This window comes from Uranotaenia lowii, chromosome 3 (assembly GCF_029784155.1).
Source record: "Uranotaenia lowii strain MFRU-FL chromosome 3, ASM2978415v1, whole genome shotgun sequence".
NCBI lineage: Eukaryota > Metazoa > Arthropoda > Insecta > Diptera > Culicidae > Uranotaenia > Uranotaenia lowii.
Window position 1 is genome coordinate 172,802,431 of NC_073693.1, and position 118,493 is coordinate 172,920,923.

At 36.9% G+C, this 118,493-nt stretch overlaps 6 protein-coding genes and 2 long non-coding RNA genes across 9 annotated transcripts; 4 read left to right on the forward strand and 4 right to left on the reverse strand.

Annotated features, from left to right (window-relative positions):
• Positions 1-27,740: 27,740 nt before the first annotated feature.
• Positions 27,741-36,371, reverse strand: LOC129755182 (twist-related protein 1-like). Of its 2 annotated transcripts, XM_055751551.1 has the most exons (4): positions 36,216-36,358; positions 35,361-35,522; positions 27,919-28,383; positions 27,741-27,799 (listed from the first exon to the last, which is right to left on the reverse strand). In XM_055751551.1, the coding sequence occupies exons 3-4, from the start codon at positions 28,124-28,126 to the stop codon at positions 27,756-27,758; spliced, it is 252 nt and encodes an 83-aa protein (XP_055607526.1). In that variant the 5' UTR covers positions 28,127-28,383; positions 35,361-35,522; positions 36,216-36,358; the 3' UTR covers positions 27,741-27,755. The 2 variants fall into 2 exon arrangements, 1 of the variants encoding a protein (XP_055607526.1); XR_008739200.1 differs by lacking the exon at positions 27,741-27,799 and having other exon boundaries at positions 27,924-28,383; positions 36,139-36,371.
• LOC129755183 (uncharacterized) lies at positions 33,791-34,445 on the forward strand. The gene is made up of 3 exons (XR_008739201.1): positions 33,791-34,050; positions 34,110-34,268; positions 34,393-34,445. It is a non-coding gene; the product is annotated as an uncharacterized LOC129755183 (long non-coding RNA).
• A 735-nt stretch (positions 36,372-37,106) lies between the features above and the next one.
• On the reverse strand, positions 37,107-39,494 carry LOC129754662 (dynein regulatory complex subunit 6-like). Its single transcript, XM_055750844.1, has 2 exons — positions 38,488-39,494; positions 37,107-38,274 (listed from the first exon to the last, which is right to left on the reverse strand). Exons 1-2 carry the CDS (start codon positions 39,307-39,309, stop codon positions 37,417-37,419), a joined length of 1,680 nt encoding a protein of 559 aa, XP_055606819.1. The 5' UTR covers positions 39,310-39,494; the 3' UTR covers positions 37,107-37,416.
• A 1,419-nt stretch (positions 39,495-40,913) lies between these two features.
• Positions 40,914-41,921, forward strand: LOC129751131 (uncharacterized). Its single transcript, XR_008738615.1, has 4 exons — positions 40,914-41,109; positions 41,348-41,481; positions 41,548-41,615; positions 41,707-41,921. It is a non-coding gene; the product is annotated as an uncharacterized LOC129751131 (long non-coding RNA).
• A 5,026-nt stretch (positions 41,922-46,947) lies between these two features.
• On the reverse strand, positions 46,948-47,543 carry LOC129756055 (small integral membrane protein 12-A). Its single transcript, XM_055752809.1, has 2 exons — positions 47,204-47,543; positions 46,948-47,144 (listed from the first exon to the last, which is right to left on the reverse strand). Exons 1-2 carry the CDS (start codon positions 47,331-47,333, stop codon positions 47,008-47,010), a joined length of 267 nt encoding a protein of 88 aa, XP_055608784.1. The 5' UTR covers positions 47,334-47,543; the 3' UTR covers positions 46,948-47,007.
• Positions 47,544-47,991: 448 nt separating this feature from the next.
• LOC129756052 (transcription initiation factor TFIID subunit 2) lies at positions 47,992-52,333 on the forward strand. Its single transcript, XM_055752807.1, has 6 exons — positions 47,992-48,154; positions 48,215-50,035; positions 50,108-50,731; positions 50,801-51,193; positions 51,258-51,909; positions 51,976-52,333. Exons 1-6 carry the CDS (start codon positions 48,111-48,113, stop codon positions 52,198-52,200), a joined length of 3,759 nt encoding a protein of 1,252 aa, XP_055608782.1. The 5' UTR covers positions 47,992-48,110; the 3' UTR covers positions 52,201-52,333.
• Positions 52,334-52,478: 145 nt separating this feature from the next.
• LOC129756054 (transmembrane emp24 domain-containing protein 1) lies at positions 52,479-53,583 on the reverse strand. Its single transcript, XM_055752808.1, has 3 exons — positions 53,452-53,583; positions 52,944-53,393; positions 52,479-52,883 (listed from the first exon to the last, which is right to left on the reverse strand). Exons 1-3 carry the CDS (start codon positions 53,461-53,463, stop codon positions 52,662-52,664), a joined length of 684 nt encoding a protein of 227 aa, XP_055608783.1. The 5' UTR covers positions 53,464-53,583; the 3' UTR covers positions 52,479-52,661.
• A 1,481-nt stretch (positions 53,584-55,064) lies between these two features.
• On the forward strand, positions 55,065-88,668 carry LOC129755310 (1-acyl-sn-glycerol-3-phosphate acyltransferase gamma-like). Its single transcript, XM_055751743.1, has 5 exons — positions 55,065-55,220; positions 69,841-70,454; positions 86,315-86,844; positions 86,917-87,274; positions 87,333-88,668. The coding sequence occupies exons 2-5, from the start codon at positions 70,271-70,273 to the stop codon at positions 87,461-87,463; spliced, it is 1,203 nt and encodes a 400-aa protein (XP_055607718.1). The 5' UTR covers positions 55,065-55,220; positions 69,841-70,270; the 3' UTR covers positions 87,464-88,668.
• Positions 88,669-118,493: the final 29,825 nt, after the last annotated feature.

Sequence of the window (118,493 nt, forward strand, 5' to 3'; positions counted from 1 at the left end):
CTCACTCCCTTCCAACTGTTCGAAACAAATGAAGAATTCTGAAAAGGTTCCAAAGTAACCTACTCATTATTCTAAATTTGTCAAGATACTCCGGCTGGCTTGAACCCACAATCCATTGTATATCAGTCTTCCGATCGTTTGATGCCCTGTCCTACCCCCCTCTATTCCCCATAAATAGAGTTAAGCTATTTTGAATATGAAATGACAAAAAAGTTACCATTTTTTTCTTATTTTTACATCTTACCTTTAAACAGCTGTAATTCCTTCATTTCTTTGTACTTACCTCCCAATTTTGACTTAATTTTACGCAATTTTATGCATTTTATGCACCAAAAAGTAACGAGAGACTTATGATTTGATATTAAACGATATCAATTATCTTTTCTTTTATATACTTAGAAATTAAACATAAATTTTCTTGAAACAAATATCAAAAATTGCAGATTTTTATATATCTATTATTTTTCTTCAATGGATCATGGAACCAATATATTTAATCTCTAGCACAACTTTTTGGTATCGCGTTAATAAACGAAACTTATCGCACAACAAAATTAAACTTTATACTTTCCAATATTTCATTTAACTTTGAAAAATTGCATGGCTTGTATTGAAAGAGATTGTGAATAATGATTTTAACTGCCCTGTTTCGTTTTAAAAATTATGTTTTGATTGAATTTATAACATGATACGAAAAAACGGTATGGAAATAATGAAAACAGATACTCATCTTTGATTTAAACTAGGCATCGAGTCTCCAATGCAACGCTCGGCTGGTAGAAAAACCTGGGTTGGTCCGGAGGACGTAGCGCTAGCCTCAGCAATTCTATCGCTTTGAATAATACGTATTTGATTTTGAATGTTTTCACACACCATTTCACTAAACTCCTAACTTTCACGCACAACAGTTTTTCGCACAACTTTTTGTAATTAAAAGCAATTTGAAATCCTGTTTTGAGAATTAATTTTCGGAAATTTCTTGACGAAAACGAAAACGCGTCCGTCACTCAAAAGTCATGGCTTACTCCTTAAGACGGGGTCTACTAAAATCGCCATAAAACAATTTTTTTTTTCACTACAATAATTTTTGTTTGCTTTTTTCGCAGAATCTTTCTAAATATGGTAAGCTAACAAACCATACTAATGCAAATGGTTTGCCAGTTGTCAAAAGCAACAGCTAAGAAAAGTTTAAAAATATAAAAAAAAACTAAAAATTTACCTATTTTTCGAAAAATGATCAATTTGGTAGCCTCAGAAATCCTTGGTCAATGAGTTTTACGATATTGACAGTAAGGTTACAAAGTTACCGCCATTCTGGATAGATTTTTTTAGAAGACAAATTCCTAAGTTAGGTAGGAGAAATGAACCCCGATTCAAGGTGGGGTTGGAAAAGTATGACAACAATTCGAAAAATATGTACAATATTTACTTTTAGTATAATTTGAAATATCTCAGTTATTTGTGGAAAAATTTCAACAAAAACTGCTTAAAAATATAACTATTGGTCAGAGTTTATATATTTCAAAATTTAGGAGAAATTGGTTGAAGTTTATAGAAACTACAATCGAAAAAGTACTGAAAGTGAATTTCTTTAGCTCCTATGCAATTGTAAAAATTTCTGTCTCATCTTAAATTTTTTTCGTAGAATAAACCTTGTTTGTAACCATAAAACTAGGCTTTTGTGAATTTTTCAGCGGAAAAAAATGGGTTCTAGAGGATTAACAGTGAAAAGTGAAAAGTTAAAAATTCTCATTTTATTTTTTAAATTGCGTATAACTTTTTCTGTTTTTACATTCGATTTCTGTGATGTCCTCGAAATTTTTTTTTAATTGCACGATCTACAGATCTATTAAATGAATCAGGTGTATACACGACGTATTTTAAAAAAATATTTTTTATCTCCCTTCTATGCGAATCAATCATTTATTTTCAAATAGAATATGAAAGATCTTGTTGCGTAAATAAATTCTCTCAAAGACATCAAGTTTCTAACGTTTACCGTTTAGCCGCTATTAATTTGATAGCTTTACGCCGGGAACAACGCGTACGTTCAACTTTTCTCAAACGGATTCCATTCATTCAAAATCTAAATGACTGAATTTGCATCGAAGCTCACAGTCATGTCCTCGAAGTGACTGTGACCGTAGGCCAAAACGAATGGGAAGATGAGCGAAAGAAATTTGTAAACGCTGTCAGTCAGAGGGAGCTTTTTGAGTGAGAGAAGGCAATGAAGGAAACGAAAACGGAAGACTCTGAATGGAGAGAAATTTCACATTCACGCAAGGCTGTCGATAGTTTTAAGCTCTGCCCAGGTCCCTTTGAGGGGTCTAAATTCTTCCAACCCTTCAAGAAATCCTGTTCATAAAGGTAATTGAAACTTGTATTTCACATGTAAAATATATTTTCCAGGCTACTAATATTTTAAATGGAAAGAAGTTACGACTAGCTTATGTCAGTTTTTGTATTTTTTCGCATTAAAACTGTTTGTTTACATTTTGTTTCATACGACGTAATGGAAGCTCACGCGAGATATCATTTGCTCACGGTAGGCTTGAATTTTTCTTTAAACAATAGGTATGAAAGCAAAATGCTAATTTCGTTCTGCAACGTTATGGTTTACATTCCATAGGCCGCATCATAATTAAATTGCATTATGATTACAATGAGGCTGTTGAATAAATGTGACGACATATTATCACGATTGCAAGCTCCACCCATTCGGTAGCTCTACTCCGAAAATCGATTTATGCCGATGACCTGATCCGACTGCAAAGGTCATCGGACAGGGCAGGATATGGGCGAAGTTGTTTACAGTTTAATTCATTATCAAAATTACAGTTTCCACTACTGATGACGACAATAAACGGTAATGTGAAACATAAATATATTATGTTTCCGAAAATAAACCCAATCGTTGTCGATGTTCCTCTTCTGATAGGAAGAGCTCCATTTGTCTGTTCGTTCTCCGCAGTTCATACTATGGCAATAAACTAACAGCGACCATGTAAACGTTGGAGTGGTTCTTGAATTAATTTTTCAAAAACTGGAACTTTTTTCTAATTTCTCTGATATAAGAGCTACGTTATGTTGTTGTGAATGGTTTTGATTGATGTTGTAAATTGCCTTTAATATAATTTTAATGTAGCCATCGTTCCAAAAGAGCCACCCGCACTAGAACAGTCTCATCACACGACAGTGTATGGCCAAAGTGTCCGTACCCGATGTTTCTGTTCCATAAGATTAGTGTTTAAGACGTTTCCCATTAATGGGGTAACACGCATGTCGGCAAAATGCGGGTCGACTGGAAACTGATGGGATAATGACGACATCTTCCAATATGTGTGTCATTGAGAAAGATGGTTTACATTAGCGGTGGAAACATGTTGTACACTTTTATAGATTACCCCTTTGATGAGCGATCATATATTCATATATTGTGAAGGCACTAGTCGATAGACTCAAAAACTTACCTCGTTTAACAATGTACATCGTTATCGAGTTCTTGTTGTTTTTCTCTGAGGAAGTTATAGGTAGACATGTTTACCGAGCGTGTTCTCTATTGATTTTTCGATAAGATAATGGTAAGTGTTAAAATTGAAAAATTCCAACCTTTTAAGTGTTTCAACCTTTTTAGCAAACACTTATCTCTGTAAGTACATAGAATGGTTAAATATTTTTCTAAATCGCTTGTATACATATGTAAACAGATGCAACCGTACTTATTAAAAACAAAATATATATTATATTTAAAGCGGGTTTAAATTTCATTATATGTCCTCAGATTAACCTGTTGTTCAATATGATCAACAGTCCTTAAATACTGTATTGTATCAGTCATTTGCATCTTGATAAATAACCAATTTTTATTCAAATCTAGGATCTGTAAATGTTTAAATATTCTGAAAAATCGTGAAAGATGATGAGCTTCATAAAACAATTGCAATCAAGTGAAACAACTGTATTAATCCTGAGAAGTGTATATTAAGTAAACAAATATCGATGCATTTTTAAAGAAAATATCTGCTCTGATATCCGGAGTGGCGTACAAAATGAAATTCAATAAATAACAGTTCTTGGAAGAGCTCGGTAAAATTAACCTCTCCATTAGTATTCCTACATTTCTGTTGCTTTATCGACGGAAACAGTCATACGGTTTGATGTTGTTGTATGTGAAGTGATGTTATCAAAAACATATGATGAACATCATGTAGTGCAGCTAGCGCGAGAACTTCAACCACCTAGTGGTGTAAATTAACGCCTTATTCGATGTCTATGTAAATACGATCCTTATTAAAACATTTTTTAAGGATGAACACAATGGGATTACAACTCCTTTTTTGAAGTAAATGACAAAAAAAAGGAAACCAACACTTTTCCCGTTGGCCGAAAAATAAAAACACGCGAATAGCACACATTCACCCGAACAAATGGAGCTTTACCGGAAATGGGTTCAGCAGCTGGCTGGCGGAAAGAAAACACTCGAAAGCATTTCAAACTGCAAAATAAAATATCTTGTATGGGTATCTACTAGGTAGGTACTTCTAGTGCATCGCGTTTTTTTTCGTTTGTTTGCCAGTTGAAAATTTTATTTTTGCTAAAGCGACTGGAATGATGAAGTTGCTGATGCACAAAATAAGTTCGGTACATCATCATTTTTGAATGGATGCATGCGATGCATATTCGGGATATAAAAATTTACATTTTATTTGCATCAAATTCGATCAGCGATTTGCTTAATTTAAAATATTGAGCAACATACATATTTAGGCGTCTAAAATCGAATGATGCATAAAATCTTGCATGTAGTCATGGCATGCCGTAAATCTGTTTATGGTTAACACAGTCTTATGACAGACCATGCCACCGCAGATTTGAGCTGCATAAGGCTGATGTCATGCTGAAGCAACTAGCAACGCGACCTACAACGCAACGTTCACACGACTAACCAGCTCTCATTTGATCTCCATGGAAATCGCGCAGACCTGTCATACTGGTCGCTTTGTATAGCGCGACCAATCTTATGCCAATGTGTTTTGTAGCGCGACTAGTAGGAAATCCAATGGGAATATTGTTTTTTCTCGATTTGAAGCAGTGATTCCGGGTTTTAAGCACAATAGTACGAAGATCTGTCCGAACTTGTGATAATAAACTAAAAAATATCTTAATCGGCGAGAAAATTTTCATGAATTCTTAGTTCCGGCAAAAAAACAAGGAATTTTGTCTGTTCAAATTCCGGCATTCTTGCAATCCGGGTCGTGATTTGATGAGTTTTTGATGGCTCCCGAAAGAAAGGAGACGATTCAAAGCATTGTCAATTGTAGAGAAGTGATGATTTGTAGGGAATTTCAAAGTCACAGGTCGCGCCAGCATGACATACCAATGCGTTGCAACGCAATCTTATTGGAACGTTGCGTTGCGTTGCGTTGCTAGTTGCTTCAGCATGACATCAGCCTAAGGCTGATGTCATGCTGAAGCAACTAACAACGCAACACGTTCACATGTTCCAATAAGATTGCGTTGCAACGCATTGGTATGTCATGCTGGCGCGACATGTTGCTTTGAAATTCCCTACAAATCATCACTTCTCTACATCTGACAATGCTTTGAATCGTCTCCTTTCTTTCGGGAACCATCAAAAACTCATCAAATCACGACCCGGATTGCAAGAATGCCGAAATTTGAACCGACAAAATTCCTTGTTTTTTTTTGCCGGAACTAAGAATTCATGGAAATTTTCTCGCCGATTAAGATATTTTTTTAGTTTATTATCACAAGTTCGGACAGATCTTCGTACTATTGTGCTTAAAACCCGGAATCACTGCTTCAAATCGAGAAAAAACAATATTCCCATTGGATTTCCTACTAGTCACGCTACAAAACTCACTTGCATCAGATTTGTCGCGCTTTACAAAGCGACCAGTATGACAGGTCTGCGCTTTTTCCATGGAGATCAAATGAGAGCTGGTTAGTCGTGTGAACGTTGCGTTGAAGGTTGCGTTGCTAGTTGCTTCAGCATGACATCAGGCTAAGATGAAAGTAACACAGGGAGGATCTCTTGTGAATTCTTTTGTGTTGGATTGTTAATCAAGCAGTTGCAACTGAAATGAATTTTATTCCGAAGGTGGTAAAAGGCCCACGTTTTGGAGTAAGTAACTGTATTGATTTTGTTATCTTCTCAAAAAATTCATGACAGTGTATTCGTTTAACTCACTGTGCTGATAATCTAAGAACTGTAAATAAAAGTAAAGATATATAAACTTTAAAATACGATTGTTTTATTTTCATATCTCTTCGAACCATTTAGTATCAAAAACAGATTTATTAAAGCAAATTAATTAATGAATTTCAGCTTAACTTAGATCATTGTAATAACTTTTTTTTTCGATTATAGTCGTTTTACCATCTTTATGGCATTCGCGACTTTATCAACGTTGCAGTTGGCGGATCGTTATTGAAAAACTATCCGGTACAACTGTGTTCGATGTTTACTCTTGGGTTCGAACTCACGGACATCGGCTCAGGAGACAACAGACTTGCCAACTGAGCTATTTATATCACAAGCCCATTTTGTAATAACTGATGTAGTGAAAAGTTATTGGCTCACGTATTGCTAAAAACAAAAGTTAAACACTGCATATCAATATTTGTGAAAAATCATTGAATGAATGAGTTTTTGTCCATCAATTGGGTTAACTATAATTTTATGAATATTTATACAATTTAAAATTGTAATATTTATGTTTACGTTTTTTGTCTTTGAAAATTGTTTACTGATAGTAAAAATCCAGCACAAAAAATCAGCCTAACTTATTTTTACGGATAACTGCGACTGCAAACTCGAAATTCAACTTCCAATTCAGCGACAATATTGATTGAAAAATATGGGCAAACAAATAGGCAACAAAGGAAAATTAAAATGAGATTTGCATTTTTTTTAAATCATGGTGTAATCCAAAAAAGAAATCAGACATTTTTACACAAAAAATCTGTAACTGTGTCGTATACAATACTGGCCTCCTTTGACACGAGCTATAAGTATTTAATTCTGAGCGTGTCGAAAAGATGAAAAAATATGTGAACTGGTAGCGACATCTAATGGATGTTAGGTCACTAACAATTTTGATTTGAAACTGCGGTTGGTATTTTTACACATGGCTTGCGCTCCAGCCCGAATTCTGTTCTCTGTGAATGTACTCAGATCAAAATGAATTATTGTAAATTAAAAACCCTACCAACGAGAACTACCCAAGTAACCATAAGCAGAGCTAGAACGACCATGAGGCAAAAAATAGGGCAAAATAGTTACTTTAAAATTAAATAAGGGGAAAATTAGTGACAAAGTTAAAAATGACATCAATAAGGACATCTAAAATTCCAACCAACAGATCAAATTATCAAATTGCCAATTCTGTATATTTAAACTCTTTATAGGATCCTTTATACTGTACTGTGAAAGAATTTCAACTATTGAAAAAACACCTTTTTGGCATTAATTGCTTAGTTAGAGGTCAATAAAGTAATTTGCGTTGACAATTTTTTCAGAACGGATTCATAGTCCATACAGTTGAGGGTTAGACGCTTTTTATAAGAATTCATAAGCTCATGGTAAAGAAGAAAATACAGTTTATCACATGGCATCAGACTGAGTTAATTTTGAACATTTTTTCTTATTTCACATGTCATGAGTTTTGCAAAGTTTCGTTCAAAACTCCTCCATTTCTTTTTTGCAGAATTTAAAGTAACGTTTTTATGAGTAAATCTAAACTTTACCTTTTGTATGGGACATTGGGACAATTTGAAATTTTGTTCAAATTGACCTGTCTTTTTAGTCTGGAATCGAGCTGTCTAAACGTTTTTGGAAAAAAAAATTAAATTCTTTAAATGAAATTTTCTGCTGAACGTCTTGTCGAAATTTTCGAAACATTCAATTTAGCATAGCACAGCATGATATATACATTGGGTGACTACAGACAACTTGAATTGACTGTTACACAAGGTACAACTATTAATCAAGCCCAACACAAGATGCCAAAATTAGTACCTGGATTCAAAACTTGTTTAAAATGTTGCTGTTGAGGATTAGCATGGCATCGTAATGCACACCGTGTTAAGTCAATGTAATCAAATGAGGATGACCTGAAACAGTCAAATTAACTTTTCAGGAGCAGAGAACTCATACGACCCTACATATAAAGATGTTGTTTCAGATAGGTAAGGGGAGTTACTTATGTTTATAGGAAAATCAACTTGGCAGATCAATTGATTGAGTTGGAGGCGGGACGTAGTGCCTTGAGACTCTCCAAACACAAAACTTATTGTGAAAAATGATGATTGGATGGAGCCCATTTTTAACCTAGACATACCATACAATGTAACTATCAATGATAGGGACGTGTGGGAGTCAGGTAGACCTGCGGTTCCTCCCAGATCGATCCTATTCTTCACTGATGGGTCAAAAATGGATAATAGAACTGGAGCAGGGGTCTTCGGACCTAGACTCAAGATCTCAATTCCTATGGGAAACTGGTCAACAGTATTCCAAGCTGAAATTCAAGCAATTTTAGAATGCACTTTAGCCTGTTTGAAAAGGGGATACAGGTACACAAGTATCTGCATATTCTCTGACAGCCAGGCTGCTCTTCAAGCACTAAGTACGTTCACATGTTACTCCAAACTAGTTTGGGAGTGTATAGTTGCACTAAGAAACCTGGCCATAAGGAACAGAGTATCTTTATTCTGGATACCAGGCCACTGCGGTATCCTAGGAAACGAAGAAGCAGATCAACTATCTAGGGAAGGATCTCAGGGACTGTTGATTGGACCTGAACCTTTCTGCGGAGCATCGAGAAGTGCCCTGACTATGGAGCTCAAGAACTGGGAAAGCACCACTATTGTTTCCAACTGGAAAACAGCTGAGGGAGCAACTCAGGCAAAAAGATTCATTGAACCAAGCGCACGACTCTCCAAAAACATGTTGAACTTAAGTAAGCACGAGTTAAGTACTTACACAGGTCTCTTGACCGGACATTGTCCAACAAAACAGCATCTCAAAAGGATAAACATAATTCAAAACGATGACTGTCGGTTCAGCGGGTTCGAAAAAGAAACTGCAGAGCATCTTCTATGCAACTGCTGCGCCCTCCTAAATAGGAGAGAGCGTGTACTTGGGGCAAAGTTAATAAGCGCACAAGACATACGGTTGCATATCAGGTTATATCATACATCTTTGGTATCATACCCGATTGGGATAAAATGCTTAGTCAGCAATCACTGTCACTCCAATCAATAGTGCAGGTGAACCTGAAAGCATATAGTAACGCGGGGTAAATACCACAATAGATCAACTACTGGACGCAGTGGGCTCTCCCCTACAAGGAAAAAAAATTTGGCAGATAGGATTGATGAACGAAAGATATTTCAAAATTACACAAATACACAAATGAGAACTGGAAAGAGCTCACCAATGATGGGGTCGATTCTGCAACATCAGTCACGATACTTTAGTTGTTTAGGCACTATTCCACTTCGGAAAACGCCAAACAAACCCAAAAGTTCCACGACTCAGGACTCGTTGCGAAACACACTTTTGGTCGTCCAATGTATTATAAGTCTCACACTTATTTTTACTTTACGTTTAAAAATTTTAAATATATTTAAATTTAGAAAAAGAGAAAACTTCCCAGCTCTGAAAAAAACGCGTCTGACACTTTCAACCAACGCCTACTCTTCCTCGAAATTTTCAAAACATTCAATTTCAGTAGATTTGAATTTGATTGAATTGAGGATAAGAAATTCAAAATTAAGAATAAAATATCAGTTATATAATGAAGACATAGAAATGTTGAAACACATTCTAAAAATTTACGAAGCAAAATAGATACAATACTTTTCAAAAAACTATTGAAAAAAATATTTTTGGGGATTGAAACGGCTTCGTCAGTCAATTGTGAGAATAAAAACGAGTGATTTTTATTATTGTCCAGACGTTTCGGCCAATAATAAAAATCACTCGTTTTATTTCCACAATTGACTGACGAAGCCGTTTCAATCCCCAAAAATTAAAAATAATCCAGTCAAAAAATAATACTAAAAAGAAAAAAATTATGATTGAATAAAGTTATAAAACTTTGAATCCTAAAAAATGGTATAAGGCTATGATCATTTAGTATCCGGGCACTTTATTTCGGTGATAGCTACGTTAATTGAGCTCGGATATGCAAAACAATAGTAGCGTTTTGTTGGTTATGAAAAGGACTATCTTGCCTATTTTTGATAGATTTTTAAGTTAACGTGTGTTTGAGATATTTACGATGCAAAAAGACATGGTAAAATTAATTTTGCACAAATTTGCTCCTTTTACGCATTTTGCGCCTTGAAAATTTTTCATTGTTGACTTGAAAGCTCATGAACTGTTGATTTTTTCTGATTTTTTTTCGTACCAAATGGTTAAGAAGTATAAGGAGTCACTCTATAGGATCCACACGAAGTTCAAACCAACCATCGGAGTGCAACCCTTGATCTTAAATATGGATAAAAGTCTATGGTTATTGGGGATAACTGAATACAGACTCCTTAAATAATGCAAAAAATCCATTTTCGGCAGGCAAAAAGTGTTGCCTGACTAGTAGACACCAAGTAAATAACTAAAAAGGATCAGTTCCAAAGATCGCAATCTGTGCATCCGGTTTTTACGCAATATGACAGATGTGTTTTGATGGATAAAAAAATTTATGCTAAAACCAGATTTAAGAGATCAAATTTTTCAAGATGCCTACTCATGAAATGGTTCCAACCAGATTCCAATTGCTTTCTTCAGGTGAGTTTGTGTAAAATATCATGATTTTGCAAAGGTTTTACTTCTGTGGTAAAAAAATAAATCAATACATGACTGAAAAAAGTGTGCAAAGATAACAAAGAGATTTTATGAAAAAGTTAGAGTATTCCTTGAAATCATTGATAAATAATTTTTTTTTATATTTTTACATTAAATGTCATATTAACACCTTCATTTCCTCCATACTAAGTTTTTCGATCAAATGAATAGTTTTTAAAATACACACGTTTGTAACTGCCCGGATACTAAATGATCATAGCCTTATACCTATTTATATAAAATTTCACATTTTAAAGTTCATTTGAAGTTCGACTGAAAAAATACCTCTATCAACGAAAAGTTAAAAAAAAGGCTAACCTTCATTTTAAAGTTCTATCCTTGACCTTATACAACAGTTATATGTATCTTTGAGGCTACCGTAATTTCGAATAATTAACTTAAACTTAAACTTAAATTTAACTTTAAAAAAGAATTGAGTCACGGATATTTGCGTCAACGGATAATCGAGTCTGACCTGTAAAATAAAATTCAGCAAATTTGCAAAAAAAAATTTTCAAGGTAATATGTAGCCATTTGTCCTTAAATTATTAAAAATAGTGACTTTAGTCACCAAAGTTCAGAAAAAGTAACTGATGAGTGACCAGCCCAAAAAAGTGACCATCTTCTAGCGCTGCATACGCATCAAAACTTTGAATTTTTATAGCTTTATACCAGCATCCAAGTGCTAAATAATACTATATCAGCACATCAAGTGCAATTCTGCATTATTGCCCTTCGAGTGCTATGCTGCACCATATAAGAGTTATACCACTCTCTAAAAATGCAACTAGCATTTTATCAGCTTATGACACGAATGGCACTAAGATAATAAACAAGATTGCTTTAATGCTTATTAGCATTACAATAGCATTAGGCGTTGATTCATGCTGAATTAATGCAAATTTAAGGCACCGATTGCTCGAAATTTGACTCAAATAGGACTTTTTTTCAACGATTTAACGCGGACCTGATAGGTTCACAATCAGTCACTGAAAAATGTCAGAGCCATAGATCATAGATGTCATGAGTTCGATTCCAGGTCATCTTCAGCAGAAAAATAACCAACTAAATCATGTAGGAAATTCAACACGAGAGATCCTTTTAATATGCATAAGCGAATATCAACAAAAGACAAATTCAGTATCATGGCATAAAAATGAAGCCAAACAAAACTCTAAAAAAAAAATTCCCGCATGGTCGTACCTCATTTGAACGCCATTTGCATTTTCCCAGCATTTTGTCTGCCAACGCTTTAGCATCAACCAATGCCAATACAGCAGGAATGAGCAAGCCGCGGCCCGGGGGCCGCATGTGGCCGGCGAGACCTTTTTGTGCGGCCCGCAAAACTTTTTTCAAATTTTAATGCCTTAACTTTTTTCTACAATGGATTGTTGGGATAATTTATACGATTTCATCAAAAATGCACTTGTCTGCATTTGCCACACACTCGTTCTTTTTTCAAATTTGTTCTGGCAATTTAAACATTTATTGTGTTCTGTTCAAGGCATTAATGCAATATTTTTTATAGGCATAACGTAATATTCGAGATTGTTTAGGCAGACCATTTCGGATGGTAAAAAAGACGTATCTTGTCGATGTTCAAAACAGTAAGAGGAATTTCATTCTATTCATGCTGAATATTCCAGTTTTTGGCACCCCGTTTCTCCATATTATTTCACAAATTATGATAAAATGGCAACACTATACAATCAAATTATGGTAAAATATCGAAGGGTGTTGAAGAGCTTTCAAAATTATTTTTATATGTACGGGTTTATTATTAAGGTGACCAATATGTACGAGGTTGGTTATTTTTTTAAAATTCAGGATTCATTTTTCTTAATTTTTGAACTCCTACCACTTTTTGAAGCAAAATCCATTAAAGTAAAGTGGAAGAGCAGCCAAAAATCATGATTCAAGGAATTTTGATGTCCGTTAGTGAAGTCATTTTTTTCGTTTCAAGCAAAAATAAAGTTGTATGATAAAAAATATGCTCAACAGATTTTTTTAAGTTATTCTATCCAATTCGGCAAAAAGGCTTGTTATGTTAGCTTTCAAATACTGGCAAATTTTTTAAACAAAACCTTATAAAAATTTGTTTATTTCTGAATACTGACGAAAATTACGGAAGTTCAAAAATAAAGCTGAGTGAGCGATTTTGGACATTTTATCAACACGAATCAGCCGGCATCAAATTTACCAGCAAAAATTATAAGTTTTTGATAAAAACATAAATATCTGAAATTCTGTGATTCGACCCGAGAGGTCTTCGACAATTATCTGTGATGCTTTTTTCAGAAATTTGACAGAATATTTATAACAGAAAATCGATAAATTGAGTTATTTCACTTATCATCCGCATTCCATATTACCAAAGTCAGCTTAAGAAATCCTATCCCAATAATATCTAAATAATATTAAAAAAATTAAAAATCTGGATGAAAATTCTTGAATCAAGAATGTATTTTTGAAGATAGCTGCTTAAAAATATGTGAAATTGTGCATTTTTCTGTGATTTCGACAACCTCGCTCAATCTCTAAATGCAGCGAACGGAGTTTTTACCGTTTGTAGGAGAAAAATCTAGGCTTTGAGGAAAAGTTTTAATTTTGCAAAACAAAATCAGAGAAAGTCAATTAATGATTCAACGTCCCACGCAATGAAAACGGTGATTTCTTTGAGTATAAATTTTTCGCACTCTTAGCTATCACTGTGGCAAGCTCCAGATGATTTTTAAATAGTGATTGCGAATAGAACCATCGGTTTTAACAAGGATGTTGTAAGAACAAATGTTCGCCGAAAAGTATTATTAAAAAATTGAGAGAATTCAAACATGACAAAGATTCAGTGATGTACCTTTTCAATATCGGATATTTAAAAAATCGTGTTCAATTTCTGTTTTTTAAGCACGTGAATTCATTTTATATTTTCTTTTCCAGATATTTTTTGTCAAAAAATTGTAGTTATTAAAAACGACGTGAAGATCTGCTAATTATTGAAAAAAAGTTATTTTAAGTGCGGCCCGCCGACAAGATTTCAAATCAAAATTGGCCCTTTGGTTCAAAAGGTTGCTCACCCCTGCAATACAGTGCTTTTATAGGGTTATACCAGTTTCTGCACTGAAGAAGCAGTTAATTTCGCCAAACCTGACTCACAAAGCTAATATGATGCACAGAATCAAGCTCTATAGCTGACGTTACAGCTGATTTGGTGCTAGTTTTTAGTACTAATGGTTTTTTAGGTATGATTCCGATAAAATCCGTAATAACGTAACGATGTATTGACGGGGTGGGCCGTCAAGAAAACCGCTGGATGGTCTTAGTTGGAAAACTTTTTCAAGCTAAATATGCAGTGGATCATTTGGTACGTAATGGTAAACAGACATCAATAAATCATTCTAATCATTCTCATTTTTACATTGATTGATTGTAACGTAACCTATGGGGTTTCGAAGTGTAATAATACGAAGTTCAGCCACTTTAAATTATGACGATCATTTTTTTTAGCAAAGCGCACAATATTCGGTGTTTGAACTAGTGCGATCACAAACGTGTTGCTGTATGTCAAACATCGTAAGTTGAACGGCGAAGTCACGTGTAGTAATTTTTTATCTTATTTCGTGATTTATTGGCTACCATATCCCATACACACACGGTAATGACTTTTCTGCTGACAAGATGTTTATAAATATTCCAATGGTGACAAATGTGACGCGCTTTCTCGCCTTAAGCCATAAACCGAAGAATGTGTAAATTTGTATTCGATTGTGACAGAATCTGTCCTCCTAAAAGTTGCCCAGAAACGAATCAGCCAAGCCAAAGGGTTACGTTCTAATCCGTGTTGGGATTCTGTACGGAGCTGATTGAGCTTGTCTAATAACAAAATCTACGCCTAGATGTCTGGCAGTTCACTGGCATGCGCATGTTGTCGACCGATTTGAACGAGGAATGGCGTGACGGGTGCCACCACTACTTCGTGATGTTTTCCAATTTTCCGAGTCAAACGGCGGCCGCACTCTGCATCATGTCGTCGCGTGGGGGTAGAGCAGCGGTTCCACATTTTTCCCTCAATGGTGGCAACCTGGTGGCTTCGAATTGACCAGACCACAATCCGCTTTTTCTCCGCGCATATATTAATAGAACGAACGTGTCCGGCAAGAATTTCTAATTTTGAAAATTTACGTTCGCTATTTTAAGCGGAATGGGAATCTTTATTTACTACTTTGGCGCTCTGAGGAATTGAGCTGTGCCGGCGTAAATTTTCACCGCTCCTAGGTTCCGCTCTATCGAGTTTATCCGCTTGAAAGTGCAAGTGGATACAAACGACCAAAACAATCGATGTTGGCACGCCGATTAGAACGAGCCTGGCATAAGCAATGCTGCCATAAATCTTGTAATCACGTGATTAATTTTTATCTCGCTTTGTATTACTTAATGCTCGCTAATTTTTACCATTGCTAGGGCTATGGTAGAAGCACCTGGGTTTATTTGAGTTAATTAAAAAAAACAAAATTTAGAAAAAAAATCTTTTAACGCCTTTTGCACAAACATACCTACTCTACTTATCTTTCGAAATTAGTTGTTTAAAAAACGGGTTTTGTATTATTTATCAATCATCTTTAAATACCCGGATTATTTACTTTCGGTCAACATGCCTTTGGTTAGTACATGAACAAGTAAGTCGCTCGTTGGCAGAAATCTTTGACAATTAGCGAACTCACGAATATGGGTTGAGTTTTAATTAATATCTTCCGCTTTCAGGTCGTTCTCATTGCACCAAATTTCGAACCCCAACGTCTGTCGTAAATTTTCATTTACGCGTGTTTCTACGTTTTTTCTCAGTTTCCGAATTTCTCACTGCAACGCAGTGAATAAGAGGAGTCAAAGTGTACAGTTTGTGATTTAATATTCTCCTACCGTAGACGATTTGTACCCAGAGTGCGTTTCTTACGAATGTCGTCTTCTGTCTGCGCTCTTGAGAGACGAATAAAAAAACAGTAAAGAGTGTGACTTAAATTGGTATTATTTACAGTAAGATAGTTACTGTAACTGTAAACTGTTGTAAAATAACTAAACAAAACTTTAGAATTGAAGACTGTTTTGAGCAATGTAAGCGGAGAATGTCTAATACCAATTTAATTCCAAAACTATTAAATATTCTCAACGGCAAGATCAATCCGAAACGAACACTCCTAAAAATAACGTGATGAAGATATTTTAAAGTATTCACACCACGTGTGAATTTCTTCCGCCCGGATCAATGCAGGCAACACAGTACGTACAATACCAAATAACAAATTCGCAAGCAACAAGAACATATTTATTAATCTCGTACCTTTTCCCAGGGAGATTTCTGCCGCAGTTCACATTTCGCATGTTTACATTTCACATTCATTGGTTTGTTACTTTTTGGCAGCGGAAGAGGGCGGATGAGTCGCTCTCCGTTTTGGATTCGATGGAATCCGTATAGCAACTGCGAGTACCAACTGGAAGCAGACGAATGGTGTTTGTCACGGCTGCTCCTGTTGACGGGGTCACGAAACGAATGGCCACAGATGAGATTTACATCAGAGCTTTGAAGATGTTTACATCAGTAGTAGGAACACCAGCGAGCGAGACAGGGAATGTCATTGGTATGGAAATTAGATTATCGTTGGAAATGTAAGTTCACACGAATTATGAATATTTTAATGGTGGTGATGCATACATTTTACTTTTCTCTAATTGATTCTATTTATTTTGAAAATTCAATCTGCTGTAAATCGCGCGTTTGTTACTTTAAACTGCCAAAATAGTTTTTGAAATCCCACATTTTAGTAGGGGAGAGTGGGGTATCGTGGGCCATGGGGAAACGTGAGCCACTTTTAATATCTCAGATATGTGTTGAGATAAAAATCTCAAACCAACTGTCATCTTCGTCGCTTTGCGTGAGCATATATTCCTATATGTTGTTGACTGAAATACGCATCATATGCTTCTTTTATTTATCAAGCTAAAAAAAGTTTGAAAAATTTACTTACATAATTAAAAAAAACACCCGCTAATTTCATCGATGGGGAACCTTAAGCGCATAACAAAAATATGCTCATACGCTAATGATCTTAGTTTTTTCATGATCTTTCACGTGGAAAAGGAATTTTTGATGAAACATCAATGAGTCACACAAACGCAACCAATTTGCAAATCATAGCTTGTGGGGAATCGTGGGCCACACATCTTGAATCACCAATATTTTTATGTTTTTATACACGTTCAGAACTTAAAATACATTTTACCTATCTGTAAAGTTTTCTTATGATAAATGAAGAGCTATGAAAAATATTTTGTCCATCTATATAAGAAAATTTGCCAAAACGTTCGTGAGCCAGGTTTTGGAATCTATGCGATCATACACACCTCTCTTTTTTATTTCATCATCTGAAATTGCTTTTAAATAACGAAATGAATTAGGAAATCACAGTTTTGGATCAAATCATAAACTTTGCATGTTATTTGGTCAATTTAGATTTGGTGGCCCACGATTCCCCACCATTTTTCAAAATCCAAAAAATATTGGTTTTTTTCAAACAGTTAGAATTTGTGGAAAATAATTTATCAAAAAATTAAAAAAAAACCTCATGATACCTTAAAAATGTAGAAAACCATACCATTTTTTATTTTCATTTTATCTTTTATAATAAAGAAGTTATAGAACAACGAAAAAAAGTGGCCCATGATTCCCCACTCTCCCATACATAATACTAAAATATCAATAAAAAAAATATTGTAGTTTTAAGAAGACCATTATTATTTTTCTATAATTCCACTTAATCTATGATATCACGTCACTTTTGAACAACAAACATTCTTATCGGAGGTATCTGTTATCTGTAAGATTTAACGTCACCGCAATCGATATTGGTAGGTGTATATGAGGGTGGCATCCAAATAGGTCATGTCGAAAACCATACATACATATTTTGTGAATTGATTAAAATTACTGACCTGTGCAAAATTTCAGCTTAATTGGATTTGATTTAGGTGTGCCTCGAAGCGCAAAAATCACCAAAGAAAATAGGAAAAATCTACTTTTTGGGACTTTGGTTTTTCGAAAAACGGCCGGATTTCCAAAAAAAAAAAGTTCCAGAAAGCCGATATATAAACAGATTTTTTTTTCTTCGAAATAACACTCCGATGTGGTCTAGAGGATAGCCTAGCACGAGTCTGGTTTTAGTATGCCAGGCGTACTGGGTTCGATTCCCGGTATCGGCAAGAAAACTTTTGGCCTCGAATCCCATAAGTGGCCAACAGGTATGATGTGTTTCCTCTTATAACTGACTATAAAATAAGAATGTTCAATCAGTTGCCAGCTGGCCAGGTATATACCCGGATGCCGGAATACCTGTAAGTAAACTAGCCCACCTGATTGACTCATTCTTCCAAAATATACCTACATCAACACAATACATTTACTCCATAACAGTTCTACGAAGCCATGGGGTCCGGGTATGGTGTACGCGTTGCATTGAAGATTTGTCGAACTTCATAATCTAAAGAATGCACGTGAGCACATACTTAGGCAGAAACTGCAGTGAATCTGTGCACCCATGGTGAATAAGCGACAATATACATACATACAATCGAAAAACTTTGAGGCACTCGTAAATCAAATCCAATTGAGCAGAAATTTTACAGAGGTCAGTTGTTTGGGCCAATCTACAAAATTTATATGATCGGTTTTTAAAACTCGATCATTAAATTTTTCCCATACATCCATTGCCACCCTAGTGTGTATACTGAAAAACATTGAAAGTGATACTAGTAGGACACCGTTTTTGTTTCGATGTTGTGTAGCTTATCTCAACAGCTTAACTCGTCTGATAGTGAACTTTAAAAAAAAAATAAGGCGTGTAGGCTTTTCCTATTCATTTAAGGGTTGTCAGTTCAAACAGACCGCTTAAATTGAAATATGTTGATTATAAATTCAGGATAGTAGTAATAACACAAGGAAACAGCATTTCTGGGGCATAAGGAAGATTTTGGCATCCCGAGTTCAAATCAATCATCAGATTTTGTCTATAATATTTTGTGAATTCCGCTTATGGGACAAACTAGTGTTGTACAAAAATTTGGTATGTGATGATAATGCTTCTAAATAAATTCTATACGCTCATTTACACCATCTTTTATTTTCTTCTAACTTTCTATTCGTCTATGAAAATTTCATAATCTTGAAATGTTGTGTCTAAAAAGGACATCACTTTTCACCGATAAGGCCGATAAAAGAAAGTAACAAACATAGAATTACGGTGATTAATCTCTTGATAGAATGTGTTCATTGTCTTTAATCAAAATTTGGTTTCTGATTTTGTCTCGAAATTAAAGCTCACACACACATAGCAATCACACAATTATCCTTAATACATTAAGGACCGCGAATTTATTAACTTATTTTCTATTTTTGAGTCACCGAAAGTTTTGTTTTCAGTTTAGACATATAGAGTTGTTAATTTTTTATTAGTTGAATTATGGTTCTGAGTGTAACACACTTGTAGTGAGAGAAAAAAAGAGATATCTTATATTTGGTCCGCAATGTGTTAACATTTTTAGTTTTTTTCCTCATATTTTTGCGAACAAAGAAATAGAAACAAGAAGATTTTTACAACTTGTTTGTGCTCACTATTCTTGGAAAAATTGATACCTACTCGATTTGAAACCTTCAATCCAAAATACTCAGTAATATGAAAACACTAATCTTTGGCAAATAAGACGCAAGTGGATGCAATCAACGTGGACTTCTCAAAGGCTTTCGTTCGGCTACCCCACAAGCCTCTGATTGATAAATTGAAAAGAAAATGGGATTCCCAACTTGGCTGGTAAAATGGCTTGAATCATATCTTCAAGGCAGTACTGCTTTCGTCAGACAAAGTTACACATCAAATCCCCAAACATAATGTTTCCATCCGGAGTTCCTCAAGGCAGCCATCTGAGCCCACTTTTGTTCAATCTCTTCATGAATGACCTTTGTGAACATATCGATTTCGACAACTTCTCACTTTCCGGTGGGGAGTATATTCAGTCCGACAAGCGGACTGAGAAAGGAGAGACGCGAGAGAGAAGAACCGGCCAATCAGGGAACAGCAGACGACTGGCTGCGGTTATAAAAACGCGCGCTCCCGCGTGTTGCGGTGTCAGTTTTTATCAAACCATCGAATCGTCAACATCGTTCCAGCGGAGCGACCAACTCCGAACTAAGAAGAGGCGAGTCAGCAAGGAATGGTCTCATCCGAGACCACCCGAAGGAAGAAGAATCTTGCTGAAGTAAATAGCGAAGAAAGTGAATATATTCAGAGAAAATAAACAAATGTACTGCCAATAAAAGTGTTATTGTGCTCCGCCCGCTGCTCGCTCCCAGGTCCACTGCCAAGAACGGCTCTTATCAGAGCCCCCCCCCCCCCCCTTTCTGAAAGAGTTCGATCTCGGTCAACAAGGCGATCGAGATCCCCCTAGCCTTGCGAGGCTTTCCAGGCAGACAGTCTCTTACGACCTGCCTCCATCGATGAGACAACCACCAGGGGTTGTCTACGAGAGACTTGTTCCACGAGGGGAACTAGTCCCATCGATGGTCGAATACAGTCCACAACATAATGGTCCTTCGAACCGGATGTACAGGGTTGCTAGCGATTTTTCGTTTTGAAATTCCAAAGTTTTTCCCGGTTTTTCCCAGGTTTTTTTCCGGTTATAAATGATGATCTTCTCGATATTTATTATACTTGTTTTTCATATAAAAACATGGTGAATAAAAAAATCAATATACAGGGTTTTAAATTTCTAACAAATCTATCCCAAAACTTGTAAACCGGTTAGAAATCATGACAAATACTTCGGCGTCTTCTAACACGTAGTCTTTTCGTATCAATTGACAGGTTTTCATGATTTTTTTTTTAACAAAACTAACGAACGAAGCATCTATTCGTTGTTTTGCTCCGCAATTTCATCAAATTTGCAAAAATAAGTCCGATTAATTGATCTTGAAACTATAATGTAGTACTTACAGCCAATCTAATTTTTCAAGAATTTTTATAAAGTTCTAGAAAAAAAGTATAATTTGTATAGAAATGTGTTAGCAATACTTCGAAACATACTATAAAATCAAATTTTCTAAAAACTCTTTGTTTACATTTTTTTTCATACGACGTAATGAAAGCTCACGTGAGAAATCGTGTATAAGACAGGGATGAGCTTTAATTGTTTGAGTGTAGGATATTATTTTTTATCAGGATTAAGACCTTAGATTTCGAAAACTTTAAACAACAGCTTAACGTAGAATTTTTTTTTTGTTTCGATTATAGTCGTTTTACCTCTTCATGGCATTCGCGACTTTATCAACGTTGCAGTTGGCGGATCGTTATTGAAAAACTATCCGGTACAACTGTGTTCGATGTTTACTCTTGGGCTCGAACTCGCGGACATCGGCTCAGGAGGCAACAGACTTGCCAACTGAGCTATATCACAAGCCCCGATTAACGTAGAATGAATTAAAAAACTTAGCACTTGCGATGTAATGCTTCGATCCTCAGGCCAATTCAAAAGAAATACACAACAACAACAACATTGGAAAACCAATATCTTTTTCTGGTGAAAAAGAGGTATAACTCTGCTCAAAAACGTCTCACGCTGCCAAATTATTTGCTTTTTGCATAAAATAATTTTATGAAATATGTATATCGAACAGTGAATAATTTGACGTCGAAACTAAAATTAGTACAGCCGAATCTGGATGTGCGAACCTCTATAGCAGGGGTCGGGGAACTTTTTGAATCGTTACCCCAAAACATTTTTATTCAAATTGATATTACTCCATGACAAAGAGAAAAAAAACGAAATCGTATTTTTTCAGTATCTTCATATTACGCCCTCTATAACTGCCCATAATAATTTCGAAAAGAAAAAAATATCAAAAAAATTAATTCAAACATCGTTATTGATAAAAAAAACCTAGCAAAACATAACGATGACAATAGTAATATAAGACATATAACAAATTAAAATCAATTTAGGGTTTATAATATAGAGTACTGTAACAAGTAATCGATATATTATCATTTTAATAATAGTAGTAATAAAAATATCAATAATGGTTAAACAAACAAAAATTCTATAAAAAAAGGAAAAAAAATTAAAACAATCTTCTACGTTTTGGAGAAATGATGTTGTTTCATGTTCGAAATAACTGCTCCAAAATTGGGAATTTTTGGTGTAAGGGCGATTTGTATACAGTCTTCGGCGTTTAATCGATTTCTGTTCTTCGTTTTTTATGTTAATTAGAGTGGAAAAGCCTTGTTCGCACAAATATGTTGTTCCAAAGGTCAGTAATTTTTTAAACGCCTCTTCATGTGCAATTTTGAAAGCCTTCGCAGCTTTTTAAAACCAAAAAGACGACAGATTTGGTTTGTTCTCAAATTGAATGCATACTTCCGTACTAGACCGAAGTTCGAGAATTGCTTCTGCCAAACTTGAAGGTTCTTCTGGTATCGTAGCAATTTCACAATTAATATGATCTGCAATCCAACTGACAGTACGTGTATCAGGATCTGGAAAGTAATCATAAAGCCGCTTTCAGAGTTCGACAAGATGTCTTACAATTGTATCCTTGATGTCTGCAATAGTAATATTTTCATCGTCTTCCAAAAACAAAGCTTATCTTGAAAAAGAAGCGATTTTGTTCTGTTCTACTTTCTCTTTCCAATAATGCAGTTTTAAATAAACCAAACGCTGACATCATTTCTACCGCTGAAATGCCGTTCGCTCCAAACACCGACACAGTTCAACGAATGATTGTATCCGTAAACACTGAGCGAGCTCTCATAGCGTGTTATTTGAATGCCTCCGGAGGAAATATTCACTTCTGCATATGTCACTAAATTCTTGGCTTTCGAAATAAAACCAACAAATTCATAAAATTGCAAAATGAAAATATACACTTTTCATTGGCAAAATATTCACTGTTACCCCCAAAAATTTCACTTTTACCCCATTTGGGGTAATTTACCCCGGTTCCCCGACCGCTGCTCTATAGTGAGAGAAAACATCAAGTCTCAAGTTTGCAAAACACAAAACCTCTTCATATGAGAGTGTAAAACCTCTATAAAAGAGTCGTTTTCCTGATTAGACCAAGGAAATTAGAGAAAATAATACTTTTTTACCATATTGAAACTTACTCAGAAACCTTCGAACTTCGAACTGATGCATCGAATGGTGTCCGGTGCATTTTTATCAAATACTCATTGAATAGTTGCATTTCTAGATCACTTTAATGCATTTGTATGTTGCTGACCCTCTATAAAATAGAACCTGGTTAAGTTAGAAACCTCTTTAAGCGAGAAAAAAAGTTCAGTCCTTTGGACTCTAACTTATCCAGTTTCGACTGTAGTTAGTTTTGTGTTTAGTTTTGTCTATAATAGATTCATTATTAAATTTATAACATTTGAGTTATGCTTGTTAGTGTAGAACTTCCGAAGAGCGAAAAAATGAGATAACTCATATTTCTCCGTAATTTGTTAAAAAAGCGATTCAAACTTCGTTTGTTTACTAATGAACGAAAATAAGCATTTATGAGATAAATCTATATGGAGACTCTTAAAAAAATACTCCCAAATTTTGAAATGATTTTAAAAATATTCTTGAAACTCCGTGAAAAAATTTCAAACAGGTCAATTTTCCCGGTGAGGTGCCGAAATTCCCGTTTTTTTCCCGGTTTCCCGGTGACGTGATGAAATTCCAAAGTTTTTCCCGGTTTTCCCGGTTCGCTAGCAACCCTGGATGTAGCAGCCGGCACCCCCAGATGGAATACCTCCGTCTAATGTTGAGTGGAGTGGATTGGGAAGCGAAGCAACGCGAGCGGAGCACAGTGGAACAAAACGCTAGTAAAGTGAAAAACCCAATGAAGCCAGAAAGCAATTCCGAGAGATTTGGGTTGCTCTACCACAACCTTAGGAGGGCACACCGCAACGTCAACCGAATCAAAGGCATCCTGAAGCAAGCGGAAACCGACGAGGTTGAGCTGACCCCAGCTCAATAAAAAAGGTGTACCAGCGGAGTGTCGAGCGCTCAAAGGCTGAGTACACACAGCTTTCCCAAGAGATTTTTTATCTGTCGTCTCCAGCGGAGCGTGCCCAACAAGACGACAACTATTTCATCTTTTTGGAGCTCTACGAGAATGTAACTGTGGAAATCGAGAGTCAACTCGAAGAGGTTCGAGCACTGCCAATTCTGCAGCCACAGCTCACTAGTTACCGGGCGCGAATGGTCCCAACAGAAAAGACGAGTCTTCCACCGAAAACTTTTGACCAGATCGAGCAGCCTGAACCGAAGGATCCAGAAGCATCGCTAGTAGCTCAAGGTTCAGCAGTTCCAGCTTATATTCCGGCAAATGAGCCACCGACTGGTGGCGTGTCCCCGAACGCGGTTAATTTCGTGGTTCCAGAAAGGTCGACGACAACCACCAACCAAGACAACTTCTCACTTTCCGGTGGGGAGTATGTTCAGTCCGACAAGCGGACTGAGAAAGGAGAGACGCGAGAGAGAAGAACCGGCCAATCAGGGAACAGCAGGCGACTGGCTGCGGTTATAAAAACGCGCGCTCCCGCGTGTTTCGGTGTCAGTTTATATCAAACCATCAAATCGTCAACATCGATCCAGCGGAGCAGCCAAAACCGAACCAAAAGGAGACGAGCCAATAAGGAATGGTCTCATCCGAGACCACCCGAAGGAAGAAGAACAGTGCTGAAGTAAATAGCGAAGAAAGTGAAATGTTAAGAGAAAATAAACCAACAATGTATCGCCATTAAAATTGTTGTTTGTGCTCCGCCCGATGCTCGCTCCCAGGTCCACTGCCAAGAACGGCTCTTATCAGAGCCCCCCTCCCCTTTACGAAAGAGTTCGATCTCGGTCAACAAGGCGATCGAGATCCCCCTAGCCTTGCGAGGCTTTCCAGGCAGACAGTCTCTTACGACCTGCCTCCATCGATGAGACAACCACCAGGGGTTGTCTACGAGAGACTTGTTCCACGAGGGGAACTAGTCCCATCGATGGTCGAATACAGTCCACAACATGAAATGGTCCTTCGAAACGGATATCTAAACCGGTACCTTCCGACGGAATACCTCCGTCATGAGTGTGTGTGGAGTAGATCGGACAGCAAGGTAGGCGAGCGGAGCAGGAAGAAGCAAGCATTGAAAAGTCAGAGAGAAAACGAGCAATTCGAGAGGTGGAATCTTCGAGAACGAACTAGCACTACCCAAATTCCACACCGAGGGCAAAATTGGTTCAGCGAGGAACCGATATAATCCAGAGGACATAAGATCCGGCCAGGAGTGATCTTCGAGAGTATCATCATCAACAGAGAAAGCTATCAAAGAGTAGTGCTTCCATGAAAGCCTCATCCAGCTGCGACACATTCCCGAGGACCGCCAAGTTCCAGAAAGGTCGACGACAACCACCAGCCGTGACAACTTCTCACTTTCCGGTGGGGAGTATGTTCAGTCCGACAAGCGGACTGAGAATTGACGCGAGAGTACCGCACCGAGAGAGCACGACGGCTGCTCTCACTGGAAGCGAGAAGGAATGTTCTAGGCGGTTCCATATGGCGCGAGCACGTGCTTGTGGGCGGAAGAAATCAAAGTGTAAATAGTTTGTAAATATAAGTGATAAGTGAAGAGAAAATAAAATAGAATGTAAGCCGAAATAAGTGCCTTGTTTCTTCTGCGCTTCGTTCCGTCGCCTTGCTCCCGGGTCCAGCTGCCACAATCGGCTCTTTTCAGAGCCCCCTATCAAGAAAGAGTTTTCTATCTCGGTCAACCAGGCGATCGAGATCACCCCGAGCCTTGGCCGCCAGGCAGCGTCAAGAGGACCTGCCTCCACTGATGGGACAACCATGCGTGGTTGTCTCTTAAGGTCCAATCCCACGAGGGGAGCGGACCATCAGTGGTTGTTTCCCAAGCGCTCACAACGACCCGGCCTTGGCCTCCAGGCAGACAGTCTGCGGACCTGCCTCCACTGTTTGGCAACCACCAGGGGTTGTCAAAGCCTAATCCCTGAGGGGGAAAGGGCAAGCAGGCGGCGCTTGGCAAAACTACCAGCCAAGCGCCGCACCCACAGTCCACCAATGGCTTTTCATGGCCACAACAACCGATAAGGCCGATAAAATTAAGTAACAAACATAGAATTACGGTGATTAATCTCTTGATAGAATGTGTTCATTGTCTTTAATCAAAATTTGGTTTCTGATTTTGTCTCGAAATTAAAGCTCACACACACACAGCAATCACACAATTATCCTTAATACATTAAGGACCGCGAATTTATTAACTTATTTTCTATTTTTGAGTCACCGAAAGTTTTGTTTTCAGTTTAGACATATAGAGTTGTTAATTTTTTATTAGTTGAATTATGGTTCTGAGTGTAACACACTTGTAGTGAGAGAAAAAAAGAGATATCTTATATTTGGTCCGCAATGTGTTAACATTTTTAGTTTTTTTCCTCATATTTTTGCGAACAAAGAAATAGAAACAAGAAGATTTTTACAACTTGTTTGTGCTCACTATTCTTGGAAAAATTGATACCTACTCGATTTGAAACCTTCAATCCAAAATACTCAGTAATATGAAAACACTAATCTTTGGCAAATAAGACGCAAGTGGATGCAATCAACGTGGACTTCTCAAAGGCTTTCGTTCGGCTACCCCACAAGCCTCTGATTGATAAATTGAAAAGAAAATGAGATTCCCAACTTGGCTGGTAAAATGGCTTGAATCATATCTTCAAGGCAGTACTGCTTTCGTCAGACAAAGTTACACATCAAATCCCCAAACATAATGTTTCCATCCGGAGTTCCTCAAGGCAGCCATCTGAGCCCACTTTTGTTCAATCTCTTCATGAATGACCTTTGTGAACATATCGATTTCGAATTAGTTTTCTATGCAGATGATCTCTAAATGTATCGCTCAATAACCCACTACACGGACTGCCTGTCACAACGGCAGGACCTCGATAAACTTATGCTTTGTTGCGAAGTGAATGCGATGGAAGTAAATCTTAAAAAATGTACAATTATTACGTTCACCAGAAGTAGGGTTGTGATTTCGCATCACTACACAGCTGATACCGTGGCTACTGAAAAAGTTGAGTCCATTCGAGATCTCGGTGTTATTGTGGATAAATAAGTCCCTAACATTCAAGGAACATTTAGCTGTAACAGTGGCAAAAGCAAAAACAGTCCCGGGATTTTTGGTCAGGAATACCAAAGGATTCAGAGACACTACAACTACAACTCTCAAAGCTTTATATTGCTCGTTTGTTCGCTGGATTTGAAATTATCTTTGGTTGGTTTAATAACGATTCATGACATTTAAAAATTCCTTAGAGAAGTTTAAGAACTTTATAAACCTTGATTTTGAACATCTTGCAAGTTGCATTTCGGGTTCAATGAGTTGAGTAGTCAATCAAGCTGAGCTAAGCTAATTTTGTTTTTCGATTTTTGAGTTGTTTTATTTGATTTTTATACAAAAAATTAACCTTGTTGTGTAGAGAGAGTCAGTCTCTATGCATCTATTAGCCCAGAAATCGTCATTGAATCTCAGTTGGTCTTAAAATGCCGACACAATACCTACTGATAAAACTTCGGCAGCCGGCAGCTAGTGTTTCGTTATCTAGAAACGAACGGTAGCTTATCGATTTCAATGTTTACCACTAGAATCAGAAAAGAAAATCGCCGGAACAAAACTTTTAAATCGAACGATAAGATATGTTCAAAGTTCCAAGCAATGTTTCTGATTGTCATCGATGTTCCTTATGTGCCAATCTCAAAACTTTTCAAATATTACAGGAGTTTTTAAGTTTTTTTAATCTATTCGCTAATGACCAGAAAACATTTCCGAAATGCTACTTTTGCTATTGAACGAAATAGACGTGGTTATGAATAATCGAGATCCACAGATAAAATAAATTCTCGGGGATACAACAAAACGAAGATTACGAAATAGTGTTGAAATATAAAAAATAGCACGTACCTTCTTTAGAAGTTTTCGTTTTGCTCTGCTGTTGTTGCTGCTGCTGATGCTGGGAGGGTGTGGTGTTTCCATTGCCACTTCCTACACTACCACCACCACCTCCTCCACTTCCACTTCCGCCGCAGCTGGTGCTGATTCCATCACGACTGCCACTGCTTCCACCACCCACAACTCCCGCCGATTGGCTTTTATCCATCGAACAATACATTACGATGCACCGTTAATAACAGATTTCAGAATATGAACACCAACACTCTCCGCACACTTTGAATTTCCTCCTTTTCTATATCTTACTTTATATTCTATTACGCACTACTTTCAGCCAACTTTTTATACTAACAATGTGGTTTGTTTTGATCTCTATCACTACTAATCAACACGCTTCAGCGCTATCACTGAGCATAAGACGAATAGAACCGAACTCCAACTACAACACTGCGCGATGGTATTTTATTCAGCAAGTTTCTGAAAATGAAGAAAAAAAAACAATTAATATGTTTGATTTCAGCTTTTAACTAGGACTATGTCAACACTGATGATGAAGCCTTTGCGATTAGATTTATTTATGGTAAGGTAAAGGTGAACGTTACAATGAGCTTAAGTTTTTAATAATGTCGGTATACAAATCACATGAATGAATTTGAACACGACTATGTAGTATATTGTATGTCCTCAATGGACGTTGAATGAAACTACTAAACAAATCGACGTGAAAATCGGCACTGCGAAGTTTTTGAGGCCGGGAACGGTTCCCACGAAGTTTGGATAACAATTATGAGTAGTTCCAAATCCATAAAACATTCAATTTAGCTAAAAAAACTCACATTCCAATGTTTAAAAATTTTCTCATGTTACTCGATTCCCTTCATCGCTGGAATATGGTCAAACTGGTTTTTCAGCAATGAGGATCAAGTGCTGGAAACATCAGCAAGACAGATATTGTTTGCTGGTTTCCAGCAAAACTTTGGATTGCAGAACATTTCCAGCATTTGTTTGGCTGGAAATCGATGCAGAAATTTCCTGTGTAGATAGTTTTCTGATTGAAAGACAACTTACATTGCCCCTTTTGTCCACAATCCGTTTTCTTTGCTCGGAAAAAAGGCCATGAATTTTCAGATTTCTTCTCGAAAAAATGACAACGCCTACTTTAGTTTGATGTAACGGGTGTTAAATAAAAAATGAGAATGTTTTCAATACCTTTCAGTAACTCAAATAAAGAGCGTAAAATTTTCTTTCTCCAAGAAAATTGCTCTTTGGGCTCCCTAGAAACAGTAGGCGTGTTTGGTTTTGCTAGTTTGAATTTAGTCAAAGCAAAGATGGCGTCGAAACAGCACGTGCTCCGCGAACGCATTTTACGGTTCTACGAAACGTATTTTCAGCAAGGAAAAAGTTCACGGTGGCACATTTTAAGGAAGAAAATGTACCTGTCAGTACGGTATATCGTATCCTGGGTTCCCTGAACGTAGAGCGGAAGGTCGGAAGTGGTCGTCCGGTGACGATAATGACGAAGCAAAGGAAGACATCGACATCGTACCCTCAAGATGGAAGGAATCGTCTGCAGGAAGAAGACGAGGTCGCCGGAGTACACGGAGGAGCAGATTGAGACGGTTAAATCACAGTGTCGGTGAATGACCAAAAAATACTGCGGGACGTCATTCGTTCTGGATGACGAAAGCTATTTTCCGCTGTCCAAAACGCATATTCCAGGAAATGATAATTACTACTCCAGCGACAAGGCATCCACACCGCCTGAAGTGAAATACAAGTTCAAGCACAAGTTTGAAAAAAAGGTTATGTTGTACATCGCCATTTCCGACCAGGGCATTTCAAAGCCTTGGTTTTAGCCGAGCGGTCTGGCAATCAACCAACAAATCTATCATGAAGAGTGCCTCGATAAAATCCTGCTGCCGTTCCTGAACGAGCATCACGCGGATGGAAAGTACGTCTTCTGGCCGGACAAGGCGTCTTCCCATTACGCCAAGAAGACGCTGGCGTACCTTGAGGAGAAAAAGATACCGTTCGTGCCGAAAGATCGTAACCCAACAAACTTGCCCCAGTGCCGCCCAATAGAGGATTTCTTTGGCTCACTCAGTGCCCTAGTGTATAAAAACAATTGGAGGGCCAAGGACACGAAGCAACTGACTACAAGAATCCGGAATTGTATCCGGAAAATGGACTTAAGTGTCGTACAACGTTCTTGTGAGAGCATCGCGACAAAGTTGCGTCGAACATCAGACCACGGCCCTTACTCAAACATTTACTGACATTTTTTGAAGAAAATACATTATGTTTTTAATAAGAAATTCTGAAATCGATGAAAAAAAATAACAATTTTTTTATATGTGATAGAAAAAATTCTCATTTTTTATTTAACACCCTTTAAACAGCAGTACGCAGCCAAAATTTGGTTGAACAATTCACGATATTCGAAATCACGGTTTTTTATATCGGAACAGTCTAAACATTTTGTAAATTTTTTCGAAGGTCCCGGGCCAGCGTCTTCACTTGATCCTTAAAAACAGTCCTGTACATAATTTTAGCTCAATCGGAGTTTATTTGGGTTGTCTCGAAGCGCTCAAAATTTCGGCTTTATGACCCTCAAAAATCACCAAAAGGGGGACCAAACGAAATTTTAATGCTGATGCGGAATGGCTTAAAAATGCATAAAAAGTCCAAATCTGGTATTATCTAACAAAAAAAAATTTTTTTGTCAAAAATCGACTTCATCGGAGATTTTTTTATTTGTTTATTAATTTAATATCATCTAATAAAGGTGAAGGTAAAACTTAAATCTAGATTTACATAAATCGTTTGCTAGTTGTTCCTCAATCGTTCACTCATGCTATGCTCAATCCGTTGCTTGAAAGTTGCAATGGACACATTAAAATCGAATAGGGTATAATAAAATAACGGAGGAAGCATATTTTTGCGGAACGAAGGGGGTCGTTTCTGCCGTAGCGCGTACTTCGTGGTTGCAATGAGATCCAGTCTCGATTAGGAAGGGTTCGTTCTGGAGAATAAATGTTACAACGGGATAGCAGCCAACAGCAGTCTATTTTATTTCGCAAGATCTCTTTTGTCACGAAAAGTGATCGACCAATGGAATGACGATCCGCCAGCGTATAGAGTCCAAGCAGAGCACATCGTTGTGGATATGACGGTAGATTCAACGGGTTTTCTCAAGGTAGTTCACGGAGAGCATAACGCCGTTAAATTGCTTCGAAACGCGCTACCCACAAAGCCTCAAGCAGCCACCATACCAGATTTGTAGATTCCAATATTGATTGAACCAGACAGCGATACAAAGCTCGCAGGCAGACGGGATCGGTGAATTCAGTACTCAGGAGTCTAATGAATCCCAGCATCGCGTTGGCCTTCTCGAGTACCACAGAGAAATGGGGCTTGAATTCATATGACTGTTCAATAAAACTCCAAGATCCTTTATCTGATCCACACGTTGATTCACCCAGTATGCTGCATTCACGACCAAAAATATTTTGGTCGTCCGCATACAGGAAAACTCCACAACCAATAAGAAGCAAATCAATGTCATATTACAAAACATTCTAAACAACAGAGGGCTCAAATTGCTGCCTTTAATCTTGCTGGCAGCAATTTGTGTAGTTGCGGCCAAGGTTACCACGACATCGAGCATATTGTTTGGTTGTGCGAGGTCCATCTTGTCGCTAGAACGAATTTGATAGACTCCCTTCGGGCCCGAGGAAAACCACCCTATGTTCCAGTGAGAGATGTGCTGGCTGTGATAGACTTGGACTACATGTTCGAAATATCTTTTCCTAAAAGCTATTGATCTTCACTCATTTTGGTGGTTTTGTGCCAACGTAAGAACTTATACTACACATATAATATACGGCGTATTACAGGACACGACACTTAACGTTCTTACTAACATAAAAGGATTTAAAATTACCTTTTTTGTCGACCGGTTTCGGGCTCGATGTTGCCCATCTACAGGACGATGTCCGACTGGTTACTAAAAGGAAAAACACTAACACAGCTTCATACTACTGCATAGTATTCGTCGAAGGATGGTCAAATCATTTTTGGTTGGCCAAGTTGAAAAGTGGCGATATGATTGGCGGGTCGTCCTCGTTCATTAAAGGCCTCTCAGAAGTTGTTATAAACATAGATTCCCAGGCATTTAAATGTGACGCTTTGCGTATACATTTTTTGAATCTAACCTTTTCCCAATCTATAGAGTGGTTAGATTCCGATGCGTGGGCAGCTACGCTGGATTCGTTGGTTTTGTTGTTATCCACAGCGTTTTTATGTTCTTTTATTCGAGTTTTAAATTTTCGCCTTGTCTGGCCAATATAAACTGCTGGACAAGTCTCACACGGAGTCTCGTAAATTCCGGATCTTTCTTCCGGATTTTTTTTGTCTTTCAGTGACACCAACCGATCCTTTAAGGTGTTGGAGCTTTTGTATGCAACTTTCAAACCATGGTTAGAGAGAATCTTTCGAATATCGTTAGTCAGTGGTGGGTGGAACGGCAAACTGACTCTTTGAGATTCTTCTTTTTCTGGTTTGAAGGTAGTTGCATTATTCCGGAACTTTGATCTTCGTCTATAATTCTTTTTATTTTCATATTTCCCTAACTTTTTCCTTTTCTCTTAAAAAAAGTTTTTTTTTGTTTTGTCTAGGATTTTACAAAACAAAAAACAAAAAAAAAACTTTTTTTAAGAGAAAAGGAAAAAGTTAGGGAAATATGAAAATAAAAAGAACTAGAAGTAAGCAAACTTTTGTAAAAAAAAACAAAACGAGTTTGGCTCCTTAAAGCCTAAAGGTATGAGCCGTTTCAAATAAAGAATTTGTAAAAAAAAAAGATGTACCAAGACTGACTCAAACATTAGATTTGCATAATAAATTTATTTATCCTAGTTTTGACGATTAAAAGAAAGTATTTTTAAGTAACAGTTTTAGCACTGATCACACTGACATGACACTTAAAACAAAAATTCAACCATTTTCTGTCTAATTTTTTTGGCCGATTTTGCAGGTTCGCAATATTGACGACAGGTGGCGAACCTGAAAAATTGACAAAAATGCCCTGTAGGAAAAATGTACTTGTTTAGATCGATTTTATCGTAGAAATTGCCTGTTTTTTTTTAAATTGGGTGGCATTTTCTAACTGGGATAGCATTTCTTCAAATCGATCGATGCGCACTCTGGAATCGACATTGCGTACTGCTGGAAAAACTATCCACACTGACCATACTGACTGGACACTCGATTTCGTTTTCTGGATAATTTTTCCAATAGTACGCAATGTCGATTCCAGAGTGCGCATCGATCGATTTGAAGAAATGCTATCCCAGTTCGGAATTGCCACCCAACTTTAAAAATAAAACACGCAATTTCTACGATCAAATCGGGCTAAACGGGACCATTTTTCCTACAGGGCATTTTTTGTTAAATTTTTCAGGTTCGCCACCTGCCGTCGGTATTGCGAACCTGCAAAATCTGACAACAAAAAATGAGACAGAAAATGGTTGAATTTTTGAACTAAGTGTCATGTCAGTGTGGTCAGTGCTATCCAGTAAACGAAATCGAGTGTCTAGTCAGTATATGGTCAGTGGTTTTATTTCGAATTTTTTAATGTTTGTTTTGAAGATCAAGTTAGGATGGTAAATGTTCATAAAGGTTCACGCAGCGAAAAGTAGTACCATTGAACTAAAAAATATACATCTTTGATTCAAAAACCTTGTGTACATTAAAACAAAATCCAATTTCCTTGATTCAAGTAAATTTTATATTGAACCGAACTTTTTTCCCATAAAACCAATGTTCCGATTTTTTAAATCAAAATATTTAATTTGAATTCAAAGAATTTTTTTTTTAAACTCAGAATCAAAGTAAAAGTTCATTGTTTTAGATGAATTTTCTTTTGAACCAAAGTAATTTTTCGTCAAACAGTCGACACATCTTCATTATTAGCTTCTGTTAGGTGAACGGGTCGGCGAGAAGCTTTCCCGACAACCAGCCAGACCTATTCATTTTCTCCGGAATCTTCCTGCCGCGCAACCACCAGACAGCACCGAAATCACAAGACGTACCCGGCGTAGGAAAGTTTCGACAGCTTTGATAGGACAATCGACAGTGGACTCTTAGGTAGGCCTTAAAAATTAATTTAATTTCAAATAAACCGTCTAAGTAACAAAATTTTTCAGGGCAATCATTCATCAAACTAATTGGAAGAGGTAACTGTATACCGACTGTTCCGGTCCTCCAACTATGCGGTTGCAATCGCTTCGGGCCGATCCAAGAAGACTCAACATCTAGCGCCGAAACCCTTCATCAGTTGTTCGGGTGCAAACAAACATCGTCCAGTAAGTACTTTTCATGCAATGTATGCAAATAATTTTAATTTTTTTAATTGCATTATTTAGCTTAATGTCGTTTTTTTAAAGCTTCATAACAAACCGTATTATGTGTTCTCTTCTTTGTTTTCAGATGAACCGGTTCAAGAACTATTATCCTGTGGAAAATCGATAATCTAAATGAAGTACTTTAAGAGAAATAAAATGTTTTTATTATAATTGATTTCTTTTTATTTCTAATAGGATAAAAAATATAATGCAGTACTAGAATTCTTAGAAACCAAACATAGATTTGAAAAACAAATACTTTTAAATTGAAACCCAAATACCGTTAGAATAAAGATAAATTTCATAAAACTAAACGAAAAGGTTTTTGAATTAAAAGCATTTAATTATTTGGAACAAAGAAAAAGTTTCGATTCAAAGGAAAGCATTTCTTCGAAACAAAAGAAAATGCATTTGAATCAAAGGAATTTTTATTTGTCCCAAAATCAAAGGAAAAAATCCTTTGTTTTTGCGGCACTTTCCTTTGAAACTAAATTCTATTTTTCTGCGTGTTGTTATACTGAGTTATTACGGTTGCTGTTCGTGTACGAGGCAACTGAGAAATTTTTATTTCGTGTAATTTTTGTACACTTAACCTTAATAAGTAAACATTAATCCACTTGATATTGACACAAAGCTAAATCTACACAGTAACCGGGAAACTACGAGTTCGTTAATTCGGTATTTCAATTGTTGTTCAATTTTTGTAACTACGGTAATATCACGAACGTTTATTACTGAATTTCGATAATGCTTAAATTGCCGAAGATCTTTAATGATTCTGGCATTGCAGTGAATAAATAACGGAAGTTTATATAAATACAATTAAGGGTCCGTTCAAATATTACGTAACACAATTCCTGATTATTTTCACCCCCCTTCCCCCTACGTAACATATTCGTTTCACATTTTCTGTCGAAAATTCACAAAACTGTAACATGCTGCCCTACCCTTCAAACGCGTTACGTAATATTTGAATGATCCCTAAAGAAAGTTATTGAAGATCGTTAAGGATTTTTTTGTATAAATATTAAAGAAACAAATCAGTGAACTTACTGTTGTTGACGGCAACACTGCTCCACATATATTCCAATCCAAGAGAGTACTGTGCTTTTTACTGATGTTTGTTCACAGCTATTTGACTTGGTATATTATTTTTGTACTCGATAGCCGCTCTCTTTTTCTGCCTTCCTTTATACGACGGATTCCAAAAAATGTCTTTCCAAGCAAAAGCAACGACAACAATAATAGCAACAACAGAAAAAAAAAGTTGTTACTTGATCCACCACCAGCAACAGTAACAATTCCACCAACAAACAACCTTCGAGTTCCGGGCCACAAGATCTGACTATGCTTGTGACGTCACAATCCCTGAGGGGAGAGAAGCCCCATCGATCTTAATGTTGTACCCAAATGGATTCAAGAACTTAGAAGTGGGTTGTTCGGATTGGGGTCCACCTCAACACATTCCCAAGATGCCCAAGGTCCACAAAAATCGGACACCCTTGCACTAAACTGAACTTCTTAGCTACATTAATGACATTGAAAATTGCACTCAGCAGAAGTGGAAAACACTATTTGCCGGATGAATCGATCCGTAAGCACAGGTAGATGTCATCCGAATATGCACAGATTGGTTGAGACCACAAGAACCCGGATGCTTGAGAACTTCCACCAACGCGATGGTGTTTAAGATGATACTAAACACATTCGCGAAATGATACAATAATCGAGAACCGACTGACCGAACTACCAACAACAGCGAGATTACGATGGCCGTAAAGCCAAATTGATTTAGCGAGGAGTAATGACCGCAACAGCGAAATGCACTGACCTCAACCAGATCAATCACGGACGGATCCACTATTCAAAGCCACACGATTCTATTATCTAGACCACACAGCATCTCACTAGTGCTAATGTTTTTCGAATTCGAATTTAAGCCACACGAAAATCCTCGATGGAACAAATCGCGGATGTTGAATGAATCTCGATATAAATCTCTCCTGCTGTTTGCTGGCAAAATCACACTTCAAGACATCATTCGCCTCTAAACGAAATTGTCTTGTTGATGACGATGATGACAGTATCCGCATGCAACTTGCTCGAGCGATTTACATGTATTTCCCAGAACCTACATATTCCGTCTCTTTCGCACGCACTTTGTTCCCATGGCAGGCAGAAAGGAAGAGAGCATCGCATTACCCAACTTGCGTGCACAATCCACTCATACAGATGCATGCGGTGCGATGCGAACTGACAGCTTTCATTTTGTGGGCAGTTTCCTATCCCCCTCACAGAGCGTGTTTTGAAGCAGCGCCTTCAAATTTGACAAAAAAGATTTCGGCGATGCGATGCCTGGGGATGTTGCAGATCTTGGCGTCGAAAATTTATGGCACGGAAAAGAATTTTCAGAATTATTTTGTTGCAGACTGAATTATTTATTATATTATATAGCTGCATGAATTGTAGATCGATGTTCTCAACTCAAATATTCTTTATAAAAACCTGAAGCTTTGTCGAATAAAATGCACGATTAACACTTTTTTTTTATTATAGCTTCGATGAGATATTAGGATACGATCTTTTTATCTTGAACGAACTCCTCACTTACGTTCTTCATAAGTTTAACGAGCCAAACTTATATTACAAGAGATTACATTCACTGTCACTACAATATATACCTGGTAACCCATTCTTATTTTTATGACGAACGGAATTTCGAAGCAAAATTTTTTTTTGACATGTTTTTAAAATATGTATTTCGATATGTAATTTAATATAATAATCTGATACATTTTGACTACCAATTTCGCGAATGATTTTTTTTCCTTTCAAATTTTTTTTTTTATCGTGAGGGCAGCATGTAATTTCCAACATCTTAAAATTTTATCTTAATCAGTTGAATCATTGCATCGCACTTACAAGCTTTGTAAATATTTTTCAAACAATATGTCGATTTCGATCTGCGATTCAAAGGTTATTGTGCTGATTTGTTGTTATTCTTAATTTCACATTTTTGAGTGTTTGTTTGATCAAATTTATTATTCGAAATAAATAAAGACCCATCACCGACACCATTAAGCTATATATTTCTACACATCACATGTCCTCAGACATAAAGCGATCGTATGCTTTTGACGCTCTCCAAGCGATGCTTAGCCTCATCGGAAAGCAGTGGACAATTCATCATATTTAGCCATACCAAAGTACGACAGTGATTCAGTATGTGATCTACGGAGGCATCGGATATTGATCGGCATCCATCCAAATTCAGTAGCTTCAGTTGCTTCAAATCTCGGCAAAGCATTAGCACAGCGCTATCACAGATTCTCTTGCAGGCATCGACATGAACGTACTCCAAACGGGGACACTGGCGGACCAAAGATCGAATGCCGAAATCTGTGATGTTAAGTCCTCGTAGATCAATCTTTTTCAGTCGTGCGAAGCTTAGTGCAACTAATGTTTCATCCGAAAGATCCCGACAGCGGCTTAGATTCAAATAGCAAAGTCTAGTCAAATTAGTGACCGGGAAGAAACGGATCCTTTCGAATGGCATATTAACACTGTCGAATACGGTCCGACTGAAGAAGCTGTCGTCGATATCAAAAGTCCGCTGAAGGTTGAGATATTCCAAAGATTTCAGATGCGCAAACGACAACTGCAAGTCGTGGATGTTTTCGTATGAACACTGGTACAAAGTCAGGCTGCGAATGTTCGGCGACTTTTCAAAAAACCGGGGTAAGGTGTTCCGCGAAAATGTTGCAGCAGACACGTACAGTTTCTCCAAATGAATGTTTTCATAACCACTAAGATCCAGATTCCCGGCTACGTGAGTTGCATCTGTTATTTTCAGATACTCTAATCGTTGCATGTTGCTTAAAAATGATTGCTGTAAATTGTGAACTCGACAAATGTGTAGTTTTATGCGCTTCATGTTCGGCAGGTTGCGACTGATTTCTCCGAGTATCTGCAATATTTTTTTTTTATTTTAAAATAATTTCACTTCTACAATGAAGTATAAACTTATTAATGATGAACTTTGCTTTAAGTGGGTCATTCAACATAAGTTAACTTCATCTTGAAAGTTTGAAAAGATAAATATTTAAGATATTTAATTTACCGTTCTTCACTATTATTTCTGGTTTAACAATTTAACTTAAATCTTGTATTTCAAACTTACCTGATCATCGGCCGGAAAGAGGTTATCGATATTGAGATGTACAATCGATGGCTGCATCCGACTCAGCTGAATAATATCACGTTGCTTCAAATCATAGCTAGATTTGAGCGAAACCTTTCTCAGTCTCAATCGTTCAATAGTGGATATTTTTTGCAGCAGCTTGGCGCCAACCTTGGTGTAGCTTAAATTGATGCCTTCTAACGTGCCGCGAACCGATTGGACAAACTGCACCAGCTTCTCGCCCCATCCCTCGAAAGACGAATAATTCAGCTTGAGTACCTTTAATCGTGGACAGATGCGTTTGAACAAGTCAAAGCATTCGTCGTATACAAAAATCGACCGTAATGTCAGTGTTTCGAGCTTTTCCAATCGGAAGTTAACTGCTACATTTCGAATGTGAAAGTCTTCGAATTTGGTTGTCTTGAGAGCAAAATATCTGAGGTTGGGAGTTGCTTTTAGCATCTGAATCATCGACAAACCTGTCAGAGAACAATCATTCAACGTTAAGTCATGAAGGTTGTCGCCTAGAGCACTCCACAGGCTCGGTGCATCCTCAATAGTCACCGCCTTCAGAGTGGCCTTCGTATAGCAGCTTTTGGACTTCGGCATAATCCGACTCTGGTCGCAATTTTCGTACAGGCGACAATTTCTAAAGGACAGCACGAATTTGTCCATCAAAGAGTTTGTATAGCAAACGGTATCGTGCCAGTGATGACAAGTCAACCGCACCTGGGCCAAATCCGACATTGGCAGATGCTGAAAAATGGTGACAAGGATCTCCGTAGGTAACCTTGGAAGCAGCTGCGGGAACGGTTCTTCCATGTTGTTGCATTCGAAGGATTGTTCTTGTTGCGACTGCTTTTCAAGTTAATTTATGTTTTTACTTCGTAGATAACGAACTGGAGCTCAAATTTCTGTTTCTAAGCTAAAATTACCACTATTTTACGGAACAAAGCCGTAAAGATAGAAAAATTTCACTATTTTCTTCAGAAATTATTTGTTTACGAAAATTATGACAGTAAATTGGAATGCAGTATGCAGTAAATTGAAAAGTGATGCCAAACGATATGACACAACAGCTGACAGCATTAGAATGATGCAATATTCTGCCTTCATCGCCAAAAATACATCCATCTTTATTCGTCAGGTTATAAATAAGAGCATCTATATTCGTGGTCTATTCTTGGGTCTAATTTATACAAGAATTGAACCAAACAAATTAGATCCGATCCAATAAAAAAACTGGCAAGTGCACTCGTGTTCCATTAACTGTCAAACGGTTTAGAACTGCGTCAAATTGGATCCAAATCTCATCACCCAAATACTGTGAAGATTTGTAGAAGAGATTATTCACAGCGTAGCAACTGTCAAATTTAAGTGCAATTGAATCACTGTGAACAAGATGGACAGTTCATGCCTGTATTATACAAAACAAAGTGAACCTCCCTCCGTTCAACACTAATTGTTCATCTTGTTGAGACAGTGTTAGTGATCCAAGCATGGCTGCTTCTTGGCCATTTTGAGATTCATAAAAAAAAACATGGTTGCTTAAGGCAATGATGCCAGCGAATATGCTTTGCAAATATTCTAGAAAATTTGATTCTCAGATAAAATCTGAGTAATGGAATGTTATTTCAGTTGCACAAATGCTATCTCCAGTGGTCGTGATATGATCTTAGGTTTTTGAAATCATCATTTCAAATGGATGTTGAATTTAAAGAAAATGGACTTCAAGGAATTCAATTGAAAGTTATGTACACGGAAAAATTGAGTTATTCATGAAATGTGTTACGATTACACCTTCAAAATAACTAAGCGGTTGTTGTTCAAAAATTGTTTAATCCCAATTCAATTTTGGGTAGTTTTGGATGACCAATGTACAAAAGTGAACTAAAATTCGATTAGTCATGTTCTGTATAAAAAGTTTGCTGTTGTTGGAAAGCTTTGGAAGGGGATGCCAAAGCAAAAAAGCAAATTCGGACAACATGTTGATTGCTGGTTGGAAGATTGCTGATATAAAAAAAGAGTTTTATTTGCAATTGGAAGTTAAAATTTGTCAACAAAAGTAGTTCATTTAAACGGAATGAATGGTTCGTTTACTAAAAGTACTATTTTCACTTTTCCGGTACGTTTAAACGTCGGAAACACTAAAGCAAACCGGATAATTGTGATATGTGTTTGTAAATTTGTGAAAAGACAATAATTGTTATTTTGCTTGAGCATTTATCGCATTAAATGGCAAATTTTGTTTCTTTCAGATATTTCGGCGTTATGCAATGTCATACCACCTCCAAGCAAGGCAACAAAAGTTCAGGTGGAGATCGAAGAACCTAACAAAAAGCGTAAACATACAACCGAATCAGGTAATGGTACAGCAGCTCAAAAGCAATGGAGACCTCCTATCGGATGAAGACATGGACAAATCTATTCACGATATAATAAAAGGGATGAAAAAACGACCGGCGAGGACGAGTATGACCTGCTTTTGTATTCCTTCAAAAAGCAATCGAATTATGACTAAATTTTATGGACCGGTTTGTGCATGTTTTTTTTAGCGAAGGTGTTATAATTTTGGTTGTTTGATTTGGTTGCCAAGCATCATTCAGCTAAGCCAGCAAGCTAGTAAGTATGCTTGTAACTTATTGTCAAAGCCCTTTCCGAAGGCATTGAGTTTATAATTAATTCAAAGATTAATAGATCTTTCACTTCAAATGGATTTGACGCTTATTAAAATGTCTTCGGCTATTCTGATTTCAATTCTTGAACTAAATAATAACTGAATCTAATATTATTTTATATAAAAAACGATGAAATTTCAAAATCCTAAGTATTTAACCATTTCTCTTTCTTTTTTATGTAGGATAATAATTAATAGTTGCAGTTCGGAAATCTAAAGACAACGCACATGACAACAAAAAGAAATGTTATAACATTTTCAAAATACCAGTGAAAAGGTCACATAAAGGGAACAACCGGAAGATTTCACCGGAATAGGTTTGTTGTATTGAATGTGTTTTCACGATTTATTGTTAACACTGCTTCTCTTTAAACCGTTCACAGGATGGATTTTAATTGGTAGAGGACCGACTGGGGAAACCCTCCTATTTGGTATTCCAAGCGCATAAAAGGTGAGTTTTTGTTTCCTTGGATCTGATCTAAAAAGCATCCTTTCGATCTGTATGGTTGGTAATATACTTATAATAATCTCATCTTGAACAGACAAAATTCACCTTTACTGCGGGACATGTCCGGATTTTGCTGTCGTAATCGCCCTGGTACATCCTCCGTAATCTACAAAATGCCTTCCCAGAGCCACCTAAAGCAAAAGCATTGTTTCGAGATTTTCGGAACGTTCCATGGAAAGCTTTTGCTGCAAAATACTGTACAATATACCGGAGGATAGATTAAGATAATATAGGGCCATGAAATGTAACAAAAACGATACCAAGAAGAAAAATTTCCATGCAGTAACATTTGGCTGCATTGCTAAATCGCACAGAAGGCGATTTCCTGTTAAATGTTATTTATCTATATTAACATGCGCCTGTAAACAATAAAAAAACTTATAGCTTTTACGTAAGCAAATTGTTTTATTTTTTATTTGAAAAAATCTAATACTTATTGGAAGAATTTTTAAAATGCATGGGCATCCCCATGTCAAAATATACAGAATTGACTAACCGGCGGAAAGCTCGCAAATATATAAAAGCTCTATAGACACGCTCTGAATAAAACGCCTAAACATAAAAGTGCGTGGAGACACTTTTCTTGAAACTGTATGGATTTTTATACAGATAAGAGTAACTTTGGTTACCGTGTATATAAATTGAATAATTTTTTAAAGCAATTACTCGATTTCATATTCAAAATTAATTCAAAACATTACATTTTGAACTTAAATTTTGAATATTTAAACTTTAACTTTAAAATCTTCAATTCTAAGTTCTTAGTTTTCTAGCTTTTTCTTATAATTTTCAATTAAAACACATTTTGTTTAATTTTTTTTTATTTATTTAAATTTTCAAATCATCAAGCGGTATGGCATCACTGACCTCAGCGACGAACGAAAAACATCATCGATCGTCCATTTTGCTTACCAGTCATGTTAAGCGGGCCATAGACTACACAAATGGCCTGTACAAATTCGATGATTCCAAGACGTTTGTTTGATCTATGCTTGCCCACACACTATACAAACATATTTCACGCGAACACAAATGATTGCTGGCGAAAACAGCAACAGCAACAAAAAAAACCATCTCCACCCCGGCTCGGAGAAAGTTTTGTACAAAATATTTCGATCCCGACCGATTTTACTCCAACCGTTTGGGCGCTCATTCAAGCAGTGCCATATACACTATGCAAATCGTGCTCACAGCGACAAAATTTCATCGAATTTCATCGCATTTGTACAAATGTTGTGTAGTCTGTGGCCCGCTTTAGGTGCAGACCGTGCAGACGCTTCGGATAGCTAAATTGCATGTAAGTTTCACTTGTTTGTTTATTTGAATAACTTTATTAATAATAAAATAATTTTCATTTCAGCGTTCAAAAACAACACAGAACACCCGGAATCCGGTTAGTGGTACGTTTAAAGCTGAAAAAGAACCTTGAATTTATAAAAATGGTTGACCGCCTGGATTTCGTCCCCGGTAAAACCAACGAGGTTGCAGAGGCTGTCAGCTACTCTATCATCAATCAGACATTCAAATTATGTCGAGTACCACGACAGGATCCAGTGGAGCACAAATTTTTGGCGAACAGAAATTTCGGCGGTTCAGGAAGATCAGGAACCAGAACCGGCTGGCCAAATAGGATTATTCTCGGCAGGTTACTCACGATCGTTGGCTGCTGATAATCAGGATTGAACTCCGGTAGAGATTAAAAGTGTAGAAGAAATTGTGTTGAAATGTTCTGTGTTTAGATGTATTGGAAATAAATAAAATTTAAATCTAAATAGTCTTTAATTTCATATTAAAATGGTTTTTTTTTTGTATTTCTTATGCATTTTTCCAGCACTCACGCATACATACAAACATTCTTTGAATGCACTAACACATACGTAAGGACGTACCAATCACACTAATACCACAGAGAACAGACATCGGGCCCCGAACAAAAATTTGTTGAAATCGTGTGTGAGAATACCCACCTAAGGCTGATGTCATGCTGAAGCAACTAGCAACGCGACCTACGACGCAACGTTCACACGACTAACCAGCTCTCATTTGATCTCCATGGAAATCGCGCAGACCTGTCATACTGGTTGCTTTGAGTAGCGCGACCAATCTGATGCCAATGTGTTTAGTAGCGCGACTAGTAGGAAATCCAATAGGAACATTGTTTTTTCTCGATTTGAAGCAGTGATTCCGGGTTTTAAGCACAATAGTACGAAGATCTGTCCGAACTTGTGATAATAAACTAAAAACTATCTTAATCGGCGAGAAAATTTTCATGAATTCTTAGTTCCGGCAAAAAAACAAGGAATATTGTCGGTTCAAATTTCGGCATTCTTGCAATCCGGGTCGTGATTTGATGAGTTTTTGATGGCTCCGGAAAGAAAGGAGACGATTCAAAGCATTATCAGATGTAGAGAAGTGATGATTTGTAGGGATTTTCAAAGTGACAGGTCGCGCCAGCATGACATACCAATGCAATGCAACGCAATCTTATTGGAACGTTGCGTTGCGTTGCGTTGCTAGTTGTTTCAGCATGACATCAGCCTAAGTTACAAACCATATTCGTCAGTGGACTAACATCCATAAGATGTCGCTACCAGTACACATATTTTTCCATTTTTTCGACACGCTTAGAAATAAATACTCATCGCTTATCTCAAATGAGGCCATTGCAATGTATGAGAGTAACACAACTTTTTGTGTAATAAATTTTAAGAACATCTTGATTTTTAAAAAAATGCAAATCATATTTCAATCATACTTTAATCGCTGTCATATGTCCCAGCATATGCACCATATTGTTCAATCAATTTTGACGCTGAATTGAAAGTTGAATTCCAAGTTTTAAAGTATGGCTGTCAGTAAATAGTTTTCTAGAACAGAGAATGTGAACATAAATGTTATAATTGTTAATTATGGGTCGGTATTCCGGTTGATGTTATCTTGTAATTCATGTTTATAAATAACTTTAATCATTTCTACTGATTACTAACCCTGAGTTACAAGTCCTCATCTATCGATCTCAGGTAACATCAACCAGAATATCGAGCCATAGTTTACAATTATAACATTTATGTTCACATTTTCTGTTCTAGAAAACTGTTAACTGATAGTAAAATCCCAACACATACTATAACACTTGGAATTAAACTTTCAATTCAGAGCCAAAATTGTTTGAACAATATGGGGCATATGACAGCGTTCAATTGTAATTGAAATATGATTTGCATTTTTTTTTAAATCATGATGATTTAAAATTTATTACACCAAAATTTGTGTTACTGTCATACATTGCACTGGCCTCCTTTGAGATAAGCGATGAGTATTAATTTCTAAGCGTGTCGAAAAAATGAAAACAATAATAGGTGTACCGGTAGCGACATCTTATGTATGTTAGTCCACTTACGCATTTGGTTTGAAACTTAGGTTGGTATTCACACACACGTGTTGAGCTCCAGCTCGAACTCTGTTCTCTGTGCTAATACAACCAAACCATGACAAACGTCAACGAGATCTGTCATTCTGAAACCATAAAATTCATTTCTAGTCATTAAAATTCATTAGGTTGGGCCATTTTCCACTAGAAAACAATGGGACGGCCACTAGACGGATGCTTGGATCCTAGTAATCTTTCTAGTGGTCCTACTATTCTTTTTATTAACCGGGCAGTTTTGGATCAATCCTTATACCAGCTCTAAAAAAAAGTTGAGTTAAAACTGGTATAATGGATCACCAGTGCGGTTGCTCGGGTCAGAATTTGAGCTCAGTCTAAACCGGCTGTTTGGACGACGGATACAGGTGCTCTAACTCTTCAAATCGAATCCCACCGCCTCTAACTAGGTTAAGGAATTTTTGTAAGTCTATTATATACGGACGTTAAAATGAACACACACAACGGAATCTAACAAAAAAAAAATAAATACCTGTAAACACAACCTCAGGATTTGAGAAATTCGGAAATGTCCCTAAATCGACTGTCATCGTACACTCGACATTCCAGTACGATGTGCTGAACCGTTCAAATTCTGTTGCAGAAAGGGTTCGAATGCGTCGTATGAAAAAAATTTACGAAATTCTTGCGTTCTACTTTCACGGGCACATTTAATTTCTCAAAATTCTCACTAGAATTTTGCGGCCGAAACTTAATAGTGCGGAAAATTTTGAGTGGTGGTATTTCCTGAGACAGATTGTGGTAGGGTAACTTTTTGTTTTTTTTTTTTTGAAAAATGTAAACACCAACTAGTCGCCATTTTGATCTTTGATGATAAGCACTGTTCAATGCTTCCTTTTAAAAACTTCTATAATTAAAAGCATTAACATACCTTCATGTCTTAACTTGTTATGAATCTACAATTAATTAAATAAAGAATTTATATTCTTCTCACCAAGGTGCTCTTGCAAAACCACTACAATTGCATGGCCAATTTTATTTCGTTACTATCTGGTCATTGAACATGCATAATGTTGTTGTTTTGTTTACCCTACCACGATATGCCGAGAAAATGTAAACATGAGAAATCAGCTGTTCGTCTGACAAGTGGGGAAATGCCTTATTGTATTTGAGTCGAGAACGCGGGCGGTTCAAGAACTGCGTTTGCGTTTATCGAGATAGATCTATTATTATTATATTATGTGTATATAGCACCAAACCGAATAGCGACAGTAGGACTAGCGACGCTTTTTTACTAGCGAGATACCTGTCTTTCGCAGGTTTGTTTTTCATTTTTCATTCCAATAGGCGATTTCGATGTAGTACTCTAACATTGTTTATGTTATATACTGTACATTTTCCTTAGGCCATCATTCGCATGCTTCAAGTCTCCTAGGAAACTCGTGCTGCGTCGTAGTTATTTTCAACGTCGCGACGTGTCGCTAGTAGGCAAAGCTGTTATGATTATTAGCGCTAATATTTTGGATTTTTTCTGCATGCATAATAATAGCTGAACTAGTAATTTTTCGCAAAAAAGGCTAAATCAAAGAGGCAACAACGGGCATTAAACTGAACACACACAATGGAATCTACAACAAAAAAAAAAAGGAAATACAACGATCTCAGGGTTTGAGAAATTCGGAAATGTCCTCAAATCGACTGTCTATTGTAAAGTCGGCATTCCAGTACGATGTGCTGAACCATTAAATTAAAAAAAGCAATTAAAATGAACACGAAAAAAACGGAAAGGGTAAATTTTATGATCGCAGTGGACTCTCTTCCCTAAAGGAAAAAAAAACTTTCGATACTTTAAAAGTATTCTTGTTATTGCATTGTATTTATAAAATAACAAACTCTTCGAATGACCCTAAATAATATTTAACACAATCAATAATATATCAATAATTATGTTCAATTTTTCCCTTGCAAAGAGGGTGACAAATTCCTCCCAAGGACATTTTCTTGGTACACCAACTTCGGCACGTTCGTGGCATTCTTTAGCCGTTCGTCGTCAGTGATACGTTCGGCTCGTTTATCATCGATGGATCCTGCGAGAAGCAAAAACTATCAATTTCCATTTCAGCACATAAATCTTACTCATAATTACCACTGTAAGGCGTGTATTTATCGGACAGCAAGCTTTCAATATTGTACCCGATGACTCCAACGATGCCTGCGATCGGTAGTGTGATGTAGGTGGCATTTGATCGTAGAAATTGTAAAATAAGTGGCCACATTTTTCTGTACGAATAAGCAAAAACGCTGGTTGTGTTGTGATGCAATATATTTACAATACATTACTACAGTAGTCGCTCGCTTATCGGACTCCATGGTGATCAGAGGCGTCCGATTATTCAAAATGCATTGGTTGAATATACATTTTGGAAAGGAATTTTATTGTTATATCAACGCATATTTGATCAGTTATGAAGTTGGAATCGAACTTCAGCTCCCACATAAAAATTTGTCTGGTAAACGATCGAGTATGTACTGCATTTTCAGTTTTTATTTTATGTTTATTTCCGAATTTTGTTTTGAAATTTCAACTCCCACTGAATGCTGTCACACTGAGATAAATGGTTGTGTGAATATTTCCAGCACTCAAAAAATTAACTACACGGTAAAACTTAATTTAAAAAAAGTAATTGAAATTTTGTGATCTGAAATTAAATTCTCAATTTTCTTCTCAAATCTCTTACAAGTCGTTGCATATTATGTATTGCTCGTAGCATCAAAAGGTGATTTTTACAAAATATTTAACAAAGGAAATTATCTTGACTAAAATTAACTATAAAGCTGGATGACTCTACGCATTTTTGAGTTTCAATCCATCACGGTGGTATATAGAAATTTCAAAATTACTTTCCGTTTTGATCTAATTATTATTCACAGTGTTGGCGAGGGTGTGAAAAGTGTAAACAGACTGTACAGCATCAGCGACGCCGAATTTTAATCTGAAATAATTAATGTTTTATACGGAAATGGTAGTGCAGACTCCATAAAAACCATCGAAAATGAAGAAGGAGAGGACGGCAGACAATGTGCGCCCATTTAAATTATAAGTATCAATGTTATAATGTCTGTAAGTAGATATTCTAATTACGTTTTTTCTCTGCACAGCGCACCAAATTTTAAGCTTGACCGGCATCAGCTTTGAGCGGAAAAGTATAATTGGATTTGTTGAGCTGACCATTGTTCCGGTAAAAGATGTTTTGAAGATAATTCGTCTAAACTGTCGGCAATGTCGAATCTACCGTGTTATTCTAAATGACAGCTATGAAGCTCAGTTTCACTATTTTGACCCCTTCTTGGACATTTGTCAGGGGGAGGCGAATAGTAAATCACTGGAGATTTTTTCAAAGTGCCATTTAGAGGCAGCCAAAAAGACCGATGCTGACTGGGTCGGTGGAGAGTTGGTGATCGTGATTCCGGATCAGGCGTCCCATCTGATTGGAGAAGGCCGTGGATTGCGCATTGGTATCGAATTTTCTTTGGAAGATCCTTCCGGGGGAGTGCATTTCGTAATTCCCGAAGGAGAAGGAACAATGGAAGATCGTGCTGCCCACATGTTTACATATGGTCATGAGAACTCTTCTCGCTTGTGGTTTCCTTGTGTAGATAGCTACGCAGAACCATGTACCTGGAAGCTAGAATTCACCGTTGAAAAAAATATGACCGCAGTTTCTTGTGGTGAATTGGTAGAAGTGGTAATGACACCGGACCTTAGACGTAAGACTTACCACTACACGGTATCAGTTCCCGTATCTGCGCCCAACATCGCACTTGCTGTTGGTCCATTTGAGATATACGTTGATCCCAACATGCATGAAGTAACACATTTTTGCTTACCCCAACTTATGCCTTTGTTGAAAAATACTGTCCGGTACATGCATGAAGCCTTCGAATTCTATGAAGAAGCACTCACCCAGCGGTATCCATTCTCCTGCTACAAGCAAGTGTTCGTCGATGAAATAGATAACGATGGAAATGCTTATGCCACAATGACTATCCTGTCAACTCATTTGCTTCACTCAATCGCAATAATTGATCAGACCTTCATTTCCCGGAAAGTTATGTCCAAAGCTATCGCCGAACAGTTTTTCGGTTGTTTCATTACAATGCAGAATTGGTCGGATGCTTGGTTAGCACGCGGCATTGCTGAATACATGTGCGGGCTGTATTCAAAAAAGTGTTTTGGAAACAACGCATATCGCAGTTGGATCCGAGACGAATTGGCGGAAGTTGTGAGGTATGAGGAGAAATTTGGTGGTATCATTCTCGATTGCAGTCAGGCACCGGCACCTCCTGCGGTATCGAGTATCAATCAATCGCCAGTCGCACCTGCTAAAGCTTACAACGATAATCCTTTCTATTTTCCGATTAAAAATTTGCATACGATTTCTCCAAAATATGTTGAAATTATGAGGAAAAAAGCTCACCTCGTGATCCGAATGTTGGAACATAGAATCGGCCAAGAATTACTTCTTCAAGTGTTTAACAAACAATTGGCCCTGGCTTCGAACGCAGCTTCGACAAAAATAAGCAGCGGACTTTGGCATCATCTACACATTTCCACTAATATTTTTACTAAAGCCGTTTTCACTGTCACTGGTAAAGATATGGCCGTTTTCATTGACCAGTGGGTGCGTACTGGGGGTCATGCGAAATTCACCATGACCTCACACTTCAACCGAAAAAGAAATACCATAGAGTTGGAAGTTCGCCAGGATTGCGTGAACCAGAAAGGTGTTAGGAAATACGTCGGGCCTTTGCTCATACAACTGCAGGAACTTGACGGTACTTTTAAACATACGCTGCAGATTGAGAACATCGTAGTCAAAGCGGATATTACCTGTCATTCGAAAAGCAGGCGAAACAAGAAAAAGAAAATTCCGCTTTGGACGGGAGAAGAAGTTGATATGGACCTTTCCATGATGGAGTAAGTTAACGACATTTTCGTGGACCGTTCGAACAGTTGATTGATATTTTTTTTCGTTTTTATCGTTTTTAGTGAATCACCGGTGTTGTGGATTCGGTTAGATCCCGAAATGACTTTGCTTCGGTCGGTGCAAATTGAACAACCCGATTTTCAGTGGCAATTTCAACTGAGGCATGAACGGGACGTCACTGCCCAACTCGAAGCCATAGATGCACTGGAGCGATACGCTTCCGCAGCTACACGACTGGCACTCACTGATACCATAGAAAACGAACAGATATTCTATGAAGTGAGATGCAAAGCCGCTCACTGTCTTACGAAGGTTGCCAACGCAATGGTCACTGCATGGCAGGGACCTCCGGCAATGCTAACGATTTTCAAAAAGTTTTTCGGCTCGTTCAGTGCCCCACATATCATCAAACAGAATAATTTCACCAATTTTCAACATTATTTTATTCAGAAGACAATCCCGGTAGCGATGGCCGGCTTGAGAACAGCACATGGTATTTGTCCACCAGAAATCATTCGCTTTTTGCTGGATTTGTTCAAGTATAATGACAACACGAAAAATCACTATTCGGACAACTATTATCGCGCAGCCCTGGTTGAGGCACTTGGAAATTCAATAACTCCGGTCATTTCAGTTGTCCACCAGGGTATGGCACTTACGTCGGAAAATTTATCTGCTGATGCAAAGTAAGTTCTGAGTACTTTTATAATAAACATGAATGATATGATCATTCATAATTTTTTTCATCATTTCAGGCTTGTTCTCGAAGAAGTGACACGCATTCTGAATTTGGAAAAGCATTTACCTTCGTACAAATACACGGTATCTATTGCCTGTTTGAAGGTCATTCGTAAGTTGCAAAAATGTGGTCATTTACCGACAAATCCGAAAATATACCGCAGTTATGCCGAATATGGCCAGTACATCGACGTACGTGTGGCAGCAATGGAATGTTTGGTTGATTTTGTTAAAATTGATGGCCGGTGGGAAGATTTGGAGCATTTGATTGACATGCTCGAAACGGACCCCGATCCGATGGCTAGGCACAAACTGGGAAGGTTGCTCATTGAAACTTTACCTTTCGACAAAGGAAATCGTCACAGACTTGATCGGGAAGAATTGGCCCTTAGAATTTGGAATAACATGAAGTAAGTATTTCAAATAACAGAGATGGAAGTGTTTCTAAAATGTTGGTTGTTTTTTTTTTCGCAGTGGATTATTGTCCCATGATACGCGACTGCGATGCGATATGGTTGATTTGTACTATACTTTGTACAACACTCGTGTACCGCAATGTCTCCCGAATCCTGAACTGGCATCGATTTTAAAACCGCAGAAACTTGCATCATCTTTTGCCGCTGTTGCTGACAAAGATCGTGACCAAGAACAATCATACAAAATTGAAATGGAAGTAGCCTCGCAGAAACGTGCCCGATCTGCGAGTCCTCTGGATGTGAAACCATTAGACCTGCTCGACATAGGTCCTACTGAACTGATGATTGCCAAAAGTCGTGAAAATTCGCCGGTAATCGAAGAGATTCGAGAAGATATTATACTGGAAACAGTTGAATCAACGATTAAAACTGAAATAATTGAACCCGAAAAACCGATTTTGAAAGAGGAAATTATTGACCTTGACGACAACAACTCCGTTACCCATATCAGTACAGAACCGCCTTTAGCTAAGAAAGCTAAAACTGAATTTTATTCGGATAATTCCATTTCATTACCTGGAATCATGCCCAGTAGCAGTTCCGTGACTGGTCCGACGGGTTTCGAACCGGGAATGTTCAATAAAGCAGTCGAACCATTGCCGACCATTAGTTCGGAACCGAGTGTCAGTAGCAAATCTGATGGAAGCAAGGTAAAAAAATATTTCTTCCTATGCACTAGTAGGACAAATTTATTAAAATCTTAACTTTTATTTCAGAAAAAGAAAAAGAAGGATAAGAAAAAACATAAACATAAGCACAAACACAAGCATAACAAGGATAAAGATCGTGAGCGGGACAAAGATCGGGAGCGAGAAAAGAGCAAGGAAAAGAAGGATCCTAGCATTGTGCGTCTGATCAAGGATGATACACAGGAAACGTTAAGCTCGGCCGACAGCTCGAGCAGAGATAGCATTCCTACTACGCTAGATTTAACACTGTAAGAAGATGTCTACAAAAAGTGTCCACCGTTACAAAAATAATTACATAAAGAGTTTTCTGTTTCATTAGCTTATAAATATGGCTTTAAGCTAACATTAAAAAAAATGTAAGAACCTTCTATTAAAACTTTTTGAAAGCGGCGTTATTTATTGCTTCTTAACGATGACCGTTTCCGTTTTGCAGTTTTTTCATTAGACTGTCATGCATTTTTTGAGCTAGGCATCTTTTCATTATCACGACCAGGCTCGTTCTTCCGCGGTTGATTTTCAAGGCTTTCTCTCAACTCTAATACCATCAAAGTTGTATTAAAAATGTCATTATTTATTCTAGTTTTAAATCCCGTCGTGTAAGATTTCTTTGGTAGAAGAAGATTTTGGTTTGTTGAAACAAACCGAGAGAATTGGGTAGGTATGTCAGATAAAAAAGGGGTTACAAGAGATCTTCGGGAGAAGGTTCAAAAGGTTTACGATTTTCTCCATAGCTTGTGCGCTTTAGATTCTGTATCGAAGAGGCTTTTTACCATTATCACTTGGCAAAATCCTACACCAACCATAATGATAATCTGAAAGAAAGACCACGTGTTTACCTTGAAATAATTTTCCTCGGCCACATTCCGATCACGGGCCTCGTGTGAACGGAGCATATCTTGGAACTGACGCGCTTTTGTGAGATTGTTGCGAACGCGCTGAAATAAAAACAATGGATAATAAAACTGAACCTAAAGAAATCAGTGAGATGCTCTTACTTTGATAATATCCTCAATATCCTGCACCTTCATATCGTAAAACTCGTCTGGCGATAAGCCCTCCAAAATATCAAAATTACTCCATCCAGCATCTTCGTCTTCGTTTTCCAGGATGATTTCAAAAAACACCGTTTTGCTGTTGATTCGGCTGAATTCATTGTTGAAACAGAACTGTAGCTCCGTATCATGTGGCAGTTTGTACCGGTGAATATTGTCCGACTTCTTGTAATCGGCAAAGATCAATCGCCCGGTAGAATCGTTTAAATCGAAACTTATGTCCAAATCTCCATGAGATCCATCGATCACTTGGTATTCGATATCAACCGTTTGCCCAGCAAGACCACTTTCGTGAAAACAGTCCTTCCCTCCCGGAGGAACAATAATAGTCATTTCCTTCTGCAAACATTCGATGCTCCGGGAAAAGACTACTAGGAGCACAATTAATTGAACCTATTCAGAAAAAAATAATTAATGTAGACCGAACAGGGGAAAAAGATCCATTACTTACTAGTTTATTCATTATGGCACTATTTTATAAATAGAATTTAATAGGTATATGCGCTAAACTTAAAATTTATTGGAGTTTTTTTATTTTTCAATTTTGTTCGAGTCGCGATTTACACTGGAAAAAATGTTCATCACATAAAACATCTGAAAATAAAGAAAGAAAATAGAATTGTAATTGTAATTCTCGCGTGAGCTTTCATTACGTCGAATGAAACAAAATTTGAAAAATAGAGATATTCACTAAAAAAGCTTCATTATAACATTATCTACCTATGTAATTGATAAAACAATCAATTTAAACCCTTTTAATCTATAAAATTTAAGACTTCCAAAATGACGAATGAAACAAAACCTTGATTGCCAATTTCAATGTTGCTTACGTCCCTTCTTCCAAACGGCGAATGTGCAGAGGAAAAAAACCTAGCACATTCGCTATGGATTCCATGAGCAAACAAGTGTATACAGGTAGAGGTTATCAGAATATCAACCTGGCAATGAATATTATTTCAGATTCTTCTTTTCAAGCGTTCTTAAATCGGTACTCAAGCAGGCTTTCGAACGCTGTAAAATAATGCAGCAAGGAAAAGAAACCGAACAGCAGCAGTAGCAGCAAACATTCAACTAACTGCATCAGGCTGAGCGGCAGCAGCCTGCTGCTGTTAGTCACCCAATCACCCGATTCAGACTTTTATTACGCATTCACTAATAAATTTACCGCTGCACTCGACAACTCAATAAGTTAACATTCACTATGCCGAGAAAATTGAAAATTTACCGGTAATTGCCTCAGAAACATTTGGGCGTAAGTGCAAGTTGAACGAATCAAAGGACGAATGAGACAAATTTCCCCTCCAGCTGGTCGGCAACAGAAAGCTGATCAGCAGCAGCGAGCTGATTTGACCGATGGCGCACCCGATTCACACATTTCATTATGCATTTACTCACCAATTTACCGCTACACTAGATATTAAACAGCCACTACGCCGAGAAAATTGAAAATTTTCCATAGTATTTACATGAGAAACATTTGGACGTATGTGCAAGTTGAAAGAATCAAAGGACGAAAGAAAAGAGACGAATGAAACAAATTTCCCCTCCAAACGACGAATGTGTTCAGACGTATGAACGATTTATGTTCGAATATGTCGTATGTTCCTATATGATTAAAAAATAGCTCTAAAAATTGCAAAAAATTAAATTCATAATGTGGAATATCTGACACAATTAGTTTCCATGAATATTGCGTATTTTTTGAAGGGTTATCGGCGAAGGAATGAAAAAAGGATTTGAAAAACACTCTTCAAATTTCAGAAGCGTTTTTCTCGGTTCGGTGTTTCTGTTTCATTCGACGTAATGAAAGCTCACGCGAGAATTTTTCTTTATTGATTTAACGTCAGCCCATCGATATGAAATCATAGTTTGGGTCAAGGAAATAATTTGATTGTAGCAAGTAAATTAACTCATTCACGGCAAGAATGTAAATTTTAGTGGAAACATTATGATGACAATATTCGAAGATAAAAAATCAAGGAATGAGTAATATTTATTCTCAGTGAGCAAGTGATGCCCTCGCAGATTTTCAAAACTAGTCCTTTTGAAAACTTGTTCGAATAATCTCAGTCATCGCATTCGTTGATAAATCGGCCCACCTTGCACTGCCTCGCGAGTTTTTCTCCGCAGCAGCAACTTTCATTATTCCTTCTTAAATCGCCGATCGTGATTTTCGTTGCGTTTAGTTCGGAATTCTATTTCATATTTCCGCGGAACCATGTAAGTACCTAAATATCTACCTTCATTGACATGTATTCCTTCTGTTTGGAAATTAAAAATGTGGAACTTCGATTGCTGATAGTTAAGAAAAAAAAGCAATCAAAAATAAACAGTAACCTGTACGATTTGGTCCCGCTTGAGAGGTGAACAAAGTTCATCATCAAAATTGCTCAATTTTATTTTCTTTCGTAGCTTTGCCATTATTTACATTTGCGTAAGTCGATACACAGTTGGACAACCTGATAATAAAAGAATAGAATTGAAAGATTCGATATTTTCATTATACCGATTTTCAGAGCGAGTGTTTTTTTTTATAAAGTTAAGGAATCCACCCCTCGTAACCCAGGGAAGATGATTAACGGTATCTTTATCGAAAAACTACAAGTGTCATATTCGACGTATTCGATCCATCTCCCTTAAATGTGATCCAGATCATATAATGATCTGGCAGCATCATTCAGAAGATTTTTGGTATGAAGATTCGTAAATGAGAAAAAAAACACTGGTTATGTGACGTGGTGAAAGCAAACTTGTAGATCGATTGTTACAAGAGGGTTTTGTGAGATGCTGAAGAAAGGTTTCACAAAGGTACATATTGATGATGTTAAATTTATAGTTACTATAACGATTCAAACTGACACTAAACTATGGTCAGTTGTCGCCAAAAAGTTTTGATTTTATTTTAATCAAAAACCCGGCACAACCAAATGCGGTTCCAAAAACCGGTTTTCAAATCAAAATATGATGACTTACTTCCCAGAAGTATGGCCTCATCTAGCTCATTATTTTCTTTCTCGTTTTCGTAATTGATTTCGTTTCAGAGACTACGATACAAACCTTGAAGATCTATTTCTTGTTGATTTTCACATAAACCAACACTGAACCTCAAAAATACCCAAACTTGAGAACTTTCCCCGCCAACCCGAATGAAACTCCCTCCCTACATGTTTGGCTATAGGAGGCATAACCCAAAGTTAAGCTCTTAAAAGAGAACTCATCTCCCAAAATCTGATACCGCAATAAAATGGAAATCAAAATAAAAAAAATTACAACAGGTACGGGAATCACACCCATACCTGCAATGGCTCTGCGATTACCATCTCAGGATGCTAACCGCTCGACCACCGGAGAGTTGTTGAGAGAGGCAGCTAAATCATCGTATATGCGAGACTTTCTGCGAATGAAGCGGGAATAAAAGTTACCCCCCAAAAAAACAGTTCTCCGCTTTGAACTTACCCCCCAAACCTAAATCTGCCACGATGGAGGTAACAGAATCAGATGCGCTTACAACAAAACCCCCCCAAAAAAACAGTTCTCCGCTTGAAGGACAAGTTTGGCGTATTGGCAAGCTGTGATTTTTTCACAAACTTAAGTTGTCAATCTTGAACTTAGCTTTGGCGGGTGGCAGTTCTCAAGTTTGGGTATTTTCGATTTTCAGTGAAGGAAAAAATCCTTTGTTTTCACTATTTAATTTTTTGTTGTTTGTGTGTGTTTTTTTTTTTAAATAAAATAATGTTTTCGTAATTTAATCAAACTGCAACACCTAGCATTAATGGCCAAAAAAGAATTTTGCCAAAATCCGAGTTAAAAGTAGTTTATTTCGATAATATAGGTATTCTATTTTCAAATCGTCTATCAGATTTCGGAAAACTACTAATTTGAATTGGCCTCGGAAAATCACACATAAAAATAAATTTTATTCAAAAGTGGGATTTGTGGACGAGAATATCAGAGACAGCATTGAAATATTGAATCAAAATAAACAATATAAAATTCGTGTTAATATAAAGATGTTTTCCAAACAACAAAAAGGTTAATACCATCAAGACGCCATTCACCGCCCAGACACCATTTACCGCCCAAAATCACCCTTTTGTGTGTATTTTAAAAAAACTGGGATGTTTTCTCCAAATATAAAACCTGCGTTCTGTGTCGGCATCATTGTTCGACCATTTCACTGAAAAAACATCACTTAATTATGCTAACTATAGCCAGAAATAAAATATTTGGTTTTTCGTTTCCGGTCAAATTATTAAATTCGACGCCTGTTAGCGAACTAGGCATTACTGTACTCCTAGGGCAAAAAGGGTTTTTGTTTACTAGATAGGACCTAAAATCGACTTGAAACTATAGTTTTATTTTCGTAGAATAGATTTGCATCAAAAAAATTCGATTTTTTCAATAGTTGTTGTTTTTTGAAGCGTTTAGTGATGGGCGGTAATTGGTGTATAAAAAAAAGTGTGGGTTCCTAATGACCGGTCACGCACAATTTCTTTGTTTTTAACGCATGTATTGTGTTAAATGTGTAAATTGTAAGAAGCATTTAGTTTGATTATGTTAGAAAATGATGTTTTATCGCTGAAAGTAACCGATTACTTGAGGTTGTTTGCCGGGAATCATCATTTTGTCAGTCAACGCACTTTGTTAAAATTTGTACTAAATTTGCGGAAAAAAAAATCACAAAATGTATTCTCTAAAGAGCCAAAATATGGTTTTGACAGCTCGTTGTATGGAAAATACTAAAAAGAACAGTTTCCGTGTTGTTATGATAGTTTTTCCTTGAGAAAACATTATCGATACCCGGAAAAGTCGAGTGGGCGGTAATAGGGCCAGTTGAACACCCCAAAGTTTAGTTAATTATTTTGAAAAGCGTACATTTTTCGCATTCCACTAAATTTTTTATTTAAAGTAGAGCAGTTTTGGGATGTATTGGAAAAGAAAGCGAATAAAAATTTGCCGTCGTTTTTTTATTACACATGTTTGAAGTTGAAAAACCGCTTAACTGGGCGGTGAATGGCGTCTTGATGGTACTTACGTGTTTAGAATTTTATGAATTTAAGTAGGTAATTCTTGCCATGTTTGTTTTTAATGATTTGTATTATTTTTTGCGGAGATTATCAGACTATTAGGGGAGATGAGGGCATAACGAGCACCCAGGGCATAATGAGCACTCCTTTTTTCTACATAAGTACGTATTTTCTTAAACAAATTTTCATAAGGACTTGTTTCGTACTACCCATAGTATTAATTTTTCGCCAAAAAAGAAATATCCTTTTCATCTTTACAGAAATATCAAATATTAACCAGCTAGGTTCTCAAGTGACGAAAATATAATATTTGAGCACCACCAAATAAGCTTTTATGACCCTTAAATCATCTTGATCTGAAATGTACGCACTGCAACATGATCTACACATTGTTTCTCAATTTTCAACATCATAAAATTTTTGATTTTTCACTTTAATCAATTTTAAAACGCGTTTTTACTTTTATTTGTTTACTAGAGGCGAACAGAGCACTTTCAATGAAGGTATAATGAGCATTTTCTGCCGGGGAATCTAGCAGCGAATTCAACTCGATGAAGTCAACTGAATAATAGAGCTACAGCTTGGCTTGTTTCGTCTGTCGATTTAGCCGATTGGTAAGATGTTGGAGAGGTATTCAGTAGACTCGAGTTCGATTCCTGTTCGAGGGATTTTTTTTTGCACATACCATTCATGATTGATTTTTTTTTTATTGTTACATTATACGGCTAATAGCATCAAAGCATCATCCGTCAAACAAAACACCAGAAACATAATGTATGAGCATGTGTTAATTCTTTGAATTCTACAAACAGACCTAGATTATTTTGTTATTGCTTTGTTTGATGAATCTACGCCTCACCGTTTAGTGCAATCATGATCATGAATGATAAATGAAAAAAAAAATCACCTCCACCAGGAATCGAACTCGAGCCTACTGATTACCTCTCCGACATCTAACCAATATGCCAAATCGTCAGACGATACAAGTCAAGCTGTAGCTCTATTACTCAGTTGACTTCATCGAGTCGAATTCGCTGCTAGATTCCCCGGCAGAAAATGCTCATTGTGCCTTCATTAGTGGTGCTCATACTGCCTCGGGGGGTTTCTCATTATGCCTCTACAGTGACTGGTTTTCAGCTTTCGGCAAAAATTTTTAAAATGCATTTTTAAACGTTTTTATCTATACTTTTTCAAGTTTCATCCAATTAGGCAATAGACTATTTGAGTGTCTGAACACGAAACAATGATGAAATTCACATATTACAGCTGTTCTCTATGGTTAAATAAGCATTTTCCTTAAGGTGGCCATTATGCTCCCATCTTCCCTATATGTAGAAAACAGTTAAAAGTAGGTAAAGTAGAAAATATAATTTATGTGAAACCTGTCGTGAAACTGAGAAAACAGGTTTAAAAAGAAAAGTAACCATCAAGCATTTAGGTACTTACTATAAAAAGCCCGCCCTGGGATAAAGCCCGTTGCTGAATCTCTTGAAAAAAATCAGTGATAACAAACGTAAGATGCATAGAAAAAGTGCGAAGTTGCCAAAAGAAAATATGAGCTTGGACTTATGATATGGCTTTTCTTTGATTTTTTCCCAAATAATTTGTATCGCTGCTCTGCAATGATGCAAAAGTCCTGATAAACGGAACAATTTTGTTTTTTAAACTTTTTTCTTTAGAATTGAAAAATTAATTTTACCAATATTATTATCGTATTAAAGACAATAGAGCAAGGAAACCAAGATGACATTTTCTTGTTATTTTTACATCAAACGTGCCGCAGTCTTCAACAACGCTGTTTTATGAGTTAAATATCAGAACTGTAAGAAATAATTATGACTTTTCTATTGATTATTTTTAAAGTTTTGGAATTCTATTCTTTGAAGCGTTCACACATTGTTTAACGCATTGGTAGCTGACAGAACGGAAATAAATCAATAAGGCTGGAACAATTATTAAATTCTTCTTTTGTCACCCCTCTTATTATTATGAAATTCCAGAGTATTTTATTGAAAAGTTTGATGAATTTCTCAAAAATTTAAATGGTTGAAAGAGCGAAAGTCAAACAGTAGAAAATGGGAATTGTATCAAGTTTTGTATTTGATTGTTTTTGTGCGATGTAGATTGTATGCAAGTTTGTTGCATGCAAGCTTTTGTCAAATTTGTTTCAGTTTAATTAAAATTTTTATTATTTTTTATGATCTTCCCCTCGTGATGCTTCAACTTCTTTGAACAGCCATAACTTTTTTAGTCTTAATTGAAATTTTAATAAAATCTACATAATCAAGCAATCGATTGGTAAAGACAAAATGTATGATGAAAAACCAGTTTTTTATGCTTCTTTAGAACACTATGTCTCAGAATCCCTTTCACACTTGAGATTCAGTGCAACCCCTTTCTGTTGTCCGATTCCGCTCAAATTTGGCATATGGCCTTCTGATGACTTTCTTAAACCATCCAAGTCTTTTTTTGCAAGTATTTTGATTTTAAAGTAGGTTTTTATTAAGACAAATTTGATAAATTGAATAAAAAATATCCTCAATTGTGATTTTTATTAAGCATTGAACCGTAAATAGCTCTTCACACGATGATACAAACAACATGTTTTGTTTAGCAAAGTTTAAGTGCACAAAAATCCGCATCTTTTGATGGCATTGATATCAAAAATATTTTTCGCTTGGTACTCATTTTGGTTAATTCAATTCAAAATTTTTTGACCAAAAAAATTTTTTTTCTTGGAAATAGCTTGCTTGTTTTACATTTTGAATCAAATTTGGTTCATTTTTCATTTTTTACGTGTAGTATTTAACTCGAACAAAATTAAAAAATATAAAATATATAAATTTCATGAACATTTTTGGACCCTGAATTTATTTAAAATCAAATCTTTTGAAAGTGGACTTTTTTCAAAGATCGCGCTTGCGGAACCTCTCAACATATTTTTTTCAGTCGGCCCCATACAAAAGTTTGTTCTGCACATCCTAATCTACCATTTTGAGGGTGAGCATCCAGATTCCCAGAAGTAATGCAATTTTGGGACACCCTAATGTACATACGTTCCTGTTGTTATTCTATCTTTGTCTTGAAATTCCGCTTCAAAATGATGAAGATCAAGAATACCATTAAAATAGTTGAAGTTGATAATTTATAAAATTCTCTAAATAACTATTTAACAACCATGAACATTTAAAAATATCTTTGAAACTGAAAAATCACTACTCAAATTCATAACTTTTTCAGGACCAGCTTAGTGATATGTTTAAGACAGTACAAAATTTCTATTTATTCAGTGTTTTAGAATGGTAATGTTTTTATATAAAATCTAGATACGATTACAATACCAGCTTATATCATTTACAAACCCAGAATAAGCCAAAAAATATTGTGATACTCAAGGTAACGGTTTCATCGATAGCGACTATGTTTCGCTATAAACATAATAAAACTAAAAATAGTAATAAATACCTACTATTTTCGTTCGATTGAAATGGAATAACAATACCGAGAGACTTTTGGTCGTGTGGAACCATATCTTATCACCAGCCGCAGTCGGGATAAAGGTTATCAAGTCGATACCAAATAAGCTGTCTGCTTTTACTTGAATTCGGATTAGCCTATGCAGGGGGGCTAAGCAAAGGTTCAATGTATCGTGGAATACAAATTTAAATATTTTTTAAACATTATTTTCTAATTCACGGTTTATTTTATTAAACCTTCCGTTGATCTGCAAATCACTATAAAACTGTGAAAAAATTAAAAACAGCACTTACGCACTTCCCATATGACCGCAAGATTGTTTTACTTTGTAAGCATTGGCTTCGTATGATAAGTTATCAGATTTTGGTCTCATTATCTTACACATCAAGAGTGATTATACCCAAAGTTCAAAATTTAACCGCGATATATAAGTCAGCTGGTCGTTTATCTAGAATGGATGTGATTTCTTTTTGTTAATAGGGTGTCCCATTATGTCTAAGTATGATTTATAATGAACAGTTGTAACCGTTCGTTACAAAATCTTTATGTTTTTTTTTGTTGGTGCCGTTTAAATAATTGAGTGAACGTTCACATTGCTAAAATTTGTTAATTAGAATGTCAATATTGTTATTAGTTTAGTTTGGGAATTGTAATTTTAATTAATCTTCAACACACTAAAAATTGTCAACACACTGTACACAAGAACACATGTGGGACTTAGGAAAATTGTCGGAGTAAGAAAAGGTGTGGAACATGGGTGTGGAATATATTTTACTCTGCATTATCAACTCCCCATTTTGATTTAAAAATTGGCGGTTTTCCCTGGCTATACTCGGCCATTTGAATCTAGGCGGCGAGTGTGACAAAACGTTAAAGTGGAGTTGTAAGTTGAAAAATTCTCAAAGTCTTTTTGAAAGGTGGAAGTGATTTTGGAAGTTGCAGGCTGTTGAAAGCATTCAGGTAGGCCTTTGCAAGAAGCATTAGTATGCTGGAAAGTTGCCGCAGCGTTTATGCGATTTGGTAACGGTTTTTTTTATACGTCTACAGGACCTTTGGTTGTTCTTAAATATTGAATTAACTCACCCGTCACACTCCCACGGCCTAACGGACTTTGCTTCCGTTACGTCTAACCCGTAAAGGATCATCGACATCCTCTGGTCTGCGGGCCATATTTATAAAGGAGGATTCCCTCGGACCAAAAAGGGTCCTAATTCCCAAGGAGGGCCTCTCTCGGCTTGACCAATCGGGCCAGCCTGGGTCAGTCGATTACGCTTATGAGAGAAGCGCCTAGCATAGCAGAACTCCACGCGACCTGGTCCAACCGTTAAAATCGGACTGGTCATTCCCACCCATCGTTCCGGTGCACAGATTTCCGTCGGTGCACGTCAGAGTGGCATAGGAGCTGACGAGCTCGCCATTTTGAATGAAAGCAGCGTCATCGTAGTCATCAGGAGCAGCGGTACGTACCAAAAGTTTGCGCAAACACACCCCACACACATACACTTTACAATAAACACATTAGAATTGAAATAGTTTTGGTTTTTTCATTTTCTTTTATAAAATTAATAAATATCCTCAATAAATAGTTTTCCATTAATTACAATAGCCCATATCAGTAAGGTGAACATTCGAAAGTCCGCGACGTCCTTACAGTTACCCAGTAGCAGGCAGACCCTCAGACCCAGCTCGAGGGGTCTCTTGTTCCTGAGATCGGAGTAGAGAAGAAATAAAATAAATCAAAGTAATACAGTATCAACACAATTTAGGAGCAAATAACATATTTACTTCAATTCACACGTAGGCACAATTTTCCCGTTTGTTTGGATAACGTGCCGCTATTAAGCCTACCCTTTTTCTGATGTTCTCTACTCTTCTTTTGCAGTGCTTCAATACAAAATTACATTTCAGTCAAACGGGGGCTTTCGATCGAACACTATATGATCAAAAGCTTCAGCACAGACTGACTGATTTTGACCACTTTTACGCAGTCTTTAGCGAAGTTTTCGATAGAATCTCTAAGCTTAACATGTTTTCTCAAATACGATTTGGTAAGGGCCCAAAAATTTTGAATCAGTCTCCCTTGAGGACAATTTGGTGGATTCATCTCTATCGAAACGATTTGGACTTAGTCTCCCCAGAACTAATCTGGGTCCATGGAATGAGTCGACTCGTATATACTCATCCGTATATACATTAGACCGCTGCAAAAAAATTACTTTTTGCTCCCATATGTTTTTTCGATGCCTTTTGGGTCACTAAGCATCACTGTAAAATTTGAGATGATTTGGTTGATTCCTGAGTTAGCGCAACGCGTTTCAATTTTGTATGGAAATTTGTATGAAAGATAAAATTTTTGCACATTCGGTATTTGATTTTTGGTTTTGACTATTCTCAAGCTTCATTTTTGCTAACATGACAAGCAGCTAAGAATTTCAAGAAAAAAGTTATAACCATTTCAAAATAAAAAATCTAAATCCATTGAAAAGTATTCAAAAATGGAAGGCTTTGCTTGCTAGAACTGTAAATAATTGCATGAAAGGTTTTTGCAAAGGCTATATAAATCAATAAATTCTCTGGCAATGTAAAGCAGTTTTTTGAGATTTTTTATTTCCATCCTGCTGCTACACAGCTTTCCAATAAGCAATCAAAAACGATAAAATTAAAAAAAATAATTTTGAAAAAAAAAAATTTATATAACATTGAATATCTTCTCTGAGGTACAATTTAGGTTTGTACTTTGTTCACATGAAATGGAACATTTTTCATGCAAAGTTATATTTTTTGGAACTTTCAGAACATCTCTGGCGATTTTTGAATGAAAAATTTTGTTTTCCCATACAAATTTCCATACAAAATTAAAACTCGTTGCGCTAATTTAGGACTGGATGGATCGCTTCCAAAATTTTTATTGCTATTTCTGGAAACAAAAATAACCAAAAAAAAGTTAAGGTAGGTGTAAAAATTTAAGAATTTGAAATTTCCATACAAAGCTTGTAGCGGTCTAATATACATATACTCCAACACGGGGCCTCAGACCATATCCCAAACCGGTAATTGCCCTAAGGCAATACTTCGGAAGGGGGTCTAATTGACGCATATGGGCTGAAAATTGCTGCTCCTTGTGGTGCTCCGAAGCTGGAAACAAACAAACAAAACATTGATTCCTCACCTTAAATCAAATTTCGACGGGGTAATCGATACAACATCATTTCTTACCTTCACGTTCCATTGGGTCCTGCAGCTCAGATAATCAGACTGACAAGAATTCATTTTTCCTATAAGAATTCACTCTTTGTGGATCACATCTTGGTCCGTGCCAAAAGCGAATTCACTACTTTTGAGAAAATTGCAAAAAATGCAATCATTCCACTTTAACTTCACATAAAATTCATGTGTCTGTTATATGAAAGTACAGTAGCTACTACAAAGCACATGCAGAATCCATGTGATGCATCAAAGGCTGCATCATTTAATTTAATTTCTATATTATTTTGCGTGTTATGCAATGCAATTCCTCGTCTTTAAGTTAAGTTCTTGAATTATTCAAAAACGAAAAAATTGATGTCCCTTTCCTCTTTGTCAGTCCCCCACTGAAAGGGGGGGGATTTCGAATAATCATAAAAACAAATCTCGTACCTAATTACCCTTCTATGCCAAATTCCGTTCCATGTGTCCGATAAGCTCTGGAATTATATTGGGTTGGAAGCCACTTCTTCCTTCTAATCTCCTCACTACGAATGCTTAATCTGAATGCTTATCTCTGAATCTGAATCTGAATTCCTTAACACTTAACAGCCCAGCCTATTGTATTTGAGTATTTTGAATTTAAAGTAGGTATTTCGAATTTTAAAAAGAATTTTGATTCATACGTTGAGTCGCGCGACTCTTCGGCGAACCCAGTATTCAGAAGGTGGTGAAGGCTGGACGTATACGCTGGACAGGATAAGTTGCGAGAATGCCGGACGACTGTCCTGCAAAACAAGTGTTCGGTAGGAACGAGACTTGCAGGGGCGCAACGAGCGAGGTAGTTAGACCAACTGGAGCTTGATCTGGCGAATGTGGGATGTCCGAGAAATTGGAAAACGGTTGCCATGGACCGAGTGAGTTTTAGGAATTAAAGGGTGATACGGTCAAAATTTGGTCAAGGAAAAACGCGTGTAAATCGGTGAAATCGTTTATTTAAAAAACCAAATAAAATTACTTTTTCAAGTTTAATTAGTATAAAAATCAGGAAAAATATTCAGTTAGGCTTCCGCTTTTCCAAATCCGAATTGCCGGGCCTTACGCTTAACCCTGCCATCAGATTTTGTACAGCCACCTTGTCCACCTTCTTCGCAGCAGAAAGCCAGTTTGCCTTGAACAGCTGCTCGTCCTTAGCAGTTTTTTTGGTCTCCTTTAGGTTCCGCTTGACAATAGCCCAGTATTTCTCAGCTCTGGCGTGTTGGGAGGGTTCTTGTCCTTGGGAACCACCTGCACGTTGTTGGCGGCGTACCACTCCATAGTCTTTTTTGCGTAAGGGGGCATCCATAAATTACGTAACGCTCCTAGGGGGGGGGGAGGGGGTAAGCTCGAGCGTTACGAATTGTGACATAGGGGAGGGGGGGAGGTATGCTCATCGTTACGTAACGATTTTTTCTTTAAAAATTTCAGTTTCATAGCAGCTTTTTAATGTCATGCAATTTTTGTAGGATGATATGCAAACCAAAAACAGTTTTAAATTTGTAAGCTTCAACATGATTGAAACTGGTTTGTAACCTTTCCTCTTTTAAGATTCATAGGTAGATTTCTTAAAATGTGTTTTGAATATCCGTGAAATAACCGTTGCAAAACCGAATATGAGGTACATCTACCCCCAAGAACTCAATTCAACCTTTAGAAGGAAATTTTACTATTCTTTCTCAATTGATTTAAAAAATGCAATTTTGGTTATTCTGACGAATATTACTAAGTGGAGTATATCTTGCACAACAAGCTATGATATTGTCACAAAACAAAGTAAACAAGGTAGATCATCAGTTAACAAACACAGAGCAACTTGTAATAAGACAATCAATTTATTTTATGAGAGAGTAATCATCAATGAGTACTAAGAAGCGATTTGGATAGATATTAATTCCGCTTTGAATAACGTTAAAAAAATTTACGATAAATTTTTTTTACTTCGAAAATCAGTATTTCAATACGTGAGAAGATGGTGGGGGGGGTTAATTATCAACGTTACGTAATTTTCATAGGGGGGTACGTCGAAGCGTTACGATTTGTGACATAGGGGGGGGAGGGGGTCAAAAAAGTGCATTTTTTGCGTTACGTAATTTATGGATGCCGCCTATTGGCAAGATGCCAAATCCGGCCAAAACAGTACGGAACAACCGTGTTTCTTCAGGAAAGGTAGCAGACGTTTATTCAAACACTCTTTCACGTAAATTTCTTGGTTGACAGTCCCGGAAGCTATGAAAATGCTGCTTTTCAAGCCACAGGTACAGATGGCTTGCCATACCAGATATTTCTTCGCGAACTTTGACAGTTTCATGTGCTTGAAAATATATGCTACCTTTCCCCTTCTTTTTGCCGTATAAAACTCCTGTCCCGGAAGCTGCTTGTAGTCGGCTTTGACGTAGGTTTCGTGGTCCATTACCACGCAGTCAAACTTCGTCAGCATCGTCGTGTACAGCCTCCGGGATCGCGCTTTGGTCGTCGTATTTTGTTTATCATCGCGATTTTGAGTCACTACCTTCTTGTAAGTCGATAGTCCGGCTCGTTTTTTGGCTCGATGCACGGTTGTAGACGATACACCCAGCTTATTTGCGGCATCTCGGAGAGAGAGGTTAGGGTTTCGCTTGAGACTACCGGCAACTTTCTTTGTCATCTCAGCGGCTCCCGGTTTTCGATTTCCCTCCGATCCAGACTTCCTGGCTGTCGACAAACGTTCCCCAAACACTTTAATTACATTTGTAACGGTTGATTTGGCAACTTTTAGCGATTTTGCCAGCTTTGGGTGCGAGTAGCTCAGATTTTCGCGATGCGCGAGCAAAATTTTGATACGCTGCTCTTCTTCCTTGGACGGCATTTTGACAACTGAAGACAGAATTCCAAAATCAAAATAGGAGCAACATTCTACACACACACACACCTTCAAAATGAGGGGTGTTCAGGTTTTTTAAAAGCAAAATTGAAAGAAATACGTCATGTTGACCAAATTTTGACCGTATCACCCTTTATGTTCGTCAAGTTACACTGCCGGCCAAAAGTTTGGGATCACCCATCAAAAAACATGCAAATTTTGATCGTTCATATCTCAGCCGTCTTAGGACATATTGCAAATATTCTGATCTCATTTGAAAGATAATGAGCAATAGCTATTTCGGAGGTATTTTGCCCAAACATAATGTTTTAGTTTTGAGCTTAAAACTTAACCTAAAATTATAACATTTTCAAGAAATCGCACTCAATATTCAAAGCCGATCATCTCGGGATAGGGTGGACCAAATTTCAAAATTTGAGTGGCATTAGAATTCCTATTCTTAACTTCTCAAAACACAATCAAAAAATTTTGTGAAAAAATTTAAGAATGTATTTTCAATTAATAAAATAGACACTTGAGTTATCGTCCAAAAGTTTGGGATCACCTCTTTGTATGGTGAGTTTGGGATCATTCTTATAAAAACAGGCAAATTTATTTTATTCATAACTTTCTCATCTAACATCGTATTGCAGATCTGAAGGGTTCATTTGGAAGCTTAGGAATTGTTGTTTTTTAATATTTTTTTCAAAAATTATATTTTAAGGTGAGAACTATAAAAAAAAATCTGGGAACTTTCAAAAAAACAATTAATTTCAGGTGATTTTTTCTGGTTATCACTTCAAAATATAATTTTTGAATGAATTTATTAAAAATCAACAATTCCTTAGCTTCCAAATGAACCCTTCAGATCTGCAATACGATGTTAGATGAGAAAGATATGAATAAAATAAATTTGCATGTTTTTTATAAGAATGATCCCAAACTCACCATTCAAAGAGGTGATCCCAAACTTTTGGACGATAACTCAAGTGTCTATTTTATTAATTAAAAATACATTCTTGAATTTTTTCACAAAATTTTTTGATTGTGTTTTGAGAAGTAAAGAACAGGAATTCTAATGCCACTCAAATTTTGAGATTTGGTCCACCCTATCCCAAGATGATCGGCTTTGAATATTGAGTACGATTTTTTGAAAATGTTATAACTTTAGGTTAAGTTTTAAGTTCAAAACTAAAACATTATGTTTGGGCAAAATACCTCCGAAATAGCTATTGCTCATTATCTTTCAAATGAGATCAGAAGATTTGCAATATGTCCTAAGGCGGCTGAGATATGAACGATCAAAATTTGCATGTTTTTTAGAGGGTGATCCCAAACTTTTGGCCGGCAGTGTATGTCTTGAGACGGCATAGAATAAAAATAAATAAAGTTCATATGTTGAATTAACTTCAGGTTCTGGTTTATAATTAGGTTTTAATAGCGATGGGCGCGCTCGCAATCCCGGTATACGATTTCCCATGTGTTGAACAGAGAAAGCAATGGCCTTCACTCCGATTAGCTTTCATTTTGGAAATCTGTGTAAGAGTAAACAGCAAGCTTTACTCTTTTTAAATAGCACGCCCAAGCCCAATAGAATTAGGGAATCCAAATTTGTTTTTTAATATAAATTTTTTCTTATGACTTCCGAATCTCTAATTTGTTCTAAATTTCATTCGAACAAACTATTGAAATTTTCAGCACTATTCTGAAAGCGATAACCGATATTGTTGTCATTTTTTCAATCGTAGGATTAAGCTTACCATTTTTGAAGGTTAAATTATCAGATATTTAAGAAAAAAATGTTTTGACAACTTCCATATTTTTTTTATTGTTTCATATAAATTACTTTAGTTGAATTTACTTACTATGTGAGATACTCAAAAAAAATTGTTCAAATTGACAGGCTTGAGTTCTAGTTATCTCGAGCTGATTTCTATTCGGTTCCTTTTTAACGTCAATCTTTCGGTAAATTTCGCAAACTGTGAGTGCTCTCTTCTTTTAGGTATTTATTAATCGTTAGAATTCGGTTCGGGACATAGATTTCCAATTACAGATCAATCTATCCAGTTACTCTGATTTATCACAGAAACATTATTCAATAAATTGGCACGCCTATTAGTCTACCATTTGTGGTGTGTTTAATTAGCGAGCCCTTTTTGAATCTCAATACGAAACATGGGTGACCTATTGGTTTTTACACAATTTCCATCCCGAACAAGCTTGGCGATATCGGATTAAACTAATGATTCATTCATTCTCTATGCTCTAATTTCAGTTACTCGCCGCTTAGAACCGTTCATCTACATACATCAATCAACGGGAGCAGAACCAACACATCATCTTCTGTAGCTACTAGGTAGAGCGAAGCGTTCGATGAGGGGGGTATGATCGGATCGTTCGTTTGCCAGTCCCACAACGAACGGCGCGTGATAAGAAAGCCACTACCTTCAATTCACCTTTGAGTTTTTCCGTTCGTGCGCTGCAGTGCAGTATCATCGTTTCGGTTAGCAGCTTCGCGTGGTAGTGCTATTTTTCGCTGCTTTTCATTTTTTTGTTCTCAGTGAAGTTCACAATTTTCGGCGTATTTTGTTCATTGGACATTACATGAACGGAACGCTATGAACTGGAAGTTACCTGTGTGAAGCTGATCGAGTTTTACATCCTACCAATATCGCGTTAAGTGGGGTTCAAGTGTGTAAAGAAAAATGACTAATTTAGGGCCGCTTATCAAACAATCAACGCTGGTGCATCTTTGCATGGCAATATCGTACTTTACATCTGGATTGATTATCAACATCGCACAATGCATCCTCTACTTCGGATTGAAACCATTCAATAAACGGCTGTATCGGACGTTAGGATACTATCTCTGTTATTCGTTCTACTCTCGTAAGTATACTCATATTTTATGTTTTATGCACCACGTTAAGCCGCCTGTGCACGTATAGTTATAGACAGGTTGTTATGCAAACGTAATTATACCTATACCTGCGCGGACACCAACAACCAACCGCAAAATAAAATATAATAGTTTTTTAAGCGTACATTTGAAATTTCCTTTGATAAAGTGACAAACTTCTTCGAACAACGAATGTTCATTGTTTTATTCAGAATAAACGTGTCAATCTATTGCTGTAATCAATTTACTGTACTACGACGCAATAGTGTACTAGTCTGGGCTTGCAAAGAGAATTGACGAACAAAAAAAAACTAATGCCATGCGGTTAAGCTGAAGGCAACTGCGAGCAACCAAAGACAAAATGATAGCCACGCTTGACATTACAAAACATGACCAGTAATTGACCATGTTGCTAAACGTTGCTGTGAGTTTTTATCTGTATCATACAAATAGATGGATTAATCATCTTTGTTTCCAGTCCGGATGATGAGATAGACACGGAGCAGCTGGGTGCAAAGGTCATTCCAGAATGTTGGTTTTAGACTAGCGCAGATTTTGTTTTCGTAAAACAAATCTCTTGTTTACTGAATTCAAAATTAATGCAGTATATTTTCATTGATATTGTTGAACGAAATGATACGAGGAGGTTTACAAATAATACCTCATTTCGGAGCAAACGCGTGCGAAGAAGGGAGGGATTTTATTTTTCAACATGTAAGATCTCAAACGTGTGTTCAGTACATTATTTTCTACCGCCTTTCTAGGTTCTTTTAGTAATCTGATTATTTTATTAATTAATTTTCATAAACGATTTGTTTTAAAAAAATATTTGTTGCAAATAATGTTCAAGTTTTTTTCTGCTCTCAAAAATCGTTGCGAATGAACGTTATTTATGGTAGAATAAATAATGAATTACAAAAAAATGACCAATTTTGAACATTAGCAAAAACTAAAGGATTACTGTTCACTAGATCTAATAGGAATATTAAATCTCTTACAATATTATGAGGCGAAATTTAGCGTTCAATAAATTAACACTTAGTTCAAATTTTTCAAAAGCTAAAAAAGCTAGTATTGAACAGATATCTATATGGAGATTTAACTTATTCATACTTCTCTGAACCCATTTTGGGTTATCATAAGATTACGTCTAATATTTAATTCATACATTTGTTACATCCACAATTTGTCTAGGTTTTTAAGTGGGTCCCACCTCAAAAACATCGGTTGCCCTTTTGAATACACAGGGGAACAGCAGTTATGGTGCCTTTGTTTTAAAAACTACCTAATTTCTGAAGACTTTGACGTACTGAATTAGAATCTTTTGTCAGATTTTTCTATAACTTTATGATATGGCCAATTGAAGTTTCAAAACCCAAAGGTTTTGAGTAAAATCTTTTACTTACAAACCTTCAGGCGAAACAAAAGTAATTTATTACTATCCTTCTTTCAATCAAGAATTCAGATTTTGCAACTATTTTAGTTTCAGAGATACATTACTTCATAAAAACTTAAATAAGGTACACCGGGGCAAGTGCAAACTCGAGGCAACATTCAACATTTCTCTGTTACAAAAAAAATTAAAAAAAAATTCTTCTGCTTGAAATTGTTGTGTAGGCCCTAACAAACAATCTGACATATATGAACTAAACTATTTAAAAAATTACACACGAATTCAAGTAGGTATGTACTAGACATGAAAAGTGTGTTTTTGTTATGCATATTTTGGCTACGAAAAATGGGGACTCAAATCCGATTTTTCGTTGAAAGGTGAGTGTTCGGGACTGATGCTCAAGTGTAAGCAGACAATTTATGATAAATTTTCAGAACACCGTGAAAGTTGTGAAAATAATATTCACTCTTGTCAACCCACAATGCTGGGGTAAGTGCAAAAGCACCTTTAGGACATGTAACATCAGCCATTTCAGAAAATTCACCTAAAAAATGGTTCAACATTATAATAGCATGGGCAGAAGGGGTATTCAAAGCAGGCTTCATTTTGCTCATCTTGCCCAAAAGGAGACAGTGAACTTTCTCGCTCCTAATAATTGTGAGAAGATTTTAAATGAGCATTTTATCATCTGCTGCTGAGAGAGCCAAGAGAATTTTTCTCTCTAACGAATGATCACTCTTCTACTGTCAGAGCACTGTTGGTTTGTGACTCTGAAAACACCTCATAAGCGCTACATGTGATCAGTGAAATGAATTGCTCAGTGAAGGCAAGGGCGTAGTTTTACTATTCTCATCGCTCCTAAGAGAAAAAGAAATGCACATCGCATATGAAATTCGGCCGTTTCACCAAATCACGTGGACAGCTTTAATGTGCGATTGAACCGTCCTCTTTCTATATGAAATTATTAAAAATTGGCCCCAGCAAGTGCTGAAATAAACCACAACCGAAGCGTCCATCTATGTTCGGTCGTTGATTTCTCAGCCAGTAACTGAGAAGCTGATGAACATTTCTCCCTTCGAGAATGAAATTGGGTGACTGCGTTTTTGAAATGCTCTACAACAAAACGTGGGCTTCTTGATCGGTTTAAGTGTGAGAAAGCATGTTTCTCTTAGGCGTTTGACAAGCAAATGAGAAAAAGTGAGCAAAAATCAAGAGAATCGAAGAAGCCTGATTCAAAGTGCTGTATCTGAAGCGGATATTCAAAATTCCGTAATGCCTTGGTAAACGAAGGTCTTTTGATAAAAACAACCGTCAGCAAAAATTGAGTCCCAAAAAAAATGGAGAAAACAGCAAATATTTCAATAGAAGTTGATAAAACATACCGGAACAAGTATTAATTTTTTTTAGAACCGATACAGTGACGCATCTATGAATTAGTTTGGAAAAAGCATTGCGTTTGCCTCCATGAATGGGGCAAGTGTAAACTTAGAAATTTTTCACAAAAGTACCGTTGCTTTCCCCAACATTTTTGAATTTTTCACTTTTAATGGGAATTTGTTGAGAACTATTTTATGAGTTCCGCTTGATCTCCCACGGTGATCAGACGTCTTACGAAAGCGCCGCGTGCCTTTACTTAATTTCGTTCTGAGTATTATTTCCAAGCATTGTAGTAGCTTTGAGCTACTAAATCCGTCGTGAAGCCATGGCTTCAAGTCATGGGAGAGAAAATACGTTTAAAATCGATTTATCGAACTTTCCAAAACGTCCTAGCTATGAAGCTATTCATGAGTTTGCTTTTAGCAAACTTCAACTACCAGTGAACAAAGTCCTAAGAATCCAACCAAGTGTTGCAAACAATTGTTACTTCATCAAAACTGTGGACCTTCAAACTGCGCAAGAAACAGTGAAAAATCATGATGTCATGCATTCTATCGAAATCGATGGAAAACGTTACAGTGTTTCCCTTAAAATGGAAGATGGGGCGGTCGATGTAAAGTTACATGACCTTTCAGAATGTGTGACTAACGATCAAATAATTAAGCATATGAAACAATACGGTGATGTGTTAAATATTCGAAATGTAGTGTGGTCTGATAGTTTCATCTACTGCAATGTAGAAACTGGTGCAAAAGTGCTGAAGATGATTCTTCGACAAGCAATTCCCTCCTATATTACAATCGATGGCGAGTTAACCTATGTTACATACTTCGGTCAAGTTCCGACTTGTCGTCATTGTGGTCTACACATACATACTGGCTTTGGGTGTACCGAAAACCGAAAACTGCAAAGGGAAAAAATGGACATTCAAAAACGGCTCAAACCAAGTGATGAAAATGCTCCGAACTTTGCGACAATGGTGAAAAATGCGTCTCTCCAGTCATATTCGAACTCAAGTGAAACAGTGGCTAATCCCATCGAAAATAGCCAAAAATCAACTGTAGAAGCTTTGATCGAAGATCAAACTATGAATGTTGAAAGTGATAATGCTGATGCCAATATGGAAGTGGTAGTAGAAGAAATTATACTTGCTGAAGAACACGACGATACTGGTGATGAAAAATGGGAAACAGTTCGCTCTCGATCGAAAACAGCAGACGATATGCCTAGTGACGCCTCTGATTCTAGTATCAAAAACCTGAGAAGGAAAAAACCAAAATTTTAAATGATGCAATCGACACACTATAGCTATAATATAGCAACAATAAATATTAATGTCATCTCTAACACTACCAAAATCAACTCTCTGCAATATTTGGCAAAACTCAAAGACATCGACATCATACTACTACAAGAGGTTCCAACAAACAACTTCGAACTCGCTGGATACACAGTCTACACAAACGTTGACGAACACTACCGTGGTACAGCTATTGCCTTCAAGCCACACATACAGCCTCTAAGACTTGAGAAAAGTATTGACGGTCGTCTTATCACTGCTATCCTTCCCGGTGATATATTGATATGCAACATCTATGCTCCTTCTGGTACACAGAACAGAGCGTATAGAGAAAGTTTCTTCAACGAAACCTTAGCGTTTTATTTGAGAAATGCTCAAGGTAACATAATTTTGGGTGGAGATTTTAACTCAGTGATCTCTGCAGAAGATGCTACAGGAATCAACAACCATAGCCCAGCACTTCAAAGAAGCATCCAACATTTGTGTATGGTTGATACATGGAAATGCCTTCACAGAGACCATGTTGAGTATACCTACATCCGCCCTAGTTCCTGCTCTCGAATAGATAGAATCTACGTTAGCGAAAATTTAAAACCACATTTGAGAACCGCAAGCATGTGTGCAACATCATTTTCTGATCATAAAGCATACCAGATTCGTATTTGCTTACCTCTACGATCCGTTTCTTATGGTAAGGGATATTGGTCACTTAAACCACACATACTCACAAGTGAGGTGATCGATGAGCTTCAAATCAAATGGATACATTGGACCAGGCAAAGGCGAAATTACGTTAGATGGATGGATTGGTGGATCAACTTTGCTAAGCCAAAACTTCAAAGTTTCTTGAAATGGAAATCCGGAGAGTCATTCCGTACCTTTCACGCTAACTTTGAAATGCTTCACAGACACCTGCATCAAGCTTACGAAGAATATGCCACCGATCCAACAGCTTTAGTGAGAATCAATGCCATAAAGAGTCAGCTACTGCTGTCGCAGAGAGAATTTTCCCAGAACTTCGCCAAAATAAACGATCGTTTCGTTGCTGGTGAAAGACTATCTACACTTCAAGTGGGTGATAAGATTCGTCAACGTAAGCGTAGTTATATCACCAAATTACGTAAAACAGATGGACAGGTGCTAAATGATTCAACCGAGATAGAGGAGAACATCTTTGAACACTTCAAACAACTGTACACATCTTTTCCAACGAGGGCTCATACCTACGTCAGCGGAAACCGTATACCCTCAGAAAACGGAGTCAACAGAAGTCTTATGTCGGATATAACAACGTCTGAGATCTTTGAAGCAATTATGAGCAGCGCAACAGGAAAATCAGCCGGGATTGATGGTCTACCACTGGAACTCTACAAAAAAATCTTCAACATTATCCACCGAGAATTGAACGCGATCCTCAACGAAGCACTTCGTGGAAATATACACCAAAAGTTCGTGGATGGAGTCATCGTTTTGTGTCCTAAAAGAAATGGTCACGATTCAATCAAACAGTTTCGACCTATTACACTGTTGAATTGTGACTACAAACTGTTATCGAGAATCTTAAAAGCAAGGCTGGAAAAACTTCTCTCTTCACATCCACTTCTTTCGTCGGCTCAAAAGTGCTCAAACCAGGGTAGAAACATTTTTGAAGCTCTCCTCTCCATGAAAGATAAAATAATAGAAATAAGACATAAAAGAGCAAGAGGACACATGATATCTTTCGACCTTGAGAGTGCATTCGATCGAATGGAACGACCATTCCTATTTGATGTCATGAGAAGCATGGGTATCAATACTGATTTTATAGCACTTCTCTCTAAAATCGGAGATTCAGCACACTCAAAAATCTTGATAAACGGCAAATTAAGTAGAGAATTCCAAATTGAGAGATCTGTTCGACAGGGCGATCCGATCTCAATGCATCTTTTCATTCTATACATGCATCCTCTGATCGAGCAGCTCCAACAGACGTGCGGAGGTGAATTGGACCTAGTGTGTGCATATGCGGATGATGTGACAATCGTAACTGTTGACACCCAAAAGATACATCGCGTGAAAGAAATATTTGATGAATTTGGAGCTATTTCGGGTTCACGGCTCAACCTAGATAAAACCACGGCTATCGAGATAGGAATTTCTTCGAATCGAACTCTCGATTCACCTACCTGGCTACAAATTATTGAATCAATGAAAGTGCTTGGAGTAATCTTCTACAACAACCAAAGGGCAATGATCCGCGAAAATTGGAAAGCAGTTATCGCCGCTATGGTGCGTCTTCTGAACGCTTATAGAGGACGAATTTTGACCCTTCTACAAAAAGTGATCATAGTGAATACTTTTGTTACCTCCAAAATCTGGTTTTTAAGCTCTGTGCTAAGCATCACAAATGTGAACGTTGCAAAAATAACCACTACGATTCGATGGTTTTTGTGGGGAAACGAACACCCAAGGGTCAGAATTGTGAATCTTGCTCTACCACTTTCAAGAGGTGGCCTCAACCTACACTTACCCTCTGAGAAATGTTCTGCTTTACTAGTAAATCGGAATCTCCAGACGCTTCCTTGCATGCCTTTTGCATCACAACTGTTGGCAGCAAATAATCAGTTTATACCGTCCTACTATCCTTGTTTGAAAGTTGTGAAGGACGCAATGATGGAGTTCCCCCAAAACATAATACAGAACCCTACATCCCGAGCACTGTATGCTGCCAAAATCCAAGTTATTCCAGATCCAGTATTCACGAACGATGCTTCCGTCAGGTGGTCCAATGTATGGAAAAATATTAAGCACAAATCCTTAAGCAGTGAAGAGAGGAGTTTGTATTTTCTGTTAGTGCATCGTAAAGTTCCACACAGAGAAATTATGCACTCCATCGGACGAGCTGATTCAATCATCTGCGATCAATGCAACAGTGGGTCAATTGAAACGTTGGTGCATAAATTTGCTACCTGTCCAGGTGTAAGGAGTCTTTGGCAACATGCTTTGGATTTTCTCCGAACAAAAGCTGGTGTCTCAACTCTATCTTTCGATCGGCTGGTGATTCCTGAACTACAAACGCTAAGAAGAAATCAACGAATGATTGCCATGAAATATTATATCCAATACATCAAATTTATTCTTTCTACACAGCCACCAAATTTTTCACTTCAACTACTAGATTCATATTTTTCATGTGTAACTTAATACGAATAGTGGCAATTTCTGTAAACTTAATTTAAGATAATCAGTCAATAATAAAAGATTTTATAAAAAAAAAATGAATGGGGCAAGTGTAAACTTAGAAATTTTTCACAAAAGTACCGTTGCTTTCCCCAACATTTTTGAATTTTTCACTTTTAATGGGAATTTGTTGAGAACTATTTTAATGATGCAACGAACGATAGGACAGGGGTTTTCAGATCGTGCTCCGCGAAGCTTTTGGAAGTGCTCCGCGACGTACGCAATGAATATCATAAATCAACTTTGAAAACTCAGATTTTTTTTTATCGAAGCATGACAAAAAAATATTCACAGGGGATAAGGTACGAACGAATAAATTTAGTTTACTTTGCTTTTACTGGCGGCTTAATCCCTGTATGCAAAGAATTGTGAATTGTCGAAATGCACTGCTTTGGTCGAACAATGTTGTGTTAAAGGACTGAGCGTGCAAAACACTCAATGAAAAGGCTGTTCTTGCGCCGTACTTAGTAAGCTACCGATTGAAAAAGCTGGAGGATCGCATACTATTGCTGAAAACTTAATCAAACTTTGTATTCAAGAAGTAGTCCGTATCATGATTGTTAATAAAGCAGTGGAATTGGTAAATTCCATTCCCATATCTGACAATACGATTTCTCGGCGAATTTGTGACATGGCTGGAGCTGTTGAAAGCATTTTAGTTCCTCGATTGAAAACTTCTAAATTCGACATGCAGCTTGACGAATCCACAGATGTAGCAAGACTAGCAATTCTGATGATATTTGTTCGATATCAAAGTTCAGAATGTTTCGAAGAAGATTCCAACTTCCACGACGGGGGCTGAAATTTTCAAGCTAATTGATGATTATGTTACGGAAAACAATATTCCATGGAGAAATTGCATTGATGCGGACGGTGCGAAAGCTATAGTTGAAAATACTGTTGCCAAGATCAAAGATGAGACTATCATCATCTTTGAGGAAGTCCTGGACGAAAGCGTAAAAGTAATCAACTTTATTAATGCTCGACCGAAAGATTCAAGGCTCTTCATGGCGTTTTGTGAAGAGATGGGTAGCCAACATTCCACGTTACTACTTCATACCGGAGATCGCTGGTTATCTCGTAGAAAAAAGTTGTCTCGCCTGTTTGAATTAAGATCGGAAATCAGAGCGTTTTTGAGCTACAATTATTTGGAATTGGGGGTAAGATTGAATGATGGTCAGTTTGGGTTATTCGATTGACATTTTTCATGAAATGAATGTCTTCAGTCTTTCAATGCAAGGTAAAGGAATAACAAACTTCGACTAAAACAGCAAAATCATGACCGTCAAGCGAAAAGTGCATTTTGGGCGTTAATCGTTAAAAAAGCGCAATCTGGACAGCTTTCTGAATATAAAAAGCTTTCAATCAGAAATAACCTCAAAGTTATTATCCGAAAAGGTCCAAGAATTATGACAATCACAACACTTTTCGTTAATTAATTTATTTTTGTATTCCTTGATGTAAACTTAAACTAACAGGCCCACGTGTCCAATTAAGTCATTTTCAATTACAATTACAATGTTTTGCCACAGGATTTGTTGAACAGCTTTCAGCAAAATTCTCCGAAGTCAACTCCGGTGTCAACTGAAAAAAGAATTTCAAATTTTGTCCGATAAAGCAGAACTTATCCTTCTGCCGTTTTCCACAACTTCTCTATGTGAGTCTTGATTTTAACATATCTCGCAACGAAGACAAAATACCGATTTCGACTTCACGCGGAACCAGATGTCAGGCTACAACTGACACAAATTTAACCAAACTTGTTACAGCTTTAAATATCGAAGAAAGCGTATTTGTTCTATTGAAATCATTATTTTTTATGACACATACTTTGTTAATAAAAACAAGATTATTAAAAGAGTAGCCATTCATTGCTGATTTAATTGACTACGATGACAAGAGACATCTTATTTAAACGATAAATACTATCAAGTTTTCAAAATTCGGGTTTTGCATTCTTTACAAAATGTAGGTGCTCCGCCAAAATTTTTGGTTTTGAAAAGTGCTCCGCCGAGCAAATGATCTGAAAACCCCTGATCTAGGACATGTGAAAGTTGAATTGTGGTCAAGTCCGGATTAAGGAGGGGGAGGGGGGGCGATAGGGGCGATTGCCTCGGGCCCCCGGCTTAGGGGGGCCCCGAGAGAAAAAAAAAGCTCTATTTATTTATTTCGTCAATCATCACATCAATCAGACACATACATTGTTGGTTTGCTTATGCTTATGCTTATGATACATGCACAGCCAGATCTTGTCAGCATCCCGGTGACTAGTAAAAGTACATTTACTACTCATCTTAACTAGGCCGGGCCCACTGTGCAGTATTGAACGCAGAGACAACTGGAACACAGGGAAGAAGAAACGTGGACAACAGTACCATACGTTTCCATGGCTACTTATAACTAAGATTTTAACGTTGGAAGCACATATGCTAAATTTTTTTGTGCTCCTTGATGATGGCCCCTATGCATTCGTCCTGCTGTGGATGGAAATGATGTTTTTCTGCACAGAAATCCAAAACTCCAATATTTCTATCCAAATTTCTTTAATTTTCTCCTTTAACTTTTATGATTTTTAAATTACAATTTAAGTATTATATTATCGTGAATAGCAATAGTAATTTAGAGTGTTGGATTTCGACGCACTATCATTTCTGATCATTGACCTTGGATATAGCGCCTTTGCTCGCTCTTGAAAAGAAACATTAGAAGAATAAGAAAAACATAATTAGTGTTCCCATATCCCCTCCCCCAGGAACACTTAAAAAAAGAACAAAGAAAACATCAGAAGAAAAAAAACCTTTCGAGTTCTGTTAATAACTAGAATGGTTTTATTGACATACAATTGGGTGCGATACTACATACAACCGATGTTTATTTTCAGTATTCAAATGGGCATTTTAATAACAATTCTTTGTAGAAGGGAAAGTTAATAATTCAAAATCATTATACAAATAAAAACATAGAATGGAATTAAAATTATACTTAGCTTTGATTACCCCCGCTGAAGATAATTAATGGAAACTTTTACAAACCCATTTCCATAAGTGGGTAGCAGCATTGCTCCTTTTTGGATTATTCAAAAAGATCGCAGCAATCAGGAAATGGGTCGATTCACGATGACGTATTCTCCCTTTTGTGGTGACAGTTCGCACGTCCTGTTTACAAAATTTAACGAACGAGAAATGGGGTGCGGCGAAATTTTTCGTGTAGCTGCACGGTCAAGAAATTTAACTCAAAACTCAGTTTAAGGATAGCAAAAAACCAAGTTCCATTTTGTGAATTAAATTTAGCGCATTTTTGACGTAGAATTACGTCTTACGGCAACACTATAGGGGGGCAAATTGAAAATCGCGAACGGATCTCGCGTCACGAAAAACGCCTCTTTCAAAGACATCTTTTCCGAACATCATTTTGGGTCGGCTATGTGTTGGTACACCAATACTAATAAAGCGCAAATACAAATTGGTGCGCAAAACACCCGAGCGAAAAAAACCCCGAGCGCCGACCAAAACTGCACTAGATCAGAAGTTATAAAAAAGCAATGATTCCGCCGTCACGGTTTCATTTGGTTTTTGGGCATTCTCCCGTGTGGTCGATAGGAGCGAACAAAAATTTTATGAGTGCTTCTTGTTCTTTGCTGCCGTCGCTGCTTTCCGACCATACAACAGCTTCTGATACTGCTGCCGTTGTCCAGCCGGTGTTGTTCTCAATATGGCTCGCTACTGGTCAAGAAAACTTTACGGCGTGTGAAGTTCGATGGAAATGCCTGCTTTACCTGTCTTCAAACTATAAGTGACTCAACTATTAGCTTTAAAAATATATTGACTCAAATCCGAAGCTCCGTTTTATGCATGGAGCGCCTGATGAAGTGAGAAAAAACGCTCATTTCGAGGCATCTTGCACCACTGATATCGTTTACCTCAGCTTCTCCTGCTACCCTCCAGAACAGTTAGAAATCCGGATAGCTGGTAGACTGATCCTGAGAATCATCATCTGGGTGGCTGTTCATCGGCTTTTTGATTTTATTCAATCCAATTTTAGAAAAAACAATTCTCCTCATTAATCCACCCGTTGTACGATCCAACTAAAAACCAATAATAACAACAACAAACGGTAAAGGAAATCTTAATACTTTTAAGCTGAGCTCTGAAAACTGCCGTGGGATGTTTCTCACCAAAAAAAATTGCATAGAGTTGTGTAGCTAAATTGTTCGTCTTGTTATAATAGCTGTTTTTTCAAAATTCTAATGGTTCTAAGAGTATTATTTTCAACTTTTAAAACCTGGGTTAGTCAAATTTATAGCACCCAACCCACCATTCAAAGGTTATCTAATGTAATTCGTTGACTGATTCTAATGTAAATTGCTTCATGTGTTGATAACACCAATCACCTACATATTTGATGATAATAAAATCGCTATCAACTATGAAATATTAAAAAAAATGCATTTAAAAATATATTTTTGTAAAATTTTCATCCGTATTCTCAGACAAAATTTGTCTTCGTGAAACAGCCTTTCTCTATCACGGACATCGAAAGGAAAGGCTTAAAAGCCTTGTTCCCAACATCATCTGATGTGAAAGTGTAAAATTGTTGCCGAGACGAGAACTCCTGCTGTTGCTGCTGCCCGGCCTAGCCCAAGGACTGCTGCCCATTCCCTGCTGCTGATGTTCCGTCCCGTATGTGGCCCAGTCCCCGTCGCTGCTTCTAGTGTAGCTGCTGCGCTGCCCTGCCTTGCCTTTCTTCAGCCCTAGATTGCTTGCCACTGCTTAGCGCTCATCCCGACCGGTTAGTTTTTCGACGACGCGAGTGATGTATTTACATATTAATTTCATTTGGAAATCCAGACTCACTTCTTAACGTGTGGGTCTTGAGAATTCATCGAAGCATTTCCGAATTAATGATTTTTATCTGGAACGCCTTATCAATGGTGGCGTATATTTCTATTGTGGCACTCGGATGATGCCACGAGTTTTCTACTTTAAAACCCCTAATAAGTGTCACTCCACAATTTTTTTTAATTCAGCACTCACATTTTTTTTTGTAGAACCAATTTTTACTGAAATCAGATCTTCCGAAGTATATGTTGATCCAAATTTTTTTTAAGTTGAAATGGAGTTCTGACAGTAACATACGTGGACATTTTGAGTAGATATCACGAGCAATAAGTTTAAGGAAAAGTTGGTTTTGTTATATCGCTATTTTATCGAACAATACTTTACTTAAAAAAAATTTATATCAGTTGACTTAAAAAAGAATAATTTAACAGGACCAGATTTTAAAAAGAAAGTTTTCTGAAAATCATGGTTTGAAGAGTTGAAACAAGTGTGTCGCGATCGATATTACGTAATTCTACGAATCACGGTCGTCTCAGATACAACCTCTTCAACTTTTTTGGTTTCTCATGTTTATCTCTTTGAAAATGAACAGAAAGTTGAAAATTCGTAAAAAAAATCGAAAAGGAGGTTTGTTTATTAAAATGTTTCAACATGTTTTCAAACCCCTTCTTTAACAAATTTGTTCTGGACCAACCCACTTTGCATTGGATATTCTGGGAAAGCGAGTCTACTTGAAATAAAAAATTCCATCAAATGTCCAAATGTGGAAACTTCTAAAAACTTCGAATGTGCCGAATCGACTGTCCGGAAATTTCTTGTGTTATTTTGACCGGAAGCTGTAAAACAAATGCACATACTTATACGAAAACACTATTCAGGGACAGAAGAATCTAATAAAGGAAAATTCTCCGGAAAACATTCCGAAAGAAAAGGCTTAACTATTATAAATTTTTACGATATGATATTTTCGAGGAATAAAAATAACGTCAGTTTAACCATTAATCACACTGACACGAGACTTATAGAACAAAATTCCTCTCAGTTTTTGGCTAGAAGCCTCTTATCGTCGACATTGCGCGGCAGCAATTCGGGCATGAAAATTTTACTGGTATCGGCATTCTCGTTCATTTTCGAGCAGCGCTAAAAACCAAAATCGAGTGTCCAGTCAGTGGTCAGTGCAGTGGTTTAACTTTTAAGTTTAAGTTCATCTATTCCAGCTGGATTAACAAACAAAATAATTGATTTTTAATTATTTGATACTGAAAACATCTAATTTTCTTTTTAATTTTTTTTTATCCCAAAATTGAGCTGAGTACTTTCGCTAAAAACGTGTGAATGAGAATTAAATGATGACCGAAATGTTTGATTTGCTTCCTCAGCGTGTAGAATTGGAAAATAAGGAATCAAAACAGGAATCGCGAAATGTCAAAACCAGTGAGGCCAGGCAGTGCGTGAATCGACCTGTTCTTCATTGTCACTTGGCAGTCGCAGCTTGCCCGGTAGTGAAAATACATCTTCGTCCGTCTTCTATGGAGTGAACGGAACATCTGCCGCCATCCACCCATCTCTTCAACAGCACCTCACAAACAACTCCTGGCCCAACGACACCAAGGCACAAAAACTCAAGATAAACTTCGCGCAGCTCGATCCCATAAAGCATTTTCTAGGAACTCAATAAATCTCGAAAAGTCGTAGTTATGTCGTTTTCAACCGAAAACATGTTTGTGAAAACCTCATAACTTTATACTTATGACGAAACAAACAAACACTGTTTAATGCCACTATACAATCACTTTTCCAATTCAACTTTTGTTTGTTTTCTTAATCACCCTTTTGTTAAAGAAATCTTTCACTTCCTCGATTGCAAATTCAAAGGCGCTTGCTTGTTTTGAGCAACGACTCTGTTATGGATCACCAGCCAGTGTACACTTCAATCCTAATTTTATTTGATTTCTGAAGGCTTGTTACTATTTAGAACCACAATTCCACACTTTTCCCGTCGGTTTTCAATGGGGACAACTAATGCTCGCCGGGGATACAGTCGAGAAGATCGTAAAACGTTTAAATTTGTGGATGGAACACTTCAATTTCACTTGTATAATCTAACTTTCTGGAAAAATCACGGAAATTTTCTGCGGACGAAAAAAACGCGTGCGTTCTAATCAGACACATACATTGTTGGTTTTGCTCAAGACTATACAAAAATATAAAAATAATTATGTTTGTGAGTTCAATGACTTAAAATACTCTTTCAGTTTACGCCGAGAAGTTGTAAAGTCAGTGGCTTCACAATGTTGATAATAAGAGTTCATCATGCTGTTGGTTGGCTCAGTTTTTGCGTATTCTGTGCGATGATGGTTGAGGGCAAATATACTTCGGTTTCAAAGTCGTCTTGTTGGCGCGTAAAAATTTAATTTGGAAAGTAGTTCAGCTGTATCAACTCTCTGCGAAACAATATCGTTTACAAAAGAAATCATTGCATACTCTCGCCGTTTTCTTAATGTTTGGATGTCGATCAACATGCAGCGAGCCTCATATGATGGAAGACGGTGTAATGCCCAACCTAGCTTACGAAGCTGTTATCGGCGTATATGAGCATTTTAAGATTTTTAAGGATGAAGGTAATGTCGTTTGCGTACAAGATAAAAAGAAGCGGTCCTAAATGTGACCCTTGTGGAACACCTAATGGGATTAGACTTCTTTCCATTAAATTTTATTATTTGTTATCTGTTTGTTAAATATGATTCAAGCCACTTCAGAAGTCCCAAATCAACTCCAATTTTTTGCAGCTTATAAAGTAGCATCGGTATATCTATACGATCAAATGATTTGCTGAAGTCTGTATACCATGCCTCAACATAATAACGGGAGATAAGGGCATAACGAGCACCTGGGGCATAGTAAGCACTTCTCTTTACTAGAAAAGTATGCATTTTCTTGAATAAATTTTCATGAGGATTAGTTTTGTACTTCCTACAGTATTAATTTTTCACCAAAAAAGAAATCTCCATATCATCTTTACAGAAATATTTAAACAAAAACATCTAGGTTCTCAAGTGACGAAAATATAATAATTTTGAAGCAGAAGCACCAGGAAATAAGCTTTTAAGATCTTCGAATCATCTTGATCTAAAATGTACGACTGCAACAATCAAGATGTAGCTCTATTATTAAGTTGACTTCATCTGGTGAAATTCGCTACTAGATTCCACGGCAGAAAACGCTTATCGTGCCCCGATTAAATAATGTTGCTTATACTGCCCCAGTAGAGGTTCTCATTATGCCCCTACAGTGACTGATTTTAAGCTTTCGGCAATAAAAATTGAAATGCATTTTAAACGTTTTTATCTACTTTTTCAAGCTTTGTCAGTTAGGAAATCGTCTTTTTTAGTGTCTGAACACGAAACAATGATGTAAGTCACATATCATAGCTGTTTTCTATGGTTAAATAAGCGTGTTCCTTAAGGTGTCCATTATGCCCTTATCTCCCCTACATACTTATTTCGTTTATTTGAAACGCATTTTTGGGTCAAATCAGAACGCGTTCAAAAGTTGCTTGAAGTATTATCTCGAATTGACGTTGGTGGTTGTTTCGTGCGGTGAGTGATATAGAGTTTGTTCCGTTTCAACCAGTTTAAAGGCATATACATTTTTGTTAAACTCGTTGATAGGATTAATTTCCTGTTATTTAAACTAAATCGAATATCATTCCTTTATTTCTAGAATTGGTGTTTTTAGCCGATTGGTGGTCAGGTACGAAACTTTACGTTTATATAAGTGAAGAGGATCTAAAATATTGCGGCAAAGAGCACGTTCTGCTCCTCATGAATCACACCTATGAAGTCGATTGGTTGATGGGATGGATGTTTTGTGAGAAAGTCGGCGTATTAGGAAATTGCAAAGCTTACGCCAAAAAAGTGATACAGTATATTCCAACGGTTGGTTGGGCATGGAAATTTGCAGAGTTTGTATTTTTGGAGCGATCTTTTGAAAAGGATAGGGAAATCATTGGCCGTCAGATCAATGAAATTATGGACTACCCCGATCCGGTGTGGCTACTCTTGAACGCCGAAGGTACGCGTTTTACCGAGAAAAAGCACGAGGCATCGGTTAAGTTTGCTCGTGAACGAGGAATGGTTGAGCTCAAACATCATTTGATACCACGCACTAAAGGATTCACTGCAAGTTTGCCTCATCTGAGGGGCAAATGTTCGATTCTGGGTATCCAGCTAGCGATAAGCAAAGATTCACCCGTAAGTTAACTACCTATACAGAACACATAATTCTTTTTTTTAAATCTTTATTAATTTTTTTTAATATTCTAGAATAAACCCAGTATCTTCAACATTCTGAACGGAAAACCCTTGATTGGACACATGCATGTGCATAGAATTCCAACAGAATCACTCCCAGAGAAGGAAGAAGAAGCCGCCGAGTGGCTTCAAGAACTTTTCCGCGAAAAAGACCAACTGCAGGAAAGTTTCCATACTCACGGCGACTTTTTCACAGGGTCCAACGTACCGCGCAAAGTTCCGATCGAATTAAAACCACGTATACATACCCTCATTAATATGGCTGCGTGGAATATAATAACCGTGGTGCCAATCGTGTATTACTTGGCACAACTTCTGATCACCGGAGAACTTATAAGCTTTTCAATCGCAGCTTCCATTTTGTTTGCATGTAAGTTTTGTTTTCTCAACTAATTAACATGGTTTTAAACTTTTTGTTATACTTACAGTCCACTTGCTGATGGTGAAAGCAATCGGAATGTCTAAAATTAGCAAAGCTTCTTCCTACGGTTCGGACAAGGTAAATGGGCACAGTCATCGTAATGGAGATACGAATTCGGAAACGGCCAAAACTAAGTGAACTGCATAAGTTTTTTTTTCGAAGCGCTCGAGTGTAAATTTAGTGTTGTGTGTATGTCGTAGCTCGCACGTCGAAATCTGATTCGAAATTACAATCGTAGGTAGGTTAACTCCAACAATTTTCTCTGATACGAGAAAAATATTTGCTATAAGCAAACAATGACCTTTTTCGTGTGGGAACAAAGCCTTCCAAAATAACACCACAAGACTTGTGTTGAACCACCTTTTACTATATGCCAAATTTTTGCTAAAACGTATTACATTGCTCCGGAAGGAAATGTAGCAGTCGATGTAATAGGCACATCCTGGATTATCGAATGGTTTTATCTTCCTTAAATATATATTAAACGATAGGAACATTTCTTTTATACAATCATGAACAATGGTGTACTGTTGTTGTTGTTTTTGGCTCTTTGTATACACACATTTCTCTATAGGAATAAATCGATAGTTTAGGCAACTATCATCCGGAAAATAAAATCACAATTCAAGAGATGGAACTATTTATTGTCAACATTTCGGCGCCGATATTCTTTATACAACGCGGCGAAATGAACTCTGTAGATATTACATTTTTAAACAGAGTTGATACAAATAAACACTTTGAGAACGGGTTTGTTGAGGACGAAAAGGAACGAATGGGAACTCACTCTATAAAAAGAATACTGAAATGAAATCTTCCACCGAAATATGCACAAACGTTACCACCATCACTGAATATGTTCTCTTGAATTCGAATATATCTTTCATATAATGAATATAATCCGGTAGTGTTATGATTGTTTCCTTACTCAATATGTTTTGTAGATATAAGAGCTACCAAAACATAGCCCAGTTCGTATACTTTACGGTAGTTATCCTTTTGCATAAGGTTTAACTACAGAATTTTCCCATTTTTGTTCTTCATTAAAAACAAACAGCGCACAGACGACTTAAGATAGCTTATAGCGTTATGAAATTCTGTTAACATATTTAATTCACCATTTTTCGTTTTTCTAGTTGATTGGCACATTCCTAAACTCGACTTCTTAGGTCCAATCGCATGATTAAACGTAATCTGTATCCTTTATTTCCTTTAAATTTTCATTAAGGGTGGTATGGTTTTCCAGAACAAATTCATTTCATATTACGTCAGGGTAGCTTACAAATGGAACGAAATTGCCAAGTTTGGGAAAGACAGGTCAATAAACAGTGTTGTAATTGTTAGTCACGCCTATTTCTGTATGATGTAGAGCAAAAAGAACTTGTCCTTTATCTTCAGGCTGTTTCAGAGGCTGCATCCTTTGTTCATTGATAACATCTATGCTTTGTGCCAGATTTTGCATTAAACTTTGCCCAAGTTTAATACAAACAGCTTGTGGAAATTGTCAATATCTACATAATAGCCAGTCCCGAAGAAAGGAGACCTTACAGAGAGTGGCAGAGCTGGCGCCAGATAAACTTTATCTGTACAACGCAAAATGCAAAGTGATTATAAAAGACACAGGAGAAAATTGATGCTCCTCTCCTTATATCGACTTCATGGACTTGGCCGGCATCGTTATTGGTTCATTTCAAAGTAGGATATTCTCAAAACTGTACAGTGAGATTGTTGTTGCTTGTGTTAGCAATCTTTCATTTGGTTCGTTGAGCAATCATGGAGTGCAACGCTTATGAAGGGGATGTATATGGACCGTAGTAGTAAGTTCTTTTTCTATGTCGTCCTGGATGAGATATTAAGTAGATCGTACCGAGGATTGCTGTGGAAACCTTTGATTGCTTGCCCAGGGATTCGGAGAGTCGGATATTCAAAGCAAACTCGATAGCCTAACAGAAAGTCTCAAAGTCAACGTCGAAAAGATTAAGTCGATGGATGTCAACACAGAAAATCATTGGAGTCAACACAGAAAATCATTGGAGTTGCAGCAGTACAACAGGTTGAGAAAGTGAATTGCTTCTAAAGTATTGCTAGCCAGATAACGCCATACAGTAGTACTCAAAAGGCTATCGATATCCGGATCAGAAATGCCAGATTCTACATAGTCGATGTCGTTAAAAGGCAATGCAATTCGAGATTCGGGAACATTAGATGGTTTTGGCATACGCTGCAAAAAATTTCTCAACGCAACCTGAATTTTTAATCGGTGTTGAAACCTTAACTGAGTAAGTACCGAAGTAAGTAGTGGGTAGTCGTACTCGTTAAACAATTCGGATGATGTCTCTATTCTATATCTGTGTAAAAACATCAACGGATCACATGTTGATCCTAAAGATAACTTAATGAAATAATGAGTTAAAACTGATCAATTGAAACCCTTGAAACGTCGAAGTCGAAGTACTCGGCGAAGCGGTTGAAAGTTCTCAAAAGTCCAATTAGAGCGCTGTTGGCTCCGTAGTTATCAAGCCGGATGGCAACAAAGTGCTGCAGATTTTGGTTCCTTAATTCTCGGGGTCGCACACTTGAGGGGAATAGCCTCCAGCAGCATGGGAGAGTCAATCCTCGAGGCAAGGAGATCCGCTACGACCAAAAGACGTGCAGCGTTTCGACGAATTTGAAGCGTGTCTAAACCAATTAGGCGGCAACGGTTTTCGTAACTGGGTAAACGAAACGGATCTAACAAGTTCAAGTGTCGCAGGGCATACCGTATGAAGCGCTGCTGGATACTCTATAAAATGGGCACCAAACTGCAGATGCATATTTGAGAGTTGAGCGAACTATGCTGCAATATAGGCTTTTTAGGCAGTACACATCTTGAAACTCGTTTGTTACGCGAAATAAGAAGCCAAGACTTCTAGATACTTTATCGATATAATTCGATATAATTCGTAAGAGTTTTAAACTCCAGCCGATGGTCTAGGACAGGGGTTTTCAGATCTTTTGCTTGGCGGAGCACTTTTCAATACCAAAAATTTTGGCGGAGCACCTACATTTTTGAAAGAATGAAAAACCCGAGTTTTGAAAATTCGATAATTTTTATCATCGTAGTCATTAAAACGAGTAATGAATGGCTACTTTTGAATAGTCTTGTTTTTATTTACATTAAAAAATAAATGATTTCAATAGAACAAATACGCTTTCTTCGATTTTTCAAGCTGTAAAATGTTTTGTTCAATTTGTGTCAGTTGTAGTCTGATGTCTGGTTCCGCGTTTAATCGGGATCAGTATTTTGTCTTCGTTGCGAGATATGTGGAAAATTCAGACACACATAGATAAGTTGTGGAAAACGGCAGAAGGATAAATTTTGCTTCATCAGACAAAATTTGAAATTCATTTTTAGTTGACACCAAAACTCCTCCAACGACTTCTTGGGAGCGAATCTTTCCTGTAGCTTTGAATCCGATGTCATATCTATCAAGCATTCTTGCGATGTTAATGATTCTGGTTTCTTTGACACTGAAAACTGCTATTCCACCCATTTCAAGTCTTCGATCTTTTTATGATATTCTTCGGAGAAATATTGCTAAAAGTTGTTCAACAAATCCTGCGGAAAAACATTGTAGTTGTAATTGTAAATGACTTTATTAGGTACGTGGGCCTTTTAGTTTAACTTTACATCAAGGAATACAATAAAAATATTTCAACGAAAAGTGTTGTGATTGTCATACCTAATACGTTTCTGTAAATACTCGTTGAGCTCTTGAAAGTTTTCGGATGATAACTTCGAGGTTATTTCTGATTGAATGCTTTTTAAATTTGGAAAGCTGTCAAGGTTGAGCTTTTTGAGCGATTCTTCCCAAAGTTTGATTTTTTTTCTCATGATCAGTGATGGTAAATTTCGCCCGTCACGCTTGACCCGACTAGTTTTGTTTCATCAAACGACTGGCACTTTTCTCAATTGACGGAGCCTCACTACTCGCATGACGGATAAAGCACGACAACAATCAACATTTCTACATCATCGACTGGCGAAGCTCCTACACATGGTCAAAATTTCTCCTGACAGTGACTGGCAAATCTCTTCACACTTCGATCGGCTGCTGACGGCAGGTACAACTAATTGAACGACTTGCTGGCAGAGAGCAACAATAGCAATAAAAAACTGAAAACGAGCTTGCTGGCAGGAGCAACAATAATAATAAATGCTTTTCTTGTTCCTCTTCGGTCGTCTTCGGCTTGCTGGCAGGAGCAACAATAATAATAAATGCGTTTCTTTTTCGTCATCGGTCGGTTGAATGCGATTGCTTGACTAGGTTAATATTTTAGCTTCAAATGACTGGGGAATGAATAACCGGTAAACGAAGTGACTGGTCGTTAAGGAACAGTCAAATGAGTTTGACGGACCAAGAGGCTCAACAGTCACAGTCATTTGACTAATGACGTTGAATTATGCCAACCCTGCTCATGGTTTTGCCGTTTGAATCGAAGATTGTTATTTCTTCACCTTGCACTGAAAGAGGCAGGTCATTCATTTAATGAAAAATGTAAGCAAAATAAGCCAACCTGACAAGCCAATGAGATAACCAGCAATTTTCGGTATGTTGTAGTATCGTGGAATGTTGGCTATTCATCATTTCGCACAACGCCTTGAAAAACCTTGAATTTTTCGGTCGAGCCTTAATAAAGTTGATTATTTTTAAGCTTCCGACCAATATTTCAAAGATGATGATAATTTCTTCATAGCGAATGCATGTCGAAGAAGGGTGCAATGACTACTACCGCAACCTTTGGGCTTTTCTTTGATCTTGGCAACGACTCCAGCAGTATTTCCAACCATAGCTTTCGCACCATCCGTACATACACCAATACAATTTTTCCATGGAATATCGTTGTCCGTAACACAATCATAATCATCTATTCCTGCTACATCTGAGGATTCGTCAAGCTGCATTGAAAATTTTGAAGTTTTCAATCGTGAAACTAAAATGCCTTCAACATCTTCAACCATGTCACAAATTCGCCGAGAAACCGTATTGTCAGACATGGGAATCGCATTTACCAATTCCACTGTTTTATCACCAACCGTGACACGGACGACTTCTTGAATACAAGGTTTGAATAAGTTTTCAGCAATAGTATGCGATTCTTCAGCTTTTGCAACTCTGTAGCTCACTAAGTACGACGCAAGAACAGCCTTTTCATTGAGTGTGTTTCAGCGATTAGTCGTGTTATTCTGAGTCAATGACAAGTCTTCAAGTTTACGTTTGAAAAAATCGCTCGGCTCACCTCCGTACTTCGGATGCACTTTTTTCAAAATGTTGGCGCATTTTTGTCGGAACCTTTGAACTGTTGGGAAGCACCTTACCGGGCAGAGAACACACTGTGGCATGTTATCGCCCGTTTCAGTAAAACCCATTTCAAGAAACGTTTCGTGATATTTCCGTTTTGTTGTTTTTTTTGACGTTGGATACATCTTCCGGCTGAAGTTCTTCGATTTCCCCCAAGTCCAGCTCAACATCCATCGATGAAGGTTCTGCTCTCTAAACATTGAACGAAACCAAATTAAAAAATAGTTGCTATTTAGGCACATTTATTCATACCTGTCGGCTGTGCTTCTGGATGGGGGTTTTGCCAATGTTCCGTTTTTTAACCAGCGATCCACAGTGATCAACAAATCCAAACTCAACACTGTGCTTGTTGACGTTGTCATATGCCATATGAATATTTTTTTTCTCTTAAGCTTCGATGAAAATGAAACGATAAAAAAATCAGAGTTTTTCAAGATTAGTTTATGATTTTCATTGCGAACGTCGCGGAGCACTTTCAAAAGCTTCGCGGAGCACCAAGTGCTCCGCGGAGCACGATCTGAAAACCCCTGGTCTAGGATAACGCCCAGATTGTTGATGTGGTCCACCCGGGCGATGGTTTCGTTCCCGAGAGTGTACTCTGCATGAAGAGGGTTCCGCTTGCGAGAAAATGAAATGACCGCACATTTACTGTGGTTCATAGGCAAGCAGTTGGTGTCACACCAGTGAGCGAAGGTTGAACTGCCTTTGCAAGAGATCGATATCGTCTTGGCTATTGATGGTGTGGAAAAGCTTGAGGTCGTCGGCATTCGCAAGTTTTGGGCCCTTTAAGAGAGTGAGTACATCGTTAAAATAGATGACAAACATTATCGGTCCCTTAGTGGCCTCCCTGGGGCACATCTGAATAAGCGGAGAATTGTCTTGAAAAGTAATTTCCAGTTTGCACTGATAACTTTCGTCCCGTTGAAAAGTTTAGAAACCCGTCCAGTAGGGATCCACACAATCCTAAGCGTTCGAGTTCAGCGATAACAATATCGTGATTTACTTTATCGAAAGCAGCAGACAGATCAGTATAGATGGCGTCAGTTTGGGACTTCATGGTGAAGCTATCTTGCACGGACGATGTTTAAGTCAGCAAATTTGTTGTTCTGGATCGTTTCCGCAAAAATCCGTGCTGATCGTTGGAAAAGTATTACTTTGAGGACGAGAAAATCGGACCCAGAACAACGAATTTGAACAGTTTGGCTATTGAACACAGAGCTAATATTCCGCGGTAGTTGTTCACATTTATCTTATCTCCTTTTTTTGTGAACAGGAAACATGTAAGCTCCAGAGCGAGGTAAATATTGCGAAGTCCAGCGAAAAATATGTCTGATGGGAGTCAGCAAATCTGCATGAAACGTTCCAAGAAGATAGTTGGTATCCCGTCCGGACCCGTAGATGATGAATTTTTAGGCTTTGCTGTCACCTTTAAAATGGCTGCGTCATCGGAGAGAATACCGTTTAAGGAAGAATCTAGAGGTGCGATATTTCCTACAGCCATATCCAGTTGCTCTGGGGAAATGAACCCAGTTGTGAAAACGCTAGAAAATTTCTCAGCAAAGAGATTACACATTTCAAGATCGGTGTTCGCTGTATAGCCGTTCAAAAACATTTGGGACGGAAGCCCGGATTCTTTCCGCTGATTTTTGACGTACGTTCAGAAAGAGCTCGGGTTGGTCTTAAAATTACGCTGTAGCCGGTGGAGATAGTTCTTGTAGCAACGCCTACTGCTTTTTTTTGTACGCCGTGTTCAACTTGCGGTATTCTCCTTTGTGCAGAGGGGCTTGTACTTGCTGAAGTTTCGAAGAGCACGGTTTTTAGCCGTCTTCAGTTGTCGTAGTACGTACGTTTCGGAACATGACGGTTGATTATGCAGTTCTGTATGTTTGAAAAAGTCACAGCGGCTGCATCGGGATTAGATATATCGAGCTCGTTCTCCCATTCGATAGAATCCAGGACGAGGGAGATAGCTTCGTAGTCGACGTTCTTGAAGGCCTGGTAGAAGGGAGCGGTTTCCTCTTTGTGAGCGTTAATTCTAGTGACATTGAGTGAGACCACTTAAGCTGGCTGATGAGAAACAACTTTAACAAGAGGAGCAGGAGCTAGATCAATAATCAGATTCTTGAAGCCTTCGTTTATGAAGCAGAGGTTTAGCAGACCAAGTGGAGCGTGATCTGGCGAACGTGGGGTGTCCGGAAAATTGGAGAACGGTTACCATGGACCGAGTGAATTTTAGGAATTATGTTCGTCAAGTTATGTCGTGAGACGGAATACTTTGTAAATAAAATATAATTGAGGTCTAGCATACGGTCGTTTTCGTTTTCAAAGCTGTTGATCAGGCGAAGAGTCGCGGTGCTTAAAGAGTCCAGGAAGATGTTGGAAGGAGCCGAGAGATAGTAGCGCATAGGATCTGGGGACCGGAAAAGCCGCCATTGGAAGGGCATCATTTCAAGCCAGGCATGATTGAGCTTACTTTGGATAGGCACCGCGAGAAAGACTTAGCTACATACAGGTCACTAGAACGATCAGGAGGCACGTAAACTACGCATAAGTACAAATTCCGATCACCGAGATCAATGCGGGCCCAAAGAAGTTCTAAATCGTCCCAGGAACTGTCTTCGATAAGCTGAGCCGGCAGTCTAGAGTTGACAGCAAGTAAAACTCCGCTTCCAGTTGAATTTTTTGCTGTTTGGAACACTGCATAATCTGGGCCGACAACCACTTATAACTTGTTGATAGCTTTAATCATACTTATACCAAGAAAAATAAAGGATCGTGCTCAAGATTTGAATGTGATCACTATAAAATAATAAAACGTAGCCGTTTGTTTTTCAGTAACGTATATTTATAATGAATATACTTTCCACCAAATACATTTTCGTGATTAATGTAATCAGTATAATTTAATGATTCTTATAATCTTGACCATTTACCGTCTAACCTTAGACTAGATGTATGCTGTTTAAATTTAGCTAGACGTCAGTTTTTACTCAGTGTATGGGTTTTGTTGTGTGTTTTTATGTTGTTGCATTTCCGCTCCAGTTTCCGGTAAGCTTCATTCGGTACTTATGTTTTGTTAACATTGTTTTGGTTTGGTATTGAAAGATATATTCCATTGATGAAAAAACAGTCGCAGTTTCTTTTTTTTTCTCAACAAAAATTTGTCTTGTGTTTCAAACTCTAGATTCTCATAGAACACATATAACGCATGAGTAGCAAGAGTAGAAACATAACTAGTTCAAGTATATCGTCCTTGTATCGACCTTTTTTCGTGTCTGAAGGTCTTTCTTCTTTCAATGTTTTCTCTCTATTTCTAATATTGCCGTCCGATTCCAATACTGTTCCTGAAGCAAACATGTACTCTCTATTACGTGGGTATACTTATGCCTTAGCACAGTGTTTTTTTTTGTTCTTGTTCCTGATCTGGCAAATTAACGAGTTTATAGATTATAATCTCCTTTTTTTAAATCATAACAATTAAAACAAATTCGGAGCATTAAGAAGACTCATAAATTGTATTGTAAAAACTAATTCACTTCTTTAGCTCTTATTCACTTTCGGTATTGACCTGCTTACTTGGCAAATTGAAACGTATTCTTTGCCGTGGTCTTTCGAGTTTGAAATCGAAATTGCCGGTACTATTATTTGGTTCTCTTGGCAGCTATTCCATTTCAACACATCCGTCTTGCCGGATGAAGGCAAACAATAGGTTGCTTCAAGAATTTTGCTAACTGAACTGATTCTACCATACTCAACTAGTTGTGTGTTAAAAGTTATCTAAAATAATCTACCGTACTGTTTAGTGCAGATCTGTGTCATCTGCATCTTTGTTACTTGTTTAATTTGCTAACAATTATATTTCCACGTAGGTTTTTCAGATTTTTTTTTAATTTTAATTATTTTTTTTATTATTTTATAAACAGTTATTCTGTGCCGATAACATATTTGACTAGAATGTCAAATGCCTTTCAACGCACTATTCTCATAGTTGTTTTTATTTAATCGGTTTGCTATTTAGAAAGCTCAAAGCATTTAGGAGTGAGATTTGTTAACTAAAGTTTTTTTTTAGTGTGTAGGAAAGTTTAATTATTTTTTAATTCACTATCAAGTGTTTTTGTTAGAGATTGGGTTTACTTCCAAAGCATGGCGTTGATATGCTTTTTCTTCTGAAAGATAGAAATTATTAACCGTATGCACCTATTCTAGTCATGCTGTTTCGTTTAGGATGATTAAGGGAACCGGTGTAACGGATAAGTTAAATTGAAAGAGTTGTTGCATTTTGTTGTGAATCTATACAATTGTAGTGACCACAATCCTAAAACAAAGGAATCAAAAAGAATATTGGGTCAAAACATGCTATTCGTGAATTTCATTTTTCATATTCAAAAACCAAACGAAAAGTTATTTTCGACATTTGATTGACTTTGGCCACTCTTATTACTCGAAAATCGATTTCCACAAATATAATCCGTCTTTAAATCTGGATTTTAGACGGAGGGGTTTATTTTTATATATGTTGAACAATTTTTCACCATAGGCGATGGAAGCGGTGACGAATTTGGGTGATGCTTTTCCACTAGTGCAAGTGGGATGCAGCTAAAATTTCACCCAACTTTTGACAGATTTCACGGGTTTTTCTTAAGGAGAGAAAGAATAACTTTTCGCTTCCATCGTCTTTTGAAGAAGGGTTATGATGACGTAAAAAAACCTCTATATCTGTCGAGCCAAGCCTACCCAGATCGGAAAAAAGGATGAAAATCGAACCGATTTTCATCAGAAGCTAGGTCAGGCAAATAGAAATTCGCTGCAGCATTTTTTTACTTTTCGACAAAGCTGAGCTGAGCACTTTTTTAAAAGAGTTGTAATCGTTCAAGATAAAAACTTGTGCCGGAACCAAACCAAATCAACAAAACTATTGTTTTATAGATAAGGCATGCTCAGTTTGGTGAAATTTGCAAACCTGTTCAATGCAAAACTCTCTTGAAGACTTAAAAAAAAGTTTTAATAATGATCATTCTAATGAAACAAAATTTGTTACCCGCTCACTGGTTGGTGATTTGATCAAACCAACTTTACGTTTGAGCGTTATTTTTTCTAATTTTTTTTTCTGTTTTTCAGCCCTTGATAAGAAGGATCGGTTCGAAATCGGATACTGTTATGGTCCGAAGTCGTACGAAAAACGTGAATGAAAACCTTTATTTTTGACAGTAATCGGTTCGATGGAACAAGCTCTATCGATCTAGGTAGCCAGGGTGTTAATGTTGATGTAAAATCCGTTGCCTCAACAATGTTTTAAATGTTTCACTTTCACTTTGGCTTCAGATAAGATCTTAAGAAGAACTTCTTCTTTTATTACGTCCATCATATTTCGTTTCAAAGTTGTATCTGTTACATAAAGAATGATGAGGCTGACCATGTCATTTTTTTTTTTGTTTCGATTATAGTCGTTTTACCATCTTTATGGCATTCGCGACTTTATCAACGTTGCAGTTGGCGGATCGTTATTGAAAAACTTATCCGGTACAACTGTGTTCGATGTTTGCTCTTGGGCTCGAACTCGCGGACATCGCCTCAGGAGACAACAGACTTGCCAACTGAGCTATATCACAAGCCCCCTGACCATGTCATGGAAATCGCGAAAGATACAGCATCAAGCCATCTGGAACCCTTTTCTAGCTACGATGGCATTTCTGTGGACTTCAGCAAACTTTAGAATTTTGTTTTCTGTAGCTGTTCTGTGGTTGTATTTATTTCAATTGTACACCGAATCTAATTCACAATTACCTTCACAGAATCTTTCTCCAGGTTGAAGAGAAGAGTTTGGAAAGAACTGAATATAAATTTAATTTGTTTATTTGTTTTTATTTTTGCTTTCAATTAAACAAAATCCAAATGATGACTTAATTAGAAACACAGCATACATTTTTCAAAAATCATAGTTGACTTGATTGCTGATTTTCCTTCACCATCACGTTTCAGGTCTCATTTGACTACTAGTCAAGCTTCAAAAGACTTGAAAACCTTGACTTTCGACATGGATTTCTGTTCGCGTGATGGATGTTATTTTCAAACGACGGTCGTCTAAGCAAGTTGATGGCGACGGTTCAAAGCGATTGTGTATGAATCGAAAAATTCCGAGTATTTGGATTGCTTGTTCTGCGTGTCCTTTTCGGCGTCGTCTTAGAATGTTTTCTAATCTAAACAATATTCTGTCACAGTCAAAATGACGACGACGAACTGAAGGCGACTATGATTATTTCGACGCTTCATTTGACTGAAGGTTGAGGAAAGATTGTTTGCTTGGTTACTCATAAGATGTCAGTATTGAATGCGACTGCTTTAAATTTTTCATAGTCACAGTTTTTTGACTGATGACGGTGACTTTTTTACGCTCTGATTAGAAATAATTTATTAAAACTAATAGAAGTCGAAATGCTTAAAAAAACGATTGAAAATTTTTAAGATTCCGCCAAAAGCACTGTTGTTAGGCGAATGAGAACGTAGATGCTGGTTTCTCAATCCTCAGGATCGTACACTGATAGGAATAGCCTCTAGCAACGCGGGAAAGTTAACTCTCGATGTCAACAGGTCAGCATCAACTGTTTGAAGAGTCTCTATTGTAGTTTGGTTCGTTCGACCCTTGAATACGCCTCTGTTGTTTAGTTCCCTTATTACCAAAACGGCCTACTGAGGCTATCCAACGGTGTTTTTTTGCGATTCGCTCCTCGACACCTGAACTGTCAACACCCGTTCCGAGTTCCCAGCTACGAGGGCCGCTGTCGCATTATCAAAATCGGCACGTTGAAAAACCCGCAGGACCGACGCTCGAGCCTCTGTCGTCGCTAATTTGCTTTCATCGAGAACTGATTTTCCCGCATTGTTGATAGGTCTTTAACTCAACGTTCAACCACGAGGTTTGAGAAAACTTCCAGCTCTATGTCCCTCTTCGGCTTAATAATTACGGGACTAACACAGCACTAATTGGTGTTATCAAGACTTCCAACCGCTATCCCGAACATTTTTATGTTGACGTTTCGAGGGATCCAAAGAAAAATTCTTATGTAAAGTGTTAAGTTTAGTGGTATAGACTTTTGTCTTCGTATTGTCTTTAGTTTTAAATAATTCATCAGGACCATTATGTGATCACCTACCTAATGATTTCAAAAAGAAATTAGAAGAAATTATTTCGATTTCGATTTCATATCGCGGTGGCTCCAGAGAGCTCATGAAAGATATTTAAAAACCCGTATCATATTTTGAAAGTTACGCTGAATTTTTTATTCAACATGGTTGAAAACTCCCAGTATCACATCATGGTGGCTCCAGAGAGTTCATGAGGAAATAAATTAGTGAAAAAAACCCGCTGTCATAAAAGCGTGGCTTTAGAGAGTTTATCTGGAAGAATTATAATTTGAAGAACGAATCAGTAGCGTATTATGATGGCTCCAGAGAGTACATGCAAAGTAGTATCATAGTGGCTCCAGAGAGTTTATCCTGGAATATATATATTTTATATTGTTTGAAAGCTCCGGCATTATATGTTATGCTGGCTGCAGAGAGTTCATATAAGAAAATTATGTTTATGTCGATGAGGAAAAATCGATTCCATATTATGGGGGCTCCAGAGAGGTTCAAGAATGCAATGCAATATCAAAGAGCATTTGAAGTTAACATTTAGTACCATCAACAATGAATTTTAGTTTTAAAAGGCAAACATGAACAAAACAACAAAAATTAAACGATATCAACAAATAACATGTACTACTGATGCCCGTTTACTATAATTTTAATCATATGCTGAATTTTCACTAGATTTCTAATCTCCTAAAAAACGAACTCAAAGGATAATTGTTATAATTTGTGACAGTTTTTCTTTTGTTTATTGTTCAAAATTTGTATAGTGGCTCTAGAAAGTTTTTTTTTGCAAAATACAACAACTCTATCGAAAAAATAAATTCCAAACTGAGAATCATTTCTGCATTCGAACTTTTCATAACAGAAATTCATTAACTAGTAAAGTGTCTTGTAGGGAAAAGAACATTACGATGCTGCTGGTTAAACAGTTCCAATGGAAAAGGTTTTTTTTTCTTATTCCGATAAATGGGTGCAAATGACAACTTTCTATTTTATTTATCTAAGTTTATTTTAAGCTAGAATGTAAATATGATAAAAATATTTCATTTCTTTTTAGTGTCGAACGACGATGGACCGCAGCCGCCGTCGTCTCATTGTTCCTTTGTTGTTGTTTTGTTTTCATCTTACACATCTTTAAACTTATTTCTTTTTTGTTTATTTTTTTTTTTTAATAATTTCTCGAGTGTATACAAAACAGCCAGAGAAACTCTAAAAATGTTAACTGATCTTTTCATATGTGTTTATGCTTCATCCATTGTTTGCAAAGCAAAAACATTTCTAATGTTTCTGCCGGTTAGCGGTTTGAAGATTTTTTTTTTCATTTCATCAGAAACATCTACTCATCGGTTTCGCTTATGAAATAGCTCTTTATAATTAAAACCATCTCATTTTTTTTCGCATACCACTAATGGTTTTTTGGTTGGGATGTTCTAACAGCTTACGTGTGTGTGTATTTTTTCTTTCATCTTTCTGTGTAGAATTTTACAACTAACGGTATTTTGTGTCTTTTTTATATATCCGGTATATAGGTTACTATTTCAATGTTTTTTTTTTTTTTTTCATTAAATAAGTTTCCCCATGAAACTGGAGAAAGTTTATGTTAACTCTAAATTTCACATCACAAGTTTGAAGGAAAAATTGGGAATAAACTAATAAACGGACCGTACTTATCGCTGTGTAAATGGATATACTATTGGTTTTGTATAATATGTTGTTACATTTTTTTTTTCTTGCATTTCACCTGTTCCTAGATGGGTATATTTGGGACAATACTTTGCGTTTGCTTGTTTTTTTCTCTATTCGTTTTGGATTTAAAGTGAAGTTTTCCTCTGTAACTTTTTGCTCGATCAGAATTTCAATGCTCTTTCTTACACACTGTACAATTTGCAAAGGTGGATTTATTTCAGCTTGATCGATTTTATATGGTTTTTGGAACACGCCTATTGGTAATGATTGTATAACTTGAATTGTATAGAATCTTTTGCTCAGCGCTGCTCTTGGATATATGTAGTAAAAGTAGTCAGAAAAATACCTATTACGATCTTGTGACTATTGATAAGTTTGCTTTGAGTGTGGAATCGTATGTGTGTTATTTAGTTTCAATATCTGATTGTAACCGCTCGCATGAAATGGTTTTTTCGTTTGGTTGTTAGTTAAAATATTTTACGGTTTTGTGTATTCTTTCTAATACTTTATACTATTTAGCTAAACTGGAGGCTAACACCATATGCTGCATTATATAGTGTGAAAATTCTAGACACAAGGTTTGCTCTTTTTTTTTTGTTACATTTAATAACAAGAATGTGATTTTTTAAGTATTATCCTTTCAACTGTCTGTTCCTATCACTATTTCAATCAATTTTTAGCATTGTTTAGAATGATATCTGTTTTTAATACTGTTCCATATGTTCATCATCATCGGCATTATCGTCCTGGAGATGGCATTCTGTCAAATAAGTTGCGTTGAAGAAGATTTGCTACGGAGAACATTATCTGGTTTCATCATGGTCAAAATAAAATAATGACAGTTTACACACAATTTTATTATGATTATTATTCAAATTCTTATTTCAAAATTTTAAAGAACACTGATGTCTCATTTAACTTAAAAACTGTATTGAAGCTTAGAATTTCTAAATTTAGTAAATTTTCGATCATTAATTTGAAATTGGATTATTTGTGTGATTCGAAGCTTCAATTAAGATGAAGAATTTTCACTTTCAGTTAAATCTGAATTTGAAAAGTTGATGTTGATTGAAAAATAATTTCAACTCTATCCAAACTGAACTTACGATCCCATTTCTAGTGTTGCTTAATATTTCCATTTTTTTCACTACACGATTTGAGACATAAAAAATTGTACGTTAAAATCCTGTACTGGAATTTTTGACTTGATTCACGTTTAAACTATAAACATAAAATCTGTTTTAACCTTCTTTTGAATATGAAACATGATTCTATGTTAAAATCCTAACATGAAAGCTGAGGTCATGTGGAATCAAAATCGTTATTATGACTCCAAATATTTTGTTCGAGGTCTGAACTAAGGTTCAAAGATTTTTTTCTGCACGTTTCCGGGCCGGACAAATCGAGATAATTTTATATAAGAACCTGGCAAAAGCCGGGCATTTGATCCCAAAATTGATGACAATAACCGAGCAAATTTTGTCGAAACCCAGAAATTATTCAACAAAAAAAAGTTTCATCAAAATTTATCGACATATTGAAACTCGTGTTTAAAGCTTCCAAAAAACTTTTTTGACCAAGTTTTTTGATTATTTAAAAAAATTTGGTCAAAAATTTCGTTTTGGAGGCATAAATACAAAATTTTTACAACAGAATTTGTTTTTTTTTTTTGTTTGATTTGCTAAATAAAGTGAATAAATCCGGGCATTTTCAATTAAATCCGGGCAACCGTGCCTGGCCGAACTGTTCCCAAATTTCATATCAAATATACGGGCAAACCCGGATAAAACCGGGCAATCTGGCAACCTTAGTCTAAACTGGTAAATTTTTCCCAATTTCAATTCTTGAATCTAAATCTTCTTTGTCTTAGCTCCATATTTCAAACTCTGATCCTGAGTCTGTAACCTGAATCCAAATTTTCTTTTTCTGAGTTCCGAGCCCTGAATATTTTTACTTTGAATTCTTAACCTTAATTCTGACCCCTCCTAAGTCTGAATCTGGTTCTTGATCCACATTTCTAGTTCTGAATTCGAAATCTAAGTATGAATCTAAAATTTTTAGTCTGAGTTTTGAACTTACCCAACTAACTAAAAGTTCCATAGAATGGTCTTTTAGAAGCTCACTCAGCGCTGATTGAAGGCTCTATAGCGTTTTTCTAAGATGAAATTTGAATTTATTATTGATACTTTCAAGTTAAGGGCTGTCTACGATGAAATTGCATAATTGCATTCCTAATCCAAATTTGGAGTTCTGAATTTGAAATGGCTCTAACTTTTTAACCGTTGGGTAGAATTCAATGGAAATTTGAGTAGATTTAGTTCATGGTGTATTGTTTACATCCTGCAAGTTTTAAAGTCCTGTGATCAGAGCTCGCGGAAATTGAGTCGAAAGGTACAGCTCATGCGTGATAAAATCTTGCGCATTCATCACGAGAACAAGAATCTCTCGCATCGTTCCATCGCTAAAACGTTGGGAACCGCGAATTCCACAGTGTAACGAGTGCGATCGGAAGCCTAGAAGTGAACGAAAAAATATTCCATACAACACCAAAATCACAACCGCGTAGTTAGGGCCTTCAACTGAAACCCAAACGCCTCCGTTCGGGATGTGGCTAAGAAGCTGCATCTAAGTCGATGTTTTTTCCAGAAGGCCAAAACTTAGGCTGGGCTTCGAACGTTCAATGTACAAAAGGCCCCTAAACGCGACGAGAAGTAGAACAAAGTCCGTGCCAGGAAGTTATACCTCAACATGCTGACGAAAGTTGAATGCTGCATCATGGACGATGAAATATATGTGAAGGCCGGCTTCAAACAGATCCCCGGCAACTGTTTTTCACGGCCAAGGATAAGTTCAGCGTTTCAGAGCATGTCCGCACTCAGAAGATGTCCAAATTTTCGAATAAATTCCTGGTTTGGCAAGCCATATGCACGTGCGGGACGCGGAGTGCACCTTTCGTGACCAAGGACACGATGAACGGACAGATGTACATGAAAGAGTGCCTCCAGAAACGGCTGCTTCCTCTCCTGAAGGCCCTCAACGTCCCTACAATCTTTGGCCGGATTTGGCATCATGTCATTACTTCAAGGACGTGCTGAAGTGGTATGCGGACAACTGGGCGATTGTGAAGCAGCACCTTAAACGACCTAAGGTAGTAAAGTAAGTCGAGGAACTGAAGAAAGTATGGGTTCACATTCCAAAAATGGTTGATTCACAGGTTGTGCAGAATTTTATGGCAGGGGTTAAGGCCAAGGTGCGGGCATTTCGTGTGGACTGTAAATAAAATACGAGTTAAATGGTAAAATGAAGTTTAATAGTTATTTTTCAATCCCTGAAAATTCGATGGCAATCGGATACTCAAAAATTTTGCGAATCAATTTTGTGTGTGGCGATTTCATCGTGGACACCCTTTACATAATCGAAGCTGAGTAGAAGGCTACTTAGCTTTAAATAAAACTTGAAAAAAAAAAACAAATTCTAAAACCGTTTCTCATCACTTTGAATTCTGAAGTGCTAGGCGGGCCCAAAAAAATTTTCAGAGAGAGAAAGCAAAGAGGGAGAACTCCCATATTTTAAACATGTGGCGAAGCTGAGCGGTAAACTCAAGTAAGAGAGCGTCACACGCTTTTTGATGTGACGGCCCCTCACCCCAGGAAATACACCCGTCACCCGAATATGCGTGCTGTGGCGACGACGTGTTAAAACGATCAAGCAGCCCAAATTTTGTTGGAGAGGAGTTCAATCACGCAGTCACCCAATCTCATTCTCGCTAGGAGAAATATCCAACAGTGCTCTGTCAGAAGAAGAGTGATCATTCGTTTGAAAAAAAAAATCTCCTCACTCTCTCAGCAGCAGAGGAAAAAAATTTCATCATGAAATGCTCATTAAAAATAGACTCACAATCAGGCTTCGGACGACTCCTGAGGTGTCACTCATAAGTGCAAGAGCAAAGCTTCACAAAGAGGAGTGGAACCCACGCTCTTGTGAGCGCTAAACCGCACTCACTCTGCTCTTGCTTCCCGAAGATAAATTTTCAACACACACTTACATGAGTGATGTGTGCTCCATCAGTGTAGCTCTTAGAGCGTGCTCTTTGGGAATTGAAGTGTGTTTTTTTAGGAAACCGTCCTTCCCATCATGTGCATAACAAAAAAAGAGTTCATTAACGGAATTCTTCAGGCAGCATTTTGAAAGCAAAGCGCGCAAGCGCTTGGTGCCGAGGTTCAAATTCCAATGGTTTAATGAAATTTATGTAATGTAAAGTAATCGTTTTCATCTACTCAATTACATATATCTACATTATTATGGCAATAGATGAATGGTGAAAATATCATTATCGAATTAAAAAAAACTTGTACGTACATTTTGATGACTGTTTGATGCCACATGACTTAGAAATTGCATAAAACGACTGGCACTGCCATTTTTTTCAGATCTCTGGGGGATTCATGTTTAAGACTTTCACAACTCGCATCATTCATAATGCATATTAAACTTATGTTTCCACTTAGGTCCTTTTTCCATAAGGGGTTTCCCAAAATATTTTAAATATATAAATAAAATGCAACTTTAGTTCGAACGACAAATAACACGAGTTTCAAGCAAAATGGGGAATTGCCAAAAAAAAATAAGAATAACCATTTTCCGAATAACAAAATGAGCAAAATTTTAAAAATGAAAAAGATTTACAAAAGTTACGAAATGCCATAAGTTTGCATTTTTTATATTCGTCATTTCTGTAGTTTTTACTTTATAATCATTAATGAAGTTTTGCATTATTTTGCAACTTAGTTTTGAACTTTGTGTTTTCTATCCATCTTGTTTAATTTATGGTAAATTTAGGATAAAATTTATAAAACTTGGGAAATTTTTGAGAAAGTTTTTTAAAAAAATAAGCATGCATCTACATTAGACTGAGTCTATTTGAAGTGATTTTAGAATTACCAAAACCCTTTGATCTCAACAACTTAGTTGCAGATTTTTAAAGTAACGATTACATGAGTAAAGTTTAATTTTCTTGTTTGTATGAAAAAAAATTACATTTTGTTCGAAAAAATGAAAAAAAGATTTCTCTTCGCACTCTTGAACCAAGCCATCTTATCTTTTTTTTTCAATTTATAAATTCTCTGAAGGAAATTTTTCGCTGAATAACTATGTCGAAGCTCTTGAAGTGTACTCTGAAGAATTTAATAATGCATCTTATAATGGGTTCGAAAGTAGATTTTGAAATAAATTTTCTCCATATCAAACAGGTTTGAATAATTTAACACTTCACGCAATGTAAGATTTAGAAGTATGCTGCACACAAAACTAAGCTTTTTAATCACGTTACACTTTTTGGCTGGAGTGAAAATCAACCGAAAATGCGTCGTGAAAATAAGCGTCATTTTTATGAAAAAATATTTTCAACTCAAGATGAAATCTATAATGTTAGTTGCTTCACAAATCTAGCATACACAGTGGTGTTCGAAATAATAGCAGCGACTCGGAAATTGTTTAAATAATTTAGGCATTTTTCTGTATTGTCACTTTTATTTCAATTCTCTCTTGGTTTAGTAAGCATATTAGTGGTACATTAGAAATACAAAAAAAAATAGGATGAGAATATCAATTGCAGGCTGAGAATAATTAAAAAAATGATTTTTGCCCTGTTCGAAATAATAGCAGCAAGAAATTAAATATTTTTTAAAAACAAATAATGAATTCATACCAAGTCTTTCTCTATGTGAAAGTCATTTATGACATCAATACTTCGTAGTGTACCCGTTATTTCTGATCACTGCAGCGCAACGGCGTGACATAGAGTCCACAAGCTTTTGGCACCGTATGACAGGTATTTCTGACCATGCACGGCGAACTACAACCCATAGTTGCTCTGCATTTGTCGGCTTTGCCTCGAAAACTGCTTTTTTGATGTCTCCCCACAAATTTTCGATAGGATTGAGGTCCGGCGATTGAGCCGGCCAATCCATCACATCAACGTTATTGTCCCGGAACCACGCTTTTGCTCGTCTGCTGGTATGTTTCGGGTCATTGTCCTGTTGGAAGATCCATTTCAAGGGCATTTCCTCTTCTGCGTATGGTAGCATGATATTCTGCAGAATTTCCACGTAACCAACTGCGTCCATGATACCGTCTATACGATGAATGGGCCCAACACCGTGATTTTGGCACCACCATGATTAACCGTTTTCACGGTGTACTGGGGTTGGAATTCTGCACCTGGAGGACGTCTGACGAACATTCGCCTACCGCTGGAACCAAACAACTCTACTTTGCTTTCATCAGTCCACAAAATGTTACGCCATTTCTGGATGGGCCAATTGACGTGAGAGTTGGCGAAGTTCAAGCGGTTATGAATATGTCGTGAAGTTAGTAGGGGCACTTTCCTCGGGCTTCTAGCTTGCAATTCAGCTTTAATCAGACGTTTTCGTACTGTTGAGGTACTGATGGGAAGATCCAACTCTTGTTTCAGTGCTCTTGATGAGATGTGTGGTTGCATTTTCACCAACCGGATCATCTTCCGGTCAGTTCGTGAAGCTGTTGCTCGCTTTCTGCCACGAGTTTCACCCTTTTCCTTCCAGTGCAATGCATTGTATACCTTTTTCGCAGAACAGTTAAGCAGTTCCTGAACTTCACGATATGTTTTTCCGCTTGCAATCAGTCGTTTGATGTGATTTCGTTCTTCGAACGTACAATGCTTCGAGCGACCTATTTTGCTGAAATATTGCAGATTTTCGGTAATGTCTAATCAACCAAAACTCATCATGGAACCTTTATGTCTCTTACCACAACAAATTTACATCGAAAACTATGAATTTCTTCAAAACTTCAGCGATTTAGTGCACTTTGTAACCTGTGCTGCTATTTTTTCGAACAGCCCAAGAACGATATGTTTTCAAAATGGCAACCGAATAAAGTAAACAAGTGCGTATTGCATCGAAATAGTCGAGCGTTGCACTCATCACTCATCAATACACTAACGTGCGTAACATATGTTAGCAGAGGACAACACTCATACAAGTACGCAGTATAATTCGATGCGCTTCACTTGCGCTGCTATTATTTCGTGGCAGCCAAATGGTTCATATAAAATTTCGAAAACCGAACATGAAAATTTTGTGGATTGGCCCAAAAAACTGACCTCTACAAAATTTCAACCCATTCGGACTTTATTTAGGGGTGCCTCGAAGCACCATCAAAAATCACCAAAGGGGGACCAAAGGAAATAAGAAAAACCGAAATTTTAATTTTGATGCCAAAAAACTGAAAAATGCATAATATGTCAAAATCCTGTCGAAATGCTGAAAAAATTTTTTGGTAAAAATTGACCTCCAAATTTAAAAAATCACTTAAAAAGAGGACAAAGGAAATTGAGAGAATCGAAACTTTCATTTTGATACCATATGATTTTGAAATGCATGAAATTTGGTGTTATCCCGAAAAAGAATCTTGGTCAAAAATCGGCTTTTTGGGAATTAGCCGTTTTTTTCTGAAAACCAGCCGTTTTTCGGAAAACCAACAAAGTCCCAGAAAGTCAAAAAAAATCTTGAACTACAGTCCTCCAGTCATTCATCTCTTTACGTTTCCTTTCACCACTAATTGCTCGTTTATTCGCGTGTTAGTAGACCAAATATCAAGCTTTGCATGAATTTAAGTCATTAAATACTTCCTCTTTGAGTTCAAGTATGTTATTATTTAAAATTTTGTTAAAAAAAATGACGTAATTTACCGAAACAATAAAGCGTTTTTTAAAAACGCATATATGGGTCAAATTGTAGCTCGTAACAATTGTTAGTCACATAAAAATCCATGACAACACTCGAATATCAACATGGGTATCAACTTGTTTCGGACAAACATTTATTTTATTTCACGAATTCAAAACAATCGAAATCCAAAACAACGATCTTGTTAATAACACCCTCGACACTAGCTAGCGGACTGTAAAATTAACATTCAATGTTCAATCAGCATCACTATACTGCAGATACTTATGCTACCTTTACCACCGTGGGGGAGCAATTTAGTTTCACCCAGTAAAGAGCATTCGGATCGGTTCTAAGCGTGACTCGTTCGGTTTGTTGTTTGAAAGAGACTTATATTTAACAAAAGTGTATTAGATTTATTGTTCTCATCCATTCCGGCTTGATGTTATTATCTTTTTTATTAATCTTCGAAAAAATACAGCAAGATACGAACCAAAGCGAACAGCACCATCAATTAATTACTTGGACGCACATTGTGTACACCTTAGGAGCACTCTTTAGGAGACGCACTTATAGAGTACTCATTTAAATTTTGAGTGTTTTGTGAGTGACGAAAAACGCTCCCTGTGTGTATTGTCACTCTGCTCCAATCGACCACTCTTGCTCCGCTCACAACAAAATTTAAAGAGCAGAGCTGATTTTTACACCGCTCTTGTTGGGCTCTGAAAAGAGTCCGAAGCCTGCTCACAATTATTCGGAGCGAAAAAGTTCACTGTCTCCTTTTGGTCAAGATGAGCAAAATGAAGCCTGTCCCTAAGTCTGAATCTGAATTCCTGATCCAAATTTGGAGTTCTGAATTTGAAATCTAAGTATGAATCAAAAATTTTTAGTCTGAGTTTTGAATTTACGGACTAACTAAAAGTTCCATAGAAGCTTACTCAGCTCACCGCTGATTGAATGCGCTATAGCGTTCTACTCAGCTGAAATGTAAAGTTCTTATTGATACTTTCAAGTTCCATAATCAAAGCTGAGTATAAGGCTATTCAGTTTTAAATGAAACTTGAATGCTGAAGTGTTTTATTCAGTCATTCATCTAAAACATGTATTTGAAATACTTTACATGTTATCCTTTTAAAAGTAGGCGGGATGAAAATTAGTAAACAACCATACTTGGGTTTGAATTCTAGATTTAAATTTAAATTTTAAATTTGGATCTAAATTCTCAAAATGAACTCAGAATCAGCATTTTCATCTTAATTTTGATCTTCTCCAGGTTTGAATTCTGGATCTAAATTTAAATTCTGAATTTGAACCTAAATTCTGGATCTTAATTTTGAATTTGAATTCCGAACAAAACTTCTGAATCTTAATTTGTGTCCACAGATCATCACCGGTGATGATACAAAATCAGCCTACCGACTTTGCTTCTTCCAGACAATAATACGATGTGGGACAAATGGTCTTTCACGGCAAGGAGTTTTCTCATAAACACTGAAATGCCATTAATCATTAAATTAGAATCTTAATTTAGAAACCTACTTCTGAATCTGAATACTGAATCAGGTTTCTGAAACTGAACTGAAGTCTGAATCTGAACTTTGGGTCTTAATTCTTAAGCTGAACACTGAATTAGAATTTTCAAGTTCTGAATCTAAATACTTATTATTTAGCAAGAAATCTTGCGCTGAATCATTTTTTTTATCAGTGTGGATTCTAGTTTTTCCTCGGATTTCAACACGTTGTTGCTAAGTAACAGCGGGCTATCCACGTGTTGTTTATTTTGATGGTTTTATGTTTGATTGCCGCCGCTGCCCCGAAGAAGAAATAAGGCGGCTGAGTGCTGCTGACTTCGCATGAGTGTCAACGCCCAACGGTGTCAACTGAACTGAAAAGAGGGGGATTTGAATAAGAATAATACTATTTCAACGCTCATCGTCCCAAGATAGGTAGAAAAAAAGGTAAAACAGTGCGCTTAACCTCAATCGACAGAGCCGTGTGAACGCAGGGTCAAAAATAGTTATGGAATATCGAACGATATGTACACTCAGAAAAATACTATTATGTATGCCATAAGATTCTCTTATGAAGTGGCGCCATAAGAAAAATTAATGAAATTCATAAGATTGTCTTATGACGCGAATGAATTCTGAAGATGAACGCCTACTTCAATGAGAGGTTGTTGTTTTTCATAAGAGATTCTTATGGAAACAGTAAATCACTTTCTAATAAGATAAATTCTCGATATTTCGTGCTGAAAACATTCACTTTATTGTTTGCAAAATTCGTTTAAAATTAAATCCTGCATTGTCTCCATCAGCAGCGCATCAACAGACGGCTCCATCAAAGTTTTTTTTTTGCCGCATCTATATCTTCGACCTTTCGTTTTTGCCGATCAGCTTGCTGAAAAGTAAACAAATAATGTATTTTAGTTTACTAATATATTCAACGTTCACACCAAAAACATCAAATCGAACTTACCATTTCGGAGATAACAATAACATTTAACATTAAAGGAAAACTATAATAACTATGAACTGGCTATTGCTTCGTACCGTTAGATGATGAAAAAAAAACTGAAGCTATGAATGAATGTGTTCATCATTTTTTCACAATGCCGTTTCTTCTATTTTTCATAAGAACATCGTATGAAAATTGAAAGAATTTCATAAGACTCTTATGAAAAATTAGTTTGGACGCAAAAAAGTGGTTCATAAGATGTATCTTATGAAATTTATAATAAGATTTCCTCTGAGTGTATGGGATTTGAAACAAAATTACAATTTATGAAAAATTAAGGGGTCTTGTCGTTGAAATAAGTATACAGTCGCATTCTTTGAAATAACATGTGTGGCAATAAGTAAGATTAATATTCAAATGCTTTCAATGTTCTGACTACGAGACAGTTTTTCTTTGGAAATTTAGCAGTATTTCTGCAAAATATTCGAATTTCGAAAGCATTTTTTCGAATGAAGAAGTAAAAATATGCTAAAAAAAATGACTTGTTGCAACTTGTAATGAATGCTACTTTATTTTAGATTCTATAAATTTAAAAAAAAATCAGTTCTAAGGAGTTTAGCAAAAAGCCATTTTTTCAACTCAATAAAAAATACACCTAAAAATTATGTTTTTAATGCGCGTAAGTGCTTAATGCATTGCAAATACTTTTGTTAACATTTTTATACTTTTTGCAGAATTTTAAAATCAATAGTTTTTCTAAAAAACTAATATTTTAAAAATTTTCCATACATTTCTGTGGAATTTCTATAACTATTTTTTGGTTGGCCTACTAACACATATGCAAGCAACGGAGTAGTATACCTAAGGAATCTAGCTATGCTGATGTGTCCCAGAAATTTTTAAAAGTTAGAGCTCCTGGGGGTGGGGTGTCAGTTTGACACTCCCGACTAAAATCGCCATTTCTCTCTTGTTTCTCAATCGATTTGTATAAAATTTATAGTTTAAGGAACCTCGATCGTTTTTGCAGCCCAATCCCACCCACTTTTGAAACAAATGAGCAGTTGTTAGTGATAATTTTCTAGGACTTTTTTCTTAAGCCCGGTTTACGATCCAAGTGAAAATGAACGTAAAAAAATCTTATTTTATCAATACACTCAGAAACGCGGAAAAACTACCATGTGTAACGATTGAACGATTGAACGGATGAATTGAAGGATGAATTTCCAGTCGGAAAAATGGCTTTGAAGCTTCTAGAACTGTTTTTATCTCGTTTTTACCGAGGAAATTTCATCATGGCGAGGGAATCGGAAGAAAAAAAAAATCTATCAGCTTTTAAGGAATAAGGAGTCCGGCTGGAATTTAAACTTTAAAAACTTCCCCCCCCCCTCCCCCCACCCCCCTTCCCCTCATCGATTCCCTGTCACAAAACCTAGTTTCGTCGCATTGTTGAGTTATTGACGAAATCAGATTTTTCACGTTAATTTTCACGTGAAACGTTAATGGGCCTTTAGATTTGAAATAACGGTAAAATGGTGTTGTAGCTGAAAATTGTCTGAGAAACATATTTGAGTTACGTTACGAGGTTTCTAAAACTTTTAATTTTATACAAACCGGTTGAGAAACAAGGTCAAGGTCTTATAAGGAAGTTTTTTTTTGTCTGGGCTATTAGGGTGCGTCCATAAAAAAGTATTAGGGTTAAGCAACAACAAAGCTTGAAATGACTGAGTCCAGATGCATGTTGTGGCGGAAGCTACGGAATACACCCCCAAATTTCTCAATCTGAATTCTGAATATGAATGCAGATTCGTCGGCAAGAATCAAACTCTAGAATCAGATACAGAATGAATGTTCAAAAAATTATCAAGAGTTTGAAATATTGTGCCTTTTCTAGAAACGTCGCTAGTGAACTGACAGCTAATCACAGACTTTCGAAAATCCAGTACTTTATTTTCCTTTGCCGGAAGTAAGTCGGAAGCCCGGACTGCCGAAGTAAAATTTAGTGCTAGCGCGATAATAATTATTAAATGAATCTGAAATGACGCGAGTGAGATTTTCCATGTTTAATTCTTCCTATACTATGATTAGTACACTGCGGTTCGTTAAATTATTTAAAAATGCAAAAATTACTATTATGGTAAAGTAACCATAACTTCTTCAATTTTCAATCGATTTTGATAAATTCCGCTAAAAGAAAATTTTCTCTAAAAAAATGCCTTTTTTATAATTTTTTCTGCCATAAAGTCGCGAATATCAACAATAATGTTGATTCTACGCAAAAATGAAGTTCAAATGATCGATAGAAAATTCATTTACCTTCGATACGCAAAATACAGAATTCAAATTACTGTTATGCAGTCCATGATATATCAATCTAAGTAAAAGTACTTTTTTTAATTTTTCAAATTTTCATATTTTGAGCATAACTTAAAAACAGTTCTACTGCGAATTTTTTGAATTTCATTTTCGGATTCAGCGCCCGATTTCACAATAAAAATGACCTTCAGTTTACTTAGTTCAAAAATGCTGTAAACTAGTGTAATAGATCAACTGAATAAACCAAAATAAATAACTGAATCAAACTGCCGTAATGATGAAGTGAATAATGTTCGCCGTAGCAGTGACATGCCATATTTGCAAAATGTGAAAGGATGATTATTGTCTATAGTAGTGTTAGAATGGACATTTCATTACGCGTTACAAAGTTTGGTTTCAAGCGTTTTTCTTATTTTTATGTTGTTGGAAATCCTATGAATTTCGGTGGTCAAATGGTACTAGGAGATAGAAGAAGGTGACAACGAATCAAACTGGAGACGGAGAGACAGAAAGATCAGTTAGATAGAAAGAGAACAAGAGATATATATTCATAAAGGGTCCAAGAAGGAACTAATCGATACCTAGCATTTGTAAAACGTCTATCTATTTAAGAAGTTTCCCTTACGCGATAACCTGAAAGTTGGAATGCTGTATAATAGGTCATTGATAACAACAATTGGATTGGATAGATGCATTGCAAGTAAGCGCTTCGATTAGGATTTGTATAGATATAGATAATCGAGCATACCCGCCAATCAGCTTTTAGTTTGTAACAATTTTGATGTAAGTGGTAAATTCAACAATGTAGAAAAAACGGTAATATGAAATATGATATTATTTTTTTTTCTCAGCGCAACGCATTATCTTCTAGTAGAATTTTGTCCCTCGAGTTTTAGCTGATTAGTGCTAGATCTGCTAGATAAAATAAAATCAATCTGCTCGAATCGTGTGCGATAGGTGTTGATAATATTTTCCTTTTTTCTTCACTTATTCCCGTTTCATAGCTCTCTGATGCTGTTCACTTTTTTTTTGTTATCTTATGCATAATTGTGTGGTTAGTAAAATGTTAACAAACAACAATTACAAATAAGCTATGTTATGCACACATTTGTTTATCGATAGGTTTTATTAGTACATTTCATTTACTCAGATAAAGAATCTGCTGCTACCACACTGTCCTAAAGACGTTTATTTAGGTAAGGTATTATTTACTTTTAGTATCATTATTACACACGTTTTAGGATTTATTCTCCACAATTGGCTACGTTATTTTTATTCTTTCTCTTGTTTTTTTTGCTAGTTAAGTTTTATTCATTATATAAATATAAGTAGTTACCGAACATGCGAAAATGCATTTTATATCAGTTTTAAAAATAAATCAAGCTACGATAGTAGCATTCATCTTTGCTTAACTTTACATCTTTTCAACACGTTTTATTGGCAATCAAGTTTTAAAGTAACGAAGATTTTGAAAGATTTACTATGAAAAACTTATAAAGCGATTTGCTAAATTTGCCAAACATTGGTATTGATGGGATTGTTGATTAAAAATCAATAACTATTCCATTTTTCTCACAGATCTGAAAAAAATAAAAATAAAAAAAAAACAATGAGCATACCAAAACCAAAATTATACCTACCGTGGAACCGTAGTTTCCTTAAATGAGGTGTCATCAAAGGGCGCTAGAAATCGAAATTCGGGAACGTAAGTGGAGATGGATTGGGCACATGCTGCGAAGAGATGGGAAAGAGATTTGCAGAGAGGCGCTTGAATGGAGTCTAGAAGGACATCGAAGGAGAGGCAGACCCAGAAACTCGTGGCAGCGAAGCCTAGCCGACCTGAAATCCGAACTGTCGACGAGAATCTTGACTGGGACCAAGTTAAGACGCTGGATCGCTCCGGATCGTCATTACGGTATTCGTTCAAAGGGTTCTCACAAATTGCATCAAAGAAAATGCTGTAGAAATAACCCATTGGATATTTAGTCTTGCAAATTGCGGTAGAAGTAGTTCAGAGTATATTCAAATCGCTGTCTGCTTTTCTTTTTTTTTTTTTTTCCAAAAATTGGACCTCAACTCTCTTTTCCGGGCATTAGTCGTTTGATTAAATGTTACTACGAAACTCTGACTAAGCATCTATGGAATTTCTTCATCCATGCAGTTTAGAATGGATGTTCTATCAACGATCGGGGTCGCAGGCATGCCGTAAAATTGTTTAGAGGGAATCCCAAGGCCTCGGTCAGGTATGTTGCCTATGAGTCACCGGCCTGGAAATGGTACACTGTATCAAAAAATTGTTCGTACAGCACGTACCTTGAAATCCAAACAATCAAAAAGTGCACTTTTTCAGTCAATAAAAATGCTACAATTACATCATTCGCTGCAGAAACTAGTCCTTTTTGTAGATCAGTATTAAAAATGTTTATGAATTAAACCTTAAAAATAATCCAATTCATTTTGTATAGAAAGTCCCAAAAACGATGTCAAAAAATTGTCCGCACACTGAGGCCTTTGCCGAGCGACGAGTGTTAAGAACCATCTTTGGCGGCGTACAGGAGAACGGTGTGTGGAGGCGAAGGATGAACCACGAGCTCGCGCGACTCTACGGCGAACCCAGTATCCAGAAGGTGGTGAAAGCTGGCCGGATACGCTGGGCAGGACATGTTGCGAGAATGCCGGACGACTGTCCTGCAAAACAGGTGTTCGCTACGAATCCGGTAGGAACAAGACTAGCAGGGGCGCAACGAGCGAGGTGGTTAGACCAAGTGGAGCGTGATCTGGCGAACGTGGGGTGCCCGAGAAATTGGAGAACGGTTGCTATGAACCGAGTGAATTTTAGGAATTATGTTCGTCAAGTTATGTCGTGAGACGGAATACTATGTAAATAAATAAATAAACTGAGGCCTCTGTCAAATATTAGTCAATTTAACAGTTATATGTCAGTCTGTCAAACGCAGAAACGTGAGTTGAATCTCAGAAAAGACAATTTCCAGTGGTCTGAGCGATAAATACGGTAAAATGAACTTTATTTAGCATAAATCAGTAGTTTTCAACAATTTGTGGATTAAACTAACAGGAAAATGTCTGCTCCTCACAAAAAAAAAAACACCCGTTAACATCCGGAAACATATTGTTGACCTGAAGAATGACGGTAAAAGCTTGTCCGAAATTTATTTATTTACTTGTCTTCGAATTACGCATAGAATAGTAAAACGGTCATGATCGTCGGTTCAGTATGTCCTTTAGAACTTTAGGAAGACTAATCGTATAAGCGGATGGTTGGTTTGATCGTATTTTCGGGTCAGAACCAAACAATCATATTATATTCCTGTAGACGCGTAATATGACTGATGAATCTATTTATTTTTCTCCGTAAATAAATGTCAAGTTTCCGGTGCCATTTGCGCTGAAAGCACCCCACACCATTACATGGCCACCACCGTGCTTAACTGTCGGTCACAAATTTTTCGGATCCAATTCAGTATTTGGATTACACCATACTCTTATAGTACAAGTTCTCATGCCAAATTTGGGCCAGATCGGATCACGGGAAGGGGTCGCTCATTGAGCCTAAAGTTTGTATGGGATTTCGAGACATTTTGTTCGGGAGAAACATGAAAAACCAGTTTTTCATCAATAACTTTGGTTCCCGTCGGCCGATTTCTTTCAAAAACGGGTTTTCTTAAAGCCTAAATTATGAAAAATATTTCATCCGAAGACTGCATTTCGATAAGAGTTAAGATAAAAAAGTTATTAGGCTTCAAAAATGGGCTAACTTTTTTAACGGTGGTATTCAGCACTGTTAATGAAGCGTCAATATGTTCGACCGCCTCGACTCATTAACAGTGATGAATACCATCCTTAAAAAAGTTAGCTTATTTTTAAAGCCTAATAACTTTTTTATCTTAACTCTTATCGAAATGCAGTCTTCGGATGAAATATTTTTCATAATTTAGGCTTTAAGAAAACCCGTTTTTGAAAGAAATCGGCCGACGGGAACCAATGTTATTGATGAAAAACTGGTTTTTCATGTTTCTCCCGAACAAAATGTCTCGAAATCCCATACAAACTTTAGGCTCGTTGAGCGACCCCTTCCCGTGATCCGATCTGGCCCAAATTTGGCATGAGATCTTGTACTAGGCCAAGGATCAATTTTAGCCTGCAGCGCATAACTTTTTCAAAAGTCGGGTCATTTGGGGCACTCTAACGGACAATTATTATTTTTAAGGTTTAATTCATAAACATTTTTAATACTGATCTATAAAAAGGACTAATTTCTGCAGCAAATGATGTAATTTTAGTATTTTTATTGACTGAAAAATGCACTTTTTGATCGTTTGGATTTCAAGGAACGTGCTTGTACGGACAATTTTTTGATACAGTGTACGCCCAGATGCTGATGAAGCTTCAGAAGGAGAGGATACCAGCGACCTATTCTTCAGACTGAATCGATTTGGGGTCATTTTTGAATTTCTCAAACCCTGGGGTCTAAAAAGCTTCGTGTTGGCTCCAAACTCATCCATGAGTTTT

Coding starts and splice junctions, on each gene's coding strand:
- LOC129755182 (XM_055751551.1), bottom strand. CDS start 28,126: ATGTATTGTTCGATGGATAAAAGCCAATCGGCGGGAGTTGTGGGTGGT. Junction 27,800..27,918: donor AACGAAAACTTCTAAAGAAG/GTACGTGCTATT, acceptor TTCGTTCAATAG/CAAAAGTAGCATTTCGGAAA.
- LOC129754662 (XM_055750844.1), bottom strand. CDS start 39,309: ATGGAAGAACCGTTCCCGCAGCTGCTTCCAAGGTTACCTACGGAGATC. Junction 38,275..38,487: donor TCTTTCCGGCCGATGATCAG/GTAAGTTTGAAA, acceptor AAAATATTGCAG/ATACTCGGAGAAATCAGTCG.
- LOC129756055 (XM_055752809.1), bottom strand. CDS start 47,333: ATGTGGCCACTTATTTTACAATTTCTACGATCAAATGCCACCTACATC. Junction 47,145..47,203: donor TAAATACACGCCTTACAGTG/GTAATTATGAGT, acceptor TGCTTCTCGCAG/GATCCATCGATGATAAACGA.
- LOC129756052 (XM_055752807.1), top strand. CDS start 48,111: ATGAAGAAGGAGAGGACGGCAGACAATGTGCGCCCATTTAAATT. Junction 48,155..48,214: donor AATGTGCGCCCATTTAAATT/ATAAGTATCAAT, acceptor TTTTCTCTGCAC/AGCGCACCAAATTTTAAGCT. Junction 51,194..51,257: donor AGAATTTGGAATAACATGAA/GTAAGTATTTCA, acceptor TTTTTTTCGCAG/TGGATTATTGTCCCATGATA.
- LOC129756054 (XM_055752808.1), bottom strand. Junction 52,884..52,943: donor ATATTGAGGATATTATCAAA/GTAAGAGCATCT, acceptor TTTTTATTTCAG/CGCGTTCGCAACAATCTCAC.
- LOC129755310 (XM_055751743.1), top strand. CDS start 70,271: ATGACTAATTTAGGGCCGCTTATCAAACAATCAACGCTGGTGCATCTT. Junction 86,845..86,916: donor CGATAAGCAAAGATTCACCC/GTAAGTTAACTA, acceptor TTAATATTCTAG/AATAAACCCAGTATCTTCAA. Junction 87,275..87,332: donor AGCTTCCATTTTGTTTGCAT/GTAAGTTTTGTT, acceptor TTATACTTACAG/TCCACTTGCTGATGGTGAAA.